Raw genomic sequence first — 134,696 nt, 5'->3', positions numbered from 1 at the left:
AACCATTTACACTACAAAGTAATTTCCTTAAATTATTTCTATAATTACATCATAATTATAATTTTTTTTAACCACAGACATTACAGCCGTGGCCAAAAGTTTTGAGTATAGACTCCATTTGCATAGACTCCAGGATGTTATGAAGAGTGATGAGATGAATTTCAATTAAGTGCAAAGTCCCTCTTTGCAATGAAAATGAACTTTATCCACCCCCAAAAAAAAACAATTCCTCTGCATCTCTGCCACAGGAACTGCTAACATCATTTCAGTGATTCTCTCGTGAACACAGGTGAGAGTTTCAGTGAGGACATGGAGATCACTCTGTCAAGTCTGTCAGCAAGTGGCAGGGCCGTCTCCTGAAGTTGATTTAGCTGCGGGATCAGGGCGGCACCAGTGCAAGGCTTGCTCAGGAATGGCAGCCGGCAAGTGTGAGTGTATCTGGGTGCACTCACATCTGGATTTGGAGGATGGTCTGGTGTCAAAAAGGGCAGCAAAGAAGCCACTTGTCTCCAAGAAAAACCTCAGACTGATACTCTGCAAAACATACAGGGACTGGACTGCCGAGGACTGGGGTGAAGTCATTTTCTCTGATGAATCCCCTTTCTGATTGTTTGGGGCATCCAGAAAAAGAGACTGTCCACAGAAGAAAAGGTGAGCGCTACCATCAGTCCGGTGTCATGCCAACTGTAAAGCATCCTGAGACCATTCATGTGTGGGGCTTCTTCTCAGCCAATGGAGTGGCTCACTCACAATTTTGCCTAAGATTACAACCATGAATAAAGAATGGTACCAAAACATCCTCTGAAAGCAACTCCTTCCAAGCACCCAAGAACAGCTTGGTGACAAACAAGGCCTTTTCCAGCATGATGGAGCACCGCGTCATAAGGCAAAAGTGATAACTAAGTGGCTCGTGGCACAAAACATCGGCATTTTTGGTCCATGGCCAGGAAACTCCCCGGACCTTAATCCCATTGAGAACTTGTGGTCAATCCTCAAGAGGCAGGTAGACAAACAAAAACTCACAAATCGTGACAAACTCCAAGCACTGATTATGCAAGAATCGGCTACCATCAGTCAGGATTTGGCCCATAAGTTGATTCACAGCAGCCAGGGTGAATCGCAGAGGTATTGAAAAAGAAGGACAACACTGAAAATATCGACTCTTTGCATAAACTTAACGTAATTGTCAATAAAAGCCTTTGACACTTATGAAATGCCCGTGATTATACTTCAGGATACCATGGAAACATCTGACAAAAAGATCTACAAACACTGAAGCAGCAAACTTTGTGAAAACCAATACTTGTGTCATTCTCAAAACTTTTGGTCCGGTGAATATATCACAACAGGATTTCCGGCGAAAAAACAAAACTCCAGCAACAGTCGTTTCATGAAAACGCTGCAGATTTACAGTATATTTCAAAGTCTTTGCTCAAATCAGATATACATCAGATATTCATATATACATGAAACATCTTTTTCTGATTATACAACAATGATAAGTCTTTAGTTTGTTTCAGATCTTGGTTATGGCAGACTACAGAAATATCTTAGGATTATTATGCTTAATATTGTATACTACAGGTGTGTGTTTTTAATTTACTTCTATTACATACTAGTTTGAGGTTTGGCACTTTCTTACAGGCCTGGGCTGTGTCTGTATGCGTGACTGGCTGTAATACATAGTGCCTACATTTAAGTATCCCTCAGACTCCTGGGCAGCACCGAAGTCCACACAGCTCTGCGTGATTCTAAGCAGGTTAACTTGTCTGTTTTCAGAAAGTTTAAGGTTATATAATCATATAACATTCTGCTGATTGCCTTTCAACAAAAAACCTGAAACCATATTTTGCATTGAAATATTTCAGAGCAGTGTTTATCATTTCAACAGCTTTTGAGTAAGACATCAAACCGAAAAACAATAAGTTTCAAGACAATGTACTTATGATAATGATGACTGTCGTCAATACTGTGTAGTATCAGAGTATGAAATAAATGTCCAGTTACTGTGTCTCAGTGAGATGCTGGATTTAAAGACCAGTCTTATCGTTACTAAAAATAATTAACTTGAGGACCAGTGGCTCTGTATTTAATATTCTTTTTAGAGGTAGATGTTACATGAACAGAACGATTCTCTGATATCTCTTTAACAGATTGTCATCTTGGAAATACGTAACAGCAGAATGATACGGTCAATGCTGGGAAACTTGCAGAAACTTTCTAACATCCAAAAGAAGCCCTGTTTTTCATTTTGTGTTGCTGGCATTCACAGGGCCTATTATGCTTTATACAGAATGAAACACATTAAGCCAATTATGTCGATGTGAGGCTGTCCTGAAGTAGGCTAATTAGGCTGCTTGTCTAGCTACAGAGTGGCCATTGAATTCTACCTAAACTGCCTGTGTCAGGAAAACTGTAACCCCACTACATATCCATTAAGGCCTAGGTCGTTAATGTTGCTGTTTAATTAGAACTGGAGACGAATGAGCGTTGTGTGGGTGTGTGCGCCCGAGTTGTATGTTTACATCTTGCTGCTTTCTTTCTGCTTGAGAAATCGTTGTTCTAATTGGGCTTCTGTTAATCTTGGAATTGTACTTGTGTCAAAGGTTTTTTTTTTTTTTCCTAGAGAAGCGGAATGTGGCAGAGTGTGTGAGCTTCCACTGTGAACTCGTTCCTCCAGGGGTCACATTACTATTAAATGTAAGCAATTTTGTACTCTGTGTGAGCATAAATGGATTCTGGCTTTGTAATGGGGGGGGGGGGGAATAAAAATACGTCGGAGGCTGATTGCATCCTTCGAGCCAAAATGCCAGCCTGTCACTGCGGATTCTTTTAATACAGACAGGAAGGAGAATTGTGACTCTCGGCATTTATCAGATTATTCATTTTTTCCCTTTTTTGGACAAACACGCTAAGCTGTATTGCCTAATATTTGTTTTTTAATTAATCTCATGGGCCCGCTTCACAAACTCAGTGAAACTTGTTTTCTGCGGAAAGAGCTGAAAATGTTTAATGTTTCCCGTCCAGTAGAGGGCGCCATCAAAAATAAAGTTTGGGGAGAAAACTTGAAAACAGTGAGTATTTCCTAACACCGAAGCTCCACATCTAAGTGATACGCTGCCTCTGTCTGGCTGATTTCAGTGAGATTAGTGTGTTCTGGTTTAGTACGAAGGGCGGTACGGCAGTCATCCTGGATGTTGAATTGATATTGGCAATATGTCGGTGATTCCTAGATCAAATAAACCGAGAAACTATGTATTATTTCATTATTCAACATGGTGCATGATTCTATTTGTCCTGAAGTTTTAAAATCTCGATTTTAATAAAAGGCCGCAGTGAAATCTACACCATATATCTATAATTGTTGTGATTAACTCACTTTACAAATTAACATTACATCAAATCTGGTTGTAGCCCCGTGGCAGAGACCTTGGCTTTGATACCAGTATTAACTGAAGATGCAGGCTTTCCATCTCAGCTTGAAAGACACCAGCCCGTAGGTTATGCTAATACAGAGAGCACAACGATGTGATTATGTATTGATAAATCCTATTGGACTGCTATCGAAAGCTATTGGATGGGTTTCTGTTCATCCACATGTGTTATACAACCATGTGGGATACTCTTCCCCTGCCATGCAATGGAAGCTCAGCAGCTTCTGAAGTGAAGTTTGCCAGGGAGCTAGAGGTGAGGCATTGTTCTATTTTAAGCGACGCACATCTTTCAGATCGGCTCGGCGCACTGCTCTTAGGCTCGTTAGCTTAATTAGGGCGAAACTTCAAAGTCACACTCCTTCCAACCTCGATGAGATATCGTCGGGAGTTATATTGTGCGACGGTCCCCAGGAACCATGAAAAATTCATGAAGGATTCGCCAGAATGCGAGACGCCGGCCGTGGCGGAGAGTGACTGATCGCGTCGGGCGTGCTGGTCCCGTGCGGAGATGGCACTGTACAGCTTAACTCTCAAGCTCAGCAGAATCGGAGGACACATCCTGCATCTGCCCCGAACTCCACGCTACGCCCAGATCCCGCCAAAAAATAAATCACTGAGGTGTGCAATCATGCCTCAGCCAGAGTCAGAGGGCCGCATGTAGTCCCCAGCCGTGCATGTGGTCCATAAACTGTTGGAGGCTCATCCTGTCGAATCCCTCTCAAGTCCAGGATCAGGATGCAAGCTTCCTGTGGCCGGTTCTGGCTACATTGCGATTCAGCATCACACGCCATTAGGGTAATCCGGACCAAACCGGTACAACAGCCGCTCATCGTACCTTTGATTCGAACAGAAGGCTTGGCTGGCATTAGCGGATTGTACCTGCAGAATCCAGCGATTACCATAAGCAATTTAAATGCTATCGATTTAACCTTCCGGGTGCTGTAATTGAGCCCCGACGTAGGACCAAGCTAGATTTTGCATGAGTGTTTTGGACTCAGAGGACAATCGATATGCGCTTTTTCATAGCGGCAGTGAATGCGTTAATTTGACACCCAGAGCTGTACAATGGTGCATTTATTTATGGTAAAATAACATATATTCTGGTGCATTAGGCACCAGTGAGGTCATCGAGTAGGTGTTTTCATTTTTAAGAATGTGTTTTTTTTTTTGCATGGACCTTGTGGACCATTGCTGGACGAAAACAAGCTGGTTGGTAATATTCGGCTCTGTGAGGCGCAGCTCTCGGCTACGTATGCTATTTTAGCTGAATGTAACGCTCATACGAAGCAATTAATGAATCTGATGGCTTCACCTGGAATGTACCTGAATGTCCATTCCTCATTCCGACCCTCCTTCGCTAGCCCCCTGCGAAAAGGTGAAATTTCTCTTGTTAATATTTCAGTGTTCTAATTGAGGCAAAAAATTCCTCTTCAGGTTAGGGTGCTACGTCTTCTTGACACATTCAAAGTACAGAGACCTTTTGGAATAAAGTGTTTTTTATTAAATTTTCATTATCATAATTTATGCTTGTCAGGGTATCCACCTTGATCGCGGGCGTCGTGTCGGCCACCTTATTTTATCTGTTTGTGGCATCACAAACATAGTTACACAGTCTTACAACGTCACTCCCAAGAGCGATTCCAAGGAGAAGGTATACACATTAGCCAATACTTTAAGGTTAGAAAGCCTTTATCGTTATACGTCAAGGCAATGTGAGTCAGAAGAACAACTAAAACTAGTAGCTGTCTTTCGTTTTCTCGTTTCCTGCAAACAACCACAGTTCCGCTCTGACCACATCCTTAAATATGGTCCCTTCTAATCAAGTATAAGATAACTAAATTCACACTATATTACTGGACTGTTTCACCCTGGTTTTAAACAACGTGTTTACAGGGGTGTTTTCTGTTTAAACTCTGTCGAGTCTTACTGCTTCTTTAACAGCCTTCCACGTCTTGTATTTGTTCCATCAGAGCCGAACAGGACAGCTTAAGCCCCACTTCTGGCTGAACGGGCCAACAGCCTTCGCACCTTCTACGATGCATCTGTGTCGCGTTTACTAATGTGCTCTGCTAACCGATGGGACGGCGCCTGGGTGGCCTTTGGCGAGTCGATCGCTCCCCTACCTCAAAGAGCATCAAATGTATCGTTTCATACTCTAACTGAATGCACAACCTATTCCTAATGAAAGTGCGTAGAATGAGCTTGTTTGTGCATTTTGTATATTTTACCGTATAAAATGGTCACGCTAAATCGGTGCTGTAGATTCTCCTGCTGAGATGTCACGGAATGTTTGGGAAATATGGTGTAAAATATATAAGTTAGCATCCAGCTAACTGTTTGCTGATTTCACTTTTGTTTATTCTGGAGACCCAGGGAGGTTGGTTCCTCGCCGTGCTGCTCAGGTAGCGGGAGAAGATGCAGAGCTGCAGGGAGACCCGAGGATCTCATTTGTAAGCGGGCGACGCAGAGGCATGTATGTGGCACGAGTGCTTAGCTAACGTGCTAACGAGGCTTTCTGCTGGTGTAGTCACGGCCGCGGCGTGCATTCCAGCAGAGGGTTAGCTGGGTTTTAAGACAAGCTGAGCGTTAAATTGGAATTTGATTCAAACATGTTTCACACTCTCTTGACGACCCTAAAGCGTTATGCTCATGTTAAACTCCTGAGCAGCAGGTATTGAGACACATAGACAAAAACTGTCAGCAATGTGCCTTACTAGTGAGGAAAGTTTGATTATTTACGTCACTAAAACAGCTGAATTTATGTCCCCGGTTTGCATGCCTGTATATTGATGACAGCCGTTAATGAGGACAGTGTGCTAGTTGCACATAGGTGTACTAGTGCGAAGGTGGGATTTAATTGCGAGACAGGAGCATTCCAAAAACCAAAAGGCTTTTTTTTATATCAACATTGAATCAAAAATGAATTTTACGGCAAGAAGTTTTGGCTAAGGAATAGATACTTTCAAATCAAGGCAGCACAGACTAAAAGTCACAAAAAACACCCAGAATCCCCTAGGTCAGCTTCCCCAGCTTTGTATTAATTCCATTTAGCTGACATTTATTTATGCTTTGCAGCCATATCCGTCTTTCAAGAGCCAGCAGGTTTCCATTAAGCAAGGCATCATTCACCAGGACGAGGCAGCAATCCCCAACTTTCAGCTCTCCCTCTCACCTTCTCACAAGGCAGACTGAGACCCCACTTTCAGGCAACGGAGATAAACACCATTTATCCGGACAGCAGAGACAGAGAGAGCTGCCATTTATGGAGACATCACATACAGGGCCAGACGCATGTATCAGAAGCAGCTCCTGCCTGTTAACTCCTTAGTCTTATCGTGTTATTTGTTTAATGAGTGTTTGCCAAATTGCTGTTAGAGAACAAATACCTCCCAAGAGCCATAATCGAGAGACCTCATTATGCCCGATATCGCGGTTCACTTCAGGTGATAAATCTGCCTGCTTCATTATCTTCATCATCTGTTGGGCTTCTCACTTAACGACTGTTTTTATCAAGCTGCCTTGTTTAACTGCTTTGGAGTTTCACATGCCGATTATACGGAGAAGGAACTTTTCATTGATTCAAGCCTAGTTGAAGTTCATCAAGAGTTTTTTTCCAAATAGGGATTTATGTATGCGTCGTGTTACAATGGCTTATTTTTCAGGAGTCGTGCGTATTAGGAGGCTGCCAGTCGTTTAAAATGCTGTGATTAGGTCATATGTCTGTATCCGAGACGGCTACCGGCCAGTCTGTTATTACGAGGCCTTTCTGTCGCTGCCTAACTGACATGTGGTGCTGTAATTGTTATTTGTCCAATTACGTTGGCTTGCGGTGTTTTTTTTTTTTTTTTCTTCGTTTCATCTTTTCTTAGTTCGGGAGCAAATTGTGTCACAGATAATGGCCAATACTGCCCATTAATCCTGAAAATTGCCACGAAATAACAAGCTCTGTGGACCATCATTGAGGGTTTGGATAATCCCTTTAAGGGCCACTTTTTATGGAGCGCTGAGGTCAAGTCAAATAAAAAAGCTAAATCCCTATATATCAGCAACAAACAGTCAACAGTATTCAACAACATTAATGCATCTGTGGCCAAACCCGCCACCTTCTAAGAGCGGCGGGATAGAGAGGCAATACAGCGGCTTTATCTGATTCAGATAACAGTGGTTTGTCTGTAGAGATCATTATTTTTGGCCCTCGAGCTGTTGCAGAGCACCGGGCAGCTACATACCCTGTGCTGACCTCCGGGTCACAGCTATGCAGGTCCACACCGAACACAGGCTGACAGCAGACCCTTCTGCTAAACGCTATGAATCGCTGTCTTTGGGAAAGACGTCCACATAGGCTCCGAAGCATAGACTCGCTCTTATACATTGTATGTGAATAACCTGTGATTTGAGAATGTCTAACAGTGTAAAATTATAAGAAATTAAATTTTTTTTTTTGTTTGACTTTTCATCTTCTTACAAATAAAACCGTAATATTTAAACAACCCTTAAATATGAGCTCTTGAATAAACCAGGTACAAGTTCTGCAGTGTTCCCTGCCTTGTGCCCCGAACATCCTAGGATGTGCTCCCCGTGACTTTATCAGAGGTGGATAGTTCAGGTCCAGAAAGTACAAATCCAGACCAAGATTTTGTTTCAGCCGACCAGTTGACTACTCTGTGATTGTGATTCTTTATGTTGGACTGGTTGGTTGAAACAGAATCTTGGCCTGGATTTTCACTTTCTGGACCTGAATTTTCCACCTCTGGACTCCATACTTCATAAATTTTGGATTGATTGATGGATGGATGAATGGATGGATCTAAGTGAAGAAATGACAGAGGTATGTGGTCTTTCTTCTACCCAGGCTTTTCTTTTTACTGAACCTCATTTTTCTCTCAAACTCCAGATATCAGTGATTCTCTTAGATCTATGTGAATGATTATGATTACATAACTCAAAGCCATGTCTGACACATAGCTTGAACGAAATACATTCGGCTGAAACCAGGCACACAGTCCAACTCTGTGCACTTCGTTTAATGGTGAATTTTTTTTTCCCGTTAATCAGAATCACCTTGCCGTGTTTAGGCTTGAGAAAAAGCGTAACCTGGAGCAGTTAAGACCGCGCCATGAATCTGAATCAGATTCTCTCAGGATGGGGTCATGACCACAAAGAAAAGGAGGACTAGTGTAGGATCCTTCAAAGAAAAAGAATTAAAACCCGGAAGGAAATTTGTATGGAGGTTTGCAGAGACACAAAGGTCCTTTAGGGTTACAGTTAAATGACGGAACTCAATATCCCATGAAAACCATGATATTCCTTGGAGGTCTTTCATTTTCCTGCTTTGCCTGAATGTTTCTATAGGGAGATGATGGTGTTTCAGGTACCTCAGATCGACTGAATCAAACACCCATCGTTTAATAAGGTACCTTTGGTGATGCGGGCATCAAACACACATACACGCTCAACACCAAATCAAAGGAATCACCGACGCCGGGTTGCTTGCTCCTTTTGAGGCTCTTGATATGTGATCTTTGGGTTGAATGTTTTTTTTTTTTTTTTTTAATTTGCCTGAATTTGCCTTAATCTTTTAAACGGCAAGAGCCTTCATCTGTGGATGATTGTTAGCGGAAGCGGTGCAGCTGCCGTGTGACTGTATGACCTCCAGACGTTATTCTGCATACATGCTGTATCTGTCATCATTGTTTTTTATCTGCTGACGTGGCAGGGCAACTCTTGGAGGAGGTGCGTTGGCTGTATTTAACAAAATCAAAAAACAGGTGTTGGAGGTTCACAGTCTGCATATTAATGTAAGTATAATAATTCATGAATGATAAAGTGCTATTTCAGCGTCTGGATTACCAATTATAATATTTGAGAAGAATTTATTTTTTGAAGCTTTATTTTTTTTTAAGCTTTATGCATTCTGTAAAATGTATTTCGAAGGTACTCTAATACCAATTAATTTAATTTCCAGCAAAAATTTAAAAATGGGTATGTTTGGTGACTCCAAGAGCAGGTGTAAAGAGTTTGTGAGATTCCGCTAGGCACAGGAACGCCACGGCAGGTTTAGTTTCCATGCCAACTGATTACTAGGAGAAACTCAGCTGGTCCCGTTGCCCTAATTGACTTGCTAAGTTTTAAGTAGGGTCAGTTAGGTGAGCGTAAGGCAGTGTGTCAGTGGAGAGCTGCATGTGGGGTTTTTGTATGTAACATAATGGTTTTTGTTCTTAAGCTCATTTAGCTGGATTTCAGCTTGCTTTTGTGAGCCTGGAGGGACTTCATCCCCGTGTCGTGTGAGGCCTTTATTTCATTATCTGTGTATTAATTTGAAAATCTTTTGTGTGCCACCTGCTGTCCAGTCCTGCTCACGTGACCCACTTGTGCCTTACAAACTAGGATTAAAAAATAAAGAAATGAATAAATTTCAATCCACTAAGCCGGACAGTGTTTGTGAGGGTACAGTTCGCTAAAGCTGCCAGTTTCAGGATATAATTCATCTATAGATTAGTTACCAGAAGGGCTTCAGTTATTCTGTCTTTAAAATGACAAGTTAAAGCGCATAAAGTTCGTTAAGAAATTCCCTTTCCAACAGCACGGATAAATCCAATTATAAATTCCATGATTTTCAAAATGAAATGTTAATTTAGGGGAAGAAGTATCTTCTGAGTTATACAAAGTTAGTTAAGCGAGGCTGGTCCTATTATTTACTAGAAAGATTGTTCCAGTAAAGAGCCTCAGTACGCAAGGTGATGGTTTCACAGCAGATGATTTGCACTTACTACCAATCCGAAAATAATGACGTCACAAAGTGTAACACAATAAAACTGTATTACCATCTGTGTTTAAAATGATTATGATGCAGTATTTCATGTATAACTGTGGTCCATGCTGGGTAAAATGAATACTAAACGTGTTTATAGAGATACAATTCAAAAAGACCAAATTAATAAAAGCTGTTTTCCATACTAGCATGTGACCCGAGTTACTATGCTGTATTGGATCCGACGAGCATCACCTACAGCAAAACTCACACCTCCTTCTCTGCACTGTGCAACAAACCATGCAGTAAGGCAGCAAATATGTGCAGCATGGTCACCACAGCGCCGCTACCCTCCGTACTTTTTTCACATGCCGTCCTAAAAAGATCCAAAGCAAATAATGAAGAACCACAAAATTCAAGTGTTTGCATTTTGATGCTCGGACTTCTTAACCCATCAGACCCGTTCAAATATATACAGCAATAAAAATAAAAAAAAAAAAACGACACTTGTTCTTCAACTTTCTGGAGTGGGTTTGGAGAAATGTTCACAAGGTTGGTCCTTGCTTCAACCTGGCCAGATTCAGTTCAGTTAATTACATACTTCGGAACAGGAATGACAAAATCTTGTGGACCGGGGATGCTCTTCTCCCATTAGAGGAACCCAGTTCAACCTGAGATTTTAAGGTTGCTTTTGTTCTTTGATCCACCAATGGATCCACCCACTCAAGTCTGAGATCTTCGCTGGTCCCCCAGTATCTAGGGAAGTCTTTATACTGGATGTGCTTGTAGGAATAGCTCAGAAACAAAAGAGGTCCGTCATGAAAATCCTGCTCCTCTCCACTGCTGTTTCACTGAGGTCTCCATCTGAGAGCACACTTTGCAGGGGGTGGGAAGGGGGTTGTTATATACATATAGGAAGGTGAGCCCGGTTTAGCAGTGGGTGCTTTTAGTGTGAGACTGCAGGTTCCTTCAGAGGCCGGTCTCTCTCGCCTCCCTCCGGGGGGGCTTCAGCGAACCTGGGCCGCATAGCCTTCCTTCACCAGGCCCTCCTCGTAGTCCGTCTGGCACAGGATCATGTTGTTCTTCAGGAAGAATTTGTCACCCACACAGAACCTGTGAGAAGTGGGGGGTAAAAATCAGGGTATTGCGTATGGGAGGGTTTCTAGCTATTGAAAAGATTCGGTGCTAAGTCATGTTTGCCTGGGGTTTCACTTTTTGTTTGTTTCTGAAGGAAGATTGGCGTCAGGGCTAAAATACTCCGGGCTGTCGCCCTGAGTGATGGGGTCTAACGACGGCACCCATGGTGCTGAGGGAACTCCAATAGAACAGATCTTTTCATTAGTACGGCGGCGCCGTGGGTCCTCGCCAGCCCGCGAACACACATGACCTTTTGTTGTCGGTTCGGGGGCCATACTTGACCTTTCGCTGTGCTCGAGTCGGGATTGAGATTGACATGACTGGGCTGGGCTGGTAAACATTCTCAGGGGAAGCTGGACATTGGCTGGGTGGGAGGCGAGGCTCTTTACCTGGGGTCGCCTGGCCTGCCTTTATCAGGGTCTTCCAGGGGAAAAGCATTAGCCTCCATCTCCAGAAGAGCTCAAGCAGAGCAATTCTCAGCGCTCATCCCCAAAGCACCACGCTTAAGCCAAAGAATACAATTTTTTGTTGGAATAAGGAACCCTCGTCATAGTGCAGGGCCGTATTTCCATAAGGCGCATCAACTCATTAGGAAAAAGCCCATATCTCTGAATACTCAATTAAGTTTAAATTAACATAGAGTGTCACCCTGTTTAAGGCAGATTTTCTTCAAGAAGTTGTCACAATGTTAAACTATGTAAGCTTCTAACACAAGGGTTTAAACATTACTGTGCTGTTCTAGCAGTACATAGATTAATAACCAGATCCACAGAGGGGTTAATCTAATGGCGATTTATTCAGTACAAGAACCCCGTTTACATGACTCATGCTTCCCAAGAAATTATCTTCACTGAGACGAAGCCTCTCGCTTGCATCGTTCTGCTAACGGGACCCTGCCTTGACATTTATTCTCCCTTTTACTTGTCCGCTTCATCCTGCCAAATGCTTCGATTTTAGCTCACTGTTCTCTTGCAAATTTTCTTGTGGCTCAGGTCTACATTTCTCAACTTATCTCCGGAGGTCAGTCCGACTTGCCGTGGATTTTGAGTATAGACGCTCCCCGGGTTACGAAGGTTTACGATTTTTAACACATTACGATTTTTAAACCTTACGATGGGTAAATGTTTTTCACCTTCAGTACATTATTCAATAAATTACATGAGATATTCATATTCGCCCAAGTGAGGGCTAATGTTCAAACATGTTTTTAAGGTAGGTTATGGGCTAAGCTATGCTGTTTGTTAGGTTAGGTGTACTGTATTAAAATGCATTTTCGCCTAATGATACTTTCACCTTGCATTAAGGTTTACCGCAACGTGACCCCATCGTAAGAGGTTGTATTTATTCGTAACTGTGGGTCTACTAGTACAGGACAACATGGAACTTCTGCATGTCGGTATGTGATGGTATTAACTTAACCTTTGGACACTGACGCCAGCTTATCAAAGAGCAGAATAACACTAAGTAACCCTGGTGTCTCGGCCATTTACGTCAGGCTTCAGATCATGAACACCAAATGACATTCTTGGGTGGCTTATTCCACAGTTCTTTAAGGTTCTAGAATTCTATGTTCTAGAATGTTTTACTAGTTACCAAGGCTGCATGATTTCCATGTAACCGCAGCTCTCTGGCACAAACGTCAACAGGAGATAAATAGAATCTGGGGCAGCATCAGATAAATCTGCTGATTCAAGTCTGGATGTGATAACCCATTAGCAGCCAGTGATTTGTTAAAAGGGTGAGGGAGCTTTTCATGGAATATTTTCCATCCGTCTTCTAACCTCTCAGCCAGTGATTTCACATTTTCAAGTTAATCCCAACGCATATGTTACACACGTTCAAGACCTTTCCATTAATATCAGGCAAAAATAATATTTTACAGCCGCATGTGCTAGTAGATTTATTTATTTCGCTCAGTTGCATTTTAACACTGGACGTCATGTGGACGATTTCATTGAACAAACACCCAGACAGAAAGAAGAGTGCGGACATCAGCCGGACGCTGCGGGGGGGGCACACAGGAAAAAGCTGAAGATGAGCGCCCCCCCCCCCCATCACGACCGCAGGATTTTATTTATTATTTATCTGGGCCGTTGATCAAGTGGAATTATATCCAAAAGTAGATCACAGAAAGCTGCAGGCTTTTTTCCCAGCGAGCATGTGATACAAAGAAAGCCGGTCACAGAATGACGTTAGCATAGGCTAGGCTAGCCAATCAACATGACGGGAGCAGATAGGTCAGCTCAGAGAGCTTCTACGCCTCTTATGTTACCCTAATTTGGTTAGAAAGCCAGCGAATTAGCCATGTTTTTTTATGAAACTGTGGCTGGTGATTGTGTGATTCTTTATAAACCCTAACCCACGAACACCCTATCATTTTCCAATGCCGAGTGACTGTCACCCACATATTCACATATAATTCTTCTAGTTTTTGTTCATCTTAATCACATGTGATACGATGGGGGTGTCTAAAAAAACCACCCTCTGCTGCATGTGACCTGGCTTGAAGACTGAAGTCATTGTCTCAACGTCATTCTTTTAGTTAGGTGACTAATGTGCCCCCAACACACTAAAAGTGTTTCTGGGGGCAGGAGACAGTCGAGAACTTTTAGAGTGCTCTAACAAACTGTGTGGGTGCCCACCCATAAATCTTCTCCTACCATCAAACAAAATTGCGACAGACACTTAGACATGCTGGAGTGACCCAAGTCTGAGCAAGTGAGCCCTGCTAATGTGTATTAAACACTCGGCCTGTCCTGGGGTAAAATGGAACCGCGGTCCAAGTTAAGTGACTTTAATTGGGAGAAACCTGGGCTGCCGTGTGCTCGCCTGCCGGGGAAAGCCGGCTGACTCCTCGCATTAGCCACGTCTGTCCGCACGGGCCGCGTAAGTGACAAGACGATAAGTCCAGCGCTAGGTGTGCTAGAAGCCACAATGAGGCACTTCGGGGGATGAGAGTGAGACGGAGATGAGCGGAGTGGGAGCTGAGGCACTAGGTCAGCATTTCTAGCACTCAGAGGAAGCCGGGATATTTACACACGCTGGTGATGAATCAATACGATCATAGTAACCACTACACCACCACTACAAAATAAATACATACGCTCAGTGGGCATTTTATTTGCTGCACCTTGCGAGTGCTTCGGTAAAGTCCGTTTTTTGACTCCTGGAGTTCACGGAATACAGTGCGATAAACGAAACACATCCAGTCAGCGGCAGTCCGATTGCTGAAAACATCTCGGTAATGCGAAAGGTCAGAGGAGAGCAGCGAGACTCATTAAAGCTAACGGGGAGGTTGCAGGTGCAAAAATATCAGCTCAGTACAGCAGCTGTGGGGAGAAATGCAACAGCTTATCAACTCCTGAGGTTCTAATGCAGGTAACAGGGAGTCCTACCCGGTGTGACATAAGGGCATCTAATAAAGTGACCACTCAATGTGTATTCTGACCACGACCCACTTTTATCTGACCACGCCCCCACTGGTTGTCTCCGCCCAACTGATGGTACAAGCCTCAGCATTGGCTAAGGCAGTAACAGACTCCACCCCCAGCTTTTAAACTTACCTCTGATTGCACAGCTGGCAGGCGAAGCAGTCTAGGTGGTACACATTGTCCTTGGCCCTCATGACCATCTCGAAGGCAGGGATGAGCTTGCTGCAGGCGGCGCAGTTTCCTGTCACGCCGAACAACCTGCAAGAGACAACCCCCATCGGAGGGGTGCATGCTGTAAGAGAAAGAGCCCTCAGGTAGGCTTGCCCTGTCATGGATGGACACCCCCATCTGGGAAGCAGGAGGGCACCAAACATCTGCACCCTCTAACGACATCTGCAGTGTCAATCACATCCTGTTTGGGACATTACACAGACACTAAAAATGTTCCATAAATGGTCTATGGTCTATAAAAACACTCGATAACAAAAAATAACTAAAAAACTGCTAGGGAAACTTTGTGAGGCATTTTCCCGCAACAGCTAGGGCTATACAGTCTGAAGCAGAGATAAAAATTTTAAAAATTATCCGCAGAGTACAATGCACTGATGTTTATTCATCTAGCTGCACTTTTCCTGCAGTGTGTCTTCTCAGTAATCAATAAATAATGTCTGTTTAACGTGTGGTACGGTTAATCAAGCAAAAAAACATGTCATCGTTTATTTTTAATCCCACGCCGTAATGGATAAATCGTTAGCGTCCCGCGGCGCCTCCAGTGCCGGCGATAATAGCGCTGCTGTATATAACGAACACAAACAGATGCGATCCGCTACCATGACAACCCAGTAAAATGCAGAACGCTGCCATTTTCAAACGGGCACAAATGGACACCACAGGGTCACGGGTTTTTGTCCGAGGAGTTCTAACTACTATTGCATTGGAAGATGGTGCCCCCCCCCCACAGGCAGTCTAACAATGGACTATTCCTTTCTGCTGCTTATTTCTGCTAACCCTAAAATGCAGTGTGGACATTCCAAACAGTACTCGTGATGGGGGGGAGAGAGAGGGTGCTACCTGTAAGTATAAACGCAACATCTAATTCCCTAATTGCATGCCACTCCAGAAGCAAGATGCAAGGCATTCCAGCTGTGTGAACAGGGTAACTCTGACGGTGCCCACTCAATTAAACTGTTTATTTTCATTTGATTACAAGCCTAATGAGTGTGACTGTAGATGAGGCTGTTATTTCCGTTCTGTGGTTTCATAAGGTCAGTAAAAGCTGTGAGGAGGAATATGAAGAAACAGAACATTTCAGACAGCCTATACCAGAAAAGCGTGTTAGAAAATTCATTTTTATAAAGTCTGCCAGTGGCACTGAGCCGCACATTTATTCAAGTGAAGAATCTAAAAGGAAAAAAATATGTGTTTTTTTTATTATGCAATTACTCTTCTCTTCTGTTTGTCACTGGATTTTAAATACGCTGAATTAGATTCAGTTTGTTACACATCAACAGGGCATCCAGCTGAAAAATTATGTAACTGGCATATTTGAGCAACATGTTAAATGATTCCACAAAGTGCTAACCATTTGAACTTCTAAAAGGACGTTTCGCTTTCACAGCAGAACTAAAAAACCATTTACCGGTGTCCTTTTGGACAACATATAAGCAGCAACACCCCTATATGCAATAAAGATTAATTCATCCTCCCGTAAAATGAACACAGGCTTTTAAAGCCATGGACTTTTAATCACACACTAGAGTGATCTCTTTGACACGACAGCATCATTTGAAAATAAAATGCATAATTACACACATGTGCTCACAGAGAGGAAAAAAAGAAACAAATATAGATGTAAAATGGAAGGATGACGGTTTGATGTGGGGGGGGGGTGGCATCGAGCAACTCTTCAACAATGAGCTGCAATTATATGGTATTTCAGCCTCTAAAGTAGGGGGGTCACAACCTATTGCTGTCTACAGTTTTACGGCGTACAACAAATTCACAAACTGCTCAAACTTGTCAACTGAGTGGGGGGTGTTAACGTTAAGTCAGAACACAGGTGTCAGGGCTCGTACAAAAAGCTGGGGCTAGAAAAGGTACCCGTCTTCTCCGTACTGGGACCGGGCTCTGTTCCAAAGACCAGGGCGAAAATCAGACGGTATGTCAAGTGAAAATCACGGTACTCTGTGCGTGATTGTGTTTACGACCTCACTTCGGCCTTCCATACTCGGTGTTTTATCCTTCATGAATTGGACGTTTTTAACAACATTTTGTACATCGTACTTGAAAGATCTCTATGGCTTCGGCATGAGTTGTCGTACAGGTATACGAAAATTGGCGGAAAATGTCCGCATTGGACGGAAAATGAATTTTTTATTACTGTCGTATTTGCTAATGGTCACTGACCGAGGTAGCTGCCAAATAAGGAGTGTTTTAGTTTTGGAGATTGACCAATCCCTGCTCCCACACTCCCAGCGGCCTGTTGGAATAGTGGCCACCGACCGGGGGGGGGGATATGGGTTGGAAAGCCAAACTTGAAAGCGCCTGTCTCACCGTGTTGAGAAAAACAGAGAGGGGTAAATTAAAGATCAATTTGTTGTGGTGCTTGTCCATTTTCTACGGAAAATTGAGTGATGAAGAATAAAACCACCATAGACGATGCTGTCAGAAATCCTAACGCCAACCCCCCCACCCTCAAATGCCTCAGGCTTGGTGTGCATTTATCAGCTACCTGATTAGAATTTGTTTCCATGCAAACCATTGATCATCGACCCATTACTAAGCAAATGACAGTTAATTACGCACTACATTAACCAGCAGACCCCAAGCCTTGCTTCCCTGTCATCAGTCAACATGATGGATTCCGCCTATCCCATGATGCACGGCAGCCCACAGCGGCTCACAAGGCCACGAGCAAACCTCAGATCTCACTCTCCGGCCTGGGAAATCAATGGAAATGTGCATAATTACAGGGTCTGGCTTAATAACAGGCCAGTGATTTGTTGCGTCTAAATTATCACTGGCGATGCTGAGCACAGGCCTACTGACCCCACGTTACAGTCCATCTTCGGCAGGGAAATAAGGTGGTCATATAAATGTAAATAAGGAGCATAAATAAAAATAGGCAGGTGGGGGGGGGGGGGGGGCAAGGAGTGGCGTGTTAGCACAGCTAGAAGTTGGAACCTGGGGTAAGAGTCAAAAATGGGTTTTGTTTGGGAGCAGGAACAGATTCTTCTCCCCGTGTCCCAGCTAACATTCAATCTTCAGCTGCACAGCAAGAGGCTAATTATCAGTTACTGCTTCCTCCCTAATAGGACCAGACCTACCATGGAATATTACCTAAATGTCAGCCTGAGGGAGCAAAAATGTGCTTTAAATAGGGACGGAGTCTTCTGTTTTTCACAACCTCTCTCTTACCATTTACTCCTATCTCTTGCCATCCTGTATTCCAGTATTTGCCAATCCGGTCCTCTGGGACCACCAGACAGTCCACATTCTTGCTTGTACCAGGACCTGGGAGGCAGCAAAAATGTGGAATGTCTGGCAGGGAGCTTAGAGGGAGCAAAAATGTGGACTGTCTGGGAGGGAGCTTGGAGGGAGCAAAAATGTGGACTGTGGCAGGGAGCTTGGAGGGAGCCGGGAGGGAGCAAAAATGTGGAATGTCTGCCAGGGAGCTGGGAAGGAGCAAAAATCTGGGGGTCGCTGAGGTTCGGGTTGGGAAACCCTGCTGTATTCATCTCGAGCAGTCATATCAGGGCACAGTTAATGACTCGACGTTTCCTTGAGGTAATCTGAAAGGGCAGGAGCTTTGGGCAGCTTCTGCCAAACCGTTCATGAAAGTGCTTCTCCAAATCAGCTCTGTTTCCAGGGTGGTCTTTTTTTTGGAGAGAAAATTGTTTTCCTTGTCCTTAACCTATGCTGTAAGCATCTGCCTCCCACATCTAAGGTTTAATTAGTTATTAAACCTTTTATGAAAGAGCCAGGCTGTTCTACGCTAATATTCGGCGAGGCACTTTGCAGACCTGCAAAATAAATTGCCGTGCTGTAAGGTTAATGGTGACGCATGTCGAACCCCGTGTAGTAATTACACAATCATGTCAAAGCTCTTAATGCTTTTAGGCTCATTAGCTGACGCCTGTGGCTAATGGGGACATTATGCTACCTACGTTTCTGCCTTTGAACCCTGTATTCCACAGCAAAAGGCTTTATCTGCAACATCCATTCAGCTTTTAACAGAGAAACTGGGAGGAAGAGAATGGAGGGAAGTCGACCAGTAGGCTGTAGAACTGGGCTACTGGTCTTTCTTTAAAGCTCATTTACAAGCAAAAGTGCTAAATATAGCCACGCTGTTGTTTGATATTGCCTGAGCTCAGACTGGGATTGATGAATCCCGTGAGGCAGGGGGTTCTGTTGTGTGTTTCCACCCGCTGTCTTCCACATTGGATTTCTGTTTTGGGTGCTGAAAATGAAGTTTGGCCTTTTCTGTATAAGCATAAAGTTACTGTATCTTCTGAAAGTGCCTGAAATCAATATATATTTTGTTTGAGCAATTTATCGGATAATCATTGTATTATGCAACAACATAAGCTCTAATTTGATCAAGTTGCAGAAGCCGGTCACATGAAAAATCTGAACCAATGAAATAAGCTCTCGGTTCGAGTTATTTGTGGGTACCAGCTGAGCATTGTCCTCGTTATATCTTAACCGTAATCAGCAAACTGTGATGTACTTTGGTAAGAAAAATTAAGACTGACTCACTATATGCAGCTACATGTAACCTAAGCTGGTGTGAAGGACCTTGAATTTAATGGAAAGGCTGAAAGAATGAAGAACTGCCTCGAATCGGGCAATGCATTCAGTGTGGAAAAGAGCTGATGCTTCTGTGCATTCATATGTATGAAACCTATTCAGTGGCAAGTTATGATCACAGCGGTAATGGATTCAGACATCAGGGTCGTGCCTCCACAGAGACTGGAGTGACGTTCCTGCCTTGCTCCCAAATGCGACATCAGCCACACTGCAATGCAGTGTATTTACAAGTTCCATCCATATATCCATCCATCCGTCCTTCCTACTTTCCTGGACAGGATTACGGAGGGTCTTACGCCTATTCCAGGTGGCCCAGAAATCCCTGGATAAGCCAGTCCGTCGCAGGGGTATTTACCGTCAGTCCTCGCTCCTATTTAACATCGATCTCAGAGGACCGACAGCCACATTCCAACACCTGTGAGGGTCAACAGACTGTGTCAGAGCTGCTCTTGCTCATGCCTGCCCTGACCATCTCTGTCTGCACCTCTAGCACGTCATTAGGGCTTGGGCTCCAGTCCCACTGGGAGTTTCTGTGGCTCTGTGACACGTGCCCGTCGTTTCCGGGAGCTCTTGTGACACTGCTCTGTGCCGCGCAGGGGAATCTTCCGGAGCCATCGTAGCTCTAGCAAGCGAGGCCGATGTTTTGCTGTCTGAAATGAATCAATTAATTAAGTAGTTAATCGAGATGGGTGACAGGAGTAAAGCATGTTGGAGTCTCTCACTGCCTTTCCAGAATTTTCTTCATATTTATGACAGAATTTTCTTCACATTTTCTGCCGCCACATATAGGTCCTGAAATTAAGAGCATTTCACTCTTTATCCCTCCCCCACAAGCAGGCTTTGCAACAGTAACAGATCTGAGTCAGAGAGCGACAGGCACTAAGTGGGCAGCGTTAATCTGTGGGACTCGGCTGCTGTTTATTTCCAGCTTGACACCGGTGGTCAAGTGACAATTTATGAAACGCAGGCGAAAGGCAAATGAAGCAACTCCGAATAACAAAGACACTGGCGGGAGGCAGACAAACATCACAGGGTAGACTGACGGTGAACAGTCCCTCCGCATTCCGGCATATTCCGGCCCCAGTCCGCCTATCTGGCAAATACCAGGGCTGTCACAAGAGTTCTCCCGCAATCCCACACTCTTCCTCTGATAAACTCAGTTCAGTAAGAAACAATAATACTACTTTCATGTCGCAGGCAAAACAATACTGAGAGTGGCAGTATTGGCCTTAGCTGCGGTCAGGCACGGCTGAGGCTCAGGTGCCCAAAGGCGGGCAAAGAACGGGCCGGAAGCTCTCATTCGTACCGCTTTGTCTGGCCACTTTGACGCCAGTGATAACGCACCTTCTCTCTCAGAGGAGGCCCAAGGACGAAGAAATGAGGGGGACACCGTATTAGAAGAAGACGTCGTCTAAAGCTATGCACAAGTGAGAATCAAGAGAGCAGGCTCAGCCAATCACGGCAGCGGTTCTGGTTGAGGGTCTCAGAGGTGGCCAATATGTATCAAAAGTGAGTCCATGCCCAGAAGGACAGCCATGTTTAGACTGAAAAACCCACCTCCTACGACCCCCTTATCCAGGACTGCTTCACGCTAGACCAAAAAAACACAGGGGTGGTGGCAGTTATAGAACGTTATCTGTCACGTAAATCTTCAGGAAGCCCATCTGAAGTCGCAGGCATAGGTTTAAATAAGGTTTAACGTCAGTGGTGCTAGGCAGGACCTGCTCGCCATTTCCCGCGCCGCGCCTCGCTACCCGTCTGCATTCCTGTCGTCGCCTCCGGGGCACCGTTTGGGCCGAGTGTTTACAGCGCGCCGTTATCTGTGCTGCCCCGTTGTGAATTAATGGCTTCAAACCCGCCGCATTCCTTTCAGCCCTGCGCTCTATGCCTGCTTTCTGTGATCCTGCTTTGATGTGCAGGTATCTAATGAAAAAGGTGCCATCGTTTGGCCTTATTCAACGACGCCACCCGTGGGGGGGAGGTCTCATCGTCATGGCCTCCTATGAATGCAGCATGCCTGTATTCCTCAGTATTAATGATCTCAGTGCTGTTAGCCTTACGGTTTGTGAATAATATTAGCTGACAGTTGCAGTGGTGCTATTTTTTTTTGTAGCTGTTTCTTGATATTCAGCACTGGGCAAAAGTCTTAGGTAGTCAAAGAAAATGTTTGTCTAAATGATCTTTAAGTTGGGGAACAACTACTATATTACATCGGTCAAAGTATGTCAGCTTATCCGTTTCAAAACCTCTCCTAAACTTACCCCAGTATCTGCAGCAAGCATTCAATACACCCCTGTATTTTTTTACTCTGTTTGGCTAATCAATACCTCATTGAATTATTTAACTAACTAACGAAACAGGTGGTGAAATTTAACAGATACATGGAGTGGCTGAGGCGCCCCTGAGGAGAGGTTTGGGACCTGAAGCAAGATTTCAGTAACTTTCTGGAGAACACAAAAAGATTTTTATTGTGCTACATTTAATTTGCATACATTCTAATGTTAAATAGTATTTTTTTTCTGAGGAAAATATACACTTGCTACCCAGATAAATAGCTTTAAACATTATCTTTGGCTGCCTAAGACTTTTGCACAGTACTGCAAATATATGGAAGCATCCACGTTTAAGCTCAGCTTTTACTTGCTGCACTCGCGTACCACCTTAACTTATGTTTTTATGATCAAATGCACGGATTCTTCTGTTTAATGTTTATGATAATGTACCTGGCAGATAGAGCTGATTCTGTGTGCCCAGCTGCAGCCTCTCTTGGGCGACACCCCTAAGTATTATCGGAAAGCTAAGTTACATCAGAGCACCATCGCATCAAGCTTGCTGGGGCCTGCTGACCTCCATCTGTACAAATCATACGTGATTACCTATGTACAACGAAATGTGCCGAAGTGCGTTTCTTTGTCGCTGCGTCTGATAACTGTGTATAGGTATTTATTTTGGCATCAGGCCATTTTGTAAGAACATTCCTCGTCTTAAGTCCAAGTTAAGGTCAACTTTACACAACACTTGGATGAATATTTTTGGTAAGTATAATTGTAAGGTTGGCCGCACTCTTTTCCTAAAGCAAAATGATTTATTGAGCACCGCGGCTCGACTATTTAAATCGAATAAAACCGCCTATTTCCTTCTCATTCCCAGGCCAAGATAACAGCCAAGAACAACCGCGTAAGATCCAACAGTAAGAAACAGCGACAGCACTCACAAGGCCAATTTCCAACGGAGTATCCGCAAGTAAAGTTGGAAAAAAAAGTTGTGTGAATGTGTTTATCATTCTAAAAACACCCAAAATGTTTAAAATCAGAAAGGAACTCTTCAGATAGTTCTGGAATATCAGCGATTAACCAGCTGTAGATGATCCATAATTGTTTAACTGCTATAAGCAGTTAATCTGAGTTGTGTTGTTTGTACGAAAGTTTAGTTATTGGTAGGTATTGTGATAATATTTATTGTTTTGCTGTTTTTGTCATGTTATAGAACTCCAGGATCAGTGGTAAATGAACCCTATTTATGACAGAACTATTTGTTCCACTTTGTCGCAATCAGTGATGTCATATTGGAGTGACACGAGAATGTTTGTAGTCTCCTTGTTTTTAAAAGGTCACTATGGTGACCGTGCTGATTTCCAAACTGTTCAAACACAGAAACACAATGAACAGATGAAAATCTGGTTCCAGGCAAAATATTCCAGACTCCTCAGAGGAGTCCTGATGTTTTTTTCTGCATATCACCCACAGCACTCTGCACCTCATGTGTGCCTATTTACGCTGAAAAAGAATAGATGTCAGGACTAGTTTTTGACTCGTGCTGATTTCTTGCTACAGCTGCATTTTGCGAATCTGTTCCTGTCTATTGAGTTGATGGAAAAGCGTAAAGCTGGCTCTACGAAGCCGTTTGTCCGTAAACGTACCGTCATTTCTGCATTGCTGATGGAGGAGCTGTGCTCTCAGGGTGACTGCTTCTTGGCTGCCGGTATCGATGTAAAAGGCCCTAATTCCATCCAGTTTTCCTGATCTGAACACGCTACGCCGGCTTGAGCGACCCTGCATGACGAGCCACACCTCTGTCTGTCATCTGGACCACCTTCCCCTATGAAATATGACCTCCTTTAGGCTGCGACATGGCACTTGCTGTTCCCAACATCCTCCTTAATGGCAGCTGCACTTTCTGAAGGTTTTTGGATTTGGGTCCTTCTGTGAATGATCCAAACTTTAATCGTCTTTATTGAAAATGACCCGAAACCTTGAACATTCTGCTGAACTCTTGTCATTTGCTGTTACCCCACCACACTACAGGCCTCCTCGGGCGTCTGGTCTGACTAGTCTAGACCTGCTAACTCGGAAAATTTCTCAGCTACCGAGAGAAACGCTTCCCTGTCATTATGGATATTATTTGGCCTTCAAACATGTAAGTTTAAATGGGCCAAAACCTTACTGTCCTCTCTTAGCTATAACCTTAGAAAGAACTGGCTGTTACCTCCTGGGAAAGTTCATGCTGAACCCAATAACCTGCTTCGTATCATTTTATCCTTTTATCTACTGCTAATAGCAGCCCTTAGGTCTTTGTCCCGGATAAAGAAATGACCACTGGACACATTGAAGCTGTTGAGATTTCCGTGTAAGAGATGCATTATCTGTACCGTAGTAAATTACTCCTCTCTTGTGAGTTAAAGAAATACCGTATAGCATTCGGATGATAACAAACCGGCGGCTTTGAATGACTTCAAATGCCAAGTTCTGCGAGTCCTTTCAGACGGACATATGGACAAATACGGAATACGGAATATGTAATTGCAGGAACTGCCCACATAAGCCACACCCACTGCTGACATGCAGGTGTATAATTAAGCACACAGCCATACAATCTCCAGTATCAAACAATGGCGGCAGAATGGGTCATACGGAAGAGGTCAGTCAGCCTGGTGTCCAATGATGATACCTTTCCGGCAAGTCGCTTCTGCACATTTTTGTCCTGCTAGAGTTGCACTGCAAGTGAAGTGACGTGGAAACACCTGGAAGCAAGTCCAGCTGCAAAGTGGCAGCCACACAAGCTCACAGGGAGGGACCTGATCACCCAACATCAACACCCAACCTGAATGGCAGCAAATCCCACCAACAACATCCCAACATGTAACGGAAAGCCTTCGCAGAAGAGTACAGGCTATTCTAGCAACTAAGACTTAGCCAACTTCAGATTAACACCTTCTGATTCAGAATGAGATGCTGGATATGCTGGTGTCTCGATACTTTTGCCCGTAAAGTGTATGATTCCCCTCTTAAGTAATAAAACCGCTAAAACTTGTGTATCTACATCTCCAAGTTCACGCAAACATGAGCATCCGGTGCAGCGGGCAGGCTACCGTACCGCAGGTAATCCCGCCGGCACAAGATGAGGTTGGCCTTGGTGTAGAGGGTGGATCCCACCTCGCCCAGCCGGCAGTCGCAGCAGGCGCACTTCAGGCAGTCCTCGTGCCAGTACTTGTCAAGGGCCTTCAGCAGGTAGCGGTCTCTGATCCTGCGGCTGCAGCCGGCGCAGCCCTTGGGCGTCGCATCTGTCTGGGCGGAGAGCATCTGTATGCCTGTCGGGACAGGAAGGAGGACGGACACGAGCTCAGAGTCCTGACAGCGCCACACGGAGGAGGAGGAGCAAACAGCAATGCTCGACGGATGTAAGACCCTACGTAACTCAACAGAAAAATGCGAATCGCTTTGAGCTCCTAATCCAGATAAGAAAAAAAAAACTGCACAGCAAATGCTACATGTTTATTTTATAGGTAAGAAATATTTTTTTAACTGTCACGCTGCAGAATAATCGCTACTTGTAAACAGAGACACTAATTTCCTGGGTACGCGTTCCCTGAGGCCATCTCCGCAGGGTGTGGGACGCGATGGCCTGTCACAGCAGCTGCCGCCTCATCTGAAGGCCCGGTTGGCACAACGGCTCACCTCGGGGCCATAATTAGCGCCCCCCCCCCCCCATACTGCAGACGCCCCACCCTCTCCCCGGTGTGCACTTGGCACTTTCCGTCACCAGCAGGTCACCTCTTCAGCGAAAGCACTTCATCCCAGTGCCGGTCCCAGTAATGGACGGGGAGATGCTGGGGGAACTGGCTCAGCGTGGGATGCCAGCCCCATGGCATCATGGGTGTTCTGCGTAACGAGTCCATCCCTTCGTGGCGCTCATGCCTCAGGTGTGTATTTATTAACCGAACCGATACACAATTTAAAGCAAAAATAATAAACGGCAGTAAATGAGCCTGTGATACACTGATGTCCTATCCAGGGTGTCCCCTGGATTCACTGGGCGTATTCTGGGATAAGCTGCAGGGAAACCCTGAACTTTTATTGGATACGCAGTATGGGAGGTGGGTGACTGGATGATCAGGCAAAATAAATCTAACGTCAAGCTGATTCTTTAATTAAAAAATAATGGCCTAACACTAGAAATCCATCCACGTATCTCCCAGCTGTCATAGTAACAGGGCAGTTCGATTCCAATTCCAATTCAAATTCCAATTCCAGTTCCAATTTATCTGATATAGAGCCATTTCCAATATGCAGATACACTTCTATCGAGCCTCACTGCAGACTGCATTACAGTGGTTTCATCGGGGGCTGCTAACAAATTCCCCTTCTGCTATGGCTCTTGTTTTCTCAGTTTTTGCCCTGTCTAATTTCAGCTATCAAATACTGATAATGAAAACTGCTCTAACGGGAATGCAGGCATAGGCACGGAGAATGACTGCTGTGTAGAACACCGACACAAACCGTTTGGAACACAAATGGAAATAAGAACCTGCAGAGGTCTTTCAGATACAAAGCTAGTCTTAAAGAATGGAGGATGAAAGGAGGTTTTGATGGAAATGAACTGAGAAACACTATGATTTATTGATACTGGACGTATTAGCATGTAGATGATCTTAATATGTTGGTGAATTATCATTCATTTCTTGGTTATAAATACACTTAGGAATCAATGGAGTTCAGAAGTTCGGCAAACTACTGATTATTCAACGCGCATTTGAGTGATATTGGTGTAAACACACACACAAACACGAACACACACACAAAAGTAAACCCTATTACGAAAAGGCAAAGTAAATTAAATCCCTTAGCTTACCTATAAGAGATGAATTGTGCACCGTGCGTGTTGTATTTGGGAACTAACTGGTACTGAATCACGCAAATGCGCAGATGTTGCTGGCAGTGTTTGTGAAGATCAGCAGTCGCCGTTTCATCACTTCTGCGTTTGCTGTGCGAATAACCCGAACGAGCAGATCAGGGCGTCCGGATGATCGCCTTCGCACTGCTATCAGTGCTATTGTTTCGCCGCGTCCCGAATTATTACCGATCCCATTTTCCAATGAAGAGAAAGCGCCAGTCGCACATGTAGCCTACATCATAACGCGATGCACATTAACTCCCCGTCTCCCACCGCAGATTCACATCTCAAAGGTCTGACATTTCCCTACGGTCACCAGTTTAATTCTCGTTGTTCTGACGGAAATATCAGACGTATATACAGAAATTTAGTAACAGTACCCAACTAAAACTCGTGCTTGGACTCGGCGTTTAACGTTTCCCCGTTACTTTATGCGAAATGAGATCCTTGTATCCCAAATTATTAACCTTAACAGCGTGCAACATTAAAATGATCAATACTATGGAACTGGTAAAACTGGTCAATGCCTGTAAACCTTTATGTTCGGCCCCCAGTAATTTTTTTAAACATTTTTTTGAATCTGCAAGCATAACGCTTTACAACATTTAAAAAAACAATCGGCACTGCAGAAACAGAGAGTATACATGGGTGCCAGTTTTCCCTTTGCTTAGATTTACCTGAGTATTCAGAAGTTGGAAATAAAGACGCCTCCCCTACATCATAAACACGCACACGCCGCATATGTTTTAGATATTAAAATAATACCTTAAAGCAAATAACATAAACTCACCGAAATATGTCTGTCCTTTCTGCATTTGCGGCTCGCATCTGGACCTGTGAGATCAACGCCAAATCAATGCACCCCCGTCCTCTGAAGCATGCAGACAACTGTGTGTGGGATTCACTGCCGTCCCCAGTAACAATACCCACGTTACGTTATGGGAAAGCCTCATCAGATAGACGCGAAACCGGAGCGATCAGCGATCTTCCTGCATCCAAAGCCTCCAGTAGCAGCTCATGGTGAAGACGTGCGGTTTTACCGCCGACAGCCCCGTAATCTAATAATCCTCCAAGGGCTGCCGGTGCGTGCGCGTTGATGCCACTTTCATATAAGCACAAGGCAATGTGCAGTGAGCCAAGTAAAACAGGAAAGATCCCGCCAGTAAGGCAGCGAAATTGCCATACGTGAACGATTTTTTTAAACAACTGCATGCTTCTTAAAAACTGTTAATGAAAATACAAGATGCGTAGTATATACATTTGATCTATGCAGGATATTCTCATTTGCGACAGGCATTTTCACATATGTTGGCATAATTGCAATTTTAAATATTTTAAAATTGGGTGTGTAAATGCGACCTAATGTGTTATCACTAAAGAATGTTTCACGCTTTTACGTTTTGGGAAAAAAAATAATGATATTGCTGGTCCAAATGGTTTCAGTGCTGCACGGAATAGCGCAGCAGATATTGCACTACATCAGCAGAGTAGCCTACAGTCTGCACTTCACTTACCTTCTTGAGCAAGTTAGGAGCAGGGCTAATGGTATAGACACCGGAGAGTAGCTGTCAGCTGTCTCCCCTTAGAGCTGAACTACCTGTAGACCAGGTATCGACCGAGCCGCTTCTTTGAGATCTTTAAATTGAAAATAACGAGGTCCGCATGGATCCAGCGGTAGTTATTCTGCAACCCGGCCACATGTGTCCGCTTTTATGTCCGATCTCGTAGTATTCTCGCATCAATGACTGTGGGGTTGCTGAACAGTGCACCCAGTCCAGTCCTACACCTCTGATACATAGTATAGTAAAGAAAAGGTCAGTCAGTTCCTGCTGAAAGCTGCTCTAACGCAAGCAACCCCCCGCCCTCCGTCACGCACCCATCGCTCACTGTCTCTGCCTGCGCACAACCCGCACAGTACCGCTAAACCAGCGGTGGGAGAGTTATCCAGTGCAACAGCAGCTGGACAGAAATCCCTCCAGCCCATAAGATATTTACCCTGATATCCTCCATCTGATAAGATATTTACTCCGCATCCGACTCTAATCTGCAGCACTATACGCGGCTGTAGACCAGCCACCGCGCTCCATCGTACGAGATGAGAATTTACTTTCTGTATGACGACTGCAGCAAAATAATTTAAAATGAATCGGCGAAGGGGAGAAGATGGCAGACTGTCTTTAAAAGACTTTCCAAGCGACCTGCCGGCTGTACTTACTGCGTGACTTTGCCAAGCGAAATTAAGTTGCTGGTGTAAGCGAAATGGAACTTGAAAGCAGTTTTATTGTTGTTCCCCCCCCCCCTCCATATTAGATAACATAGCCAGAGTGGGAACAGCGGGTAACGTAGTAATGAACGAATTGCTGTTAAAGAAAAGCTAAATTAAGCAACTTGCTTTCACGAACCAAGTCAGTTGCTTGCACTAAATATGTCTTGGGGTTTACATAAATGTACTTATAGGTTAGGTAGTTAAATCGCTTCGGAATTTAATGTCATTGCCTTTATTTAGAGATCCCTGAACAACTCGAGTATATAGCTGTAGAGAAAATCACTGAAAATCCTTTCTAGATATGGGTCAATTAAACCTGAATGTATAGATGCATCCTACATATTCTTCAAGCATTGGAAAAAAAAAAATGTAAGACTAGCTTATGCTTCACTTTATTCTTCTTGCCCTTAGCAAATTATGCTGCAAGAGAGGTGAGTCATTGAGACAAACCCTGGAATATAGGTGTTACAAATACCACTGTGATCAGCCTCAGTTTCTTGCTGTACATCCGTGGCTCCCTTGACAATTGAACAGATAAACATATAACTGAGAAACTTTCCTTTGCAACAAATGCAGTGGGATGATAAGTGGAAATAATGAGCTGTGTTGGCATTCTGGTTTACGCATGCCAGTGTACACACTGGGCACTGGCACGCTGAGATGAGAGAGCAGAAGCAAATACTGAAGGATCGCAGCCATCGACCGACAGCTTCGGTGGTTCACCACTGAGGATGGCGCAGCATCGATTCCTCAGTTGCCAAGCATCGTACTCTTACGCAAACATCACACTGTTCCCTGCTTAATTCGGCGATCTCAAAGCTCACACGCTTCTCTTTGTGAGGAGCTGGCTGTACGGGTATCTGGGAGGGGGCCTCGGTTCTTGTGGTTGACTTCCACGATCTCCAGATTAACAGGGTGCTGTCAGCACTGACGGACAGATCAGGGCTGATAACAGTACCTTCTTCCCAGAATTCCACTGTCTTACTCGACCTATCTCTACTTTTCTACCAACAGTGTGGAACATCTCCATTCCCTATCCCAATCTGGTCCACGGGGACCCACAGCAGGTCCACTTTTTTGCTCCCTCCGAGCTTCCTGCCAGGCAGTACACACATTTTTGTGAGGGAGCAAAAACGTGAACTGTCTGTGAATCTCAGAGGACCGGATTGCGAAACACCTACCTATACATCAAACGGCCTGAATTCGGAAACAAACAAACAATTAATTAACGGGCCGTGAAATTAGACACCCGGAGATCCCTCTGCACTGCAAGAGAGGCGTCTTAATAATTTGGTGTTGTATCTGTGCAACATTTTGAATCATTGCTGCCACTTATCTATCGGCATCTCCCTGAGCCTTAAACAGCTGTAACGTGGGTCTCAGCTTATTAGACACCCATGTCAGACCATCTTCTGAGGCTCAGAGACATTTAGAAGGGGATCGTCCTCCCTTCTGAAATATGATTGCTTCCTACTAGACTGTGTGTGGATGTCGGTTTAAAGCTGGGAGTTTATGTTAGTATGTAGATTTACACGTCTGATTTTGTCTGTAAAAAATAGGTTTTTATGTGTATGTTGTTGGGTTGACGTGTGACACGCCCAGGCCACATCAGATGTCATGGTACAGTGGCGGGAGGGAAAGAACCCAAACGACTCGTTGGGCATTTTATAGGCCACTTTGCATTCTGGGCCTCCTCACCACTGACCGCTATTGGACACCTTGCCTTCTCTGGTGGGATTCTGGGTAGACTTCCTCTACGTTACCCTTTGTTACTCCAACCATTTGGGTTAATGAGGAAATCATTACAAAAAGTCGTGGGGAGATTTTAGGGACAACAAGGCCTGCCTTCTAAATGTTAGGCCTTATGGCTTCTGCTAGACTTTGAGTTTCACTGATTAGCCAATCAGAGGAGAGCATAGCTGCTACCCTCTGAGACTGACATAATAAAATAAGGCTGATCCTGCAGTGCATTCAGCTGCGGCTTCTTCTCCATCCCTCTGTTCTTTTCACTTTATAATAACAGAAAGCAAATAAAATCGTATCATTGCCCTGTGGTTAGACTCTTAGGTTGTTCTAAACCAGTGTTACTCAAGCCAGTCCTTGGGAGCTGGGAGGGAACAAAGATGTGGATTGACTGGGGGTCGCCGAGGTCCAGGTTGAGAAACGCTGATTTACAGCATCTTAAGCGTCGACGTTTATCAAAAGGCATGAAGTAAAGAGCTATTCCTTGGTCCGTTCACCTTTCATCTTCTTTCAGCTTCTTGCTTTTCAGACTTCTGATCACGGTTTGACATTGAGGGGCGTCTTCATCCTGCTCATGCTCCAAATACACAAAGACGTCACAAATAGAAACGATTTGCCAACAAAAGCTCCTCGTGGACGTTTAAAGAGCTGCTGAAGGCTTCTCTCGGACTCTTGATTTTCCTTCACCTCCTACAGGAAGACTTTTCTTAATGAATCGAAAGCAGTGCTCAGCACTGCCAGGGATTATGACTAAATGAGGTGGGGTGCGGCCTTGATTTTTTGGGGCAGATTACCATGGTGGTGAAACTGTAGTGAAAGCCTTCTTCTGAAAACATATCGTGCAGGGATGTGTCCATCCTTCCTTAATTTCTCAGGGAGCATTGTCTCTCAATTTTTTCGTCTCACCATTATCCCCCCTCCTCCCCCCCAGCGCTCAGTATCTCACCGTCTCTCTCTTTTGCTGCAGAGTTGGGTGCAGAAACTGCTCTGCCCTCCTCAGCTCTAATGGGCCTCATTATACTCTACTTACAGGTGTTCTCTTAACATAATTGATCTGCAGTGAGTTGAGTGGATGGCAACTTGTTCCCCAGCTGCCAATTACAGTCGGGTAATTAGATCCCCAACCACCAATTTCTCACATTGACCCTCCTTACATTCCAAAATATCAAAGTATCTCTTCCCGACAAACAACCCCCACCCTCACATCTTCTCATCTGACAGTATTGATGGTTGTATCAGCTCGCCTTTGTAGTAAAGCCGGATTTTGCTCCATCGACAGAGCTCCGTCTCTCTCCTCTGGATTCCTCTGCCTTTTCGTCTCATGTTTGATGAGCTCCCGGAGACAGAAGGTCGGGTCAAGATGAAGAATCGCTTCCTTGTGAAGTGTGTACTCCTTGATAAAAGTTATGCCTAAAAGGCAGATGATTTTGCCTCTGGTTAAGGGGGTAAGTAGGGCTGTGCAGGATGAAACAGAAGGAAGCGAGACACGCGTGTGAAATGCGTCCTCTTGCAGCAGCGTGTCGATGTGCGCGATCCTGAGTGCTGTTGGTGCTTCGCTCTCACTCACACCTTCCATGACGAAGGCCCAGACAGCACCTGATGGGCTGTGATCTTGAGGCTGGAAGAGCTAAATGCATTAAAATGTGCAAACACAGTTAAGCACCATTAACTCCATCGACTTAGCGCCATGACAGAACTGTAGGTGGCGGGCATGGCATCCTGGAGACCTTTGCAGGGACAAATCCTGGCCAGCAAGTCAAGGCGGACCAGCTGAACTCTGAGTGGTGCTACCGAATCTGTCAAGCTTAAATTGGTCAAGACAGTAGGTGCCTGTCTGTCTAGAGCCAAGCCTAAAGCCTTACTGTAAAACAAATAAAATTGAATTTATAAGAGCAATGTAAGTACATGGCTAATATTTATGGAGAGATATGTAAGGATCTGTGTCTACGCTTGGGATACAGCCTGAAAATGCAAGATTTCATTTGCTTTTGACGGTTGACTATGGGTCGGTAGGCTGTTGGTGTTATATTACACCACTAGGGGGCTGTGAAGGGAAGTCATGAGTCAGACCACCAGATGTTGTTGAGTGCAAAGAAGGATATAATCCAGTTTTTACATCAAGCAGCTCCAAATTGCTGTTTTTCCCCCTCATTAGTTTTATATTTCAAAACCAGATTTGCTCTTTTCCAGTACAGCTTTGAATAAAAGCATCTTCTAAGCAGATTCCTACTCTTATTGCCCCATATTGCTGTAGGATATGACTGTCAGTAATATTTCTCTAACACCCACCGTCTGCTGCCAGGTTCTAATACTCTAGAGCCTGCGGTTCATGGTCTTGGTTTCATTTGCATCAAACGGAACCTCCAGTGCAAACGTGTTGTTAGTGGAGGGGAATTAAGACGGAGTTAATTTTATTTGCGGTTTTAGTTATAAAGCGTGCTGCCAGGGAATGGGCCTGCTGAACCTGAGAATAGATTATCAGTCGCTCCAAAAAGAAAGGGTATCTCTACACCCCCTGCCAAGGGAGGTCAGGCTGGGGTCGGCGCCTGCTTCGACAGGGTCCACCCTTTGCGGTGACAGGGGCAAGGATAGTAGCAATGGGGCTGTGTGTTTACAAGCTGCAATGTCCAGGTGATACAATGACAGTGAATAATAATTAATAATGTACTGAATCGAGTCTGTGTCGCGAAGTTGGTCCTTATTGGTCTCTGTGGCTGACAAGGAATTCACCGTTCGTGTATTAAACCCATATGATGAATACCAAGTGTTAGTAAACACCACTTACACATCAGAAGGGCCATCTGTCCTTCTCGTTTAGAAAAAACACTGAAGGGAACCTTTCCTTAGCATGAAAGCCGTGCCCTCTCTTACGTACCTTGCCAATAATCTCCCTGTGTCCAGACCTTTCACTGAACAATGCTAACTCTTGTGTACATCACCTCCATCATGTGTATATGCACCAATAACACACAAGGAGTGGGCTCTTGTCTGCTGGATGCTTGTGGGAGTTTTCCTTACACCAAAATATTCTAAGGGCAGAAGGAAAAACGATTGGTTCAGAAGAATAACCAGATTGCAGAGGAGTCCGGCCCCCACTTACTTGGACCCGCCTCCCCTACAATCTGATTGGTTATCTCTCTGAACCAGTCATTTTTCCTTCTGCCCTCAGAACATTTCTGGGTAAATAAAACTCCCATGAGCCTGCCCGACAGACCTGCAGCCATAATGATTGACACTGAATAGGTATGACTCTTCATCACCGTGACAAGTCCTAGCCAAAGATGACAGCTTGTTAGAGCTGTAATTATTACATTTCATCGTCAGCTCCTTTCGCTGTCACATCATCCTCATACTCGAGTCTCATTTGCCAGCTAATTCGCCCTGAAGACTTTGGTTTAAAGGGACACTGAGAACAGAAGCCAGGGAACCTGCACAGTTGAGACTCCTGCCGTGTGCCTTCTCATATGGCACCTTCACTCACGCAACAACATGGGTTCCTGCTACTGTTGTCCGCTCTCCCCATGGCTCCTTGACCTCTGGCGCCAAATACCTGCAAGAAAAGCTGGCTGGGTTTCTCACCTCCTGTTTCGTTATCCTGGGTCGGCTGTGATGCTGCGATCTCCCCGGGAACTTGAACCGAAGTCTCTGGGAAGCGCTCCTGAGTAAAGTGGTCAGCATTACTGGATGGGAATGGCAGGGGATAATTTACCTTCAAAACCACTCTCGGTGAGGTATTGCATGCTGCTCTTTTTCACAAATCACAAAAAAAGCTATTTTGTAGAGCTTACCTCATCAAAATGAAAAAAAAAACCTCACAACCATGTCCGAAGAAGATAATTTGTGTGTCAGAAAACATGCTACACACACAAGCCGCGATAAATATTTATTATACACACTCACACAGCACTTCTTCTCCTTCTGTTCCCAGCCTTTGTGAAATTAGATCTTTTGAGAAATGGGAGTACTGTGGAGAATTAGGATGGTGGGTCCGTCCATCCGCTTATGGCACAGTGAAATCATACGATTCGGCATTCACACCTAGCAGTTACACTTCACATTCGTGGACAAATCGATGGTCAGACTGGTGTTTCTTTCCCATTCAAATCAGAATCCGAACCACAGTCAGGATTTTTTGGCCAAGTATGTAACACATGCAAGCAATTTGCTACCAGGTAGGTAACAGCTCACGTTGCATCATTCATACCCTTACACTTCATACACTTACATTCCGTACAGTGCTTAAACTACACCGAAGCAGCCATAGATTGGTATGTGCCTGGGCTGCTATTGTGGTCTATTTTCCACACTATTCATCTGCTTGCTTTACCTTGACTCCACTCTGAGTGCATGACATCAGAATGTTCAGATCAGCCGGTATTCCAGATTAAAAAATTACAAAAAAACAAAGCTCTTTCATCACATGGACTGTGTGGTAAAAAAGATGATGAAGTGATCATTGGACAGGCAGAGATTACATCATCACATCCCCAAGATCACAGGTGCCTTAGAAAATCCTTCGACAAGCTACCGGATGGCGACCGTATGTTATGTCACCGAGGAGGGAGTCCCAACTGTATATTTTGCTGACCTGGGGGTGGGCTGCCCCCTTTGGTATATTTTTGTGTTCGTGATACATCGTTTGGCCACCAAATAAAATGAAGGAGCATCCATTAATCGTCTTGCGATTGGCCTGGAAATGTCGCCATCCATGGGTTGAGCGCCCAAGCCTGGATAATTCTGCCTCTCTCACTTATCTGTCTGGAACCACGTGACTCGTTTGTGTAAGAACGGCCACTTCCCTAATCAATCGTCCCCCTCATTCTGCAGTGTTTTTCATCTGAGATGGTGGGATGGAGGCCAGGGGGTTTCTCTTGGGTCATCTTCCCTCAATTGGTTTTGCAGAAATAGCTTTAACTCTCTCAGTCCAAGCCTACTATCTATTGGCAAATGGCCTCCAGACAGTTGAACGTGAACCTTGGTCATATCCACCAAATTTCACACCTCCGGAGCTCATGACTGGGTCACCCTTCCCAAGGGGGTTTCACCCCAACTTCCCTGTATGGCAGAAGATGCTTCCGTTCATCCGTTGTGTAGCAGAAACCCTGGGTTCCAAGGGTTATGTATCAGGCACAGAGGAAAATCAATTCCTGATGTTAGTTTAAAGAGCCAGAAAAACCTCTCTCGTATCCATAAAAGATATAAAAATTATGTCTCACAATAACGTTGAAGGGGGAGCAACAGGTGCATATGGAGAAACACTCAGAGCTCAGCACACCTATGCTTTTATCCAATCAGGGCATTGCTCTGTCTTGTGTTTGCTCAACACAGCAATCTGCTATGTATCAGAATAAATCCACCGGTTCGCGGCTTCTCAATTTAACGTCTTCCCATTCAGCGGGGTTCCGCAAGAAGACATCAGGTCAGAAACTCACTAAGGCCGTCCTTCCAATTTCTCTGAGAACTCTCCCAGATGTTCCTTTCTCCAGTGGTTGCGGTTGTTAATTTAGCTTTTTAGGAAAAGCAGAATCTTTCTGAAGCAAGAAAACTGCAGTTTTATCGGGTGCGTCCTCTGGCACTGTGTGGATGTGGCGAATGACGCTTCACCTCCGGGAATACTCAGAAAGCACGGGGCAGATAATCAAATGCTGTATTAGTCAGTGCGTAAACTGGATTTTTGCTATGAAATTCGCCCTGCCCAGCTCCTAACTGGCAGAATCTGTAGCTTTCATTGTGTGATTCCCCACTTCCCTGCCGACCCCCCCCCCATCTGTGTAAATTAAATGGTCATTTTAACCCATTCTCTAACTGAATGCAAGGTACACGTCACTGAAACCATGCCTGTAGAGGGCTCCCTGCTTTAGGCTGTATGGGGCTTTACCCTAACTCTCCAGGCTCCTATCTCATGCCTGGAACAGGCAAACGGTACCTCAAACTGAGAACATTTGAGGAAGCGACACCCCGCATGATGATTTTTGTGTCAGGACAGAAGAATCTCAATCCCACGGGTGGATGATGGCACATTACCATTCATATTAAAGAATTACCCAGTGGGGGAACCTGCCAATTTAACAGTTATCCTGCAACGGGGAACAGAGATCAGCTCTTTCTGACTCACAGCAGCTGTCCAGGATAGGGAAGCCCAGTGAATGAGAAACCGTCTCGCATTCATGCCCATGGTTAGGCAGTTGGTGTCTCCGTTGTTCTATAAGCACACCTGCTGTTGACCAACTTCTCTCTTCTCTCAAGTTCTCTCTTATTGGTACGTTCCTTCGTAAATGAAGCCTGCAAGATTTCGAGTTAAAAAGAAAAACAACTGTGTGTCTGACAGCATGGTAGAATGATGTGTGCTGGGGGTCTCTCCTCTTAAGCAGGTAGGCATGGATCAAGATGGAGACCTCCCGAAATCAAGATAACAGGTTAACCTAAAATTGGAGACAAAGGAGCTTGCAGCTGGATATCTTCCTGAGGCATTTTAGCTTAAATACCTTGGCCTGACTCTGGGTACATTCTCATCCCAGCTGAATACACAAGAGCCCCATTCCAGAATTTGAACTGGCGGTGTTCACGCATTACAATCTGTGTCTTTAAGCATCAGGTGCCCCTATGCGAGTAAGAAGATAATTTACTTTTCTCAGTGTCGAAAACAGTTTGGCAACGCTGTGAATCTCCATAAGCGATTTCTGGAAGCTGGTCATTAAGACACCTATATCTCCACATCCTTATTTGCATATTTCCATATTTACATATTGTATTTCAAACTGATTTTTTGTTGCCGTAAATCTTGTTTAAACTCTGCTTAGCTTAATTGTTATATTCAGTTTGCTATCTTGGCTGCCTTGCGACATCCCACTGTTGCTCTGTTGTAATTTATACATACTGGTGTAGATCATAACAAAGAACATTTCTTTACACAAAGGATTGTGGGGGATTGGAATAAGCTTTTTAGTTGTGCTGGGGAGCCAGCACTAGATAAAATTTTACTGAGATTTTGGTATTAAATATCCAAACCGGTTAAAGCAAAATGACTTCTCTTTCATAATGTCCCATTCTTCTAATTTGACAATCCTGATTTGAACTTTCACAACATATCATCACTTGAGTCAGTTCCATTAGTTTAGAGGAGCAACAGTGACAATGTTAAGGCGGTAGTCAAAAGTTATAGAAGGAAGTGAAGAGATTTACACAACGAAAGTTGGCATAGTTTAAAAACTTATGTAGATATGAAGATCTTTTTATGTTTAGAGAAAAAATGAGCGAAACCTTGCTAATGATGAGGGTTTTTTTTTTTTTTAATCCCTGGCTGTCAAACAGATGTGACATCTCTGAACATGTCACATTCTGTAGGAAACTCGCAGATGCCATTTCTTAATTAGGCCTGTGGTGATGTTTTGATTTCTGACATTCTTAAATCCTCTTTAAAATAAAGTTTCGGGGAGAGATTTGTCAAGAATAACAATGCTTTCATTAACCTCTCCGTGCTGTTTCCTGCGCTTTAGTCCAGCAGTCTGATTGTGGAGAGCGTTTGTTTGGTTCTGTGTCTTTAATGGCTTAGGAGAAGAAGCCAGATTGATGCATAACACACTTTTGTTAATGATTTAAACACTTTTTTTATGACAATTTTTATGAAATTGCTATTCCTAGTTACACTTAAATGGCACTTTATTAAATTAACTTTATTTTTAATTTATATTTTTAACAGCATAGGATTAGTCCAGTTCATAATAAAGTGCCATTTAGCAGCTAATAGGGTCTTAAAACGGAATATAAATGAAACTTTAAAACGTTTTAAAATATAAGATTGCTGACTGCAGGGAACGAGGGAGTCAGCAATGTTTTGTGTATATGTATTTCAAATTGGCAGTTTAAAGTTAAATGTAATTTTTCTATGCGTAGAAATTATTTCCATTCCTAGACTCTGTTGCTGTGTTCATAACTCAAAAGAAACACACAACTAACACAAGGTCTGACATTTATTACTTGTCTGAACCCACTTTCTCAAAAACAAAAGAGTTGTCACCTGTTAAATAGGTTAAATGTAACTGTATTATTTACCTTAAAATAATACTGACAAAAAGTTTTCGGGAACAACCGAAAAAAAAACGCACATATAAGGAAAACTCAGTCTGTGATTCATGCCATTTATTGTCAGATTTACAGAGAGAGATGAAGACACAATATCCATTCAAAGATGCGTCTAAATACGAACTGCATCAGGGTTACGCTGCATGTGAAACACTATGACAGGCCACAGTGAAAACCGTACATGATAACGCCAGGCTTCCTTTCCAAACCGTGATGGCTCCCATCTGCTGGGCCTTAACTTAGCGCCAGGGAGGAGATGCCTCTGTTCTGGAGGAGAAGGGAGAGAGGAGGCTTGAACCAGGGCTCGGCATGAGACAGCTTGTCAAAGTCTGTAGCCCAGCATGTAGCACGACGTAGGGTTACGGTGGATTATATTTGAGCCTTATCATTCAGCGTGTCTTAATAAAGGACAATTGAATGCAGACAACTAAGCATTTCTCTTAAATGATAGCTGCGATGCAGTGGAGGAGCTGAAAGAGGTGTTTTTCCTGCATCTAAAATTTTTGTGCAATTGGAGCAAGTAATCACCCACCCACAGGGCCCAGGTGTTGCACCATTGGTGGACAGCCCCGCTCTCTACCTTTGACTGAAAAATATGTGACTGCGTTATTTGTCATGGCATGAAGGGCTGCTTTCCAGAAATCATCCCCTTTTATGAAAAGTAGGTCAAACCGAAGGAGGTTCTGCCAAAGAGCGTGAGCTAGTCTCTCCAACTCGCAGAGCAAATATTCATCTTTGCAGAAGCGCCGGCGATTACCTTACCCTCACCTTGGCAGCAACTTACCTCATGAAAACAGATTCTTTCGACTAAACAAGAGGAGCACGGAAAAATTAAAAACTGTCTATAAAACACCTAGAAATAGCTGCTGACATTTTACACATTCGGGAAATGCGATCGTCCCCAGATGTTCTGATCTCAAGGTCCTCACTACATTTATGCGATTACCCCCTGAGGGGAAACAGAGATCGAACACCGAGCAGCAGAAGACAGCCGTCCTTTACAGCGATTCGACAGGCATGATATAGGATCACGATGTTGAAACAACAAAGAGACAGTTTCATTCCAGAGGACAGAAGCAGGCATCCTCCAAGCTCACAGAACGCTGGAGTTTCCCCACTTCTGCTCAGCTGGCCAATATAAATAGTTCATAACCCTCCTTTATGAACGGCGTCAGCTGAGCTTAGAAGTCATTTGCATGGGCTATAAATGTGAAGCAGGTGTACGCCTCTGATAATCCTCTCTTTTCATTCTGAAGTAAAATTTGAAAATAACTTCAACACCTTTCTCTTTCCTTTTTTTTTTTTTGATGGAAGGAGGCAGAACATTCTTTGACAAGACCGCTGGCCACATCACTCCTTTCATGCACGCGCTCAGATTGTTTCCGCCGTGCCGCTGGTTCGGGTGCATTTACTCCTTTGAAACCTCAACACACATAAAATATATTTTCCTTTTCAAAGCTGGAAATCCTGCATTTCGAGTCCGTGCTCCACCATGCTTTCTAATAGAGCGATGGAACGTGGAGCTTTTGCTCATCTTCCCACAAGGCACCGCTAAAGACTGACAGGTCGAAGGGTCAAAGATCTTATTTTTCTCGCTCTGCTGTGGAATTTTAAAGTCCCTTTTCATACCAGGGAAAAATACTTCAGCTGCTACTCCATCTCACGCCGCCTGGCCTTTTAATTAAACAAAAGACGTAAGAAACAAATGTCCGGTAACGTCATCTGTGAGAGCTGTGGATGGTAAAAGGCAGATCAAAACTCAAAGACATATGAATCCTGAATTCAAGTGTTTGAGGTGCGGAGAGGCCTATTGTTGCTCGGAGCTGAATTCGATCAGCGTCGAAGTCTTACGAAACGGGTGAATCATTGTTTCTGGGCCACCTGCCAGCTCCCGTCACAATACGGAAAGGTTAAGGTGTTATGGGCCGAATCCTGCGGCTCTGTGCCGTTCTGAAAGGATGGCGAATAGCAGAGTCGCTAGTTTGTGAGGAAAGGAAACAGAAAAATGCTTCCTCGCGGCTGGCGTGTTGCTGAAGCTCTTCCTGTTGTGCACAGCGGTCGGCGAATTCCCTCACCATTCCCTTCCTACCTGCCCCCCACCCTCTTCGGAATTAACTGCAACCGAGAAAATATTTCCCCACCTAGTTTGCCAGGTTAGATCATCATTTAATTAAGTTAGCCCAATATGTGGCTATTCAATTAAAGGGGTTAATCAATTATTCAAAAATACAGAGCAGTATCGGTGTGAAGATTCTTGCCCTGCCGTTAGCTTAACGTCAAGCGTTTGACACTGACGATGGGCCCCTTGTTTCCGACAGGATGCTCTGAGTGTGTGGGCGGCTTGCATTGAGGGGGGGCGGTAGGACTGAATAAATGCTGGACATCAATGCAAATACTTTTTATGGGGAGTAGGATCAGTTAATGCAATTCTTGATGCCGAAGTAATTGCCCAATTAAGCTCCCTGCTCTCTCAGTGTTGTTCCTTGTTTTGGGATATTTTATCCTAATTCCTCTGGGACACAGGAATCCTGAAGTGTTAAATTGCTTTAGATTTTACGGCCAATTTATCCGCAGGAATAAAATTAATGATTTTTATATCCCACTATATTTCATATCCTTATATTTCAAAGAATCCAATGATTACTGGTATAAGCAACTAGTTATAGAAGACATTTACAATTTGAAGAATTTGTATGCTGGGAAAGAAACTTTAAATATTTTTACACCGTACACTGAAAATGCTAAGGCTTAGCGTCGCTATAGGCCACTGGTAAAAAAAAAAAAGAAAGTTTATCATTTAACAAAGTATATTTTATAAACCTGAGATTAAAAATAATGAAGCCAGTTTTAATGACATTATCTTCCACCGTGGTCACACTCGGCAAAAATCAGCCTCATCTTCGGCGAATGTGGCAGAGCCGTTCGGCACACTGTCAGCAGAAATGCCAAAAGGGGTCAGACTCGCCCCCACAGCGTCTTCCCCGAAGCACAAACGACACCGGCTGGCTCAGATAGCTGAACACGTCTAAAAGGAGGAGCGGTGAGATCGACACCCACAGGACCCAGCGATGTCTTCGCGGGACGGGCGACGCACTTCGGGTGACGTGAAGTATCCGGGCTGGCCCTGGGTCCATCTTCGCGACAATCCATCTGACGGACGCCGCCGTGGCCCGGCAGCCTGACAGTCGCGAGCCCGGTTATTATAAAATTGTCACGGTTGAAGGAGCTTAAAATCGGCCGCGTTCTTTCGGGGAGATCCGGGGCGACCCGGCTCGGGCGCTGCTTGGATTGGAGTTTTGTCAGGCGTGTGAGGTGAAGTGCCTCCTCTCTCCTCACAGCTTGCGGCCTTCCATCCTCTCGCTGATGCGGGAGGGAAGGCCTGGCGCCGATCGGGCGCAGATGGATTTCATCAGGGGCCGTATCCGTTACACGCTCCAGGATTGCTTTCCTGCTCCGTGTCAAGCAGTAACGCATCTTTACAAACATTACGCCTCGTGGTTTTCCACAGGTCAGCAGTGGCACATTCATTTGTTCTGGGGATGTTATGTAGATGCAGAGCTGGTCCCCGGTTCTCTGCTCCTGACTTTCCTGTTAAGATGGCACTTTATTTAGTAGAAAACTTTCTTGCATCTAACCGAATAAGTATATATATATATATATATATATATATATATCCTGCGATGGGCTGGCCCCCCATCCTGGGTTGTTCCCTGCCTCGTGCCCATTGATTCCGGGATAGGCTCCGGACCCCCCGCGACCCAATAGGATAAGCGGTTTGGAAAATGGATGGATGGATATATATATATATATATATATATATATATAACTGCAGGGTTAGCATATCAAGAATTTCCCCCTGGCATCAATAAAGTCTATAATGTATAATCTAATCTAATCTAATTAGGGGAGCCTTCACTGCTAATTCATTGCAGCTAACAGTAACACTGTAGCTACTAACAGAAACCTAATTAAGTGGGATATTTTAAGAATTTTGTCAGGATTAAGCAAGCGAGCTAACATTGTAAGTATTGGCAGCTACTGTAGCTGGAAGTTAACATATTTATCGAAATAAACTAATAAATCACATGATATACGTGTTTAACATGGGTTCATCTCGCCTTAAAAGAACGCCTGAAATTTCATGAACACTGAACAATGTCAGCTAGCTAAAGTCTTTTTTTGTTTTTTAAATAATAATAATAAACGCCTTCCTGACTAATGCCTTCCACAGCGATGCAAAGAGTGGTGCAAATTTGTAAACCTTGGGAAGCCGGATTTGTGACTGCAGTTATATCGACATTTTTGCTGGTTGATCTGTTTTAGGCATTGCTGCTATTAGCTGACCAACATACTCTGCAGTGGAACGTGTTTGAATGATTTAACCAGCCTTTGGTAACTTATTAACAATAAGGCGTTACAAACAAATTAACAGTCAACGGCCAAATTAAGACCCGACTTAAGACAGTCATAACTCATAAAGATTGTGTTTTAATTATTCGACCTGATAAGCTATTAATGTCCTGTAGGAACTGAGAATTGATATTGCACATCAAGCACAACCTATTTCCATATCTAACCTGTCTGTCCCTGTGGGTCTTAAACCAGCACTGTTCACAATTACCATTGCTTAATATTATCAGACCCCAAGTCAACTTCACTTATCATCCACTAAACATACAGCGTAAACCAATCAGACGGGGGCAGGATACGGCACCCATTGTCTGAGCTATGTTTTCATCCTGATAATTGAGCTTAGCTTTTCCAGCAGAATAGCAATACACAATAATACAGCCCATAACAGCCCTGTAAGAAACCAATAATGGTCAGATTATTGCGATTCAGAAAGAGCAGAACAGCTGTTACCGTACTTCAATTTCCAACCCACACTGGCATTTTGAAAAAGGTAGTTTCTGCTTTGATAATAGGTTACTGGCAGGGCAGCGAGCCAGCAGCCTGATGAAGGCAATAAAAATGCTTGCAAAGTGGTGAGATTAGAATCAAATAACGGCAGAATTCTTTTTCCTTCTGCTTGACTTGGGTTTGCTCCTAAGTGCCGACAGGCATTGAATTCTGGGTAACTCCCCCACCCCCCCCTTCCACACCAATTACCCCTGGATGGCTTTTTTAGAGTGAGCCGGGATAATTGAGTCGCCATCAGGGTGAAATTGGGAGGCTAATACATATAAGCGAGGTTTCTAAGCCTGTGCGTGGCTGGGGGGGGGGGGGGGGTGGCGGTTGAATGCCTGTGGAAACTGCATCACCTGCGGGTAAATAAATCAGCGGCAGAGCAGGAGACAGTGATAAACCTGAGGGACGTCACAGACGCGACCGAGGCTTCTGAACTCAAACCAGCACCTCCTGTCAAAATGATTCTTGTAGATAATTTAACAGTACAGGGCGCTTCAAAACGCAGAAGATACACACACCGGCCACATTCATTTCAGCCTTTGCTGTCACAGAATCATCAGCAGTCAACTAACCTTTCAATGAGTATTTTGGAACAATTATCTACGAGGCCCTGTGTGTGTTTTCAAATGCATTAGCATTTGTTTATTTTAAATTTTTAATTTTTTTTTAAAAAAGCAACAATATTATCCAAATTCTGTAGACGGTGCAAAATAACAGAAAAAATGTCGACGCCAGACCGACTTGCTCGGCTTTTCAAAAAATAAATTCCCTTTGCCGAACAATTTGTTTCAGCCAAGATTAAATTTTGCACCTGACAACGGGGAATCTGTCTCGCAGGCCTTCGAGGGGCCCCTCGCTTTCGCGTGAGTGTTTTTGACCTCACAAAATAATGCACCTTCGGAAGTTTGCTTAAGTATAAACACTTACTTCAGCAGGCTGACATCTACGATAAAAGCTTCCCCAAATCATTTATCTCTTCTGTGAAGAAGATGAAGAAATTGCATAGTTTTGTTTGTTTTTTTTTTTTTTTCTACATCTGTGACATTTAGCTTAGAACAGCTTGGACTGACAAGTGAAAGAATATTTAACATTTTTTTCAGTGTTAATAACAAGTCTACTATATCAGGGATACTGGGGAACATCGTAGCCAATGTCTTTCTCCCATGAGTGATACCTGCACTGTGTCATTCCCCCTTTGAGACCAAGAGCCCCCCAGGGCAGAATAAATTGGTCTCTTTTCACCTAAGCTAGAGAGGGAATCGGCCAGGATTTACTCCTGAGCTGCCCAAAGCCCATGGCTTCAGGTCCATCAGAAGCCTTTTGAGTTACTGGTTTCCGGGATCGAGGGTCAGCTCCTCCATTCGGGGTCCGTCGTCACCCTGCATGGCACTGGCTGAGAGGTGCTAACGCAGGTGGTGGAAATTGTGGGAGTCCAGCCCCTCGCTCCCCGTTGAGCCGTGGGCGGCCGTGTGCATCCGAGGAGAGATAATCAGTGATTAACAGCCCAGCCCGATCAAAATCTAGCTTGATATTTCTCTGTTAATGCTCTACATAATAGCTTATGAAAATACCATAGCCCAAGAGAAATGTATCCTGAAGTTTTTTATCCATTTATTGGGTGAAAATACAAGTCCTTCAGCACATTCTGCTGTGTGAAGTTTATTTTTTTTGGGATACTGTTTTTGGGGTCTCTAAGCAAGCCTGAGACTCTGAGTGACAGTCCCAAGACACTGAATATTCATGGACGACACGACAAGATTTATCAATAATGTATAGCAGTGCCGAAAATGGCTGGAGTGTAGCTTTAAAAATTTTAAGCAAAAAAAAAAAGAAGCCAATTTTAGAAGCTAAAACACAAACTTCCTGCCGAACAGCTTGCTTGTGCGGTATCCATCTTAACACAAGGGCTGAAAATGACACTGGTACATTAAGTCATCTAATAAAAGATGTGACGATATAGTTGCCAGTTATGTTACTGATTTTCTGTGGTTCTGGATTTAGCACTGAGTGAGAGAGAGAGTGATCATGGAAGCTATTTAGGGAATGTCAGAAAGCAATGAATCAGAGACCAGTTAAAGTCTAAATATTACTCAGCACTCTACTGTAGTGCTCCATTAATTCATCTCAGTTTAGCTCTGTCAATAATGCCAAGATTAAATATCGTCACTGCTAAGTCATTAATTAATTCCCTGTTCAGAACTCCTGCACATGCTTCACACCACAGAAGCAGCTGAATACCGAGAGCATTGAAATATGATATATATGTGGAAGTCTCATATTTAATGGAAGTATTACAGAGGTACCTTAATACTCCTACTATACTTCAGGAACATATTGTACAATGTGTGTTGCAGATGTGACACTTAGCTTATAATAGCTAGGACTGACAAGTGGTTTTCTGGACTGTCATATATAGACAGGAGACATATTCAGGTCTGTCACCATGTTATCGTGTGTTTATGTATGTGTATGTGTGCATGTAATAATTACTGTATTTATTGTGTGAAAGGTGCACACTGGATCTTAATAAAATATCTCTGATTGTTTGTATATTAGTTAACATACAGAAATGAGCTCTTAATTCCGTATTTGTTACTCAGTAATATGATCAGTCACATGTAATCATGCAATTTCCCACCAATTAAAAAAAAACAATCAATATGCATCATCAAGACACACGTTTAATTCCTAAAATCTTCGCTATACCCTTCTGAAAAATGAATTTCTTTACATTAGCTGCTTACAAAGGAATACAAAACTCAATCACGATGTGATGCAATTAATTAAACTTGGCAATGACTTTGCCAGCGTAAGAGCAAATGATGTTTGCTTTGTGCTGCACCCGCCGTATTCTAGATGGAGTCAACCTAACATATTCAGAAAAACATGGATTATCCCATCTCCTCCCAGAACTCCCAGTTTTTGCACTCATTTTTATACCTCACCAGTCATGCCATGAACCTAATTTTCTGTCAGTTATTCATTACGGCCACAAAACATTGCCGGGGATCTATCACCAGGGAGCACCACTGTCTACAGACCAGAAATGAATTGTTTTCAGCCGGGTGGAGGCTGGTGGAGCAGAGCTGCCCATTGCCCATGATGCCCCATCAAAGAGTCAGCCTCTACACTTCTAATTCACCAAATCAAATGGCATTTGAGAGAAATCGATCTGAACAAGAAATAAGGTTTCCTGTCTTCCTACTTAGCTTTCCTCGTAAAGCATGACCATTTACCTTGGCTACTGAGACTTATCAGGAGGTATGAAATCAATATAAATCTTTCATTTTATCAATCAATATTAATGGTGAGTATTTTAAGGTCTTTTTATTCCTTATCTTCTCTTAGTGTTCTTCGGGGAATCCGCTCCGCCGTTTTCTCATTCAGTACACAAAACAAGCACCTCGCCTGTTAATCACTCAACAAGATCATTTTAAAACTCGTCTTTTGTGTCCAAATTCATACTTTAGAAGCACTTTAAAAGAGACTCTGACTCATCCCTGTTTCTGAAGGGAATATCCTAATTAAATTTCTCTCAAATACAATAAGCCCACCCCAATAACCTAAGGGACGTCAGGTCTTACGCAACTCCTGAGTCTTTTCCCTATGTCGCAAAGAGGTGAAAATAAAATCAGCGTAAGTGTTTAACCAGGAGTCTCATTTCAGGTCTGTGAAATCCACCCTCTATGATCACAAAAGGGACAGAAGTCAAATAGACTCAACTCAAATACAAAAAGTACACAGATCGCAGGGAGCTTTCTTTGAGTCATTTCTATTCTTTCGCATGCCTGTTCAGCTGCAGCTTGTTACGCCTTTTCAGACTTGCCACACTGAAGCCTACCTTCTGTGTCTTTGGCTGCTCTCCCGCTGTACGCCGGAAGTAATAAGCAATGACAGCGCGGTTACAGTGACCTCAGAGGCGATCCTCGGGACTCCGGGGGCCCTAGGCAAAAAAACTCCGCGGGGCTTTGCAAGTCACCTTCCCACAACATGGCCAAATGTATTACCATGATTTTAGCATGAAGTCTCAGCAAATAATATCAGCAAATAGAAATTAATAAGGACAAGGTCCTTTATTTTTACTTTTGTGAAAAATAGAATACACAAATAAAGCGGATTTGTCGTTGAGATGTGCTATGTAATTGGCCGTCCTCGGGGGCCCCCTCACAGCTGGGGGCCCCAGGCAATCGCCTACCTTGCCTATCCACCGAATGACCTGCTTGTTATTGGTGCAAGTTGGAGAGTCCATGCCTCTCTAAGTGGTCCGTCGGTACTAATTGTGCGGGTCAGAGTGGACTCTGTCCTTATACAGTAGTTTGAAGACCCTTCTAATCGACGGCACAAACTGATGATCTATCAATTAGGTTTGGGAGCCCATGTCGAGCGCCTCCTCGCTCCTCCCCACCTCCTCCTCGTCCACCGGCGCCTCCAGTGTCATCTGCTCTCATTCCAAAGTCTCCATTTAATTAAATCTCTCTTGGCCCTGACTGCTTTTTGAGGGAAAGGTCAGCTGAGTCCCTGCAGCTAAAAAAGACCCCCCCCCCCCTTCACCCATCTATTCCCTAATGATACCCAGTGGTCAATCTCCAACTGCCAGTGACAGGCTCCCCAGAAGAGCAGTGGTGGTCAAAAACCATCGATCAGGAGAAAAATAATAATGAAGGCCTTCACGGGTCCACTTGATTTGGGCAAGGGTGGGGGGGGCAGGCTGGAAGTGTTTCTTCAGCTGAGGCCCTGTGCTAGACTTTAATGATCCCAGCAGCCAGCAGCTTCTTAACATCCTAACGGTATTACCAGTTACAGAACGAATCCATGATCCCAGGTACTGGCAACATAAGAGATGTTACCTGGTACCAGGTAACATCTCTAGCATATCTGATTTACTCTCCAGGTTTTAGCAAACGTTAATCCAATAGGTCTCGCTAATTTAGTTTTCATAGTTCCTTATTACTATTTTTCTTTGTCAGACAGACAAAAAAATGCGATATTTATTTATTCAGTATCCAGTAACGGCACACGCAAGGTTAATCCGGAAAACCTCTTGGCTCATCCCACAACACAAATCATGGTGCCCTCCCTCCCAGCACGACCATGCTGACCTTTCACACCCTCTGACCTTTGCATCAACCTTCACGCTGACCTTTCCTTTCAGGTGATGGCAGACCCCAGCCCCCAGCTGGGCCTGTTGTACAAACACAGAGAAAAGGAGTGAAGCCAGCGGTGGCCTTCTGCCCTTTTTGGGCCTGTTTGCTACAAAGGGTAGCGTGTACAAGCTATATTCTTTCAAAATGTCAAAGAGGAAGCAAAAGGACGCCGTTGACCTCCAGCTTCTCTGGGTCAAAGCACTTAAAATATCTGAAGGCTCTGGGCATTTCGGCATGAGCCACGTAAGTCTTACCGAGCAGAAGGGAGCCTCCTTACATCCTTACGTCCTACACATCAGCAAATGCCAAATGGTTCCTGATACAAAGACCTAGTAGCTTAAAATACAAATAGTTTTAAAGGTCAAGTCATACTGAACTTGACAAAACACTGTGTACCAATGCGACTGATCAGCAAAGTAGTAAATACCAGGAAAAGTAAATTATATTATACTCTTACTTACTTATTAACTAAAAACTAAGTCTTAGGTATATAACTATTGCATGTCCGTTTGTCATTAATGAATCGTGATGTTTCTTTTATGTCGAGCAGTAACTATATTTGTTACTATGTCAGTTAATCAGGGAAACCTCTATGAACTACTGAAGGAACAAGTAATGAATAACACAAATGAAATAATGATCTCGTGTTTGGTCACCATTAATGAATCGCGAAGCATCTTTCATCTCAAGTATCAACTATATTTGTTCATGATTTGCACTTCAGTAGTAACTGAGTTATTGCTAAGCATTTGTTGTGTATTTGTAAAGCGTTACCGGGTGTTTTGTTGCCTAAATTAATTTTAAGCAATGTTCTTGTTCTTAAATTAGGTCCATAAATCAAGTAATTAAAAGGCAGGGCTTACGATCTGCTGCTTATTCAGTAAAATGTACCTCATCCCATCTTCTCACCAGTGGATGCACTGCAGAGCAGGTAAGATCTGACCTCTCTTTCCACAGATTCTAAGATCTTCTTGAAGTCGCCCAGATGTTCTCAAGCCAGCTGAGAGGTATCACCCCTCTGGTGCTTCCTGGGCCTTCCCCAGTGGCATATCCCTGTAATTGCTCCCTGGTGGCAACAATGATGCTTGAAACCACCTCGGCTGACTCTCCTCGATCTGAAGAAGCGCCATAAAACTAGGAGCCTGAACCATGTTTCAGACTGAAATGTCTGCTTTTTTTACACCAAATTAGAGCTTTAAACTCCTTTTATTGTCACTTTAGGTTACACAATTGCCATTCTCACCACCCAGATGCTTGTAACTTTCGGTTTTCACCATTTTTGGGCTAGTGTGTACCAGAGAAATATTTACCACAGACAAATAAGTTGAGAAATCAGAGGTCTCCGCATTCTCCTTGCTGTGGCACACTCTGCCTGTCAGTACAGTTCCTGGTAGATCTGCAACATAATTCTTTCAAATCTCAGACAGTATCTTTTGACACGTAGAAGCACAATTAAATCCAGTCACCTGTCCACAGCACTAGCCAGTGTCTGCTCTCCCCCGCTTCTTATTTACCACTGGAAGCACCATGAATTTAACCAAAGGAGGCACATGTTCGACATGAAAAGCATCATTCATCATGCAGTGAAATGGCAGCCAACTGCACTCAGTGAGTCTTGTCTGTTCATCTGCTCATTTTCCCGCCGGTTTTCTGCTCATCATTACCTATCCCTCCCATTTTCTCCATCTAGCCTTAGGAACTCCTGAACTCTTAAGTTCCCCCCCTCCCCTCTCCTTTGTTGACACCACCGCTGCCCCACTCTCCATGAAGGGAACATACATCCTTGAAAAACCTATGTTTCCACACTTCAATCCTCATCTTGCCCTAATTGCCCATTCAGATTGAGAGAATTCTCACAGTGAACAAGGGTGGGGCGGGTGAAATGTCACGAAGCTCGATGAACAAGGAAGACTCACCCTTTCATCCACCTCTTCTGCTGCCTGCTGACAGTGTTCACCAGAAGGGCAGCCTGGAGATCCCAAGGCTGGGTTTACCACCAGCCCGAAAGTCCAGAGTCTGAGGGATGTTCACTATAGTCCCACTGAAGGCTTAGCACCTGGAGGAAAGAACTGCTTCTCTTGGCAGGAGAAAACTATTAGCAACCACCGCAGAACTAGAACGAAATAGTTTGGAGAAGCAAAGTGCAACTGGTTTAGTTGCACAAATTAGATCATAAATTCAAGGCAAAAAGCTGTCGTGTCTTTGCATCAAGCAAGTGTACTGATGATTTATCAGTACATTAAAAAAGCCATTTAAAAACAAACACTAGCTATTTTGCACTACTAAGAGTATTATTAGAAATGTAAATTTCTTTGCATAATTTCTTGTTGATGACTGGGAATTGCCTAAAGCGCCTTAATTAGTGTCGTTTTTCCGACATGCTTGTCACGCGCGGGAGGCTGATTAATGAAGCTCCGCTTTAGGAGCCAGCATCTCCACGATGAAACATGAATGAGCTACCGACTGGCATCGGTGCTAACGATGCCCTCAGCCCATGCTCACAGCCTGCCTTCTGGCCCTCACTTCCACGGGAGAACTCCATCCCACCTACCCCCCTCCCTGCCCCCGCGGTGGTTCATTTTTTAGCCACGGTTATGCAACCTGGAAAGGGACCACCGTTCCTCTGCTAAGCTGATGAGTCGAAGGAGAAGCAAAGGAATATCTGCAGCGAAGGAAGAAAGAATTCTCTCCCTCTTCCTGTTCGGTCCTGGTACCTTGGTTCTCTTTATTGTTTATGGAATCCCATGACTAAGACCCTACTATGCCTAAGCGAATGATCGACCAGCAGCAAAACCCCAGATTAAATACCGTTATCCTGAGAAAAAAAGCAGGTTGTGGTGACACAGATGCACATGTGCAAGTGATCTGAGATGATCTTCTCATTCAGTTACATGCGGAGTCTAATTAATGGTGCTGTGATGTCATTCGCGGAGTCTAGTTCAGGCAAAAGTAGAAAACAAATTTATACAGTCAGCTCACAACATGACTTTGACCAAAAGAAATACCAGTGAATCTCGTTACTTAGAAGTGTAACATTATGCATTGAAAATGTAATATTATAATTGTCATTCCAGTTGTAATTATCATTTCAGACTCAGGTTGAGTGAGGTGTAAATTGCATATGGCTGCTTAAGTAGCTGTCAGTCAAGGTTGCTGCCAGTCAAATCCTCTGCTGATCAGGGAGCCAGTCGACGTGACCCAGTTGCATCTCCTTCCCTTTGAACCTACTTTTGTTTGCCACTCTTGTAATGTGCCCCCCCCCCCCCCCCCCCCCGATGGCCTTGCCATGCACTAGAACAGCAGATGGAGGCGTACTATAGCTGCAGCACATTTATCATAAAAAATGCATCTGACACCTGTGTAATTTGCCTAATCATTTTTTCCTAATAAGCCCGTTCTATTAATTATGCACGATTTCCACAATGCAATGGAGATGAAAGTAAATCTGACGGCTTAATATCCCTCAGAGTAATGTGGGTCTCATCGCCAACGTCTGACTTCCTCTCGCTGCTTCCATTTCCTGGGTGTTAATTAGGGGTAGACAATGAGGTATCTGTGTTATCATGGCGTGGACTTGGCCTCAGAGCCCCCCCACGCAAGCTTTTGGGTGGGGGCCCGGCTTGTGAAGGTGGACAAAGTGGAGGGAGAGAGACGGCCATCCCTTGCCTCTCGTCTTTACTAAATTTTGTCCTCATAGCTGGAAGCAGAGCTGGCCTGGTTAATATGCGTTTAACATGCAGCAAAAAGGCCAAACTCTCTACCTGTTTATCTCAAAACATCTTCCAAACCTTTCCTGTCATGTATACTACTTACTACAGAAACTGAAATCTTTATTAAGGTGACAGAGAGGAGGTGGAGACCAACATCATAGCGTTTTACCCATGTTAGGAAGAGATTTTCTACAGATAGACTCATACTTTAGCACATATTTTCCAAATAACAATAAACTGGCTGTGGAAAAATATGTACGTCGTACATTTAAAGGTCTTCCTGAAAAGTTATGATCAGCTTCTTCTTTTTTTAAAATTGATTGTTTGTAATAACCTCTAACTGAGGTTTTGAGGTTAGAAAATCTTTTGCATTATGCTTGTTGGATAATCAGTGATTCACCTCTGGCTTTCAACAGGGAAAATGCAACAGTACAACATAAAACAGCTGGACCATAATTCACTTGTGGTTTGGCTGGATCTGCGGGAAAGGCAGAAAAAATACAGGTTAATAACATATTACCACAAAAGCTTAGGAGATAATGAATAAAGTACCCCTATGGGACATCAACAACCTGCTTTGGCAGCTTGGATTGATCCGTCCTGTGGTTTCCTGGCAAGAGACAACCATAGACCAACCACGCTCCCACCACACATCAACTACGCACCAACTGTACATCAACCAGGCAACAACTATGCACAACCGTGCACCAATTACACAGCAACTCTGCACCTGCTCTGCATCGACCACACACCCACTATAGACCTTGCACCAACTAAGCACCAACTATGCACTAACTATGCACTAGGCAAAAGATGAAACACATGTATTTTAATATATGGTACCACAATTATAGTGATTACTGGGTGTAATAATCTTTAAAGGCGCTGATCTGCTTGGCAGGAAAGGTGAGAATTCACCACAGTGCTGACGCGCCTCGTGCTCGCGTGGGGGGCAGAGAGTATCACAAGAATGGCAGACAGATCCAGAGCAGCACGACGCTAAAAATACGTTCAATGACAAGAGCAGCCCGATTAGGCCCAGAGCATCCACTCAAAAATAGGACATTTGCTTTGAAATAAAGACGTGAATCCCAAGGAATATAAACCAATCACAATGTGCGGAAAGGACGGGGGGGGGAAAGGAACACTGTAGACATGGCAAAGGGTATCTTTGTCAGTCCACTGGAAAAGCCGATGTCTATGTTTGTCTTCCAGTTGGTTTCCTCAGTGTTAATTATAAATTTAGGCAGAATACAAATAAATATTAAGGCTCTTTGAATACCAACGGAAAGCACCTGACGTTTGTCTCACATGCTGTTCTGTGCCCAGCCGAGCACAGAAGGACTTGTTGACATGAATAAACCTTGTCATCCAAGGGTTTTCGTAATTGGGATCTCAGGAGTTTTAATTATCTGTAAAAACCGCCAGCATGCCCGTGCGGGTTTGTTTTGACGGCCCTTTTCCACTCGTGTCATCCTGATTCTCTTTTTCCCTGGGCCAAATGGTGATTTTGTTTTAATGAGCAGAAAGTGAGGGACAGATGACTGATGCTGACTGAACGCGTGTTTATAAAGACAGGCGGAGAATCCGCATAAACTGCAGCTACACCCACGGTCTCTCAAGCTCCATCTCACCGCTCACATGTGCTGTTTCTAGTTTGTCAGGCTTCACAAATGAAGTTATTTGGGTTTCGGTATTTTATTTATATCTTACCTTTGCTCTTTCATAATTGAGAGTTTCGAGCACAGATTAAAAAATAAAGAAAATATTTTTGGGAAAGAATCACCCTCAGCAGTGGTAGCTTATTCATTTAGTAGCTTTTGTCCAAGACCTTAAAATTGCAGATTTACTGTTAAAGAAATTTGTCATTGTAACCTTGGATTAAAGTGGGTGAAAAAGATAACATTGTTACATCCCTGTTTCAGCATGTAAGGGGTGAAGCGCCTAAATGTTGAAAGGTATCGTTTGGAAACAAGGTAAGCAAAAAATCTACAGAAGAGAGTTGCTTAACTTGTGTGTGTTGTTGTGACTTTTATGCATAATATATTTTTCTTCAGCTAAAAGGACAACCGTTGTCAATGATATTTCCCATTGGAATCCTTGTTTTCCAAACCTGCATAGATGGCAGCCTGATTTACACACAAATATGTCAAGAGCCTATGGGAATAATAAATGTAATGTTCATGATTATGTATGTGTGTGTATGTGTGTGTATATATGTGTACTATATACTGATGGATGAATATGACAATGACGTCACAGTAAATGTTTATTTCTCTCTGCAAATCCAGATGCAAATCTCAGACATCTTATAAAAACAATGATATGCAGTTCATTTGAGCTGCAACTGAATCTTTTATTCACAAAACTGATTTACACACTCTGATCTCCATGGATCAGTTGTAAGAGAGGAGTTTAATTTGTGTTGTGGACTGAATGCTAATTTGACAATGTCTGCTGTCACCTGAATCTAGTAACAGTAATAGAGTAAAATCCAGTAATAGTAATAGAGTAAAAGTCACGATAGTAGTCAGAGGTTCAAGGACTGAACGCCAGCCTTCAGAGATTTGGTTCCAAGTTCTGCTTTATTTCTTTGAAAATGAGGAGGGATTCCACAGAAACTGAGAGGAAGCCGTTTCCACCATGTAAGGTCAAATGTAGAAAAAGAACAGGTTTCCTTCGACCTTTCAGAACTGTTAGACAAGAATCAAACCAGGAAGAGGTCGAAAGGTTAGATGAGCTCTTGTAGATATGGCGGTGCCTGGTTCAGCAAAACCAAGAACTCGTGTGTAACATGTGCTCCAAATGGCAGCCAATGGAGGAGGACCGTGAGAAGCACATGACCAGCCTTCAGGGTGAGTCAGAGGGGTAAAACGTAACATGGACCGAATTCCTGCTGCCTTGGGAAAGCGGAAGGTGAAATACAGAGGCTTTTGACAGTTGTTGACATTGCTACAATTGAGCTGTTTAGTGGGATGTTAAGCTCACGGCAATATGATGGACTGGATGGAATATGGAACATCTCAGTCTTTGACACGCTAAGTTGGAAATGACAGTTTGCCATCTAGGGCAAGCTGTCAGCAAGACATGCTGTAATATGAGAGGAAACTATGTGTCTGAAGGAGAAAAAGATATGAGATACCCTCAGGAGATAATGGAGCCCAAGGGTGCTGTGATCAGAGGAGAAAAGGAGGGAACCCTTCAGCGACCCTTGCAGGATACCAGCGGAAAGGCTACGAGGCCCGGAAAGGGAGCCCAGTCACATCACACTACAGAACCACCCTAGGAAATAGGACAGTTTCGATTTGGATGCAGATTTATCCAAATCAAAATTTGTTTTTTTTTTTTGCTCATATTCAGCTTTTCAGCAGACATCTTTAACACTAATGAAAAACTGCTAACTAGCTCACTAGCGATGAAACGAGAACAGGTGATTATTTTTGAAATCCAGACTTCAATCGTTAGCTAAGTCTTTGGATAACTCTGAAAATTGCCATGGAAATTGTGAATTTAAATAAGTGTATGTTCACTTCTCCTTAACCCTTTTGATTTCTTTTGTTACTAACAAAAAATACATGTTTGAAATAGTTTATTATTATTATTATTATTGCTGCTGTTGTTGTTATTGTTATTGTTATTATCCTGTTACAAACAGAAAGACCCAAGTGTGGAACACGGGGAGTTTATTGGGAACCAGACAGGCAGAGATGGAACCGGAGGTTCGGAACCTCGGGGGGAGGGGTCAGACCTAAACAAAGAGCCCTAAATAGGTGGCAGGTAAAGTCCAAAAGGAACAGGATCGGGGCAGGACCTTAACCAGGCAGGCGGGTCGGATCAGAGCTGGATGAGAAATGCGGTTAGAGGACTCAGCAAGTCTCATTACATGACAACACTGAGTGCTGGGGCACCGGGAACCAGGCAGGTGGGGGGATTTTAAAGGTGCGGGCCAGGTGGTTCCACTCAGATGCTGATAAGCTAGTGTTCTCATGGGGGTGGGGGTGAGTGAATAATTATTAACCATTATTTTTTTCTCTTTTAAAGCTCATACTTGTGGGGAAAGATAGAATTTATGTCATTTAGAAATGCAGAAGTGCTCTCTGCAGGCGAATATTCCGTGCGCGTCGAGTTTGGCAGTGACTGAGGATTACCATCGCAGATTACGAGCAGAGACAGTGCGACAGTGTTAGCGACACAGTTCATCTTACGCGGAAGCTGTTCATACAAAGTCAGGCGATTAATGAGCATCTTCTGTAATTCAAGCTGAAGCAGCCCTTTCCCAGTTGCCCCTTTGAAGTTAAATTAGCCCCCGCGCCTGCCCCCGCAAATCAAATACAGCCCCCCCATTGTCCTATCCCTTTAGACAAAAGACACCGGGCTGGTGTCCCAGTTAGTGGTCTTTGTGTTTGCTTAATTGGTATAACTGGGATTACAGAATCCTGTTGTTCGATGTTGTTGTTCCACATAAACTCAAACGGATCAAAGCAATTTTAGTGGTGCTGCTCGCTTCCTTGGCTGCTCCAGTTTACCCTCCATGGTAACGCTCTGCGGTAACGCTGATGACAGAAAGGTCCTCCACCATACTGAGATGGAGAATCTGACATCTGTCAATTTATAGTGACCCCAATGCAGTCATTCCTTCAGTCATACCATTTTTCCTACACAATTCATCCAAGTCGGTATACAAACAAGGACGCTTCAGGCACTTTATATACTAATAAGCAGCTCAACGAGATTGAAATTATTTATGTAACATGCCCCAGTGAAAGTGTACTGGTGTCAATGGGCTCTAGGCCCCTTGCTAAGAGTGTGGGGGGGGGGTATTCCCATGATTACACAGTGCCAGTCGTACTATATGGGAGAATATTGTGTATTATTTACAGTCTAAATGATGAATGACTACATGACTTCAAGGCTTCATGCCTCCGGTTAATAGGAGGTGACAGACACATATATGAATAAAGATGGACGGATACACTTCAGCTGAATTCGTGATATATGTGGTTAGTCACTAAACTTCATTATGAGGAATTATCAGGCTGAGAGACGCGACGTAATAGCATCTTGGCCATCTAATTTTGTCAACAATGAAGCTGACTCTCTGGTTGAATATTGTGCATTATTTACAGCCTAAATCATTTAGACTGTAAATTTAAAAGAATTACGCTTAATTTGTTTAAGGAGATGAGATTCAGGGCCCTGTTGAAATGGCAGGTTATTATTTTGCAGAAGTAAAACTGACAGACAAAACGCAGCCATTTTTAGTAACAGATGCAGACAATGTGATCAGGATACGCATTGCTTGTCTATCATAATCTGCCTTAAACTGTACTCAGATCAATAAAGAAAAATCTCATGGAACTGTCCTTACCAGCTTTCACAGAGTTCTCCTTCATTTTCGCTTCTGGCTCAGCATTGTTACCATATTCAGATGGACAATAGAATAGCGCTAGAGTGCTCCTCAAAAATCTATACAAAATAAAAGTAAAAAACATGTTGTACTTGGAGGCGACGTGGTAGCGCACTGGGTATCACTGTCACCTCACACCTCTGGAACCTGGGTTTGAGTCTCTACCAAGGTATCATGTTCTCCCTGTGTATTCATGGGGTTTCCTCCAGTTTTCCCCCACTGTCCAATACCATGCTGAGGTTAATTGGAGTTACCAAATTGGCCATAGGTGTGAGTGTATGAGTGAATGGTATGTGGGTGCCCTGCGATGGGTTGGCGCCCCATCCCGGGTTGTTCCCTGTCTTGCACCATTAGCCTCCGGAATACACTCTGGATCTCCTGTGACTTTGAGCTAGAGAAGTGGTTTCAGAAAATGGAGAGATGGATGTTGTACTGGTGCCTTAAGGAAAACACGTGAGAAATGAGGTATAGGACCATTGCTTAGGCCGGGCATGACCTGTATGATCTGAATTCAATCTGTATTGTGTTTGGGGATAATTTATTGTCTTACTGCCATCAACCTGGATCACCTTTAAAATCCCGAATTTCCTCAGTGCCATTTTCTTTATAATGCCAGTTGTTTGTAAGCCAACTAAGTACCCTGTGGTCTCATCTGCCGATATCAGCCACTCAAGACAGTCCCTTCTGTTTTTAATAAAATGCATATTTACATAATCCTAATGTCATCATCTCTGTATAAAGCACAAAATTGAGTTTGACCGAATATGGAAGTATTGTTTAGATACCAGTCAAGTCACGAGGGAGTCGGGACTCTGCTGGCAGCTTCCTGCTTCTGGACAACTTTAAAGGGGCATGTCCTGGCTGAGAAGAGGTTGGTAGACCATGCTGAGATGCTCCGGTCAATGTATGTAGCTGCTCACGGACTCTTGGAACTTTCACAGAAGACATTTATGGTTTGCAGGCACAGTTGATGAGCCTCGGGTTATAGTTTGGGACGACTGGTGAAAATGCATGTGATAAGCCAAAAGCATCCGAGGTCACTAGCCAATCACTAGGTATTAAAACCAAATCTCCTATAGAAGTCCTCTATTTAAACCTCTGGATCAGGTAACCAAAATCTGTCTTTTTGGTCACTTACTTCCATACCTGCCTTTTTGCGGTGGATACAGCTTTCATGAACTGCCATCCGAATAAGATCCTCAGATTTAGAAATGATGTTGCACAGATTCATTGACCCAGTGCTGTCACTTGTCAGCGGTATGGACCTCCATGCTAAGCAGAGATCAGGCGAGGGGATAATTGGGTCTCTGCTCGATAACCAAATGTAATGAAGAACTTGAAAGGGCTGTCACTTTAGAGAGTTTTGCAAAAGTAAATATTTTGAGAGAGCATGTCTAGGGGATTTCATAATGAGAATAAATCCAGGTTGAAAATATCAAATTAAATTTTGCATGTCACAAGGTAACCCTTCAAGTTTTTTTTTTTAAATAATGAAAGACATAATCAAAATCATAGCATAACTAGGACACTTCAAGGATTAGACAGACAGATGGACAGACAGCCAGACAGATGGGCAGACAGACAGATAGACGGACGGACAGACAGCTAGACAGATGGACAGATGGACAGAGACAGATGGATTGACAGACTGACAGACAGACAGACAGATAGATGGACGGACGGACAGACAGCCAGACGGACAGAGAGACAATTGGATGGATGGAGAGACAGACAGACAGTCGGACAGATGGACAGACGGATGGAGAGACGGACAGTTTGACAGACAGACAGATGGACAGACAGACAGACAGATAGATACATACATACATACACACATACATACATATACATGCACACACACAGTCCAAGTATTCAAATGTTTGTGGGGACTCTCCATTAATTTCTATGGTCATAACCCTAACCCTAACTACGACATGTCATGACCTGCTCGTCCGATCCTCCCGTGTGCCATTCCCCCTTGTTACCTCGTGTGGAATCCCGGTGTTCTCAGCTGTGTCTAGTTGTTGTTAGTCAATTCTGTGTATTTTGTGCTTCAGAGTCTGTCTTACCGCTGTCCAGCCATTGACGTTCGTGCTTGCGTTTCTGTCCTGTGTTTTGGTAATTTCCCCAAATAATCCCCCGTTTACCCATCTTCACGACTTTCTGCGCCGCTTCCCCGGACGCAATCACGACAACCCTAACCCTACCCAACCCAAACCTAACCATAAGTAACCAAACCAAATACAACACTTTTTTTTGGTCTTTTTAGTCTTTTTGATTGCATTCTCAGATTTTTATAGAATTGAGATCCCCTTCAAGATACAGATTATTACAGACTTTTATCGCATTGTGGGGAATCTGGTCCACAAAATGGTAGTAATTAGAAAACGCAGCAACGCTCACGTACACGCACACACATAGACACACAATGCATTATACATATTACATTTATCATGTAATCAAACCATTATTTAACCAAATGGACTGTCCCAAATGTAAATAGGGGAGCGTGGAGATGGCACCCTTCACTGGATTTTAGTTGTACCACCTTCCCAACAAACAGCCAAAACCTGTCTCCACTGCATGTTTTGCACCCTCATTTCCACCATACAGTAAGTCATAGAACACCCCCCACGAGCAAACTATACCATCTATGAGTAAAACCTGTCACCTGTGAGGCGACCCCATACCTGAGAGTTCTTGCTCCCTTCACCTGTGAGAAAAACCTGTCAAGTGTGCATAAACCACCTTCCTCCATATAAAAAAAAACATTTGGATATGACCAGTGATTTTGATAATACCACATAGTCTAATAAAGCAATTTCTGACATTATTCAGAACCAGAACATTATCATCAATAGCTTGCTGTATTTTTGTCATGTTAACTACACTGGCACAAATTCCTGGACAGTGGACAGATCATTTAGTTCTGTCTCAGTGCCGTGACTTTATCCAGAAGGTTCCTTATACAGATTACAGCGGACATTCGGTGAGGTTCCAGTACACCAGCTAGGTTGAAACCCTGTCAGAGGTGGCAAGAACATTTCTATATTAATGCTCTTCAAAAATAGCCGGGAGACGCATATAAAGTTGTAAGTATGGATGTGTACAAGTAAATTGAGTTGCCAGCACATGTTGGAAAGAGCAGAAGTCTCAGATAATGTTCTAAGTTCTAAGTTTCGTGATCAAGACAGGCCTCATTAATTTGGAATCGGGAATCAAAACGTGGAACGCTTTCGGGGTTTGCCTGCCTCTGCTCATTGCCTGGGAAGAATGTCAGTTTGGATTTACCATCTACATAGTGAAAGAAATAAATTTATCACACGAAGCAATTTAGCTTCTCTGCTGCTTCTGTTCTGCCAGGGCATGACTGACACTCTCATTATTGGCTCACAGTGAGATTAGATGGTGTTACCTATCTGGCCTGGGATGAGGCCTGTGGATTATGTACAAGCACCACAGTGCATTTGTGTGACAGAGCCGGTCATGGATCTCTGCTGGCTTCCATAATCTAGCCAGTGTTCTGCTGTTCACTTATTGTCTTATTTGTTCATCATTCAGCATTTGTTAGTTTTTTTTAACCAACTGCCTTTCAGTGTTCCTTTCTAACCAACTGCCATTCAGTGTTCCTTTCTAACCAACTGCCATTCAGTGTTCCTTTCTAACCAACTGCCATTCAGTGTTCCTTTCTAACCAACTGCATTCAGTGTTCCTTTCTAACCAACTGCCATTCAGTGTTCCTTTCTAACCAACTGCATTCAGTGTTCCTTTCTAACCAACTGCCATTCAGTGTTCCTTTCTGACCAACTGCCATTCAGTGTTCCTTTCTGACCAACTGCCATTCAGTGTTCCTTTCTGACCAACTGCCATTCAGTGTTCCTTTCTAACCAACTGCAGTGCTGATCCACCTGTCATTCACTGCTTGTTGTCTTTACTTGTTTCTTTTTTTTCTTTAATAAAATCAATATTCGCCCCCCCCCCCCCCCCCCCCCCCCCGTCATTCAGTGTTTTTACCAAATTCAGCATTCATCCTTTCGTCAGGCAATGTGTGTGTTTTTTTTTGTGACAGAAGCCTTGGAACAATGTTCTGGGGATAGGATTTGGAAACTTGTCACTGCTAGAGCCTGTTTCACACTTGAGTTCCCCCTGACTGTGCAGTGTGTTTTTTTTTTCCTACTCAGGTGTGTATGGGAAGGGGGTAGTAGGAAGGGGGGGGGGGGTTGCTGTGGGCTGATCACCCCGCTGTCACTGCACCCGTCATCGCCATGTCTTGTTCACTGTAATTCCGAGTGTCAGTGAACCTGTCAGAGATTAACACAGCACGAAGGGGGCTGAGCGGCAGCGTGGCTGTAAACAAACAAACCGCATCAAAGCGGCGCGTTTAAAGGGGGTGGTGCTGCTTCTATTCCGCCGTTTCCCTTAATGCTGTGAACCCAGTACCCCAGTACATATGCACTGTGTCTACAGTGAGATAATCGTCAATGATTCAGCCTTAGAAGAAGAAAAAAAAAACACCTTTAACGTACTGCAATACCATCCCTGATGCTTGAAATCTAAACACCTTACAGTACGACATGCAGCAAAAAAAATCAGCGAGATCACAAGATCGCAAACGAATCGATGTTACCGTCCTGACAGTCAGCGGGGCACAGTTTAAAATCAATCTGTTTAAACCGCATAATAAATCACAGCATAGAGTGGACAAGACAGATGGGAAGCTGTGCGGCCATTTCATAGCTAAGTGTTTCTCTGGTTTATTCATCATCTATACTTTGGAATAAGATCGAAATGGTTTTGTTAGAGAGCAACTACATATTTTTATGTTTTTTGGTCAGGAGCCTGGTCACACACATAATATACACCCTGTACACAAACCCACAGACACATAGACATCATTTTAAATCTCTCTATAGATATGAAATATACACTGTATAGTCTATACATTGTCACAAAGTAATTGAAAATGACGGTTGCAATTAAGGGCAGGTAAACTGCATGTGAGTGGACTGTGGGAGGACACTGGAGTAGCAGGACACAGAACTGGGACAGGAAACGAAAGCACCATTCTCCCTTTTATATTGTGGGTGGTGCTTTTTCTTCAATTAATGCATGAATTAAATGTTTTCATTTTATTCATTTTGGCTTTTCATTGTGTTCTGCATAGACAGCTGGAGGCGGGGGTTGTCGCCGGAGATTTTGGGCCCCATGAAAGGATATAGTGTTGGGCTCCCAGCCTAGACCAATCATATTATGTTCCAGATATTTTAGGGATCCTTGGAATAGTCCTACCAACCCCCCACCCCCCCGCCGCACCCCTAGTTAGACGATTCATCGGGTACCTGCAGCCAACAGCAGATTTAAAAAGGTGAGCATCGAATGACGAAAGAAATCAAACTCTGTTTTTATAACTTACTGTCAAGTATGAGACGGTTAGCAATGCTGGGATACAGTACGCAATCCAGTTTGCTGCAATATCCAAGTTAGTCGGCCGCTTCCTGTCTGTTAAATTAAAACAAAATAATAATGTCATTTAGCTCATGACCAAAAACAGGAAAACCAATGTGCTCCCAAAGAGGTCGAACAGCTGCCTATTTAGCTAAAGGGTCTTGACGGAGTCCTTTTAAAGTTAACAATAAAGCTAATGAGAAAAGAAAGTGGACCGCATCGGTTTGAAGCTCAAATGCCGGCATAGGGCATGTTCTTTCCTTTCCTCTGTCTGTTTCAGTTTCATTCTGGGGTTTGTATGGTCAATATTTGGCAGATAGGCACAAGAAGTCTTACAGGTTCAATAGGCAAATCTCTAGTTTTCATAAATCGATATTGATTTATATATATATATATATATATATACACACACACACACACACACACACACACTGTATTTATTCTGTAATTCTACTTAATGCTTTCTTAAGCACTGATATCGCCAAAGCCTCAATGTCAAAATGTCCGATACTGGGCAGCATCCAGACTCTCTCTCCGACAGAAACTTTTAAATCAAGATCTAATTCAGAGATTCAGCTGTTTCATCTCCTCCGTCTAATTTCATTTACTCGGGATTTAATCCTCTCCGAAGCAGTTAAGCAACATTTTAATTAGTCAAGTAGCGCGAGCGAGTGCATCTTCACGCCCTCACCAGCAGTGTGGCCTCGTAGGCTGCACGCGTCGCTCGCATCTCCAAAGTCATTAAATACGGATAATTATGTAACAGTAAAAGCGGCCTTCAATAAACCATACAAATGCCTGCCAGCCAAAGCTGTCTGTTTGAGATACGAATCTGATAAGCATGTATATTAATAAAAAACATTAGACAAGTATCATCCCTTTTCCCAAAAGGGTGTTGAAGTGTATATTGACCCCTTTCCATCTTAGGAGAGGCAAATATGACTCACTGGCACATTCCTGAGGAATTAGTATGAACCGGATACATCTTTAAGGAGGCCAGTAGCTCTGGCTAATTCTATATTTATCGTAACACCTTGATTAGACAGGATATTGTTCCGATTATGTTATTGTCCCATTCGCTTCACATAACTTATTTTTCTGTAATTCCTGAGAGAGGACTAGCTGGCAAAGAGCCTTTTTGCACATTACGGTGAACAATATTTTACAAAGAGCTCATTAGATTTTTTTCATTACATTGCAATTTATAGAGAAAAGGCTCCGTGTTAATTAGATATCTCCGTCCTTAATCATTGAGATAATGACTATAATGTCTTTTCTATAAAACGTAAAATGTAATGGAAAAGTATTTCGTTGTTAAGTGTAATAATTGGGGGAAGTTTAATTAAACTTTATTGCTTGATTTTATTTCACAGGCATTTTGTTGTATTCTTTGTACTATCGATGTCCACTGGGGAAAAGCAATATATTTTATAACAAATACGTAATTGTTTAAATCAAAGAAAACATAGATTAAGCACTAATTAGGCACAGATTAGCATTTAAAGTCCCGTTGCCTTCCTGTGTCCACTGTGAGAGTTGCATCGCTCCTCTTTTTCTAGTCAATTTTGTTGTCTAAGTGGGCAGAGGAAGTCTAGAATGCAAACAGGTGGACCCCCTCCCATATTCTCCTAATGTTTACAGGGGGGATCAGCAGTGTTTGCATATAATTTTCTACCTTTATCTGGAAGCTCCTAGGGACTCACCAATTGGTCAGCTGGTGATGAGAGGCCACGTGTCTTCAGGACTGTCTGTTTACCTCCAAATCATAACAGGCAGGAAGGGCTGCTAACTGTCCCCTTCATGCAGAACTGGCCAAACACCGACCCTGAAATGTTTCCGCCTTTTCACACCCATTCATTTATGCATTTGTCTTTTTCTTATTCTCGACACAATAATAATGTGAATGATAATCTTTATTTACATAGAACTTGTACATGAAATGCAGCTCAAAATGATTCGCATTCGGGGTTAAAATAAGAACCAGAGGCAGAGAAGGTGAATAAAATATGCAACTAACGTACAGGTCAATGAAATTCTAAGAAGAAGGAATGAATATAAAATAAAATAAATAAGCAAAAAAATTGTAATATATCTATTAAAAAAATAAAATAAAACAACAATTGAATACATGAATAGGAATACGATAAAAAAATAACAAATAAAAAGGAATGAAAAGGTCAAAAGAAATAAAAGTATATGCTAGTAATGTTATGGTATGTTTTGGATTTATCAACTTGTTAAAAATGTACCAGCTGATGTTTTTCTGAGTTTTAATTCCTGGTCCTAATGCTTATTCTGCCCTAGATGGTGTTAGGACAGTTCTGAGACCTGTGATATTCTGATGGGATAAGCATTGTCAAGGAAGGTAATAAAAATAATCAATAATCGTGACACAATCGTATTTCTTCAGCGTCGTTCTTTGACTAAGAAGTCATTTGAATTCACCAGATTTTTCACCAGGTTTTTCACCAGAGCTTGACATCAGTCACAGAAAGGTGCTTTTTTTGGAAAGTAACATGAGTTTTCTTATAGTAAGCAAAAATGTAGCTAACTGTTTTTAGCAATTCTGGTTTGTTTGCATGTATTGCATGTAGAAGCAGAAAATTGGTGCAAATGATTAGCATTCCAGTGTTAGACAACCTAGCATTGGCTTCACTGCTGTTTAACGGTTTACAAGATGCTCTGGGCAGAAACAATGAACTCGAATTAAAGAGGTGTCTGGTTACCCCAATCTCTCTCCCCTGAGGCCGAATCCAGTATTAACAGTGATTGAATAATTTAATTTACAGACCCGGTTTTATTCATCCAACCAGGAGTGTTGATGAATTCCAACACTTACCATTTATTTAAGCCACAGAGAGCGAGAGAGAGTGAAACAACCAGGTTTCTGCAGTGCACAAAATGTTACACGATGCTAATTACCCTTTTAACAGAACTGTCATTAATACTACAAAATATTCCGATTATTACTGTCGGATACTCCGTGAAAGGAGACGCTTAATTTGCATCATGTAAGTTTCATCTTGCTCTTAGAAAACTCTCCAACCTTTTGGCGTGAACACTGGAACATTTGAATGGGATTTTCTGAAGGAGATCAGGCGGCATCAAAGCCAGAAATCCATCACCACTGGGAATCAGAACACTAGCATGAAACTCGCGATTAGGCTTCAGTACCTCTATTCATTTTCTGAGCGACAGAAAATGTCTGTCCAGGCACTTGTAGTGAAATAACTGCTTCCTCAGTGACTAAGTGCGCTGGCAGTCGGTTTTTCGGCAGGGAGGATGTTGACGATTTTAACAATCAGGCTAGTGAACAATTTTTTCAGTCCATTCAGGACATACATCTTGCTCGGGACTGATGCCCTTTTTATTTAAGCGGTTAGCATTGTCTAATGGCAGGACTGGCATTTCATTAGTTTCCGATCCTGCTAGACACCGCGCATGCCCAGCAGCGCAGGGGCAATCGCTCATAAAGACACCGTATTGATCCGGGATGACAGTGCTCTCTATGGCGCCTCATATGGTGGCCTGAGAAATGAAAAGGAAATCCAGTTTGACAGCAGTGAGCATGCAGCCGCGATATAGATGCCAGTTTAAATGCAAGTGGAAAAAAAAACTTTATGGAAAAACTTCTTTTCCCGTGCACGTTTTACATTGTTTTTTTTTTTTTTTTTTTTTACATAAATATCTCACCCAGAAACACTTATTAAATGCTTAATTACTCAACTGCAGCAGAAGGGACACTATTTGCGCATAAATAACCACCTTTCCGAAGAGCCAAGTAACGACTACCATCAGCAGTCTGATTTGGTCTGCTCTCCCTCTCTCTCCCAACTTTTTCATTTAGAATTGATGTATTAGTTTATATGAAATCCCCATAAGACCGTCCTCATGTTCTTTTTCAGTAAGAGAATCTCGAAGCCTGGATGCTGCTTTGCCGTCTCGCGAGTCTCTGTCCTCAGCTCTTTGGAATATGTGACAGCGGGGTTTAACACATTGTTATATAGTTTCAGTTCTTACCCTATGCAGGTACCAAAATTGCGCCTTTGTTTCATGGGTAATATAATCCAGTTCTCATTTAAACCCAAATGATCGCATTAATCTTTTATTTCCAAGAATTGTGTATACACCGCTGGGCCATTTTTGTAAATGGAATTCATCTTATTGTTCAGTGTAAAAAAATTATGCGCATGTTGGTTAGGGCTCTCTGGTATTTAGAATTGCTGATTAGTAAGGAAACAGCACCACCTACCGATAAAAAACAGTATCTTTTGATTCTGACTTGGTGACCATTATTTTGTTTGCCTATTCGTTACGCCCTCGATGCATACTTTACTTTTTTATATTTTTTAAGTTTGTTCCAATTTGGACACTTAGTGATAAATATCTGTTCTCTAATGGAGAACGTTTTCTGGCAGATTAATATTTTTTCTGGCAGATGAATATCTCACGATTTCCCTTGCCCAGACGTGGGTCACTGGGGTCCCCGCCTGGAGCCAGGCCTGGGGGTGGGGCTCGAGGGCGAGCGCCTGGTGGCCAGGTCTACACTCATGGGGCCTGGTCGGCACAGCCCGAACAACGCACGTGGGTCCCCCCTCCAATGGGTTCACCACCCATGGGAGGGGCCATAGGGGTCGGGTGCGATGCAAGCTGGGCGGCAGCCAAAGGCGGGGACCTTGGCGGTCTGATCCTCGGCTGCAGAAGCTAGCTCTAGGGACATCGAATGTCACCTCTCTGATGGGGAAGGAGCCTGAGCTGGTTGCGAAGTTCCGGCTAGATATAGTCGGACTCACCTCGACGCACGGCTTGGGCTCTGGAACCAGTCTCCTTGAGGGGGGTTGGACCCTTTTCCACTCTGGAGTTGCCCGCGGGGAGAGGCGCCGAGCGGGGATGGGCATACTTATTGCCCCCTGGCTGGGTGCCTGTACGTTGGGGTTTACCGCAGTGGACAAGAGGGTAGCCTCCCTTCGCCTTCGGGTGGGGGGACGGGTCCTGACTGTTGTTTGCGCGTATGCGCCAAACGGCAGTTCAGAATACCCACCCTTTTTGGAGTCCTTGGAAGGGGTGTTGGAAAGCGCTCCTCCTGGGGACTCTATTGTTCTGCTGGGGGACTTCAATGCTCACGTGGGCAATGACAGTGAGACCTGGAGGGGCGTGATTGGGAGGAACGGCCCCCCCGACCTGAACCCGAGCGGTACTTTGTTGTTGGACTTCTGTGCTCGTCATGGATTGTCCATAATGAACACCATGTTCAAACATAAGGGTGTCCACATGTGCACTTGGCACCAGGACACCCTAGGCCGCAGTTCGATGATCGACTTTGTAGTCGTGTCGTCGGACTTGCGGCCGCATGTCTTGGACACTCGGGTGAAGAGAGGGGCGGAGCTGTCAACTGATCACTACCTGGTGGTGGGTTGGCTCCGCTGGTGGGGGAGGAAGCCGGCCAGGCCTGGCAGGCCCAAGCATATAGTGAGGGTCTGCTGGGAACATCTGGCGGAACCCCCTGTCAGGAGGAGTTTCAACTCCTACCTCCGGCAGAACTTCTCCCATATCCCGGGGGAGGCGGGGGACATTGAGTCCGAATGGGCCATGTTCTGCGCCTCCATTGTGGAGGCGGCTGACTGGAGCTGCGGCCGTAAGGTGGTCGGTGCCTGTCGCAGTGGCAATCCTCAAACCCGCTGGTGGACACCAGTGGTGAGGGATGCCGTCAAGCTGAAGAAGGAGTCCTACCGGGCCTTTTTGGCCTGTGGGACTCCAGACGCAGCTGACGGCTACCGGCAGGCGAAGCGGGATGCGGCTTTGGCGGTTGCTGAGGCAAAAACTCGGGTGTGGGAGGAGTTTGGCGAGGCCATGGAAAACGACTTCCGGACGGCCTCGAGGAAATTCTGGTCCACCATCCGGCGACTCAGGGTGGGGAAGCGGTGCAACATCGACACTGTTTATGGTGGGGATGGTGCGCTGCTGACCTCGACTCGGGACGTTCTGGATCGGTGGAGGGAATACTTTGAAGACCTTCTCAATCTCACCGACATGCCTTCCGTAATGGAAGCAGGGTGTGGGGACTTGGGGGTGGACTCGCCTATCTCTGGGGCGGAGGTCGCTGAGGTGGTTAAAAAGCTCCTCGGTGGCCGAGCCCCGGGGGTGGATGAGATCCGCCCGGAGTTCCTCAAGGCTCTGGATGTTGCGGGGCTGTCCTGGTTGACACGCATCTGCGGCATTGCGTGGACATCGGGGGCAGTGCCTCTGGACTGGCAGACCAGGGTGGTGGTCCCCCTCTTTATGAAGGGGGACCGGAGGGTGTGCTCCAACTATAGGGGGATCACACTCCTCAGCCTCTCTGGTAAGGTCTATTCGGGGGTCCTGGAGAGAAGGGTCCGCCGGATTGTTGAACCTCGGATTCAGGAGGATCAGTGTGGTTTTCGCCCTGGCCGTGGAACAGTGGACCAGCTCTATACTCTCAGCAGGGTTTTGGAGGATTCATGGGCGTTTGCCCGACCAGTCTACATGTGTTTTGTGGACTTGGAGAAGGCATTCGACCGTGTCCCTCGGGGAGTCCTGTGGGGGGTGCTCCGGGAGTATGGGGTACCGGGCTTCCTTTTAAGGGCGGTTCGGTCCCTGTATGACCGGTGCCAGAGCCTGGTCCGCATGGGCGGCAATAAGTAGGACTCGTTTCCAGTGAGGGTTGGACTCCGCCAGGGCTGCCCTTTGTCACCGATTCTGTTCATAGTTTTTATGGACAGAATTTCTAGGCGCAGCCAGGGCGTTGAGGGTGTCCGGTTTGGTGGCCTCAGGATTAGGTTTCTGCTTTTTGCAGGTGGTTCTGTTGGCCTCATCGGACCGTGACCTTCAACTCTCATTGGGACGGTTCGCAGCCGAGTGTGAAGCGGTTGGGATGAGGATCAGCACCTCCAAATCCGAGACCATGGTTCTCAGCCGGAAAAGGGTAGAATGCTCTCTCCGGGTTGGGGATGTGGTCCTTCCCCAAGTGGAGGAGTTTAAGTATCTCGGGGTCTTGTTCATGAGTGGGGGAACAATGGAGCGGGAGATCGACAGGCGGAACGGTGCGGCGTCAGCAGTGATGCGGGCGCTGCATCGGTCAGTCATGGTGAAGAGAGAGCTGAGCCAAAAGGCGAAGCTCTCGATTTACCAGTCGATCTACGTTCCTACCCTCACCTATGGTCATGAGCTATGGGTAGTGACCGAAAGAACGAGATCGCGGGTACAAGCGGCCGAAATGAGTTTCCTCCGCAGGGTGGCTGGGCTCTCCCTTAGAGATAGGGTGAGGAGCTCAGTCATTCGGGAGGGACTCAGAGTAGAGCCGCTGCTCTTCCGCATCGAGAGGAGCCAGATGAAGTGGCTCGGGCATCTGATTAGGATGCCTCCTGGACGCCTCCCTGGTGAGGTGTTCCGGGCATGTCCCACTGGGAGGAGGCCCCGGGGAAGACCCAGGACACGCTGGAGAGACTATGTCTCACGGCTGGCCTGGGAATGCCTCAGGGTCCCCCCAGAGGAGCTGGATGAAGTGGCCGGGGAGAGGGAAGTCTGGGTCTCCCTGCTGAGACTGCTGCCCCCGCGACCCGACCCCGGATTCAGCGGTAGATGATGGATGGATAAAGTATGCATTGAGGGCTATGCATTTCATAATATTGCAATACGCCGGATATTTAAGTTAGAAATATGTTCATGTTGTCCCTCATATAAACATACTATTCACAATTTATATTCATTGTTATGGGGAAGGTGGTACTGATTTATTTTTTTAATATTTTGGGTTTGGGACATTTGGTTGGGATGCAGTGAACTAGGATGAGTAATTCAGCGTTTAGGCTGAGGACTATATTCAAGCCTACTACGAAGAGGACAGCAATTTCTGGGGAATTCATTAGTTTCAGAAAGGGGAAACATTTATTTTAATTTTAGATTGCTTTAGTAAAATGGAATAAATCTCAAGTACAGTCTTTGCAGTGGCTGAAATGCATAACTGCATTAAAAAATGAAATGAAATTCTACTCTGCAGTGACACATACATGATGAAATATGGGGTTATTGTAATGACTGGCCACTGAAATGCTGAGATGTAGTTATACTGGATTAAAGAAATATTTGGCCATTATAAATGATAAACCATGTTTTTTAAAACACTTATAAAGTACAGGTTTTTAGCAATATGGTAATAAGGGTGTACAGTACTACTGAACCTGGCTCCAGACACTGCACTAATGATGCAAACGGTCAAAAGAGTGGGGTAGTAAAATACAGGAGCCATAATTAAGACGTTTTAAATATTCAAACAGCCTACATTGGAAAGGTTTTAAGAAATAATTGAGTCAAATTCTATTTTTAAGAAGTATTAAGGACAGAGGGGTCCACTCCTTTGTGATTTATATTTCCTTCCAATAGACATTTAGAGCAATGAAAGACCAATTAATTTCATTTTTATTCTCCTTTCTTCACCTCCTGTACAGTATTCCGTTTCCTGCCACGTGCTCTGAGCGATTATCTTAAGTATTACGACAAAGTACTCCTACCTTGCTTGAATATTATATAAGCATGATATATTAAATGTCTTGATTTTTTTTTCATATATAATTTCTGTATGTGTATGTAAGACACTACATTGCAAAATGTAGCTGACTATAAAATGGTATTTTTCTGCCGTTCTGCACGGTAAAACATGTAATTTTATATTTTCCAACCACGTTTAAGTGCCCTGTAATATTTTCATGGCTTAACATGCAGTCATTCACATACTGTACCTTCACCCAAATACAACATGCAGCATGGCGCTGTAATTATCGCTCTATGCACGTTCTGAGCAATAGCGACACCTACTGGGCACTTAAACTTTTATGTACCTCATGTACAACGTAAGAAAAAAGTGGGGTAATTGTTCCGCCATTTATCCATCCATCCATTTTCCAAACCGCTTATCCTACTGGGTCGCGGGGGGTCCGGAGCCTATGTTTCGCCATTTATTTAGCTATATTTTAATTCTGGTTTAAAAATATGTAATTTAATTGAACATGGGCGTCGTCAGGCTTATTTTATGGGGGCTGAAGTGATCTTAAACAAGGCGATATCTAAATCTGAATCTCTCGACAGAATGATGCAAAAAAGGCAAGCATGTAAAACACTAAACCCGGAGCAGAAGCCGAGGAGCGTCTCTTGCTGACCGATTGCCTGAAATGGTTTGGTAGCTTAATCTCCCAGACAGGAGTGAAAGGTGAAATGTTTTTTTGTGCTCTAAAGAAATGCTAAAGATCATGCATTCGTCACAACTGACCTCATTAGAAAACCACAGCGAAAGCATGTTGACTTCCCTTTTCTGCATATCAGAAAAAAAATCTCATCCGTATTCGATGGCACATTGTTCTTTATTAAAGTAACCGTTTTAACTACATAATAAGCTTTAAAAATTATACTACATATTGGAAAGTAATTATACTTAACTGGATAATACAGCCCCTCATATTTTGCACTTGTAATGATTCGGGTTGACTGCGTTCTCTAGACTTTGTTTCCAGAAAGAAAAATGTATATTTTACTTTTTTGTATTATCATTTTTGCCAAAATCACCGTAACTACAAATCTTCGCATACTGGAGCAGCAAAACTGTACGCAGGAGGTAAGAATCTATACTGTTCTTAAAAAATCCTTCGTCGTTAAATTAAAACCGATTGTATTGAGTATCTTTCACATACTAAATAGGAAGACATTCTCGTTTTGTTTTGCTTTCGATTTAATGGTTACCGTTATTGATAGTATTGATAAGGCAGATTGGGGAACAGGTGTAATGTTATGTTGAACTGGATTATGTCTTGTTGGACCCCCTCCCCCCTTTGTAAGTAGGTTTTCTAGGGTAATCTTGAGGCGGGGGAGGGGTACAGAATCATGGCTGTTTTTCTTGAATTTATTCAGCAACAAAAAAAAAAAAAACGTTTTTTTTCAGGGTCTGAGGTGCAGCGTAAATATAACTCGAAGTAAGTATTTTACATATATTACGTTATTCTTTTCACAGTGACATCAAATACATATAGATATGTAGATGATGACAGTTTTAATACAGACATCCATTTTCCAACTTCCTGTCTTTCACCATAGGGAGTTTCCGTCCTTTTGATGCCCGTGGAACAGTTTACGTCGTACAAAAATGTTCCCACGTTTTAGACCTGAATAATGTGGCTTATAACAATATTGATCAGCAGATCAATATTGTTGAATGGACGTATGGACGAGTATAGATAGAGCAATGAGGTTTGTAGGGACATCAGTTACTCTGACGGAATTGTTGTCACACCTGCTAGGTAACTGTTTGGATGAGTACTGGAAGATGCCGAGGTGGTTTACCCCCACTGAACCAGTGTGGCTGTGCAAGGCCAGTGCGAGATGGGATGAGATGGGCCATCTTGTGCCGGTGCTGATGGTGGAGTGGAAGGCAAGGAGAGATGGTGGGTAACCGGTGGACTAACCCCCCCTGTGCACCATACCTGAACTTACACCAGCAGTATAACCTACAGTATGTACCACTGTCTTGTTTTTACACCAATGCCAGTAACTGAAGTTAATGTGGTTTCCTATAAACAGCTTCTATAAATGATTTACCTGAGTAGTCATGTGAGTAGCTAAGAGTTGAGGACGTTGCACTAATGCTAAGCTTTGTGGCAATTTCTGTTCCCCACAAGGGAGTATAACTGCCTTAAAGGGAGCAGAAGTGCAAGTCACAGAGGCAGATAGCGGTCAGAGAGTTTGCATCCAGTATGTCTTCCATGACCAAATAAAAAGGATGGTCAACCCTCATGGAGAGTCGGTAAGTGGCCAATAGTGAACATTAGATTCTAACTTAAGTTCTTATTAAAAGGCTTAATTCCCACAGGGAATTAAATACAAAAATCCTGCTCTTCCTACGTAGTTCTGCTGTTTACATTCTTCTTATTTGGCAGACGCTTTTATCCAGAACAACATACATTAATTTTACACAAACTGGGTCAGCTAGTCCCTGGGGCAATCGGGGGTTAAGGGCCCAACGGTAAAATCAGTTCGCCTGCCTTATAGGATTTGAACCGACAACCTTCTGATAACAGGCACAGCGCCATTTCCTGCCGAGCAGGAGCGTGGGAATGGCAGGGAGCACCTGTCCTTATTGCCCTTTGGCACATTAAAAGTGCGTCCCTTCTGGTCCTAAGCGTCGAGGGGACTTAACGAGTGCCCGTATTTGATCACCGACAATCACACAAAAACTTCCGGTGAATGGACATACCCAACCTTCCAAAAAGAGATTGGGCATGTTCCGGGGCCGGAAGCTTGCTGATGAAGACAGTGGAGACAGATATAAAGTCTAATATGACTGACACCAGACACTGCCAGTCCTAAGCCATGCCATAATCCTTCTGTGCAAGAACCTTCCCAGTTCCACCACTGCAGCCAGTACACATGCGTAGGTGCATTTTACAGTTACAGTGCTGTATCCACACCATTTCTACTTGCGTTTTGCTTGTGTATACTGTTTTCATTTATCGCTTGTATATCTCTTTGTGTTGACACCTGCACCTGCAGAGGAATTCCTTGTACGCCTGGTACTTGGCAAACAATAAAGATTCTGATTCTGTTAAAGAAAAAAAAAAAAAAACGTCCTGATTGGGATCATCTCTGACTTTTGCTCAAATGACCTTGCCTTGATTTCAGTGGTCGTTCTCAGTGGATAGAGTGGCAGTCCTGCCAGGACGGACATACACTGTCTCTGTGTCACACCTCCCAAAGCCAGATGTAGGGTATGTGGAGGAAAATCGGATATGTACTGTCCCAGGTACGACAAATACTGGACCCCTATGCTTTTGTATAGGTATCTTCACACTGACTGAAATTCATGTCCATTCCATTTGCTGTCAATATCTGATTAATGCAACCATAAAGTTATCTTCATGTGGGCTATTTTGCGTTTCTCCAACTGACAGGCTGCAGAGATCCCACATTGCAAGAAACTAAAGTGTGTGTGGACAGCGGTAAGCTTGAGTGTCCATTGAGTGTCCATTGGTTGTCCATTCAGTGTCCATTGAGTCTCCATTGAGTGTGTATTGAGTCTCCATTGAGTGTGCATTGAGTCTCCATTGAGTGTGTATTGCGTCTCCATTGAGTGTGCATTGAGTCTCCATTGAGTGTGCATTGAGTCTCCATTGAGTGTCCATTGAGTCTCAATTGAGTGTGTATTGAGTCTCCATTGAGTGTGCATTGAGTGTATATTGAGTCTCTATTGAGTGTGCATTGAGTCTCCATTGAGTGTCCAGTCGTCCAGCCCGTCCTGGTGTTTAACGTGCGCTTCTGAATACTATTCTCAGGCAGTCTATGGAACCCCAACATTACCTGGGATATATCAGCTTCCCCACAATTTACAGCTGTGGTCAGCGTGGCTTTCAGTGCTGGGGAGTTCTGTGACAAGTACCGGGTGTCAATCCACTACTTGGGTGTTAATCAGTCCCGGACTGTCTGGAAGGTACCATCATCATGCCCCCTCCCGCCCTAATATTTTTCAGTGATATTGCTGGGACAGGAAAAAGTGAGTTATGAAATGTCTTGTTTCCCCATGAATTCAGCAGGAAAACCAGCCTTCCATGAATGTGAGCTTCTCTGTGGGTCCATGGCGTGGGCCCTGCTGTGAGGTCATAGCGATACACTTGGTGCCTGCATGTGTTTCTGACTTGAACTCCATCCCCATTCCAATGTCTTTCCTGTCCAAAGATATTAATTACTGCGTGAGTATGACGTCCCAGGATGACCCTTCAAGCAAATAGTACTTTACATTATTACATTATGTCCTGGAAAAAATACTTATTTCTGAAATGATTTGTAGGGAGTCAGTTATAAAGGTGTTTAAATGACTTCTGTTGACCTTTTTGATCTTTCTCACAGTTTCAGCCTCTTTTGCCTCTCCAGGAAGATCAGCTGGGCAAATGCATTGGCAAGTCTTCTTAATCCAGATTATATTACTTTTCATTACATTACCCATAATGCAAAGTGTGAAGCAATATTGGAGCGAACACCTTTGATAATCAAGCCTCAATGAATGACCTGCATGTTGTATCATTTTGTCTGCAAAAGGTCCTGATGTCACTGAATTTAGTCTCGGCCATAGTCTGACCACTCTGATCTTTGGACTAACCTTGATTTGCGTGCTCCTTGCTTTACTACGCAAAAATCGGCAGAAAGGTTAGTAAAACATCATTTTGTCATTTTATGGATATGTTTTAAAAATGTTTTTGAAACATATATTTTAATTCAATTTAACGAGGAAGGATGCCGTTTTTTTACACTGTCAGACAACTACCAATTTGTACCTTATAAGTACTTGTCACTGAAGCTGTACTCTCAAGGGTCTGATAGTTGTACCAAAACTGTAGGTAAATGTACCTTTTAAAGTACCAAAATGCACTCTGAGGAATGTTTTTGTACTTTGCGGGTACATTAATGTTGTTTGTACTGGGTCTGTACCCTTTTTTTGACTGTTTATTTACAGCTAGTCCATGATTTGGTCAAAAGGGACTTTTTCTTGAGTTAGCAGCGAAGTAACAGCAAAACAAAAGATAACAGCGTGATGAAACTTCTAGCCAGTCAGACTCTCATCTCACTGAAGTTCTTTTCACATTTTCAGCTCCCTACTTGGAGGAAAACAGCTTAGAAGGTAAAGTTATAACCACGATTATCTCCACATCATGTGTTCCAAACCCAGCAACAGCTTTAGTAAGAAAGATTATATGGTTATCATCTACTTTAATTTCTTTTTCTTTCCCCAGATTCAGGCCACTACTCCTCAGTTCCAGCAGAGCCCTGCCGGTACTCTGAAGTGAAAAACAAAAGAAAAGTGCTTGTCATCTACTCTCTGGACCACACCCTGTACAAAGACATTGTGCTCAAGCTGAGTGCCTTTCTGAGGGCTAAGTGTGGTACCGATGTGGTTCTGGACATGCTGGACACAGCAGAGCTGGGCACAGTGGGCCGCATGCAGTGGCTAGACTCTCAGAAGCAGCAGATGGAGAAGTCTTCCGACAAGATCCTCATCCTGTGCTCACAGGGAGTGCAAGCCAAGTGGAACGCCATGTGTGGTGGGAGAAGGGTGATGTTGAAAGAGGATGTGCGCTCTCCCAACGGGGACATGCTCACTCCCGCTTTCAGCCTCATCATACCAGATTTGCTGCATCCGGATGCAATTGGGAAGTACATAGTGGCTTACTTTGACGACATCTCTTCCGAGGATGATGTTCCCTCACCCTTCAACATCACCGTCAAGTACAAGCTAATGAAGCACTTTGAAGAGCTCTACTTCCGAATCCTGGACAAAGAGAAATATGAGCCCGGGAAGGTGAATCGCATCGAAGGCATAGCTCAGGATGAATACTTCAGTTGTCCCTCGGGAAGAGCCTTGAGGGACGCCATTGAGGCATTCCAAGCCTACCAGCTTGAGCACCCCGACTGGTTTGAGATGGAGTGCGTGGATAGTGAGGAAGATGCTTTAGATACAGACCTGCAGTGCCCTCTTCTTGTAGAGACGCAAAATAGCTCCGTCTTACAGTGTGTGCCAGACTGTAAGGAAGGGCCTCCTGTCTTTTTCAACACGGTTGATGTGAATGAGGAGTCTGGGAGCATTTTTCAACTGACTCCCCTGATAGAGAATGGAAAAGGAAATGTATTCTCTCAACATGTTGATCCAGTTGCTAACTCAGCGGGGAACCAGGTATGGTCTGCATACTCAGCCGCTCAACTGGATGACAGCAGTGTGCATCCCATGCCCTCAGCTGTTCAGCCACAGCAAAGTCAGGTATATTCTGTAAAATCGGCTGGTCAGGTAGAGAAAAGCCCGCTATGCTCTGTATACGCAGCTGTAGAAGATATTCAGAGGCTCTATACAGGTTCCATTCATCCCACATTGTGTAGTAATGTAGCCATGCAGGAGCTCGCTCCCCCAGCACTGACTTGGGATCAGGAGATACGTGAAACAGAACATCTCCACGTGGAGGACCACGAAGGTGAGCTGGTCTCCCGTTGCCTCTCAGCAGATGTACGACAGAAGCTGATGGCTCTTCAGCAGTCATTATTAGGGTCTAGGACTTCTCAGGTTCCCTCTTCTGTGGAGGAAAAATTTCCATATGGACAGGAGGCAGCAGGTGACTATGCTTGGAATAAGTCTCCGAGTGGCTCAGATCAGGGCTACATCTCCAGGACCTCCCCCCAGCAGGACTCTCCTCTCAGGGGGGACTTACGGGACCACCTGGGTGCTCTCTCCAGGCTGCAGGACACCAATTTGTCTCATAGCATCAAGCCCCTAAGTCACCCTGATGGGTCTCTGGGTAACTCAGGAGATCATAAGAGATAATAATGAAGTAAATGAACAAAATAATGGTCCAGAACGGACCTTACATTCCTGCATGGAACGTTAACTCGTGTGTGAAGTACACCCATGTAAAATGGACCCTATAGTGCACAGTGAGCCGCGAGCAACAACCAAACAACCAAAACATCGATTGCAACCATCTTTGTATATAAGTGAGCCAGATTGTGGACAAGTGTAATGGCAAGATCAGTATAGAATGTATTTTCTGTGCTTCTTGGATTTTAGGTTTAATGTTTTTGTTAAAAAAAGAGACAAAGTATTAATTTTCTGGTGTCCAATGTGTATGTACTGTATATGCAGTGGGGGGAAAAATACTGTACATTACTTGACTCTGAATGTCAGTTGCAGTATTTGATTATTGATATTTGAAGGTGTGCTGTAAATATACAATATACAAACTGCTTGTTTTCTGTGCATGTGACTACAAAACTCTCCTCTCTATTCTATTCTCATATAGTTGCACCTGTTCTTTTCTATTATGAATCTATTATGAAATGGCAGTTAATGTTAAAACAGAAAAAGATAATGATGGTCATGAATCATACGAAATCTATCCATTGATACATTTTCCTATCCTGGATCATCGTGGTTCATGCACATATCTTCATATGATATTAAAAGATTGATACGTTGTCAATTTCGCATTAAAATGATTGACATCAGCACGAGCGATTTATTGATAATTCCACTTCTTTTTATCATACGGCATGCAGTAATATTTTGATAAGTTGTGACGCAGACGGTGTAGATCTGTAATTAAAGTTCAGATGTTTTTTCACAGCCAGGGTCGTGGCTAAAAATTCTTGACCTTCAGACTGTCTGACAAAATGTCACTTTGCCCCCCTCCTCAGTAGATTTTACCATCTGGATTGGAGTACTCCCCCCCTCCCCCAGTACATTGTGCTACTCGGAAGAGCGGTTGGGGTATCCCCTCATCACATTTTGCGGGACTGCTGGACCCCCTGAATTCTGCAGGGTATCTGTGCCCCTCTAACACCCCTACCTATGATTTTCATGTTTTAGAAATAATTTTAACACATAACTAAATAATGCACACTTTACAAGTCTTCAAAAAAAACGAATAGCATTGCTACTTTAGAGATAAATACAGCATTATGCTCTGCAATTTTAATAAACTAAATGGGGCACGTTTTCAATTCATAAACCGCTTTAATTAGCCTTTCTCTTATAATGGAGATATTTCATTGTATTTTGACAGTCTACTATCCCAAATAAATGGTATAGTCACAAAACACTGTCATTTCCAGTAATGTCGGATGTCGCAAATATTTGCATAACTTCACCAGGAAGTTTCTTCAAGGGAAGTTTACTGCTGTTACCTAATCGGAAAATCACCCGGCGGTGTAACAACAACGTTGATCGCACTCCGCTGAATTATTCACTTATTTACCAATTAATATCATATGTAACTCAAAAAATAACAAAGAAACGCGTTACTTTGCCAGTAGTTCGATGTAATTCTATATTATTATAGACGCTTTCGGTTTAATAGGCGCTCTGGGAACAGACAATGGGCTGCGACTCAACGCCGTCATTTTCATAATAAGAGAAAATGAAGTTTCCTTACACTACATTTTTGTTATCGACACAAATCGTGCTGCTTTCGGGTCTTCGTATACTACGTGGGCCGCCTCCGAACTGCACGCAGGAGGTAAAAGTCAAAGTCGTCGTTTTTATCTGTGATTCTAATTATTGAGATATAGCAACGTGTTTAAGTTACAGTAATATTGGGTGTCGGTCAGAAATGGATTAGGTTTATATTACAGCAAAGAGACCGTCGTCTTTTTCGTAATATTTTTTTTAAAAAAAGAAGCCTATTTGTGTACGGTATCGTTAGATTAAATTTACCTGCCGCGCCGAGCGATGATTCATTTTCTCCCTGAGCGACGCAAAACAAACACGATGTTAAGTTTAATCATAACACATATAAAAATAAGCTTTAAACTTACGCTTGCTGTATTTCTAATTCTATGGGGAGCTATTTTTAGTAGATTAGAATAATGTGTGAACCTGTATACAATAATCTTCTGTCATTGGTAATTCGATTAAGAAAATGTTTGGACCTATATAAGGGCTTTATTCCGAATTTAATTTCTGGAGAAGCAGTGATTGCTCTTTGAAGAACTTGTGAGGCCCCTTTTCAAAGCAGTGTTTTTTATTTATTTATTTTTTTTACAGGGCCTTGGATGCAGAGCTAATATAAGTAAGACCTCCAACTGATTCCTCCTTGTTGTTGTATTTGTTATCCTACGTCTGCAGTAGATGAAAACAACATGATTGGCAGCATTAGGTGAAACGTTTGCGCTGCATGTTAATGTAAATATGGAGCAGAAATAGAGAATGGCAGCTGTTAACTTCCCGTGTGCATGTAAATCCTCAGCCCTTTGGTTATTGAATGCTTTGCCCAACCTTGACTTCAGCCACCGTAATTTTCCCTTCTGGCTTCTGCTACCTATTCAATAAGTAAATTGTACAGTCCATTGAAGGGGTACTGGGGAGGGGGGGGTAATTGGATTGGTCTGGGTTGGGGACCCCAATATTCACTTTAATGGGGCCCAGAATCTCGAATGGCACCCCTGGTCCGTTGAACCCAAATGGGATTCAAACAGACCCGGCCAGATGAAAAATTCAGGTGTTACTCATGTCTCGGGTAAGCTGCCATCTCTTTCTTTGGAAGCCTGTTTTTTTAACACAAAGCAACATTTTCACTCGCATCATTCTATTGACGAAACACCTGGTCGGGGGGCAACCATATCTGCCAATGGTGTGATGCTACCAGCGTGGTGTTTAGAAGATAAGCTGTCAGTGGCAAACTCTTCAGTTCCTCTTCTTCTCTGAACTTCTGCCTTTTTGCCACTGTGCTGTGTTCCTTGTCTACATTGTTCGCGAAAGCTTTGTGTACCGAACGGATAGGATAGAGAACTGCTGAAGTTCAGGTCTGTTCCTAATTGCATGTTCTCTCACATGTGCTTCGTGAAGCCGAAGAGAGGCTTACATCTCATCACTTGTCATCTGGAACTTTCCAGTCTTTAGGACACAATGAACCCCATGTTCTCTGGAGAATATCCACAGTCCCTTTGGCTGTCTTATAAAGCTTCCCCCTTGGCTGTGATTAAGTCCTCTGTCATCACTTGCCGTTGTCCTTCTTGAATAACAGTTGTTGTCCACTGTCCGCTTCTGCTGCAGGTACTTGTTGATTTTGCAACACATTTAATTGTAATTTTTGTCTGGAATCCAGAGAGTTAATCCCTGTGTTTTAATTTGCACAGTTAATGCAACGTGGATCATCTGAAGAATTAGCTCATCAGCTCTGAATCCCTGTGTTGGTGCTCACCTCAAATGGCGGGATTTTACATAATGGCGATGATTTAATGGCTAAAGAGATACAAAGAGTCTCTGTAAATAAGAGACTTCGTTCTGTATTCTTTGCCTGATATTAATCTTCTGACCAGCAATACAAATTTTTCGTAATAAAAAGTGACCCTGCGGTATTTCACCTCATTGTCAATACTTTCCTCCATAGTTCCCATTTTGTTTACGTTGGGTTGAGACAGAATGTAGATGCTGTTAAATGATCTAAAATAACATTGTTCTAACACAGTTAAGGTACTTTACTGTCGATAGTTCTGCTACTTTACCTTTAAAGGAAATGTAGTAGGACAGAGTATTGTAAGGGGAGGGGGCACAGTTACATAATTTAAATACAAAAGTATGTTTATTAAATATCATTCATTTATATTATTTATTAAAAATAAGTATTGGAGAGTACAGATTTCCTCCAGCTCCTACACTCTTGCTTGTAACAGCTAACTGAGATAAAATAGTTTCCTGATGCATTAAGTGGGTCAGATGCTGTGCTATTAAAACTAGTATCGTGATGCATTATGAAAGCTCAGGGCAGCCTGTGGGAAATGTCTGTGCTCTATCTATCAACTCTTTCTCTCACTGTACAGATAACTGCTTGGACAAGGACTGGTTAAAGCCAAATGATTTTACTCCAACTGGGCCGGACCAGTTACAGGTGACGATTGAAGTTAGAGAGGAGGACGGCAAGCAGGTGCCAGTGCTGATGGTGAAATGGAAAGCCAGGTCGGACGGTAGGTGCACCACCGTGGAGCTCCATGTGCATTTCCGCATCTGCATCAGTGAGGGCTTGAAATGCCAAGTCAACTTTCCACATTTTGCAGCTTGGCCCTTATCAAAATCAAGCTATCGAAGGCATTCCCAGCATTTCAATTTATCGTTTACAATAAAGTTTGTCATGCGGCGACAGAAAAACCTCAAAGCTCTTAAAAAAAAACAAAAAGATTAAGACAAGACTGCAGGTAGACAGAGAAGCTCTGAGCATTATACAGTCTTGGGCGTTAGGGTGGGTTTGACTGCTTTCTCATTTTCTTACGCTTTTCTAACAGTGCGTTTAAGTGATAAGGGCCTGCGGCTTGACTAATGAGGATGCATTGTTCTCCCTTAGGAAGCATCAAATTTCTCAACGGAACAGAGGTCCATGTACTGAAAATGTCAAGCAACCAGAATTTTTGTGTCCGCTACATATTTCTGAATGCAATTAATTCCATGAAGAATGCCTATTCTGAAAATGTAAGTAAATATATAATAACAACAGAATTATATAGTGGTTTGTTTTTTGTGAGCCCTAAACATATATATATACAAGGGCATTCGATAAAATAACCTATACTGTGATTTTTATTCTAACAATCACTACAGTCTATAGAACTCTGTATAACCAACACCTCTGTATTCTGCATATCTGCAATAAAGGGTTCTAAGTATTAACATTTTTCTCATTATGGTCTGTTTCTCTTTCTAGTGGTCATTTTCACTGGACAGTCTGGTGGTGGACCCCGGCCAGATGTACCTGGTTACTGTCAGTAACCTTCCAAAGCCAAATATGGGCCACGACATATATAATACTTCCAAAGATATTGTTGTTCCAGGTGAGAACGACAGATTATCACAATTAAAAAAGACCAGGCTAGCAAACTCAGAAAGTATTGTTTGGAAAAAGCAGGAAGATTTTAATGACAAAAGATGTTTCAATGCATATGGAATGTTTTTTGTATGTATGGATGTACTTCGTTAATTCCCGCACCAAACATAAATTACACAACAACATAGGTTTAAGATTCAATAAATAAAATAGAAAACAGGAAGCACAAGTGAAATAAATCAGATGAATAATCAAACAGATAAGTAAAGGTACTTGGAATATATGCAATAGTAATTGGAATAGCAAGTGTTCTGGGCTGTAAATGTCAAAGGTAGTGCAAGTATCGGAAGTTTTATTCTACATTTTAGACAGTAGCAATAGTAACAGATGGCATTTTTGAATTAAAGAAACGGTATTTAAGACAGTGTTTCTCAGCACAGTTCTCAGAGACCCCCAGATGGTCCACGGTTTTGCCCCCTAGCATTAGCTGGGAGGGAGCAAAAACATGGACTGTCCGGGGTCCCTGAGGACCGGTTTGAGAAACACTGATTGAAGCAATTTTTGTCTTGACTGATAATAATATAGTTTAGGATAATGAATTATGTGTTGTTTGCTCAGGCTGTCAAGATAGGATGATGAAAAGGACGTATGTATGCTCAGAAAGTGGTGAGTGTCTCTCATTCCAAGGATAAGGGACAATGGGGGCCTTATATTGGATTTGCTAACCTGCAGCTCCTATTCCTGCCCCGTTGCAGGACAGAGTTTCTCTCCTACATTCCCTACCTGTCCTTTACCTGTGGAGTTATTTCTTTTCCTTTGAATGTAATTAAAACCAGTATAATTCAGTATGCTGTTCAGGGACTGTTTTTAAATCACTACAGTTAATTATGATTCTTTCCACAGGCGCACAGTAATTACAACAGAAAACATCCAAGCAATTAAATATCATAGATTCCCCTAAGAATTCATACCCCACGCCCCCCCCCATGGGACTCTCTTTAAGAAGAATAACATTGTGTGTTCTATGGCGTTTCAGGGAGTTTATGGAAATCAAACATCGACCTGAGGAGGTCAGGGGTCGCTGGTGAAAATGATGCTATCGCTGTGTATTTCAATGGCGAAGAGTCATCCGTCAAGTACAAGGTGTCAGTTCAGTGCTCTGGGCAGACAAACTCTGAGACTGTCTCGCAGGTACAGTCATCTCACAAGCATATACACACACACACACACAAGTTGGTCTACCTAACTAAATTCGGACCGTCTATGGGAAAAACCCTAATCCCAGTCACGAGACCCTTAACCCCCACCCAGCCCTAACCTTAACCATAAGTAGCCAACCAAAATACAAGACTTTTGGCACTTTTACGCTTTTGATTGCATTCACAGATTTTTATTAAATTGAGGTTATCCAAATGGGGACCTGAAGAAGTGTCCCCAAAAGTAAGGAAGTTTCAGGTTTTACTGAAATGTGATCTATGCAAACCCACACACACACACATCCCAAAACCATAGTAACGACTGATATATGACATGTTTTATTTATCCTCTTGGTTCTTGCAGAATGACTTGAAACGAATGAATGTGACATTTCAGCTTGGGAAATGGCCTCGGACATGCTGTGAATTTTCTGTTGAGGTGAGTCGGGGGGGGGGGGGGGGTCCATTTCATTGTGGCTTTGATGTCCCATCACTGGCTTGGCCCGTCTGCCTTATCTTTTCTATGTAACAATTGGGAGGTTGCATTCACCCATCTGCACACAGTTACAGTAACACAGGCCATGGACTGTGTAACCAGCTAACTTTTGAAGCATCATTAGCAGTACAGCGGAGAACAATTGTGAAAATATTACCTAGAAATAATTAACACAAGCCAAAAAAAACTTTTTAAATAAAAGTCTGAATTATATCCATTTTTAAAAAACAAAAATGTGGCAAGGCAAACGGTATTGACTACTAGCTGAGTGTTACAATTTGATATCTGCCAATCAGCTGTATTTTAGACTGTTTATTTACTGTTGTGTCGTCGGTGGCATTAGCCAAATGCTAAATCAGCTTGCATTGTAAGGCTAAAGAGTGCATGGTGAGGTGAGCAGGCTTCAACAATTTATGGAGCAAATGAAGAGACGGAAGGTTATATCTCAGTTTTTCAAAAGCAAACTGCCTAGTGGACATGATTTTATGCCCCCCCCTCCCTTCATGGCCCCCCTTAGTCAGTCCATGACACAAGCAGGTGTAATAAAAACCTTCTGATCTTTCTCATCTTTCTTTCAGATTCAGCCATTTTTCCATCGGTGTAGAAATGACTGTGTTCGACACCAGAAAAAAATTAGTATCTGTACTGGTGAGTGCAATACATACATAATTTCTAAAATAAGTTAATTGTCAAAGAAATACACGTCGCTGATGTTAGCTACAAATCCTAAAGAAATTTCTTACATAAATACAGCAAAATTAGAGGGTTTTTTTTGGCTTTCTCCTATTCTTGGGTTGCTCTTACTGGTGTCTGGTTCACTCTGATCATTGTCAGAGAGCTCTGTTTTTCACAACAAATCATTCTAAGATGTCTTTGAGTGGCTCAGTGATGCATTAAGGTCAACAGCATAGGTAACAGCATAAGTAGAAAAATAAAATAGTCTTGAAGCCATTGACGATCAAAGTCAGTTATAGCGGGTTTCTAGGGATCCTTAAAAAGTCTTATGAAGGTTAACTTTGTTTTAAATTGAATATGATCTGAAACATGCCTTAATCTGTATTAGAATGCTATAGTCTTCGTACGAATGTGGAAAATAACATTGATTTACTTGTTCGCGAATGAATAGATTTTATGTTGCTGACTTTTGTATGACACATTCTCCAGGAGTGAGTGCAGCTAGCAGCAATTATTTGGGGGTGGGGGAGGGACAGTAGCTTCTATTAACAAACAAGTTTCCTAGTTCAAGGTGGCCAGGAAGTAATGTTATCTATCTCTCATCGCTATGGGAAAACGCAAATTCCACAGAAACTGGTTGGATGACCAGTATTTGGATAATGATAATGAATACCAGGCTGGTTTTATACGGCCTAAAATGTTCTTCAGACTCAGCACAAGGGGGAATCAGTGAGCAGGGTGAGAAACACTAAATGGCTGTGATGAGCTGTCAACAACCAAAACTAACTGGTGTCATTGCAAGCTGTCTGCCGTTTCTTCAATTGTGAAACTGGCCGTAAATGTAATTTTAGGTGGGATTAAGAAGTCTTGCATATAGAGCCAGCTGGATGCTCTATTATTACCTCAGAGTACTGAACACTTTATATTCTTAGTTATCTTAAACAAATGCAGATCCTCAAACCTATATAAAACACAAAAAGACAAGCGCTTGGTCATGGGACATAATGAAATATTTACTCATACACTAATCAGGGCGGTTATCTTTACAGTTTTCCTGCTAATTCATTCATTTAAAGGCTCACTTGCGGTGTGCTTTTGCTACATCTTCAACCCTCATTGCAGTGGTCCTTATGCAGAGCAACAGTTTATGTTTTGTCCTACCGGTTTTGTAAGAATCATTTTTGGTACAAAGTTCAGTGAGCTTTAGGGCGTTGCCATCATGCATGTGTCCACGGTGCCTGTGATTATTTAAAGAAACACAGCGCAAATTTCCTTGTTAAAAACTCACCTCATCTTCTATGTTGTTACGTACAGTATTTTTTGCAATAGATAGCATGACAGATTACAGCATAACTTTTAAATTGATAGTGTATAGTTGCAGCATTACTGGGAACAGTTTTTAAATAATTATCTGCTGTTATATTAAGTATATTGTACTGTATTCAGATGTAAATGCAGGCATTTTTACTGGCAAGTTATTGTTACCATACATAAAAAATTAAAAACCTGAAATTGAAGGCTGGTTCCCTTGTTGGACTGCAAGGTGATTGTGAATCACTTGGGGGGTGGGTTTGCCTGTGGAAGATGTTTTCAGGTTTTTACTGATTTGAAAATTAGTATTTATTTTTTTATTAATTAGAGAGTATTTAAGTTAATCCACTATGCGCAATGTTAGCTGAAGGTTTAAATGACAAATAAATACTCTAAATTCTTTATAGTTCCCTGTTTTTGACTCCAAATTCAAGTCAAATTAATATGTTATGCTAGTCAGCGAGTTGTATTTGGACTGCACTGTGGTCACAGTGACTTTCCATGACTTTTCCATGTCAGACTAAGAATAAAACTTTGATGGAACTTAACTCTCTGTTTTCCATTATTTTCAATCAGAAAACAAAAAGCCTTTGATCTGGCCCGTCATCGTTGGGGTTTCCCTGGCCTTGGGGGTTTTATGTTGCATCGCCATGTATTTTTGGGTCCGGAAACCTCGCAAAGGTTGGTATCAAACATGACAACAATGTGTGTCCTAGGATTCAGAAAAGCTCTGATATGAATAGTGACAATGGATAGTCTAATAGCATATAGCTAATGATGGTGATGTAGTATAGTGTGGCCTGGTTTCATGTGGATACTTGGTGAAATTATAGCAATTTGGCTTGGAGAAAAGCAAGCAAGCAACGTTTATTTACATAGCACCTTTCTCAGGCAATAAAATGAAATGGCAACATCATGCAACAAATCTATAAAATAAAACAATGTGAAAAGATGACACAATATGATAAATACAATAAAACATAGCATACATAGCAACAGTGTAACAATTACAATATATTTTTCATTTTGTTCATTATTAGATTTTGATTCCTTGCACTTATATAATGGAGAATGTAAGTCAGCCTTTCTATCGTTCTTCTCATTTTCAGGTGTCCCACGTGAAGTACTCGTGGAAGGTAAAATTTCATTTTTTTCTCAGCTGTCGTTGACAATAGAAATGTCATTATGACATGGTTAAATTCTCAGTGCTAGAAACGTTTAAAAAATTACCTAAGACTTGTGTAAATTTATAGAAACTTACTTTTCACAGATCTCACCATCACCCCTAATATACCAGACAAACAAAAAACGTCTTCTAATGGCCCCAGGAGAGTGCTCGTCATCTACTCTCTGGACCACACCCTGTACAAAGACATTGTGCTCAAGCTGAGTGCCTTTCTGAGGGCTAAGTGTGGTACCGATGTGGTTCTGGACATGCTGGACACAGCAGAGCTGGGCACAGTGGGCCGCATGCAGTGGCTAGACTCTCAGAAGCAGCAGATGGAGAAGTCTTCCGACAAGATCCTCATCCTCTGCTCCCGGGGAGTGCAGGCCAAGTGGAACGCCATGTGCACGAGGCAAAGGGTGATGTTGAAAGAGGATGTGCGCTCTCCCACCGGGGACATGCTCACTCCCGCTTTCAGCCTCATCATACCAGACTTGCTGCACCCAGCTGCATTTGGGAAGTACATAGTGGCTTACTTTGATGACGTTTCTTCAGAGGATGATGTTCCCCCACCCTTCAACATCACCGTCAAGTACAAGCTAATGAAGCACTTTGAAGAGCTCTACTTCCGAATCCTGGACAAAGAGAAATATGAGCCCGGGAAGGTGAATCGCATCGAAGGCATAGCTCAGGATGAATACTTCAGTTGTCCCTCGGGAAGAGCCTTGAGGGACGCCATTGAGGCATTCGAAGCCTACCAGCTTGAGCACCCCGACTGGTTTGAGAAGGAGTGCGTGGATAGTGAGGAAGATGCTTTAGATACAGACCTGCAGTGCCCTCTTCTTGTAGAGACGCAAAATAGCTCCGTCTTACAGTGTGTGCCAGACTGTAAGGAAGGGCCTCCTGTCTTAGTTAATACAGTACAAGTGAGTGAGGAAGGCATGGGGATCTTTCAGTTCACACCAATCATGAACGAGAGCGAGGGAAAGATATTCACTCAGCATGTCAATTCTGCTCACCCAGAACTAAACCAAGTATACTCATTTTATCCATCTGCTCAACTAGATCACAGCCAGGAATACGCTGCACAACCAGCTGTAGATGATGATATGAGGGTGTATAGAGCAGAAATTCACCCCATGGTCTGTCAAGATGCAGCTATTCAAGAGCTGTTTCCCCAAAGTCATACTTGGCATCAGGGGAGACCAGCAAGTCTGCCCGAAGAAACTGATGAAAATCAATCGCCATCTTCCAGTAGCCTTTCCGACGAAATGCTAAGGACACAGATAGCCGTCCAGCAGTCATTAGGTCCCAGGAACTCTCAGACTTCCTATTCTGAGGAGGAAGAATTCCTGCCAGGGGCTGCAAGTGATTGGATGCAAGCAGAGTACGCTTTGAAAAGGCCGTTAAGTGACTCAGATCAGGGCTACATCTCCCGGACTTCCCCCCAGCAGGACTCCTCTCTCAGAGAAGACTTCCAGGATCATCGAGAAGAACTTCTTAAGCTCCAGAACACATGTTTATCTCTCAGCCTCAAACCCCAGGGCCATCCTTTTGGACCACAAAACAACCCAGAAGAGTATGAAAGTGATGAAGATTTATAGAATTCATAAATTCATCAATTACTGTTTAAGCAATTATCATAAATTACATGAATACAGTAATATAGTGTATCCTGAAAATCAGTTCAAACACAATAGAAGATTAGCGTGAAGTTAAACTGAAATGGTTGTAACAATGTTATCTACAATTGCTGTGGAATACAAAGGATATCATGTTACCTCTGAAAAAAGTCCTGGAAACAGGTTACAGTGCAAATTTACAGATTTTCAAATAAAGTATAAAAGACACAAGACGGGATATTAAGGAGGAACGCTGTCAGTTTGGTTTGGGGGGTTCAACCTAGACTGGAGCGCATGGAATAATAATAATAATCACAACATCCGAATATATAACACACATGTGAATTGTGATTAATGTTAAAATCCATGTTTTATAATTGCACTGCCTAACGAATAAGAGAAAAATAAATCTTTTGCGGAATTTTAATCATGCCCTATATTAATTACAGAGAAATGGATCCGATAGTCAGTTTGCCGTGACACATCTTGGTTATGTGCATCACAGATGAAATAGGCCTATAAGCGTGGTATTAAATGCGATTTACATATCAAGCAGTTCTTGGATTTCAAACTGTGAAGATATACCTGCCATACGTAACATGAAAAACGGTAAACGATACAGAGCACTAATCACTGAAAAATGTATTAATGCATAATATTTACTATTAATACTATATCGGGTAAATAATTGTACCCAGGGGCACTGTAAAGGGGGGGTAAACGATGACGATTCTCTGGGCCCATGACTGAGAGGGGGCCCAGAGAAGCCCCCAATAAACTGTGTTGGGGGCCCTGTCAAGATTCTTTTCATGGGGCCCAAAATCCTTAGCAGCGCCCCTGATTGTACCAAAACAATAAAAATTATTGAATTACGCCTAAGTAATCGCTGCTCCCAAGATAAACGTGACACCTCGCCTATAGTTAAAAGGTGGAATTAACCCAGTCATGTGACCTGTATACCGTAGCCCAGTACTTTACTTGACCGGGCATAAATAATGTAGTAGCCTATCTTATGTATTAGTTAAACACAAACTAAATCTTACATACTGAACTCATATTAATTCACGATGAATTAATCATGACGCATATGTTTTGTCTCAAGCTGTTACTATATATTTGTTACTATGTGTGAATGCTGTAAACCTTTGTGCATTATATTTAAGGAATAAGCAATGAATATTACAAGTGAAATACTGATCTCAATTTGTTCGTTCATGAATCGTGATCTTTTACCTCAAGTGGCTACTGCAATTGTTCATAATTTGTACGTACTTATTCAGTAAATTTTCGAGTTATTACTAGTTGTATCCCATGAAGTAAAGTGTTACCATTAGCCCTATAGATTTTGTTATTGTTGTTACGCAATATCTTTGAACTGCTTGGGGAATAAATTTCGCAGCCTATCTATATCTGCTTTTTTTCTTGTTGACTTAATTCTAAGGTTGCCAGGTTCGCGATTTTCCAGCAGAATTGGGCAATTATGAAAATACAGTTGCGGGTAAATATTAGGAGGTTTTCGGGCTGCTTTCATAATGTTATGCGGCAGTGGACTGTGACGGGGAAAATAAATTAGTTATTATGAATGGTGGCTCCTAATGCTGAGTAATACTGAATCACTATCCACCGAAAGTCAGAGTCTGACGCTCACGGAAGGCAGGTTTGCCACCTCTCACGCATCTGGCATAACACTCACGCGTTCAGAAGTCTTATTATTCCATTATAAACCTGAAATTAGCGACATCAGGAGCGTTGAGGTAGTTTTGAAACCCTACAGACTATTTCCAAGATAATAAAACTGTTACATATATATAATTGCATGTGCAGACTTGTCTCGAATTGAAACTCTCACTCCAGCCTGCAGGTTCGGACTTTTACTTCGTCATTTGAAGGGTTTTGCTGGGATTCGATAAATATGAGCATTGCTTATTTCTTGTTAATTTAAGTAATACTGTTTCAATTGGAGGGCGGCATGGTGGTGCACTGGTTATTGCCTCACACCTCTGGGACCCGGGTTCGAGTCTCCGCCTGGGTCACATGTGTGTGGAGTTTGCATGTTCTCCCCATGTCGTTGTGGGGTTTCCTCCGGGTACTCCGGTCCACCACAGTCCAAAAACATGCTGAGGCTAATTGGAGTTCCTAAATTGCCCGTAGGTGTGCATGCGTGAGTGAATGATGTGTGAAGGTGCCCTGCGATGAGCTGGCCCCCCATCCTGGGTTGTCCCTGCCTCGCGCCCATTGCTTCCGGGATAGGCTCCGGACCCCCCGCGACCCAGTAGGATAAGCGGTTTGGAAAATGGATGGATGGATGTAAAACTTTTGTACGATGTAACTTAAAAAAAAAAAAACAAATGTATCATCTCAATGCTCTTTCTGAACGATTAAAATTTAACACACATATACTCACACATAAGTATATTTATTGGCATATATACAAGGCGTAGTTTAAAACGCTGAAAGGCAGTACCCACAATACAGGAAGCCGACTACAGTTCCCGAAACGTTGTACTTTTGCATCATGGGATTTGTAGTGCTCGAATACAGCGTAGGTGTGCAATTATATTTACATCTCAAATTACATAGATAGTTGTCTCTAAATCAAAACGAATTTCATAGAACTTATATGTAGCTACATTTTTATTTTAATATTAGAAGTTTCCAATAATTTTTGCTCCGATTCAAACAAACTATTTAAGGTGTCTCTGTATTACCCATGAAACATTTATTATCACCCTCTGCGCACGTTCCGTACGTTAAGAATGCCCCCTCCCTCCCAGTTTCAGTGTAAGATGGTGGCTGGAAGGTGTTAGTGATACTCAAAGAAACAGATAGAATAAGCAAGGTATTTCGCAACAAAGCAAATAAAGTTGTAAAGTTTTAAAAAAGAAGGAAGCCGAGGTGTCTGTTTACACATCTTGAGCTATTCTGAAAGGTAACCGATCCCCGCCCCATTTTGGTGTGAATTTCCCTTGGAGAAGAGTCCTCCAAGCAATAGAAAGACAGGGTGAGTATCCCACAGAAGTCGCCAAGAATCTGCCTCGAATTATAATACGATCAGCCACATCTGCGCACACGAGCACGAACCACCGTCTCATTACTTGGCCACCGTCTCCAGCTGGTTCCCACTGCACGGCCGCGGGGGAGCGGCGTGTTGCCGGTGCCGAGAATGTGTCGCTCTTGGTCGGCGCAGAGTGCCAGGCTCGGCCCCGGCAGTGCAGGCCGCGGCTGCTCTGTAGTTAAGCGGGTTAGCCGGCTAACTACCGCCTTCAGTCCGGGGGCCTTGTAGTCCACCGTACATGGCACCTTTTTGTATTTTTTTATATCTAATCGCACGACACACTGAGAGAAAAACGCCATCCAGAGTTAAGACTCCCCTATAATCCCGTCCTTGTCGTTGGCACTTCACCGGCATCGACCAGAGTAACTTTGTTTTACAGCAGTAGCGCTCAACGACAAGCTGTATTGAAATTTGCCTGCCGACAGCAGGACATTAACGACATTAGTGTTCCTGACAGGGGTATCACTGATAGTTATTTACGTACAAAGTATTAACTTCAACGGCTTCAGAAAGTTACTGCCCAGCGAAATATCTTGGCGAATTAACCCCGGGTCTGTCTTGAAAGTGGGGATTACTTGAAGGGTGAGTGCTGTCAGTGAATAAACATATATATTTTTTTAAAGGTCATGAAAAGGATTCAAAGTTTTGGGGTTTTCTGAAACTGTGAAAAAGAGAACATTGCAGCCAGACAGGGTAGTAATTTCCTGTTCCTCATGGGCGCTACTCGGGTACAGTCAGACGTCCAAGGGGACGCGGCCGGGAGCCCGGTGCTGTGCCGATGGATCTGGAAGCATTTTCGCGACATTTTCTCAGCTGCTGGACTGATGAATGGTTTTAAAGACTAATACACGCCAAGTACTCCCTTACCCCTGTTACTGCCGAAACGAACTTTCATGATGTTTTTGAGGTCCCTGTGTACATTCGTTGCGTATCTTTCGTTTTGAATGCCTTACGTACCTGCCTTCAGTAGTATGTAACTGTGTTTTTTCCTACACTTAAAACTTTAGGCTATATCCCTCATTGACTAATGCACTGCAAACAGGGGTAGTTACTGGGTCAGCATCTGTAGGAGAGACAGTCTTGTGCAAATGTGATTGCAATGCTGTACTTGATTTTTGCTCTAAAGGCCTGCGAGGACTAGCGTTGCAGCCCCTGTCAGCAGCTCCACCGATAGTATAAACGTGTCAGGCATGTAAATCGCACTTGCAAGTGCACTGCACGGCTGAGGTAGCAGTAACTGTCATCTGATGGTAAAATTTAAGAGAGACACGCAGGAATTGTTGATATATTTCTTTCCTGCTTGGGATTTTCCTAGCTGGTATATTGTAAATAGTGTGTTGAATTGAGGGCTGCTTTACAGTTCATAATTCAATTTCGAATATACGTTCATTTGTTTTGCAGCATTTCTTCAGGTTGAGCTTGCCTTGATTCTGTTCTCGTTTCATTTTCTGTCGGTGAAGGTTAAAAAGCTCTATTTATAATGTTTGCATACACCAAGTAGGCACACCAGCTGTGGATCAGTCACAGGTTACCCCTTGTGGAGCTCGGTCTCATTTTGTCATAACCTGGATATATGCTCATGTGTAATATTCATGCCTTACAGAATTTCAGTGTTTTAAAAATATCTAATTTTGTAGCCGTTTCATGTTTAACATTCGTCCAGGTCTTTGACATCATACCTTTAGTGAACAGTATACTAATGGAGTAAGTAATGTCCCTTACATGCCACAATACATACCGGAACCTTTCAGTGAACGTAGAGTTTTACAATTCTTGGTAAATGTTCTGCTGGTGCTGCAGTGCTCCACAAATATCTGTATTTTTCTGTTTCAGCATTAGTGTCCCTGACATGGGTATCACCGATAGTTGTTTACGTATGAAGTATTACCTCCAACAGCGCCAGAAAGTTACTGCCCAGCGAAATATCTTGACGAATTCACCCCGGGTCTCTCCTGAAAGTGGGGGTTACTAGAGGGGTGAGCGCTGTTAGTGAATAAACATTTTAATATTTTTTTTAAAGGGTGTGAAAAGGATTCAGATTTTTGGAGTTTGAAACTGTGAAACAGAGAACATTGCTGCTAGACAGGGTAGAAATTTCCTGTTCCTCATGGGCGCTACGCGGGTACAGTCAGACATCCAGGGGGACGCGGCCAGGAGCCCAGTGCTGTGCCGCTGGTCCCCAAAGCCTTTTCATGGTTTAAGCGACGTTTTCTCAGCTGCTGGACTGCTGAATGGTTTTAAAGACTAATAGAGGCCAATTTTTGTCTCATTACTGGGTGAGTGTATGTTGACGTCTTCCTCTGTATCGCTCTGACAGCCCACAAGTCAATCGTTACCAGACTGAAGGTGGATCGAACCATAAGATTCATCCCACAGGAAATCAGGCTCTCATCGCAAAATGAACTGGGCTTGTGAGACAATCTTAGGGATTCTGTTATCAGAGGCAACTTTAAACTATTTAAGTAAACGAGGTCACAACATTCTACAAGCTATGCAAGGCTGGTTTATTAAGCAAACTGTCACAGAATATTTGGCATCGCAAACAGGAGGGGTGTGCAAACCTTTCATGGTATGTTGCCCCGTAAAGACTGCGCCTCATTGGCTTTGACTGGAAGGTGTGCTGTGATTGAAGGGAACTGGGTTAAGTGGACAATGTGCAAATTAGTATGTTTAGGCCCAAAATTAAATAACGATGATAAAAAAAATAGACAACGGCTTCACCACAGTGCCGTAACTAACATTCCTTTGATTGGCCGCTTAAGAATCCGAAGTTTAATCTTATTGGGAGTGAAAACATTGAGCACCAATGGCACTTCATTGGTGAGCCACTTCGGTAAATGTCTGCTCAGAAGGACTTTGAACTGAACTGTTCGAAACTGTCACCGTGGTCAGTATATTTTAGATAAACTCGTCAGCTTTCATTTTCTTAACTTTACTGCCATTGAATAGCAACTTAATTACTCATATTCCAATAAATACTTGTTTGAAATCAGTACAGTTGCCCTAGTTGCTTGTTAGCTTTTCTGTGTGTTGTATCTGCTGATCAATCATGTGAGGTAACACTCACTGAACCTGCTAACTCCTGTCAGGGTAGAGAGTCCCCTACAAGCTAAGGAGTAGCACAGAGTTGCACCCTTAAGGAGTTACGGTTGATGCCGTTTGCTGCTGTGTGACAGATGGTACTTTGACATCTTTCCTTCTGTCGTCAGTCATTTAAATTTCATGTGAGTTGATGCCGGATACGTGCTGAATGCATAGATTCTTGATGTTCGGAAAACTTGAGTGAACTTTTGTGACCATTTAGTCTAAATGCATGTGAAGATTTGGGAGTGGGACTTTGCTTGCCAAGTTCATTCTCTGTGTGTGTGTGTGTGTGTGTGTGTGTGTGTGTGTGTGTGTGTGTGTGTGTGTGTGTGTGTGTGTGTGTGTGTGTGTGTGTGTGTGAGACAGATGTTTCTGTTTTGCGGTTTGTTTACCAGAGTGTCAAAGTAGATCTGTTTGTATTTCAGAAAATGTAGTCATCTCAATATCTTAATATAACTGAAGTATCATTTGTAGCTACTAAAGTGCTTGTTTACATACCGCTTTTCTTAAATATAACAGAGGGGAAGCTAATGTGTTAAGAGTTTATTATGACCCTTAAATCCTGCTTAACTTACCTCTGGTGCGCCTTACAAAATGCAGAAATGCATGATGCTCTATTTGGGTGACTGACCTTCATTACATTACTCATTTTGTCTTATGATTTTTAGTTAGTGACAGAGAAGAAATGTGGGTGGATCGGACATTAAGCAACTTTTATTCACCTCAGTATTTTCTGCTAATGATAGAGCCATGGTAACATTACAGCCGTTTTATTGTATTTAACATCATTTTTTGTCTCCCCTTCAAAATTGCAAACTCTCAACAAAACTTAATCAGCAACTTATGCTGGAAGCCTGCAGATAACTTTCCTAATTGGAACACATTCATGACGCAGGTTTTTCTCTACCATATTTGCATGGTCGTGGCTTTATATAGTTGGACTCTTCTGTACTCTGCCGCAGGCTCATTCCCCTCTGATTGGGAAATGAGTTAATCTTGATGAGCCACTTTGAAATTTCCAGGTTCTCCTGAGTAGAGTGGAGAGTCATTAAGTGTGGCAGTGGATAACTAGGTTTTTTTACCTCTGCTTCAGATGCCAGTGAGCCTGTACTTTCATGCCATGCTAACACGTCGGGTTAGTTCATTATAGTGCAGTCTCTGTTTAATATGCCAGTATGGATGATACTGCTGGAGGCTGTGACTTCATCTGACATCATATTCTCAGGGTAAATAAAGCACTTAATCTGTCTTTGCCCTTGTAACGACACGGCTTGTCTGTCTCCCCCAGCCCCGCCCCTGTGCCTTGTACCCCGCCCTCCGCGTTATAGGATGTCCCGCAGCCCTGAGCTGAAAGACGATGCTATGGAGTGCCCTCTCTGCATGGAGCCGCTGGAGATCGATGACATCAACTTCTTCCCCTGCACCTGCGGTTACCAGATCTGCCGGTTCTGCTGGCACCGGATCCGCACAGATGAGAATGGGCTCTGCCCCGCCTGTAGGAAGGTAGCGTGCGATCTGGAGTGACTGAGCTATCCAGTCTGCGGAGTAGAGGTGTAAAATCGGTACATGGCGCTCACTAGCCAACACTGGGACTCGTGTCCTTGATCTCCTCCGTGGACCAGTAGTGTCACATGACCTGGGGTGCTATCTCTGAGTTATGCTTTGCTTTAGCATAAATATTTAAGGTGCTTAAAACGTCTCCTTGTGTGTTCCTCTACTGTGACACATAGATTCAATGAATCGCAAAATTCTAATTCTCGATGGTAGTCTGAAGCATCTGTGATTGCACATGTAGCAGGGCTGAGCAAGCCGTCTCCTTCATGTGATTGTCACTGATGTCCCACGAGTGTAAAGAGGTTAAAATATGACATGTTAGATGGGGGGGGGGGTGTAGGGCCAGGCCTTAAGAGCTCTCATTCCTGCGCAGCCCTACCCAGAGGACCCGGCGGTCTACAAGCCTCTCTCACCAGAGGAGATCCAGCGGATAAAGAATGAGAAGAAGCAGAAGCAGAACGAGCGCAAACAGAAGATGACAGAGAGCCGCAAACACCTGGGAAGCGTGCGCGTGGTGCAGAAGAACCTGGTGTTTGTGGTGGGGCTGTCGCAGAGGCTGGCTGAGCTGGAGGTAAGGGGCCCTTGCAGAGGATCTGCACTCGCTAAAAGATGCTAATGCTAGTCTGATCCTGTTTAGAATTCTTGGGCAAATCAGGACCTAGTCGCGGTGAATGTTGGTGTGACTACCTAATTTTTAAACTATTACCTGGCCTCTCTTCTTTGTCTGCCTTGCCCACAGATGCCACCAAAGGCAAGATGTTATGTCAACATGTAATTTCTCGCCTCTTATAGTTGTACGTTCTTTGACAGCTTTGGACTTAGCAGCCTTGTTGTGATATTTTCATTATTTGCTTTGGAGTCTGGAATGCCTTCCTAGTTCCGCTCGCGCCGACTTAGCAGCCGGATAGCGCAGAGTCAGCGAATGAACATTCTTAGCACCTTGTCTGGACTTTCAGGTTCTAAAGAGGCCAGAATATTTCGGGAAATTCGGAAAAATTCACAAAGTGGTAATCAACAACAGCACGTCTTACGCAGGTTCCCAGGTAAGCGTAGAGACTTTGTCCTCTTTACCAACGGCTCTTGGGACATTCTTCTTTAGACTGCCTGATCTGCCTAATAACTAAATGTTTTTTTTTTCTATATATGGTTTTATTGGGTTAGTTTATTAGGATGTAAATCATAAATCACGTTCTTACGTTAAGTTGCGTGCATTGTAATGTAAGGTAATTATGCTGGTAATAGTCAGTGGAGGTGAATATGGCTGTGCTGTGACTCCCAGGGTCCTAGTGCAAGTGCTTACGTCACATACCTTCGGTCTGAAGATGCCCTCAGAGCTATACAGTGTGTGAACAATGTGGTCGTGGATGGCAGAACACTTAAAGTAAGTGTGAGCTCCTGCCAGCCTCCTGTAGGCTTTTCGCTTGCGGTCTTGGTAAAGCGAATGCCTTTTCCCCTTAAGCTAACATGACACGTCTGTGTCTGTGTGTCTGTGTGTCTGTGTGTCTGTGTGTCTGTGTGTCTGTGTGTGTGTGTGTGTGTGTGTGTGTGTGTGTGTGTGTGTTCGTTCCAGGCCTCTCTAGGTACGACAAAGTACTGCAGTTACTTCCTGAAGAGTATGCAGTGTCCGAAGGCGGACTGCATGTACCTCCATGAGCTGGGGGACGAGGCGGCCAGTTTCACGAAGGAGGAGATGCAGGTCGGTTCCAGCATCAGGCTGTCAGCCACACGCTGCTGCACTCGTCCTCTGGGACTCGTCCCGTGCTCAGCCTCCATGTGTATGCGTGCAGGCAGGAAAGCACCAGGAGTACGAACAGAAGCTTCTGCAAGAGCTCTACAAATCGAACCCCAACTTCCTGCAAAGCTCAGCCGGGGCAGGCGAGAAGTCAAAGGGCAAGTCCAGTTCAGCACAAAGGTACTTTTCCCGTGATAACGCAGGTGCAAAAGTAAATATCAAGGTATGGGGACATGAGAACTACTACCAGTTTATCTGTTTCCTGAGTGCAAATTTAGCAGCCTAGATTATTTCGCCATCACTTAATCACGTTTAAGCACATATTAAACATTCCCTTCTGTTGTGCTGTAGTGGCGCCCCCCTGCTGACCACCCCTGTCAACCTTACCAGACCCAACAGTAGCAGCAAAGAGGCGTGGCCGTGGCTGCAGGGCTCGGGCAAAATAGCCAATGGGCTGGGTGAGCACCACAAGACTCCGCCCCTATTGGACGGCCCCGACTCAGAGCACATGACTGGCAACGGGCTAGACTCGGACCTGGGGCCAAGCCAAGGGGCCATGCCCTCCCCTTATTCACACTGCGAACCTGCCAGGTATGCCTGGGCAAAAAGTGGTACTGCCACTTCCTGTTTGTCCAGAAATAGGCCTTTTGTTAATTATTCTCTTTAATGTAAGAAATGTTATCACTGCTGACTTAATCTGCCATTGAGACGAAGAACTGTGCTTTTCACCAGTTGTTCATTTTTTTTCATGAAATTTTAACCCTGCTAATCCTTTCTCATTTTGCCTTTCAGTCCCAGCGAAAAAACACCACAGACCATTAGTATAGGGAACGGGGAAAGTATACAAGTAAGATATACTGTCTCTCTTTCTTTTCGACCTCCTGACGCATATGGGCTTATTTTTCTTGTGTGTTAATGTCAGCATGACTCTGACCTGGGAAGCCATCAACTGGTCAGTAGCAGAGACTCCCATTAGCTGACTCACTGTCACTCTCATTCTCACCTGCACGCACTCTCTCTGTCCTCACTGACACACTGAATCCCCCCCCCCCCCCCCGGCTCATCTATTTGTTCAGCTTGTCAGCCTTAGTAAGTGCCATCCATGCGTTGGACGTTCAGCTCCTAAAGGGCATTTCCGTGCATGTGACTGCACACATTACATTCAGACATGCTAAGCCGCGACATCCTGCTAAAATTGTTTGCAGCTTTATTTCAGGCCTTGGAATTTCGATGCATGATTGCTCACAGTTTCATTCATTAGTTTCTGTTGGCTTGTGCTGTAGAGTTGCATTCTCCTTGTGCTCCATTATCGTCTTCCGGTTTAATTTTGGTAAGGTGTATTATTTCTGCAAAAACTGATTAAAGCTTTATTAAAGGCTGTGTAAATTCATGTGTTACCATAGTAGCATGAATCAGGCAGCTCGTACAGTCTGAACTGAAAAGAGTAAAAAAAAAAAAATACGAAAAAAATAGATGTGGTAGGTTAGGTAGTTCCAAGGAATAAAAAAAAAATTGTACAACTGTGATTTTTTGTTTGAGAACGTACCCTGCCAACCTAAATATTTTGGTTAAAATCCTCTATTTGTATATATAATCACTTCTTGTTTTTTTGTTATACATTTGCTACATAGAAATTTTGGCTTTTCACAAAATGAAAAATACCTTTTAAGTTTGAGAGAAATCTTTTGTATTGTCACCTCTACAGTGGTAGAGTCGTTTAGTACAAAAGTGTCAAATTATTTTGAGTTTAACTGTTGTCTGAGTTTTAGTTGTACTTGGCATAGTCCAGAAATTGATTGACGGCAAAGTGTTCCCAGATCCTGCCTACGTTGTTTCAGGGGCCTCAGATCTTACCTGGCATAGGGGCTGCCAAGTGTCAGCATTGCTGGGTGTCTGGAGGTCAAATCGTGTGGCTCTTTCATATCCAGCAGTTAGAGTTGCTTATGCTGCACTCACTGTGTTTCTCAACCCATGACTATTGCACACTGGAATGTGAGAAGTCCAGGAAGAGATTCCTTGTGTGAGCTAATTTGCTAATTTTAGTTTTTTTTTTTGTTAAAATGTTTTAACGTTCCCCTTTTCTCCAGAACCACGGTACTGAGTCCCCCTCGCCTCCTCCGGGCCTGACTAAGCCTGGACTGGTCGTCCCCATCAGCATGTCCACCCTTGCTGCCCGATCCCCCTTTGAAGGGGCAGCAGCCGAATCCCAGTCACTTTTCTCGGACAACAGCAACTTCCGGCACCCCAACCCTCTCCCAGGTGGCCACGCCCCCCCTTCCGGCCCTACCCAAGGGCACTCTGATTGGCCCACAGCACCTGAGCCTCAGAGCCTCTTCACGTCAGGTGGGTGTCTGCTGTGTGGTTTGGCCACTGGGCTCCCCCTTCCAGTGTGGTATAATGGTTTTGCCTGCATCCCCCCCGCAGAGACCATCCCAGTGGCATCGTCCACGGACTGGCAGGCGGCGTTTGGCTTCGGCTCCTCCAAGCAGCCGGAGGACGACCTTGGCTTTGACCCCTTCGACGTCACTCGCAAGGCGCTTGCTGACTTAATCGAGAAGGAGCTTTCGGTTCAGGACACGTCGCAGTTGTCTCCTGGGGTTCTGCAGGGGACTCTGCGCCGCCCCCAACACGGGCCCCTCCCCCCGCACCTGTCACACCTGCAGCACCGCGCGGTCTTGGCCTCCTGCGGTTTCCCAGGCCATCCAGCACGTCACCCTTGGCTCGGCTACCCGCCGCACGGGAGCCCGCTAAACCACACGGCCGGCCTCAGCACCAGCAGCTGCTTCATGGACTTTTTACCAGCGCAGCACAGCACTGGGCTGGGGGGCGTTCCCATTGCAGGTAGGGGGCCATCAAGGGGCAGAGGGGACATGCTGGACTGTCAGTGATTTCAGGAGGATGATGGGCTTATCCTGAAGATTCAGGGAAAATTCTCTGTCATACACTTGCCGAAGGTTCTTAACTAGAGTTGGCTATAATAATTCTGTCAAACTAACAAAACATTTTTTAGGTCTTAGTAGTAATGCAATTCTCTATGTTACCACAAGATGCCAGCAAACTCCTGCTTTAGTTATCATAAACTTCTCTAGACTAAAATTTATTTTGTAAATGGTATCTTATTGACTTTAAATTAGATGTTACATTCATATTCAGTAATTTGGTTCTGCACATATGAGGGAATCAAATCTGCAGTGCCTTCTGTAAATGACTGGGAGTCACTGGTAAGTCTTGTTCTACTGTGAGTGATAGGCCGTTCAGTTGATCTCTGAAGTTGTCTTTGCTGCTTCTGAGCGGTTACTGCAAATAAACCCTGGAAGGCATTTTGGTCTCCTGTTGTCATGTGGACCTTTCAGTCTTTCTTTGTCGTCACTGACTGAGAAGAGCTGTTGTTTTTTTTCCTGGCTAAGCGAAAAACTTTTTTTTTTTTTTTTGTGTTTTAGCATAACAGCAAAGAAATAGATGCAAAGTTAGGATTTGATTACTCTGAACAGGTCTGCCATTGAAACATGCGACGTGAGACCTTTATTGTATGAATAAATTGGTGGATTTTATTGGCGTTTACATTGTCGCACAACTGTTGTCTGTAAATAGTGATGGAATGGAAATGAAAAGCTTGTAATGAGGTTGTAAGATCTGGCTGATTATATTTGCAGTCTCACTATGGATCAGTAATGGACGCTTGTCTTGGAAAACATGAAGTGTCTTGTGGCACGCTGATAAATTAGCACTTGATACTCACATTTCTCGAATATTTTTTGCTTTCTCTCTTCTACAGAAAATAGCAATTCTATAGAAAATCTAAATATGAAAGAATGGCAGGATGGTCTGCGGGCTCTTCTGCCCAACATCAATATCAACTTTGGGGGACTGCAGAATTCCTCCTCATCCCTGACCCCCTCCATCATTAACCACACAGGGGCTCCAGGTCACACACCTGGCTCAGGGGGCATGTCACACAGTCTTAGCTGGGACGGAATGGTCAGATGGATGGACCCAGCAATCATTACAGGTAACCAATCAGAATTTATCCGCCGGTAAGGAGTGTTCTAAGTGGGTATCCATGACAGCCAATGGTAAAGGGGTATGTGTATCAAAGCCCTCTGCATGATACAAATGGCTGCATTTCTGATTTGGTTAAATGTAATTGTATTGAATATTTACAGCATACAAGAAATTTGTTGCTGTTCTCTGGGCAGTGTTTGGCTGAGTGGGGAAGGTCATAAGTTCTCAGGTGATCATATCACCTTTGGGCCCCTGAGCGAGGCCCTCCTGGCTGACCCTGATCTCTAACTTCAGATACGTTCCTCATTTGTGCCGCTTTGGACAAAGGCTTCTGCTAAATAAGTAAATATAAAGACGGATCTCATGCGAGATCCTTCACAGGAAGCATGACCCCGCTGTGGCATAGTGTTCAAGGCTAAATGTTTTCTTCTCACCCACCTGCTGCAGGCATCCCAGCATCCGCAGCCCACAGTTTGGACTCTCTGCAGGATGACCCACCTCACTGGCTGAAGTCCCTGCAGACGCTCACTGAGATGGAGGCATCCGGCTCCACAACGCCCTCACTGGCCCCCCACAGTATACCCTTCAGTGCACAGTTCCCAAATCACAGAGCTGGCTGGGCTGCTACACCCACTGGCCCCTTCCACTCACCCCCACCTGGTTTCCAGACACCATTCAGACCTCCAGCCCAAACAGCCACAGACCTGCTACAGAGTACTTCCATGGACCGCCACTAGGGGGGGCATAACCACACAATCAGCACATCACAAAATTATTAACACCATAACAAATATTACGTTTTCCTGTTTCTGTTGCTCTGTATTTTTCATTGTTTTGTGTTTATTTTCTTTTGGCTTGTGGCCATACCAGGCTCTCTCTCTCTCTGCGCCCCCCCCCAGGGTGAGCGCACACTGGTTCGTTCACCAAAACATCCAAACCTTAACTAGAAACACTGGGTGTGTAGTAAGGATGGCAGAAGGTTATTAAAAGAAAATAACAGAAAATGTTGATTTCAGCCTAATTCAGTTTGAGAAAAGGAGAAAAAAAACTGTTCTCACTAGGGAAACCCCCCCCCTCCCCCGTTCCCAGACGTCACAACACTGGAAGTATCCAGCCTTTGGGATTTGGCTAAGGTGCTCCATGCTGTGCTGTTTTTACCCTGTGAAGGTAATTATGAACAGGCAAGCTGCCAGAGGCCTTTTTGGGCCGTAGAGCAGCTAGGCCTATTCTGCATGCGGGCAACTCTGCCAGCCTCCACTGCAGCAGGGGGTGCTGTTTCCCCTAAGAGTGACACAGTTAGACCTCTGTATCAGAGGGCTGTGCACTGATACACCTGAAGGGCCCTGTAGTAATGGGATGCAGACAAAACGTGCAATTTCGTTTGGGAAACAAGGTGCCACTATGTGGTATCCGTGGTAACTGGCCTCTTTGAAGACTTTGCCATTTTGGGTAGCCGCCCTGTTGCTGTGCAGATGCGATGGTAGGAGACCCACTTGATGAGCTGAGGGGGGAAAATCCTTTCAGTCAAGTGCAGAAGAAGACAGTTATTTAGAATGAGACCAGCCCTGATGACTCGTCGATTCTCTGATGACATCATGGGTAGGGGGAATCCCTGTTGGTACATTTGACCAGTCATGAATGAAAAGTCATGTTGCTGGAGCGATACAAAGGATATATACCAGTTTTTTTGTGTGTTGGATTGGTTGGCTACCTCTAAAAAAAATAAAAGGAAATCCTCAAGCTGAAGCAGTTTTTTAGAAGCAGACTAGGGCCTTTGTGGAGACTGGAGGGGATGCCATTCTGCTGTGGAGTATTAGTGTGAGAGCCGCTCCAGCGGGGCTGTCTCCGTTCCCCGCCTTTCTCGCAACGGTCCTTGCCTGCAGTCTGCCATCTGCTCAGTATTAAAGACAATAGAAAATAAATTCAAAGCAAGCGATACAGTTAGCTATGGGATAACGCGTTTAAACACCTGTTTAACGACGCTCTAAATGATGTGTGCCCTCCCTCCCCAACACAGGTCTGGAAAAACTAAATATTAAATAAATGCAAACTTGACACCGGTGTTTGTCTGTCCTTTCCAACCTCATTTGTCTGTTAAGTGTCTTGCTAATGCAGCCGCTAATGGCACAGAGATCATGCATGAGACCTGGGCAATGACAAGGCTGGAGTAAAAAGCAGTCATATCCTTTATTTATTGTTAAATAATTACAGAATGTCTCCTACCCTTGTCTTTGTACCAATGACCAAAGTCCAGCTGCAAGAGAAGTATGGTGTTCAGAGCATGATGATTTCTGCTCCATCCATGCATTCAAACGAAGCTGGGTTCTGTGCTTGAATACGGTGATTTAGCTTTAAGTTATTTTAGCTTGATGTTCCTGTAGTCTGAGGAAAATCAAGGAAATGAAAAGCCTGTGGCCCGAGTGACTGTCCGTCACTAACTGGGCCTTGGTTTACTTTTTAGTACCAGATTTGATTATCACTTTGCTTTCCCTTTTAAGCGAAGGAATCCGGTCATTTCACGAATCATCTCTTGCAGCCATCTAAGACCCACTAGTCTCAGAGCAGATTGTCTTTTAAGCTCATAATATGCTTCTATCTCGGTGATGGCTAAGAGTCGAGGTGTTCTTATTGAGTCAGGTCACCCCCCCCCCTTTTCTGGAATACAACATGGACTGAATTATAGTGTATATATTGCCTCAGGAGATGTTCTGCCGTCTGTAACTTTACAATGCTTCGTCAGACTGCAGCCCATTGAGAGCCCTGAATTGCTTCGAGGAAAATGTACCCTTAATGGTGGAAATAGCCAACATCCTCTTCACATTTTTTTGTCTATAGTGTAATTTTACAGCTATTTACATGTGGGGAAACCTGACAAGAGTGCTTGAAGTTTGACATGCTTAATGGGTTACGTTCAGAGCGCTCTCAAGAAACCGCGTTCAGATTTGCACTAGAAAGAGGAAACTGTTGACACGACACGTTCGAAAGGGTTTGAAAAAGTAATTTGTGATCACAAGCTCAATAAAGCACAAATGTGAATTTTTGTTTTCCTTTCCTCCCAGTTTGTGTGGGGAAATTCAACGACAAGCAAAATGGTTTTCATGAGAACTTTCCCAGAAGAGAGTAGGGCCCCCTAGGTGAATTAAGGACCCCAGCTCCGGAAAAGCCTGATAGTACTCAGATAATCCCATCGTCTGTCCCGTGCAGATTTCCACGCTTTTTGGGAATGGTTCCTTAAGGAAGCAGAGGGTTTTCCATCCGCTATATTACAGGCCAGGCTTCTTATGTCGCAGCCTCCGAGCTAAACCGCCATCTCTTAATTCCTTTCTTTTGAAATTTCCTTAAGCAGAATCCTGTCCTTCACAATAGAGATTGACTTGTTAATCTGCAGCACTTGTTATTCAGATGCTGTCAAGTGTTCCGTTTGGGAAGCAGCCGTAACACAATGTCCTGTTTCTCTCAGTCTTTTGGCAAAACCTAGCAAAGGCCTGTGTTTGAACACACACATTTTTTTTTTTGCACGTCGTTTGCGCTGCCCAAAATGTACATGGTGCTCCCCCTCTCTTTTCACACGCTGGAACGTGCAGAGAGGTTCGGGGTCCTCAGCACACGGTGCCGTTTTCCGGCCGCGTCTTGGAGCATTGGGATGGCACAGGTTGCATAGAGGGGGCCAGGGTGCAGAAGAACCCAGCGATAAGCGTCAGCCCCAACCCCCCCCAGGCACAGAACATGGACCAGCCGTAACCATGGGCGATATCGTCGGGCAGTCCATACAGGTAGCGTGGGTAGCGGGAGAACTCAAAGTTGATGCCGGCCACACAAGTGCAGAGGGAGATTATGCAGAAGGTGCCTTTGGAGCAAAGACAAAGCAGAATGGTTAGGGCGGACGGCCCCTCGGCCCAGTGCTGACAGAATGTGCAGCGATTCCAGACCCACTCACCACCCATGAGGAAGAGCAGTCCAGCCACATACTGCATGAGACCCTGATCCCAGCAGCCGCCCAACAACCCCACCAGCCATCCGAAGAGGATGATGGCCCCTGCCATGCCCATGAATCCAGCCGTCATCCGCCGCAGGTCTGTGGGAGCAAAGCCAGGCTGAAGAAGGAGCAGTGCTAGTGTGTGAGGTAAGCAGCCTTGTTTAGCACTAGCTGAACCCTGCCCCGAATCCCTTGACTATTCGTTCATTTCGCATTTCTTTTGCTCCTGTAGAACAGATCCTGTAGAATAGCAAAGGTTTCAGGCAGTCAGACGATTATCTTGCATGATCTCCATGGCGATCACGTAAAATATTATGTCTGTCAAAGTGTGTTAGCTTAGTTATTGCAAAACTAATTTGAAAGTCTCTCCACTATCTGTTGACGGTTAGCATAGCCTGTTTGGCTAATCAGTACATCAAATTATTTAACTAACTTAACGGAATAAGTTGATGGTGAAATTTAATGAAGAAATGCAATGACGGGGGTGCCTCTGAGGAAAGGTTTAAGATATCAGCAACTCTTCAACTGCATAAAAGATTTTCACGGTATTGTAAATGTTGTATAAAATGAGTTCTCTTTCATAGCTACCTATGACTGTTGTTTCTGATTGGCTGAGATTAGCATGCAGGACTTGCACCCTCGCCGCTCACTGCGTCGCATTCTCAGGGTGCATCTCACGTTAACGTCTGTGCAGTTAATCTAAATTTAAGTTAATGGGGTCAGGCAGGCGAGGGACCTTTGAGGAAAGCGATTACACCTTAAGGTCTAGAGCGGCAGAGATCAACATGCTGCATATCAATAAATTCCATTGACCTATTTCAGATGATTGTAACTGTCTGATTTTAGACAGCTGCTGCTTTCAAAGTTAGAAAACTGAGCTTATAAAACTAAGTGCTCAATGTCACTGTCTCGTAATTAATTTTCTGGCGAATCCCTTTAATCTGAGGTCTTCGATTGTACTTTCAGTCACAATGCATTGCCCTTTTCCAGGATGTAGCTGTCTAGCCCAGGTGAACATTAAAAGTGACTCTACAGGATTTGTCCATTATCTATCCATCCATCCATCCATCCTCCAACCAGTTCAGGGTCACAGGAGGGCCTGGAGCCTATCCCAGGCAGCGAGGCCACAAGGTTAGGATACACCCTGCCTGAGATGCCAGCTGTCATCATGAGTCACCACATACATACACACACACACACTGTCACACACAACTGTACACTATGGGCAGTTAGCCATTAGAAACACATCATTATTGCTCATTATTCTCGCTATTATTTTTGTTGCATTTGTCCAGTATATCACAATGGATTGATCCAGCTTATTTCATAGTAAGTTTATTTGTTCTTTGAGCCAGTATTCTATCTGGGGGGGCTTCAGGTGAGGAAGCAGAGCAGATGTGACTTTCCAGAAGATCGGACGAAGCTAACAGCTCTTTGTCTGCGAGATGAACTTTTCAGAGACTGTTTGGCTCAGAAGAATGATGGGTGATTTATATGCAGATTTTAGAGCTATTGGGGTCTTAATTGGGCACAGAATCGCTGCCAGAAACTGCATTATTCCTGTCACTGAAACACCCTGAAATTATGGTAAGTCTTCCAGTGCTGGACAGAAGATCACGCTCCGCACAGGACTGAAGGACAGAAACTCAGCTTCTCGCCGGCCTGTGGGTGAACTGGGAGGTTAGAAATAAAGGCACCTAATCGTAGGACCGAAGCGAGACCCACAGCTCGGGGGTTTTCAGCCTTTCTTAAAACAGAAACACCCCCCCCCCCAGATGAAAATAGACCAATGCTAGGAATACTCCACCACTAAAGTGAGATCGCATGAATAATTAAAAACTGAAGACCCGGAAACTTCAGTATTTTTTCCCCCATTGGGAGGCCCTTTCAGTAGTTTTCACACTGGGTGGGAGGTCTTTAGTTTAATTTCTGCGTGTTGAAAGCCCCCGTTGTGGTGGACGATGTGAAAAATCACTAGACTGTGAATGAAGGATAGGCTAGGATTCAATGGGGTTAACAGGCAATATGGCCAACCGGATCTTATTATGAACAGGTTTGCTGTGAGAGACCCTACTTTTTATGAAAAATACATATTAAATACAGAATCCATTGGTGCTAGAACTGGTATAGTAACACATTAACCCTAAACTTCAACTTAAACTGGCTGTTTATGACAGTGCTGTGTGCAAGGTGTGTGAGCAGTTACTCTTTCCCAGTAAGGAACAGGCACTGGGCCAAACGGGTCTACAGCCTGCGCATATGACCACCCACTAAGCTCACGCTGGGCTTCAGCCCTCAAGGGTTGACCTACAATGAGTCAAACCACCAGTATAGTATAGCATAAATCTGAGTATATTACATTTTGCTGGAATAACTGACCCTCCGGAATTATGAAGTATTATCAAGCAGAAGCAGGGACCATTTTAATACCTCTATAGTTTCTGTATCTCAGATTACAAATAGCACTTGGCTTTCCAGAGGTGAGAGGTTCATCAGCTCAAAGTTGTAATATTACTCATGATAATAATGTGGATCTGCTGTAGTTCAAAAAAAACAAACAAAAAAAAAACAAGCTGAAAATACCTCTGACCTTGACAAACACGACCCAGAGCTATGGAGCTTGCTGCACCTGCTTCTCCTGCTTTTATACTCTCCTTCTAATTTTCAGACACAGCAGGGAATTCAGAGTTGCTGATGATTAACAGGCTGACCGCATGCAACACTTCAGGCAATTAGGGAAGAACTGACCCCAGAAGGTTATCAGTAATCACTCCTATTCTCTGCCACTCTCCGAACAATGCCAGCCTTTTAAAATTAACCGTACCATTCAAAGCACTTACATGCTGTATTTCAAACTTTATGATCTGATTATCTCCTCCACAGCCTAGGCGCCCCGTCCGAGTCTGTCCGTACCCTACAACGGTGCTCCCTCTTTTAATTATAGCTTTTGCTTGCTTGTCCTACAGAAGGTAATATGGTGGAACAGGTCCACTATATTTTATGTCTCGTGTTATTTGTCTTGCATGCCACGATCCATTACCAGAATAATTCCAAGGAGGAACCTTGCCATTGCACACAGCATAGAGGACAAAACCCCTTGATATAGCAATAGCAAGATGTGATAATAAGCTAGAATTAGAGTCAGATGAACACGTAGGATGCTCCTGTAGGGCTGAGAACTTACTCGCTGTGACCTCCAGAATGCAGCACGATCAGGCTGGGAGAGCTGGAGTCGCAGCGGGACTGTGCCTGGAGCTGTCACCTGCTACACGGACGCCAAAGGCGCTCACCTACTCATACCTGCTAATAATTACGTTCAAGGCATCCATATTCACAGCTCCAGCAATAGGCTGCTATTACAGGCAGTTCCCAGGCTACGAAGGAGATTCGTTCCCTCTGTCTGTCTTTAAGTCAGAAGAATAATGATCAGAGCTGGAGATTTCAGGTCCAGAGATTATAAATCCAGACCAAGATTTCATTTCAACCAACCAGTCAAGTATGAAGAGTCACAGTCACAGAGTACTCAACAGGTTGGTTGAAACAAAAATCTTGATCTGGATAAATACTCTCTGGACCTGAAATCTCCACTTCTGATATTCTGATACAGTGCATAATAATTGTAATAATTATACAGTAATAATAAAAGTAACTAAAAAGTAAATATTGCCAAAGAAGTGCAAGAGCGTCACAAAGTGTGTGCTTCCTGATTACATATTTAACTAGAATCTTTAATATCATAGGCTGTACGGTAGGCCATTTGTAAGTACGAGCTGTCCGATAGGTTGAACCTATCGAACAGTATGATCAGTCATGCCTAAACAGTAATTTGTGTAATAATAAACAAGCAAAACATATGTTAAATATGGTAAAATGTCAATTTAACATGTATGTCCCGATTTGATTTGTTAATTACTAAACCAGACAAGACTGAGCCAAACCCTCCATGTTCAGGTGTGAAGACCCGTGGTGTGTAGGTGAGCAGGCTAAGCGCAGGTATCATACGTAAGGCGTGCCACTCGTCCTGTCTGATGGTCTTTGTCATGTTGTGGGACAGATTCTTCGGGATGTTGGCTGCAGAATAATGGTATTTGATGTAGGAACATCTTGCAATAGAACCTGTGGACGAAAAAGAAAAATGAGTCTGGAAGTTAGCGGAGTGTGTGAAGGTAATGTTTTATAGTCTTTGACCTCAGAAACATCCATCGTGCTGCTGGCACTATCCTGACACCAGAAGGTTGTTGAACAGACCCAGGTCTGTCCCCGGTCCATGATCTAGTACCATTTTCTGTTGGTCGATGGCCAATTTCCCACTTTTAAAGCAGTTCCGTCAATTAAAAGTAAAACTAATTTTCCATGCCAATAATGGTCATTTAGCCCACTGCTATAAACAAAGAATGACTGAAGAGATGAAGAAGCTGCTTCTTTTATAGTCCAACATGCGCTTGCGTCTTGAAGGCCCAAGATATAGTTAATCAACATACAGGAAGATGGCTGCACACATATTAGGGTTGGGCCAGCAAACAATGCCAGCATCCCTCCCCAATGACTGACAGATATCATGGTGTAGAGCCAACATCGCGATTCCCCCCCCCCCCCCCCCACAGTAGGCTAACTACTTGGTCAGATTTCAAATAATTAATTACTTTTTCTGCTTAGGTAATAATAGCCATAAAAGACAGATAAAATGTTTGTATAAATTGTTCCCAGTCACACGTTATTTGGAATAAAAGCAGAACAGCAGCACACTTTATAGGCTAAAACTTCCATTTTACATTCAAAATTATTCAATTAATTCAATTGTATAGTGAAGATTTTGCAGTGCAAAAAATGCTGAATGACGTGGTTCCTTTTTTAATGATCGATCCGGCCAGTGCCGTCACTACATCACTATGACTGAAATAGTCCCAAATAATCACGTACTTCAGTACTTAAACTTGCTATTTTCAGTGCAGAATAGGGAAAGTACGACCCACCCCCCGATGTCATCGTCCATCGCGATGTTAAACAGGATAATGTTAACATCAAACATCGCCATATTCCAGTTAAGCTGACATCGCCCATCCTTAACACACATAGGTCAATTGCTGTTTCTCAATTGCATGAAACTTTAGATAAAAACACTGGCAAAACAAATGTGTTAAAAAATGTAAAAGAAAAAAGTTGATTAATAACATCAGACTGGAAAGGCTGTCATGTCTGCTGTAGAATCTTTGGTAACATTAACTAATATAGTCCCTGCATGAAATACAGGAACCGTCATGAGTGATTAATGACGAATGAACATGGGATCAGTGCATAATTAACACTTAGTTACTGGTTAATTAATACAAATAAGAGTGTGCTACTGTTATTCGTGCCCATTCAGGTAAAGTGTTACCAAAACTGAAGCTGTTTTGCCAGTGAGGACACTAACCACAGGTGTGCAGTAAATCCCCCTTCGCTGTACTGTACTGTAGAGGAAATGAAAGACTCTGAAAATCAGTAGCTAACAAAGATGAATGGATCAGAGAAGCACGCAGTGCGTACCTCTTCCCATTCTCTACCAGCACATGTAAATTCAATCACTCTGTCTCTCAGATGATTTATCGTTCAAGAACGTGTCAAAAATAATAGAGTGAACTGATTGGGTTCTGCACCGGGCACCAAGCCAGAACACGTCTCAGTCCTCTCCTGTGAATCGTATTACCTGCCCTATAGGGAGTGACACAGGATCAAAGATGAGGCCGGAAGCCATCTTCAGCGCTACAGGAGATGAGAGAACCTCCCACAGGACTAAAGGATCTGGACAGAGGGCCAGCAAAGTAACAATACTTCGAGACTATTTAAAAACATGGATCCAGGAAAGTCCCCTAGCAAAATTAGGAGACCCCCCCTCCCTCAATAAAACGGGCCTGCTTTGGAAGCAATGTTTAAACATTGAATCTAGTCAAATTTTACCACCAAGCACCCCAGCCCCCCGTCGCCGATTAGCAGATTATTGACGTTGCATCATTTTTAATTCTCTCTTATTTCTCTTTCAGATCCAGAAAACAAACCCATGTGACCCGTCGCATCAACCCAGAGCCCCCAGAGAACTTGATCCACCAACACACAGATTATCATGGCCGAGAGCATTTAAGGTAGGTTCTAAAGGAGCAAGTTCACCTTAACCGATTCTCATGTCTAACTGGGCGTGTTGTGAATCATGAAACTTAATAAACCTCAGAATCATTATTATGGTAAAAACAAAAATAAAATCAGATATATACAATTATCTGATCGGACATTTTTGTTAGCTCAAATGGATTAACAAATTGCTTTTATCAATTTATACAGCTGTTTTTATCAATTTATACAGCTGTTTTTACCTATTTATACAGTTAAATTCATTTAAGTGCTCATCGGATTTTTTTCCAGCATTCATTATCCTCCAAACTGATGCTGGATAGATTGAAGGCCCCCTTCAGAGAATGCAGTCATTTGCTAAATACTGAATGAAAATCTTTTTTTGGGAGGGACATCTGGTACTTATGGGAGAGAGTTTGACGTTACATAAGACTCATATGCTTCTGCTGCCTACAGCAATAACAAGAAACCCACCGGAGACTAAATTAGCTGCCTTCCTCAAACCCTTAGCTACTCAATTTACACCTGCTCTTTCCACATTGCGGCAGTTATCTGTAGAGAACGACGCCACAGAGAGTCCGGATCCCGTCCTGTCACCTCGAGTGCTGTGTTTCACGCTGGCCGGCGCACACTGCGAGTGATAGGTGACGTCTGATCTTGGGCTTTCGCCCCATCGAGATACCGTTGCCGTGGTTATCGCCGTGCTGCGAACGGAGAGCCAGTGCTGGTGCTTTCGTAGCTACCGCCGCTGCGAGGAACCCCGTGACGCGCCTTCGCTGCGAGGAACGCCCTTTCCTGTCTCTGTGGCTTCGGGGACAAGCAACGGCTCAGAGAGAAATTTCTAGTGAATGATGGTGAGGTGAAGCATGCAGCATTGTCTGGCCCTGGCCTTTGGAGGCATCCTCAGGGGCGTTAAACGGGCTCCTCTTCAATCTGAAGGAAAGCCACCTCGCGGTGCTATTAGTGTGACAAACTTGTAAATGTCTGAGCCGGTTGGGTGTCATTTGACCTTTCCAGTCTGTACATGGGGAAGAAGGAAACGACTGCAGATACACAGGGAAATCAGCCCATTGCTGGGATGGGCAGAATCAGCTCTGCAAAGGCTTCTGGGAGTTTTGCAGTACCCCCCCCCCCCCTACCCCCACGACTGATGCAGTCAAGATTAATATTCCCAGTAACGTCTGCAGATTGAGTGGCAGCTGACAGCTGGATTCATCTCGTGCTTGTGTGCGTGATTCTGAAAGCCCTACATTTCGGTGCCATGTCAACGTGTGTCAAGGTATTGAGCCCGGAAGGTTTGTAATGGGTGCCAAGACGTTTTTTTTTCCATCTGAATCCTTGTTAATCCTGCCACCATAAAACAAACTGCCTAGCCCAAAACAAATAGCCCTGCACTTTAATATTTCGTTGGACCTCCTTTGGCCTTCATTATGGGGCGCGTTCGTAAATGCATTGTTTTCATGTGCTGATTTCTCACTGAGAATTCGTGTGGATGGTAGGTGTCGCCATAGAGTCTAATTCAGCACATATCAAAGACTTTCAATGTAGTTAAAGTTAAGACTTTGTGGTGGCCAAATCATGTGTGAAAATGAGTCTTCATGCTCTCCGAACCACTCTTTGACAATTCGAGCCTTGGTATTATCAACCAGGAATGTAGCCATGCCATTAGGAACGAAAAAAAAGTCCATTGATGGGATAACCTGGCCATTCAGTAGATTCAGGTACTCGGCTGACTTCACTTTACTGCTGAATAACATCGCTGAGCTGTAATAATGATCCAGTCATTGGCTTTTAGGCGCTTGTTGATATAAATTCAAACTTCCTTTTTCTGGCCAGGCAGTGTATGATTCCTTTATTGTCATAGTATGATAATGAGACGCATGAAGATAATAAATTCCAAACCACAAGACCGTAAACGTACAATAAAAATTTGCTAAATATAAGGTGCAGCCCTTGTTGGGATGGGATGGGATGAGATGAGATTCAAATGGGTGATGAGTCAGTGATGCTGCAGTAATAAAAATATTTACATATTAAGGTAGGTTTAGCAGTTTATACAGATGCTAAGGTGAAATAGGGGCTTATTATGAATAATATTGCACTTGACAGAGTAAGTGAAATATCCAGCACCCTTCAGTACTGCCCTAACTGCACCGCGACGTCCATGTGCACAGACAATGAGCAGTGGCATTGCAGAATAAGTGGGCAAAGGCTCTGCATACATATTTAATATTAAAAGTGAATAAGTGTGGAGTGTTTTAAGACAAGAAATGGCTCTGGGTGAAATATCTGTTCCTGAATCTAGCTGTACAGGTATAAGATGTCTTGTACCAATTTCCAGGGGGTACGGCAATATGTATGGTGGGGGAGGGCCCTTTGGAAATGTGGCCTTCTGAGGGTGGCGGGTCTTGCAGATGTTGTGATCCTGTGACTTCATGGCCAATCTTAATGGCTGTAGTGAACTGTAATAGAGCAGCTGGTGTTTTACACGGATAAGGAAAAGATTACTATGGTTTTGGGGGCACAGTGATAGAAATTCACTAATAGTTGTTGGGGGGAGTGTTTCTATTTCTGACGCATTTGAAAATATAATTGCTGTTGGGCCTATTTTCACAGGAGGGAGGTCCTCAGTCATGTGTATACTAGGAAACCTAAATATAGGGGCTCTCTCCACAGCCACTTCATTGATGTGGGGGGGGGGGGTGTGTGACTAGATTGCTGTTCTAGTGTTAACAATTAGAGAAGTATAGAGGACAAGGCCAAGGTCCAGTTGCACGTCACTGCATGTAGGTCCAGGTCATGAACTTTGGATACCAGCCTTCTCTGAATGATTCAGAGAATGACACTGAGATGGTACAAGATGCACTAGGGCAATGCATGGTGCGACCGAGATGGTACAAGATGCACTAGGGCAATGCATGGTGCGACCGAGATGGTACAGGATGCACTAGGGCAATGCATGGTGCGATTGAGATGGTACAAGATGCACTAGGGGAATGCATGGTGCGACCGAGATGGTACAAGATGCACTAGGGCAATGCATGGTGCGACCGAGATGGTACAAGATGCACTAGGGCAATGCATGGTGCGACTGAGATGGTACAAGATGCACTAGGGGAATGCATGGTGCGACCGAGATGGTACAAGATGCACTAGGGCAATGCATGGTGCGACCGAGATGGTACAACATGCTCTAGGGCAATGCATCTTGCGACCGAGATGGTACAAGATGCACTAGGGCAATGCATGCTGCGACCGAGATGGTACAAGATGCACTAGGGGAATGCATGGTGCGACCGAGATGGTACAAGATGCACTAGGGCAATGCATGGTGCGACCGAGAAGGTACAAGATGCACTAGGGCAATGCATGGTGCGACTGAGATGGTAGAAGATGCACTAGGGCAATGCATGGTGCGACTGAGATGGTACAAGATGCACTAGGGCAATGCATGGTGCGACTGAGATGGTACAAGATGCACTAGGGCAATGCATGGTGCGACAGATGGTACAAGATGCACTAGGGCAATGCATGGTGCGACCGAGATGGTACAAGATGCACTAGGGCAATGCATGGTGCGACTGAGATGGTACAAGATGCACTAGGGCAATGCATGGTGCGACTGAGATGGTAGAAGATGCACTAGGGCAATGCATGGTGCGACAGATGGTACAAGATGCACTAGGGCAATGCATGGTGCGACAGATGGTACAAGATGCACTAGGGCAATGCATGGTGCGACCGAGATGGTACAAGATGCACTAGGGCAATGCATGGTGCGACTGAGATGGTACAAGATGCACTAGGGCAATGCATGGTGCGACAGATGGTACAAGATGCACTAGGGCAATGCATGGTGCGACAGATGGTACAAGATGCACTAGGGCAATGCATGGTGCGACCGAGATGGTACAAGATACACTAGGGCAATGCATGGTGCGACTGAGATGGTACAAGATGCACTAGGGCAATGCATGGTGCAACTAAGATGGTACAAGATGCACTAGGGCAATGCATGGTGCGACAGATGGTACAAGATGCACTAGGGCAATGCATGGTGCGACTGAGATGACATCCTCTGTGTAGCTACTTTTTTTCTATATGTAAACTGGCATAGGGAGGGGGGAATGATGGTACAGGAAAGAGTGGCAGCTGTTATAGCTGCAAAGGTGGACCAGCTCCATATTGATGCCTATGGATTTAGGTTATTATATCATAAACGTTCCTCTGGATGTAATGGCCTGGTGTCCTGATCCTTTGTCCATATAGTGTATTATCCAGTGTCTATGTTATCAGCAGTTGGTCCTTTGTGGTTGGTGCAAACTTGGTGATAGCTTCTGTGTTTCCTGAAGAACCTGGTCACCTATTCAGGAGTGAAATGTTGTCTATGGAGGGGCAGGTGGTCTTAAGAGTGTAGTTAATGATGTACTTAATACCCAGCCACCAGAGGTGGAAATTCCATGTCCAGAAAGTAAAAATCCAGACCAAGATTTTGTCTCAACCAACCAGTTATATATAAAGAGTCACAGAGTCACTCAACTGGTTGGTTGAAACAAAATCTGGATTCCTGCTTTCTGGACCTTTGCTAGCCACTTACAGTGGGGGTTGGTATTACAGTAGAAGTGCTTTTCTATCTGCTCGTCCTGGCAGGTCGTTGCTTCCCTTATTCAGGGCTGCCCTGGCTGTGTGGTAACGCTCAAGTGTCCCCGGATCTGACAGCTGTTTCCCAGGCAAGAGTTGGATCCGATCCATGGTTCCCAACTGGGAAAGATACAGCTGCCCTTGCTTACTGCAACATTATTTATGCGGCAGTTTATGTTGAATAATACTGTGGAAATATAGTCTGTTTCTTTAAGAACAGTCCTGAAGGTCTGACATACCTCCCTCAGGCCAGACTACCAGTGATATTATGCCTGGTTTGACTCTGCCAATAAGAGGTCTATAGGCTGGGCTGAGGAACAGACAGATAATCTGATTGGACGGCACTTGGAATGTTATTGTATGCCAAGAGACACCACTCAAGGCTGATCATAACACTAGGCTTCAATCACTATCAAATTTCAACTAATCTGATGTCTCTATTATGCGATTCAGAGTAAGTGTCCGGTTCAAGAGCAGAACAGATCAGCCAGTCCAGTGTACAAGATCCATCAATATGAAGGCAAGACGCCTCCTGTACCTGTGGTCTACCCTTCCTGTCATCATTTGGAAAGAGAATGATAATAAATGCCATTCCCTACTGTATAGATATTGAAGGATTTGCTAAATGAGGTAGCTTCAGATTCTACTTCCTGCAAAATTGTTGCCCCATAACTACAATGCCCTTTGACCCCTGGCAGTCTTGTGGGAACTCAATCTGGATGTAAGGTCTGTACAGTGACACCTGTGTCCCTGGGGGGTCTGTTGTCCTCCGGGGCATGCATGGTTTTCTAAGCTGACCCTGTGACTCCTCCCTGCATCCATATGCTCACACTGAGCTCGATATCAGCTGTTTGTTAGGCAAATGAGGGCATTTGCATAATTTATTGTGGAAGGAAATCTGTGCTTATAGTGACTTGTTAGTGCGATGTTCAGACAGGCCTGCGTGACATAATCAGCTGCAGAAGCTTTTTAATGGATCTGAAGCGGAGTTTTCATTTCCAGTTTCCTTTCACATGATGCTTGGTTTCTGCCAAGCAGCAGCAGCAGATGGGGGCACAGTGACGACATGCAGGTCTCTTGATATGAGAAGGTTATCGACTGATGCTGAACACAAACTTACTATTGACTATGTGAACTGAAGGCGCTAAATCCATCCACCAATTTTTGAAAAAGTCGTAACTTAAATGCAACTCCCCCTCTTTCTTACTGCAAAGACGTAATAATCCTTTTGAAATCTATTTGGTGCATAATCCATCCATCCATAGTCCAGCCCCTGATCTTGGTTAGGGTTATTGGGTGGGTATTTGATTATCCTATGCAGCACTAGGCACAAGGCAGGGGTGCAACCAGGATGTAATACGAGGATTTAGTACCTAGTTAACCATAAAAATATTTCTAACACAACCATATATAACCAATATGCAAATTCATGTATATGCAAAAAGAGCGTCAGGTGATAGAACTGATTATCACTGCTGAGTTTCCCCCTGGGATCAATGCAGTTGAAAAACAAACATGAAGAAAAAAATAATACATCCAACAAAAAGAACACTGACAGCTAACTCAACCAGCATCAAGCGCCCTCAGAGGTAACCTATTATCAAGCAGCCGATTATACCATCACACACTGGTATAGCTGAAGCCCCTCTGTTTTGACAGCTGGTGTGATCCCTGCATGCCCTTCACAAAACCAGCCCCGGGGAAAAGTTTTCATATTTTACACTCGTATGAGCCCCATGGTCCAATGACCCCGTGGGGGGAGCCTTTGCGGCTGGTGCTGTCGGGGTGTCACAGCGGGCTGCGGCGCGTCAGGCCATTTCAAAGCCGTCAACAGAACATTCCGGCTGCAGGATCAGACATATTCAACCGAATCACCGGAGTTCACCATTTTCTCCCTTCACATCCTATTATGGGGGATAATTGCGTTTTCGGAAGATGCTGATCATCAAATCCTTGCCTCTGTTGAATTGGCAACTACATGACAGACGTCTGAAATTTTAATACAGTGGAGATGCGCTGGTGTTTTATAAAACATTTTTACCGTTTATGTATGCAGTTTATAGGCATATGTATGAATACAACGAACTGCACCACCAAGCAAGCATGATTTTCTATTAGGAGCTCAAAGGCGCTTACAGGTTGTGAGAAGGACAGGGAGCTGTTTATAATGTACCATGTGTTATACAAGTGTTTACCCACATTCATTTGTTATTCTCTGCGTTTAAAACGGAGGAGACGATTGATTGCTGGACACCCTAGGCGACTTCGTATGAAGAGTAGCAATCAAGTTGCATTATAATACTAATATGTTTGAACAAACATCATATTTTGTATATTTGTCAAGCTGAAGACTCGCATTCAGAAATCGATCGCGGTTTAATTTACTCGCCCCCCTACAATCTAGGCGTTTTCTCGTACGTGCACAATCAGAATCAAGGGAAGTGAACATTTACAATTGAGCTTGAATGAACCCATACATGAAAATATGACGATCCTTCTCTACCTTTGCGAATGAGCTCATCGATGTCCTGGTCGAAGCCTTGCCGATGGCACTTGCTCCACAGTCCCATGTTGGTTGAGTTAAAACGCCGGCTGCACTCGTCCGCGGCGCTCAGGGCGAACATCTGCCGGCGATTCCGTGTTAGCAGCCCCTTCCCCGGCTCCGTCCGCGCCCGGCTCGCCCGCAGCGGAAGGCTGCTGTTGGAGATGTAAATGAAGCCCGGGTCGTTCCTGCGGCTGGAGAAAGTCCGGCATCGCTCCCTGTGCTTCCTGGCGTCCGTTTCGTACCAGTGATCGGAGTAGATAGCCACCGTCAGCATGGCCAGGGCGCAAAGGGAGAAAAAGAGGCCGGCGGACAGCAGCGACTTGGCGGCAGCCATGGCTCGCACCTCACCGGCGTCCAGCCCGTGTTACAATCCGGGGCTGACAGTAAACAATGTCATCGTGGATGCGGTGAGACGTGCAAAGCGGGGTCAGCCCTCGGCAGTATGTAAATCCCGGCGCCGCCGGATTGCCGGTCTTGTGACTGTGCATGTTAGAGAGGGGGGGGAGCTGCTGCAGATGCACGGACCCTGACCGCCTAGAAAGATCCCTGTCTCATCCACAGCCATTCATCGCCCCTCCAATCCGATCAATCACACTGACACGGTACTGGGTTTCTACACGCAAAGACGGGTTTCAGGTCCAATTCCTTCAAAGAATCTTTCCAATGCAAACGGAAATGTATAACTCTCCAGATAAAGACAGAGCCCCAAATAAACGCACAGTAACAGCTGAACATGATGTTCTGATGTCTGGAGTCTGAACGGAATACCAAATCAAATAATCCATGTGTGTAAAGGTATATACAATTAATGACTATCTGCTATGTAATTTGCTTTGGTTGGGAATGAACAATTAGGACTTTCTAATTTTAATTACAGGTTGTGAGAAGAACAGGGAGCTGTTTATAAGGTACCATGTGTTACACAAGTGCTTACCTACATTCATTTGTTATTCTCGGCGTTTAAAACGGAGGAGATTGATTGCTGGACACCCTAGGCGACAAATATGTTAAACTTATCTCGCCTCAAAATTAGTTTCTTGTTTAGTGTTGAAAATTTTCTGTAAAAAACGAATAATAAATAAAACATGGTATTGCAAAATAAGGTAAAAACATGATGTGTAATTATAGACTATATTTTTCTGATATAAACATAGTGTAGTTTTTACTTGATTTCAACACAAACGTCGGCAGACCAGTGGAAAAAAAACGGCAGGATGCTGTTTTTCAAAAATTATTTTATTTGATGTGATAAGCTGCTGAACTGTCAACATGAATTGCTTCTACGTTTATCCCCAGATCCGCATGCTTTAGTGCTGAGTGAAGGAAAGGCTTGGGAGAGCAGTAAGGGATGTTCTGGGCTTCCTCACCAGATCCCATAGTTTTGTCGCAAGCAAGAAATATGCAGATAAAGTGCCCAGAATGAAAATACGTCTGATAACTAGAGAGTGTTGTTTTCAAGCCGGTAAGTAGTTGTCACTCTAAATGAAGAATGCATCGTGCAATTTTCCCGGCCTTTTAAAATATGCCTATAATTATATTTTCACACTGTTTCTGATTCCACTGTATGATTAAGGATGTAGCTATGAAAGGAACGCTGAAAGCAAGTTACATAAAAATAAAAACATTCCAATAAAAACTTTTTTTTGTGGACATATCAATTTTATATTGGGATATATCATGTTTAAATGCACTAATCTAATCAGGATCACGATGTAAACCCACATATGTGCAAAAAATCCAGATAACCTCGGTATTTATTTAGACTTACAGGATCATTTCGTTTCACCTGCATGGAGGAGGAAGGAAAAGTAAAGTGTTTGTGTCAATGGAAAAATATGGAAGATATATTTAAGCACATATGGACAGCAGAATCATAATTTCAAAGGTGGGTAAATTTTAGCATTGGCCAGATTATGATTTTGAAAGTTAGGTGTCCCGTTATTAGAAAGTTTACAGCCTTTAACTGTTTAAAGTGTTCTTTCATATATCTTCAAGATCAGATAACAATAGGCCTAATTTCTCATTTATGGAAACTGTAGTCTAGGACCCACTTTCACTCATCAGTTTTTAATTTTATTGCAGTCTTTTATTTCGTGGGTGTGGGTTAGAGTTATTCAGTTTGAATTTTTTATTTGCGTTTCATCGGAATAAGAGAGCAGATGAAAATCATGATAGGTTACCTTAGCAGCCTCCAAAATCAAAAGCAACAATTAGATCTAGAAGCCCAAATAATTTCTGTTTCACTATTATAATGCATCATTGATTATTCTGGAAAAGACTGTTCTGTTCCTTTGCCAGTGCAGAAACCAGTATTCAAGACTCGGTGTCAAATATTTTTAAGGTTTGGAATTGGATCATTTTAAGGACTTAAATTTAAATTAAATTTACGTCCGTAGTAGAGTTAAGTAAAAGTAAGTGTGTTAGTTGATACATTCTTTTAATATAAACAAACAAAATATATAAAAACATGTTGCGTTATGAGGGGCGGCAGGGTGGTGCAGTGGTTAGCACTGTTGCCTCACACCTCTGGGACCCGGGTTCGAGTCTCCGCCTGGGTCACGTGTGTGGAGTTTGTCGTCGGTACTCCGGTTTCCCCCCACAGTCCAAAAACATGCCGAGGCTAATTGGAGTTGCCCGTAGGTGTGCTTGTGTGAGTGTGCCCTGCGATGGGCTGCCCCCCCATCCTGGGTTGTTCCCTGCCTCGTGCCCATTGCTTCCGGGATAGGCTCCGGACCCCCCGCGACCCAGTAGGATAAGCGGTTTGGAAAATGGATGGATGGATGGATTACTAGCCTTTTTTGGCACTGGTGTTGCTTGACCGCCACCTTGTGGTAGAAAGTAGTTGTAGACTGGTTTAAAATTGGTACGTTTGTCTCCAACCGATAGTTATATTCGTAAGTATTTTGTATCTATATATAAGTATTATAAAGTAGATATCGAACTAAATATAGCCTAAATATGTAACAATAACTATGCATCTTTAATGGGTATTGAAAAACTAATTGTATCCATAGAACTGTAGATTTCAGAATAAATAAATTATTTACAAACGTCAGAAACTAAGCGATTCTGTTCAGACTGCGAATTTGTTCCGATCACATTACACAGCAGAAAGAAAAATGTCATCATATAGAAGCTAAAACTCTGGGTCTTAGCTGTTATACTCTTATACTGGCTAAGCGGAACTAAAGAACAAAGCATTTTGGTACACGAGACTATTAAAAGTGACGTACCGGTCCTTGTTTAACGTGCATGGGAAGGTTATGCCGTATCCTACTCTGCTATAAATCTAATTGTATTAAAATAGGAGATAAAAGATTTTTTTTTTTGGAATGTAAATGCTTTGTCATAAGTGACATCAATCGTTTTATAGAAAGGTACGTAACATGCATAGCGTTTCGGGAAAACGAAATTACTATTTGATGACTTTGATTACTTCTTGATTTATATGTATGTAACTAAATGTATTCTGCAGAATTGTTACAAGAAAATGTTTTGTATACGTAGACCTATATTTGTTCTCTACGTATTCTTATATATGTAAACCGGCGTTCAGAGTTGTATGCAGGATGCTACGGGGAGTTTTTTAATATTTATGGAGCACAAGTTATAATTCCACTCTAATCGATTTTGCCGTTTGCTATTACAGGTAATAACTATGTCGCACTACGGTATGCGAATGGCGCGCCTCAGTGCGCGTATCTTCGGCGAGGTTGTGCGCCCCACGGATGGCCGCTCCATGAAGGTAGTGGATCTCTTTAAAGAGCCGCCTCTGGCGCAGCGGAAGGGGGTGTATGACTGGTACCCAGAGCACAACACCTACTACGGCCTGACCAAAACATTACGCTTCCTGGGCTTGTTCAGGTATTCAGATAGCAAGGTGTATGGTATTCACAGTGCAGATTATGTTTTATACATGTATTTTTATTATAGTTGAGAAGGTCAGAAGTGACAATTTTGCGAAATTTGTGTCTTATGTGTGCATTGCACCTCGCTGTACACCTGTGTTTATGATTAGAGATGAACACGAGGACTTCAAGGACGAGATGCGACGGCTAAAGAAACTGCGAGGGAAGGGGACACCGATGAAGGGTGAAGGAAAAAGAGCCACTAAGAAGAAGTAGCATATCTTTGTTACCAAACGGGACCATACAAGGGCAACCTGAAGCTTTAGGAGGAATGACTGCAGAACAGGACATGGGATTGTAACGGACTCTGGAGGGGGAAACCAAATTTGATGTAAATAAACACAGAGGAACTTTCTGTGTGATTTATTGTGTTGTAATATTGTAATAGAATCGCCAGTTTACAGCACCAACACGATCAGCTTTCACCAGCTAAAGTCTCTTGCAATATGCTGTGATTTATATCATTCAACATTATATTTTGAGTGGAAAGTTTAAGCTAGCCGAATGAATATACCAAAACGCTATACCACTGCCATTAATTAAGTTCTCAGTATGTCATGCATCATAAATCCATATCTTCATTATTAATTATTTATATTATTTTAAAGCCATTAGATTGCTTCAAAGCTATCATAGCAATCAAAAATGAAAAGCTGTGTAATGTTGCATGCCCAATAATATGGGTGTAACAATATTAACCACACAGATAAATAGGTTCTTCATGATGCGGCCTGCCGACTGTCAATTCATTTTTTGTGGAAATTTGAGGCAGCGGAATGTCATAGAGAAAGAAACGTTTAATCGGACCAGAAAATCCTCAAGACCCAGAAGGATAAGCTGTTTGGAAAATGGATGGATGGATAATTGTGTAGCGGATAATCATTTAGGATTGGATAACGTATTTTTGGTTACTAGGTATTTTGATTATTTTTAAATATTAAAGTTTTTAAAATGAGATTAATTTGAAGGCTCGAGTGAGTTAAGCATTCTAACATTTTGAATTAATCGGAGACAACCCTAGAATTCCTTAAATGTCCCAAGAAATTCCCCTCTAGTGCTCTGTTTGGTTTATTAGATGATCTGTTGGTTATTTTTATACTTGAGTTGACTTTGAAATAACACGAGGCTAATTGAATATTGGTAGTTAAAGTGTTGCTCTCCCAATGTTTCCGAAGAAGCTGCGATGACGAGTTAATATCTCTCGGACTACTCTGCCGAAATGTTGGCTGTATGTGTAGAAAATGGAAAAATTAGTAGTAAGAAAATGTAGCTTTTGGCTCCTGAATTTTCATGGCTGAAAGTCGACTGGATTGTATCTTTTAAAAAGCTTTTCTTCAGTTGTTGACCCTGGACTAACCCCAGAACTGTTTTCCTGCACAAAGATGCTCACGCAAACAATCTTATGACGAAGCTAAATTATTACGTTATAAACCTAAAATTGGTTACATCAAAAGCGTTGGGATAGTTTGCAAACCCTAAAGAATATTTACAGGATTGTAACACTGTTACACACATGTAATTGCATGTGCTGACTTGTCTCAAATTGGAAATCTCACTCCAGCCAGCTGACCAAAGTAGGCAGCTGTGCGAAGGTCTGACTGAAGACCCGTGATTTTGGCCAGAGTCACCCAGCTAAGGTACGAGCCATAGCAAGACTTCCCACCCATTCGCGCCATAGTCGTACTGTGTTGGGACTGGAAAACATGCGTACGGGGTTAAGGATGCACACAAGTCCCGAATCCAACAACCGCGTTTCAGGCATTTTAACTCAAAAAGGAATGCGAAGCAGATCTTTGTTTCTGTGCCAACGTTGGTTTGGCATGTTTAACCCCAGAAGTCTTACTTTGGGTCACGGTGCAGGGTTACTCATTTATCTGCTACCTCTGGGGCATTTTTCGGGGGGTTAAGGGCCTTACTCAGGGGCCCAGAGACTGTTCTGCAGAGGACAGCATTCAGACCGGTGACTTTGCGGTTATAAGTACGGAGGTCCGACCCGCTGAGCCACACACCGCCCACCTGGCACCCCACCGCTTCCAGTCAGATGTTTGCTCTGTATGAATCCGCCTAGATTCCTGGAGCTGTGCTCCGTTTCAACACCACCAACTGAAAGCAGGTGTAATTAGACATTGCCACTGAGGGCACGTGACTGGAACACGGCCAGCCTCCATAAATTGTGAATAGAGGTAATGCAGGCTTCTAATACTTTGATTAGACGTTGTCATTGATCCGTGTTGGAGCTGTGCAGTGTGCGGCACGCATCGATAGGCTGGATGAAGATCTGAAGAAGCAGGAGCTCCTGGACTCGTTCCATCAGGAGAGGTGGCTCTAGATGTAGATGTGCTGCAGAACTACTTTCCAGATAGACTTAAGATTCATGTATCTGTCTGTCTGTCTATCTATCATGAGAAAAGGGAGGAAAGTTGCCAAAGAAAAGTTTTTCCAGTAATTTGAACACGTCTATGAGCAAATGGTCATTTTTACATTTTAAACTGCATAAAATAAATATTTTTACGAATTGATCGTTCGAAAACGTTAGACTAGAGAAGCGCAATTGGCTCCCAAGGCTATTATTGTGAGAAATTGGCTATTCTAGACCGCTTGTAGATGTTTTTGGATGTTCATACAGATTTTTCATTATGCACAGCTACTTATAAAACACCTTTAAACGTGTTGCTGTTGGCTTTTCTTTCTTAAGAAGGGATGTTTTCTATAATCGGTACCTGAAAGGGTGGTATGTTCTGACGTCCAAAAATAGAGATTCTGCACGACTGCGGTCTGTGTCAGCCATGAAACTATAAACACCAATATTCTGTCCTTGCCTTCTGCCCCATCAGCGATGCTGAAAACATGTTGGAGTATCGCTGACAAAGGTGCTTTCGCGCAAAAAAAAGGGCTGAAACGCTACGCCAGTGCAAGCGTGAGACTTTGCAGATGACGCGCGGGCCGAAACGTCAGGCACATGATGTGTGAAGCGCTGCAAGGAGATGCAAAGCATGTTCTCGCAGTAAGCGGAAAGACAGACACCATTCTGCAGTGTGCGTAACATACGCAAATAACCTCTGAATACTGCTGACCTCAGGATCCGTTTGGAGTTCTCTGATTGGCTGATTCCTCCCGGTTACTCCGGGTATGAACAAGCCAGCATATAATGAAAAAGAGCCATCGTGACTAATCTTTGTTTTGTCTTTGTTTTGTTTTTTTTTTATTCTTGTAAATTAACATTCAGAATGACATTGATTTTGCCCACATTGGCATCTGAGCTGGGTCCTTGGTCAATGCTTGAATTTTAAAGTTGTTTAATTAATGAAATTCATTCTTTCTCTTCCTTGCATACATCATGTTGATTTTAAAGATATTCACTTTCCTTTGCCTGGCTTGTCTGCAAAACTGTAATTATTTTAATGAATTTCAGTAATGTTCTACGATAGATATTTAACGTTTTCCATCATTCTGTGTCTTTATGGATCGTTCACATTCATTTTTGCAGCAGAAGCTTTTATCCAAAGTGACATTCGTTCCTGAGAAAGGAGGGTCAGTCAGTCCCTGGAGGAACTGGGGGTTATGAGCCTCGCTTACGGACCTGACAGTGAAACCATTCTGCCAACCCTGGGATTTGAACAAACAACCATCCAAGCACAGGGACAGCGCCCGAACCCTCTGAGCCAAACACCACCCCCATCAGTATCCTCGCTTGCTCTTTTTGTGGTAGTAAGTCCGAGCTAATTAATAATTCATGTATTTTATAATAAACATTTCACAGCATGAACATCTTGGTTCCTTTCCCATCATGGTTCCTTTCCCATTCTGGTTCCTTTCCCATCCTGGTTTCTTTCCCATCCTGGTTCCTTTCCCATCTTGGTTCCTTTCCCATCTTGTTTCCTTTCCCATCCTGGTTCCTTTCCCTTCTTGTTTCCTTTCCCATCCTGGTTCCTTTCCCATCCTGGTTCCTTTCCCATCTTGGTTCCTTTCCCATCCTGGTTCCTTTCCCATCCTGGTTCCTTTCCCATCTTGTTTCCTTTCCCATCCTGGTTCCTTTCCCATCCTGGTTCCTTTCCCATCTTGGTTCCTTTCCCATCTTGTTTCCTTTCCCATCCTGGTTCCTTTCCCATCCTGGTTCCTTTCCCATCCTGGTTCATTTCCCATCTTGTTTCCTTTCCCATCCTGGTTCCTTTCCCATCCTGTTTCCTTTCCCATCCTGGTTCCTTTCCCATCCTGGTTCCTTTCCCATCCTGGTTCCTTTCACATCTTGGTTCCTTTCCCATCTTGTTTCCTTTCCCATCCTGGTTCCTTTCCCATCCTGTTTCCTTTCCCATCCTGGTTCCTTTCCCATCTTGTTTCCTTTCCCATCCTGGTTCCTTTCCCATCTTGGTTCCTTTCCCATCCTGGTTCCTTTCCCATCCTGGTTCATTTCCCATCTTGGTTCCTTTCCCATCTTGGTTCCTTTCCCATCCTGTTTCCTTTCCCATCCTGTTTCCTTTTCCATCTTGGTTCCTTTCCCATCCTGGTTCCTTTCCCATCCTGGTTCCTTTCCCATCTTGGTTCCTTTCCCATCTTGTTTCCTTTCCCATCGTGGTTCCTTTCCCATCGTGGTTCCTTTCCCATCCTGGTTCCTTTCCCATCTTGTTTCCTTTCCCATCTTGTTTCCTTTCCCATCCTGTTTCCTTTCCCATCCTGGTTCCTTTCCCATCTTGTTTCCTTTCCCATCTTGGTTCCTTTCCCATCTTGGTTCCTTTCCCATCCTGTTTCCTTTCCCATCTTGTTTCCTTTCCCATCTTGTTTCCTTTCCCATCCTGGTTCCTTTCCCATCTTCGTTCCTTTCCCATCCTGTTTCCTTTCCCATCCTGTTTCCTTTCCCATCCTGGTTCCTTTCCCATCCTGTTTCCTTTCCCATCCTGGTTCCTTTCCCATCCTGTTTCCTTTCCCATCTTGTTTCCTTTGCCATCTTGGTTCCTTTCCCATCTTGAACGTGTACCGTGTTAGTGGACAATGTTTTTTCTTAATGGAAGGCTGGATTGAAAACTACTGAGAATAGAGTCTCCATAAAGAATATCTTTGGACCAAAAAATACTGCAAACATGCAATCCATTTGATTTTTTGAAAAGTCTGCTGACTTTGAGGCCGACTCTAGGTCACAACTTAAAGTATCTTGCATACCGTCTTGCTCATCAGCCAGATCGCAGTGGTGCGGCTCACTAGTGAACAAACATTAATGCACACTTTCCCAATTAGCTATGCCATGTTCACCAGCCTCTCTCCCCACACTATTAAAAAGCTTGTGTTTATACGCTGAAACGTAAAAATGAATATTTCCTCTTCATAGAGAATTTTAAACTGCCTATGTAGCTCTTTATTTATAAAGTTAGGGGTTATGGAACCTGTTAGGCAAAGCAAGGCAAGTTTATTTATATAACACAACTGACACAAGGCGATTCAAAGTGCTTTACAAAGGCAGAAGAATACATTTAAGTAAAAGATACTAAAATCACATTTAAAAGACAAAAGTACCTAAAAGCCAAACACACGAATAAATCATTAACTGAAAAGACGTTACATTGTAGCAACAGTGCATGGCTGAACTGATTTAATTTACTGAAAAGCTGCAGCAAACAGTAATGTTTTAAGACCGGATTTAAATGAGCTGGCAGGGGAGTGTAATGTTTAGAAGCGAAGGTTTTGGCAGACTGGCCTCCAGTCGATGGTTTGTGTTGTTTGGGGCTGGTGGCCCTTTTCAGGATAGATGGTTTGGAAGATGGATGGAGCTTCTCTTGACTTGCTGAGTGGTGCAGTCATCTAAATTGCCTTTGCTTGGCACACAGTCCTCCATCCCCAACAGCCAGGGATAAAAGAGGAGCTGCTCCAAGGCACAAAGCAGGCTACAACTCACGTTTGTGGGACCCACGTCTCCCATAGAGCAGCCCTGGTGTCGGGGGAGGGAAATGCACCTTGGGTCCCTCACTATGATGAAGTGCCGAAATTAGCAACATCGTTAATCTGGGAGACATTTCAAAATACCATCCTGTGTGCTTATATGTGTATATTTATTTATACCATCATGAAGAGAAATTCCTGTTTGTATGTTTCATACTGTGATGAACTCTGTGTTAAAAAGGGGGTTGGGTTCGAACGGCATAATTTCCTTGGAAAGCCTAGGATGGGCAATGTGAGAATCGAGCTCATGGAGACAGTGACCTGAATCCTGGAAAGGCCATTAATGCCAAAGAAAAACAGGAATTTGACCTCGTCATCTTTTCATTGGTTTGAGCAGAAACACTGGAAAGGTCAATATTGTCAGACAGAAGGGCAGAACGTTGGGTATCAGTTCACATGCTCCACTGTCTCAGATCATTGTTATATATGCAGTGTTCCATCATTTAAAAAATGTAAAAATAATTAACAAATGATTTTCACAATAAGACCCTTAAAAGTATGAGGTTCGAGTATGAGCGTAGAGGGAGGGGATACGTCTCTACCAGTAATGTGGGAGTACCCAGTGTATTTAGGGGGCCTACCAATGATAAAACCACACCTAGGGCCTTGCTTGAATTTAAACACTCATACATTTCATTTTATATTTCGCTCCTTGCAGCTCTTGTCCCAATTCCCTATTATTCATTTTAATTTTGTGGTTTACAGGAAACGGAAGACAGCTAACAGACTCCCTACTCTATTTGTAAAACTTAAAACAAACGCCTGAGTTATAGGCTTTAAACACGTGGACACCACTTTAAAAACTTGAAGTTGTTAAATGATTTGCTAACCACATTTTCTACAGAATACGTTTCTCTGCGCTACCAAGTGGCTTATTTTAGTTTTCTTACGTTATGTTTAGAGTAGCAGTTTACTTCTTTTATTATTTTTACCCGGAAGGCGACGTAAGAACTGAAACGCAAAAGGGGACTGAAAGGGTAACTGAGAATATTGACCTACAGTATCATAGAATAAGACAACAACCTACTGATTTGCGGCAAAAAAGTGGCACGTCCGTTGGTTTTGTCCTAAGAACTGATTAATCTGCAGTAATGTTGTATTCAGGGGGGAAAATGCAGGTCGGCGTGTTTTGATCTGTGTTGATCAGCGTAATAAACTTTCGCGGAAGCTAAAAATGCAATATATACAATATACAATCACTCTAGTTCATTAACATTTAAATAATTAGAGAATTATTTGTATCATTTTCTTGCGAAAAATAAATTCCTGTTTACTGTGAACTTGAATTTAGCCGGCTTTGACAGTTCCTGGGTCGGCGGGTACGTGATCTTGGTTTAATTTAATTAAGCGACTGCTTATACAACTGAATTGGTGGGTTATAATTTAACAGTTTCCGCAGTGCTTGTTTTGTATGGTAGGTGTCCATTCATTTTACGTGATTTTCGTAAACACAGCGTCATACTGTGTTACATACAGTCTGCGAGGAGATGTTAAGTCCCACGTCGACGTCAGCTATTGGAAAATGACTGCAGCACTTTAGTGACCGAATAAATTTTATGTGTTTATGGACAGTTTTATAACCGGAATATTCTTGGCCAAAAGTAGCGATTATTGCTTTGGTGGGGGAAAAAATCACACAGAGGTCGAAATGATTTAATAAAAACCGTAAAGCATTAAGGCAGGAAGAAAACAAACCAAAAATGTCATATTACTAGAAACTGGACCTATGAAGGCAATACTAATGAGATGCATGCAAAATGAATTATTTTTCGGTATGCTAAGAGGAATGAATATTGTATGACACATTAATTGTGATAAATATTTTATATACAGAGAGGGAGGCCCAGTCAGGGCTTTGCGGTCAGATGTGCACGCTGTAGCAGTGCAGCAGAGAAATGCTGCAATCCTAGCTGCACCTGCAAGCTCCAGCTTCTCTCCCTTGACTTTGTACTGTACTTGTGGTTTCAGAGGCAGCTAGAGATGCATGAGTAAGGCTGCCCTACCAAGGGCACGCGGCAGAGCGCATACTGTGGGATGCGCGCGAGTGACGCGCGGACCGGGTCCGGACAGCAGGTGGAGCCCTAACGAGCGCAGCGGAGCTCGGCATCTGGGCCGTGGGGGGCTCCCATGTCCTGATGCCATTGCAGGGCGGTGGGATCCGTACTTTAACAAGAAATCTGTGAATAACAACACGTCCCTGAAGCTATAGGAGGCAAAACATTAAACTGTTTGGTCTGGGATCATTTCAAGAATATTAGCCAATAGTCGCCTGTGTTTATCCCGTTACTCACTGCACTGTCAGTAAAAAGTACCAATTTGTACCTGTGAGGGTACAACTACTTGTCACTGGGGATTTACCCTCAAGGGTCTGCCAAATGTACCCTAGCTGTAGGTTTAAGGTACAGAAATGGAGTCTGAGGAACATTTTTATACCATTGAGGGTACATTGATGTCGTTTGTACCTTGGGGTACAAACCTGTGCCAGGGCTGCATCCTTTATTTTGACGCTGTGCATATCACTAATTATCTTGAGATGGGCCAGTTATAGACCCCTACCAGTCAGAGGTGTGAGAGAAAGTAGTTCTATCTCAGATGATGAAGCACTCGCTTTAATTAGAAATTAGTCATGACTGAGAATGTTTATTCTTAAGGGATATGTTTACCACATAGGAATGATGTACCAGAATGTGGCGTCAGATGCTGAAACAATGCATCTCTTTGGTTTCTGTTGTTCCTCTGCATGCATGACCGTCATATTTCCTTTTAAAACCTAATGTCAGTGTAATGAACGTGACCAGGGGCTTAGACATGGCGCACAGACAAGGTCAGTCACACCTTTGTCATAAAATACGGTTTCCGGTTTCAGGTTACCAGGCTGAGTCATGCAATGGCCAAGGTCAATGTTCAGCTTGTGGTGAATTTCATAGGCATGACTCTGGCTTCTGATCATCTCAACTGCATTTTTCTTTGGCTGCAAGCCGTGTAACATTAACCCAAGATGAGTATGCGGGCTGAGAGGTGTGGAGTGCAGGCTATGTGGATCGCCCTGTAAAGTGGTCCCAAGGCCGCTGGTAACAAGGGCTGGAAGGATGCAGGTGCTGTTGTGCAAAGTCACAGAGCTATCGGGTATCATAGGGTGCAGTGCGCGGTGGGTGCTGTCGTCAGAGGCAGCGTGAATGTTTCACAGATCAGTGTAATGCTGAGGAAACCGGATAGCATAAGCGAGAGCCGACAGGCCACCAGTGCTGGTTTGAGGGGCGCTGCATTGCATGGACAGACTGCGATTGACAATCAGCTTATGCTGGAGGCGTTCCAGCTGTTTTAAATGCCTTGCTGCATGGCGTATTGCGGCACAATTATGTGCCATTCATAATTCTAATTATGACATCATAATGCATTATGTGATGAATCCGTGATGTCACCGTGCCTGCCTTGTGTGCATGATGTCATATGATATGACATCGGATGTGAATGTGACATCATGTTGAAAAATGTGTGGGAATCGCTCAGCACAGGTAGGTCATAGAACAGAAAGGATTTGGAAGGGGGTGGGATTTTCAGCGTTTCTGGGACAGGGTCAGAACAATTTGTGGATTTTTCTTTTCCTTCCAGAAGAAAACAAATTTGAGCATGCTCTTCAGGGAATAGTATGCAGTAATGGGATTCAGCAGAGGTTCTGCCAGGGTTTCCTGGGGGTGAGAATGGAACATATTTTATAGTGGCAGATTCTAACAAGGGACAGGCAAAGTGAATCAGCATGAACACACCCACTTACCTGTCTCTCCCTCTCAAAGGACATTCTCCCCCATCCCCGTGGCGTGTGAGGGGGCATGTTCGATGTTACATACTACAGATGAAAGTACTGACACCACAATCATCCCTGCCACCTACACATGCTTGGCTTTCACGAGTATTC

The 134,696-nt window shown here is 43.6% G+C and overlaps 6 protein-coding genes across 15 annotated transcripts; 4 read left to right on the top strand and 2 right to left on the bottom strand.

Moving 5' to 3' along the window:
* Window positions 1-10,663: 10,663 nt before the first annotated feature.
* Window positions 10,664-29,023, bottom strand: LOC125739509 (LIM domain only protein 3). Of its 4 annotated transcripts, none has more exons than XM_049009694.1 (4): window positions 28,948-29,023; window positions 24,936-25,149; window positions 14,886-15,011; window positions 10,664-11,298 (listed from the first exon to the last, which is right to left on the bottom strand). In XM_049009694.1, the coding sequence occupies exons 2-4, from the start codon at window positions 25,139-25,141 to the stop codon at window positions 11,193-11,195; spliced, it is 438 nt and encodes a 145-aa protein (XP_048865651.1). In that variant the 5' UTR covers window positions 25,142-25,149; window positions 28,948-29,023; the 3' UTR covers window positions 10,664-11,192. The 4 variants fall into 4 exon arrangements, with proteins under 4 accessions (XP_048865651.1, XP_048865652.1, XP_048865650.1 ...); XM_049009695.1 differs by lacking the exon at window positions 28,948-29,023 and adding an exon at window positions 28,728-28,823; XM_049009693.1 differs by lacking the exon at window positions 28,948-29,023 and adding an exon at window positions 28,247-28,655.
* A 43,314-nt stretch (window positions 29,024-72,337) lies between these two features.
* On the top strand, window positions 72,338-79,216 carry LOC125739337 (interleukin-17 receptor A-like). Of its 3 annotated transcripts, XM_049009340.1 has the most exons (13): window positions 72,338-72,660; window positions 73,045-73,062; window positions 73,387-73,417; window positions 73,742-73,885; window positions 74,120-74,244; window positions 75,120-75,240; window positions 75,389-75,436; window positions 75,770-75,924; window positions 76,025-76,183; window positions 76,341-76,389; window positions 76,530-76,637; window positions 77,080-77,109; window positions 77,222-79,216. In XM_049009340.1, the coding sequence occupies exons 4-13, from the start codon at window positions 73,768-73,770 to the stop codon at window positions 78,796-78,798; spliced, it is 2,490 nt and encodes an 829-aa protein (XP_048865297.1). In that variant the 5' UTR covers window positions 72,338-72,660; window positions 73,045-73,062; window positions 73,387-73,417; window positions 73,742-73,767; the 3' UTR covers window positions 78,799-79,216. The 3 variants fall into 3 exon arrangements, with proteins under 3 accessions (XP_048865297.1, XP_048865296.1, XP_048865295.1); XM_049009339.1 differs by lacking the exon at window positions 72,338-72,660 and having other exon boundaries at window positions 72,673-73,062; window positions 76,028-76,183; XM_049009338.1 differs by lacking the exon at window positions 72,338-72,660 and having other exon boundaries at window positions 72,673-73,062.
* A 912-nt stretch (window positions 79,217-80,128) lies between these two features.
* LOC125738841 (interleukin-17 receptor A-like) lies at window positions 80,129-91,659 on the top strand. The gene is made up of 12 exons (XM_049008289.1): window positions 80,129-80,488; window positions 81,016-81,040; window positions 82,791-82,934; window positions 83,309-83,433; window positions 83,666-83,792; window positions 84,404-84,451; window positions 84,822-84,976; window positions 85,346-85,420; window positions 86,056-86,125; window positions 88,040-88,144; window positions 88,573-88,599; window positions 88,734-91,659. The coding sequence occupies exons 1-12, from the start codon at window positions 80,390-80,392 to the stop codon at window positions 90,230-90,232; spliced, it is 2,499 nt and encodes an 832-aa protein (XP_048864246.1). The 5' UTR covers window positions 80,129-80,389; the 3' UTR covers window positions 90,233-91,659.
* Window positions 91,660-92,998: 1,339 nt separating this feature from the next.
* Window positions 92,999-105,732, top strand: LOC125738782 (CCR4-NOT transcription complex subunit 4-like). Of its 4 annotated transcripts, none has more exons than XM_049008106.1 (13): window positions 92,999-93,251; window positions 97,678-97,892; window positions 98,317-98,514; window positions 98,900-98,986; window positions 99,223-99,324; window positions 99,514-99,639; window positions 99,731-99,855; window positions 100,027-100,266; window positions 100,468-100,522; window positions 101,763-102,018; window positions 102,100-102,516; window positions 103,592-103,684; window positions 104,125-105,732. In XM_049008106.1, the coding sequence occupies exons 2-13, from the start codon at window positions 97,719-97,721 to the stop codon at window positions 104,412-104,414; spliced, it is 2,163 nt and encodes a 720-aa protein (XP_048864063.1). In that variant the 5' UTR covers window positions 92,999-93,251; window positions 97,678-97,718; the 3' UTR covers window positions 104,415-105,732. The 4 variants fall into 4 exon arrangements, with proteins under 4 accessions (XP_048864063.1, XP_048864060.1, XP_048864062.1 ...); XM_049008103.1 differs by having other exon boundaries at window positions 103,451-103,684; XM_049008105.1 differs by having other exon boundaries at window positions 93,000-93,251; window positions 100,066-100,266; window positions 103,451-103,684.
* A 113-nt stretch (window positions 105,733-105,845) lies between these two features.
* Window positions 105,846-121,765, bottom strand: LOC125738785 (transmembrane protein 178B-like). The gene is made up of 4 exons (XM_049008108.1): window positions 120,903-121,765; window positions 111,656-111,769; window positions 107,615-107,752; window positions 105,846-107,524 (listed from the first exon to the last, which is right to left on the bottom strand). Exons 1-4 carry the CDS (start codon window positions 121,276-121,278, stop codon window positions 107,277-107,279), a joined length of 876 nt encoding a protein of 291 aa, XP_048864065.1. The 5' UTR covers window positions 121,279-121,765; the 3' UTR covers window positions 105,846-107,276.
* Window positions 121,766-122,730: 965 nt separating this feature from the next.
* mrps33 (mitochondrial ribosomal protein S33) lies at window positions 122,731-125,214 on the top strand. Of its 2 annotated transcripts, none has more exons than XM_049008109.1 (3): window positions 122,731-122,829; window positions 124,594-124,808; window positions 124,963-125,214. In XM_049008109.1, exons 1-3 carry the CDS (start codon window positions 122,803-122,805, stop codon window positions 125,066-125,068), a joined length of 348 nt encoding a protein of 115 aa, XP_048864066.1. In that variant the 5' UTR covers window positions 122,731-122,802; the 3' UTR covers window positions 125,069-125,214. The 2 variants fall into 2 exon arrangements, with proteins under 2 accessions (XP_048864066.1, XP_048864067.1); XM_049008110.1 differs by lacking the exon at window positions 122,731-122,829 and adding an exon at window positions 124,163-124,321.
* The last annotated feature ends 9,482 nt before the right edge of the window (window positions 125,215-134,696 follow it).

Source organism: Brienomyrus brachyistius, chromosome 3, assembly GCF_023856365.1.
Source record: "Brienomyrus brachyistius isolate T26 chromosome 3, BBRACH_0.4, whole genome shotgun sequence".
NCBI lineage: Eukaryota > Metazoa > Chordata > Actinopteri > Osteoglossiformes > Mormyridae > Brienomyrus > Brienomyrus brachyistius.
The sequence above is the reverse complement of the archived record's forward strand: the minus strand, read 5'-3'. Positions and strand labels throughout refer to the sequence as shown.

Bases quoted from the DNA above. Each gene is read 5' to 3' on its own strand.
- LOC125739509 (XM_049009692.1), bottom strand. From the start codon at position 27,547: ATGCAGAAAGGACAGACATATTTCG. The intron at 15,012-24,935 runs GTACGGTAGCCT...TGTCTCTTGCAG, and splicing joins TGCCGGCGGGATTACCTGCG to GTTGTTCGGCGTGACAGGAA. The intron at 11,299-14,885 runs GTAAGTTTAAAA...CACTTCTCACAG, and splicing joins TGCCAGCTGTGCAATCAGAG to GTTCTGTGTGGGTGACAAAT.
- LOC125738841 (XM_049008289.1), top strand. From the start codon at position 80,390: ATGAAGTTTCCTTACACTACATTTTTGTTATCGACACAAATCGTGCTG. The intron at 83,434-83,665 runs GTAAGTAAATAT...TTCTCTTTCTAG, and splicing joins AGAATGCCTATTCTGAAAAT to TGGTCATTTTCACTGGACAG. The intron at 83,793-84,403 runs GTGAGAACGACA...TTGTTTGCTCAG, and splicing joins CAAAGATATTGTTGTTCCAG to GCTGTCAAGATAGGATGATG.
- LOC125738782 (XM_049008103.1), top strand. From the start codon at position 97,719: ATGTCCCGCAGCCCTGAGCTGAAAGACGATGCTATGGAGTGCCCTCTC. The intron at 99,325-99,513 runs GTAAGTGTGAGC...TGTTCGTTCCAG, and splicing joins TGGATGGCAGAACACTTAAA to GCCTCTCTAGGTACGACAAA. The intron at 100,267-100,467 runs GTATGCCTGGGC...TTTGCCTTTCAG, and splicing joins TCACACTGCGAACCTGCCAG to TCCCAGCGAAAAAACACCAC.
- LOC125738785 (XM_049008108.1), bottom strand. From the start codon at position 121,278: ATGGCTGCCGCCAAGTCGCTGCTGTCCGCCGGCCTCTTTTTCTCCCTT. The intron at 111,770-120,902 runs GTAGAGAAGGAT...TTTCGTCCACAG, and splicing joins CGATGAGCTCATTCGCAAAG to GTTCTATTGCAAGATGTTCC. The intron at 107,753-111,655 runs GTATGATACCTG...TTGCTCCCACAG, and splicing joins GGACGAGTGGCACGCCTTAC to ACCTGCGGCGGATGACGGCT.
- mrps33 (XM_049008109.1), top strand. From the start codon at position 122,803: ATGGACAGCAGAATCATAATTTCAAAG. The intron at 122,830-124,593 runs GTGGGTAAATTT...TTGCTATTACAG, and splicing joins GCAGAATCATAATTTCAAAG to GTAATAACTATGTCGCACTA. The intron at 124,809-124,962 runs GTATTCAGATAG...GTTTATGATTAG, and splicing joins CGCTTCCTGGGCTTGTTCAG to AGATGAACACGAGGACTTCA.
- LOC125739337 (XM_049009338.1), top strand. From the start codon at position 72,970: ATGTATATTTTACTTTTTTGTATTATCATTTTTGCCAAAATCACCGTA. The intron at 73,418-73,741 runs GTAAGTATTTTA...CACACCTGCTAG, and splicing joins CAGCGTAAATATAACTCGAA to GTAACTGTTTGGATGAGTAC. The intron at 76,184-76,340 runs GTGAGTATGACG...TCTTTCTCACAG, and splicing joins CCAAAGATATTAATTACTGC to TTTCAGCCTCTTTTGCCTCT.